The 101160-nt window shown below is 34.0% G+C and overlaps 2 protein-coding genes across 3 annotated transcripts; both read right to left on the bottom strand.

The window, feature by feature from the left end:
• Nucleotides 1–2385: 2385 nt before the first annotated feature.
• Nucleotides 2386–56748, bottom strand: grp (serine/threonine-protein kinase grp). Of its 2 annotated transcripts, XM_069839462.1 has the most exons (11): nucleotides 55567–56748; nucleotides 54925–55073; nucleotides 42572–42711; nucleotides 37315–37538; nucleotides 33172–33236; nucleotides 28908–29033; nucleotides 28562–28691; nucleotides 15769–15975; nucleotides 7463–7776; nucleotides 7247–7375; nucleotides 2386–5492 (listed from the first exon to the last, which is right to left on the bottom strand). In XM_069839462.1, the coding sequence occupies exons 4-11, from the start codon at nucleotides 37493–37495 to the stop codon at nucleotides 5274–5276; spliced, it is 1371 nt and encodes a 456-aa protein (XP_069695563.1). In that variant the 5' UTR covers nucleotides 37496–37538; nucleotides 42572–42711; nucleotides 54925–55073; nucleotides 55567–56748; the 3' UTR covers nucleotides 2386–5273. The 2 variants fall into 2 exon arrangements, with proteins under 2 accessions (XP_069695563.1, XP_069695562.1); XM_069839461.1 differs by lacking the exon at nucleotides 42572–42711 and having other exon boundaries at nucleotides 55567–56747.
• Nucleotides 56749–87049: 30301 nt separating this feature from the next.
• On the bottom strand, nucleotides 87050–96419 carry LOC138709011 (RNA-binding protein 7). The gene is made up of 2 exons (XM_069839460.1): nucleotides 96094–96419; nucleotides 87050–95968 (listed from the first exon to the last, which is right to left on the bottom strand). Exons 1-2 carry the CDS (start codon nucleotides 96175–96177, stop codon nucleotides 95327–95329), a joined length of 726 nt encoding a protein of 241 aa, XP_069695561.1. The 5' UTR covers nucleotides 96178–96419; the 3' UTR covers nucleotides 87050–95326.
• Nucleotides 96420–101160: the final 4741 nt, after the last annotated feature.

Genomic DNA, 101160 nt, shown 5'->3' with positions numbered 1-101160 from the left:
GAATGACTCATCAACAGAACAGCACAAAGAGACCTTCTTGACTCCAGCAAGTGAGATAACTTACCTGTAATTATAATTGCATGGGAAGTGAAGGGTCTCCTTCTTGCACCCAAGGTATGAGCTCCAAATTCACAAATGATTATGTTCTTTCGGTATTTCAAACTAAATTATTGTTAAAATTTGTAAAAAAAATATTTTGCAAAATTTCTTTGTATTGTACTTAGGGTTTATTTTAGTTGTATATTTCAAATTTTGTTACCTACATATTACATTTTCTTCTTCTTTATAGTGATATTTTTCTATGGTACATATTTTTTTCTGGATCTTTTATGGTCACCTGGGATGCTAGATGAACAACTTTCAAGTATTTCTCGAACTGGATGTATTGACACTTAAGATATCGAATGTTAACAAAACTCATCCAATAGTTGAAGAAAATTGCAGTATCGGCAAATAACATCAAAACCTTTTTGTTATCAATGTCGCTGAACATTTTATATATTTTTAAATCTCTACGGACTTTTTTTGCAGTTTTACTCTATCCCACAAATAATGAGAATATAGAAAAATGTCTCAATCTTCACAAATTTGCTCGACTTGTGAAACTGGAACAGATATTTTGCAAAATCGTTAGGCATGTGGGGAGGAAAAAAAAAAAAAGAAGAGAAAAACATTGCCAAATTATCAATCGCAGACATATTTGGAATCTGTAACAAATAGGTTTACTCAAATATGCTTCTTTGAATTTCAAGTAAGTTTTAGCCCTAAAAGAAGCAAACTAGTAAATCTAACTCTGAGGTTCGAAAATCTTCGCTAGCTTCCATATCCTCCAAAATGTTCATTCATCTCAACTGTATTAAATGTAACTTCAACATAGTCCACCATTGTAGTTGCAGGGTTAGTGAGTCTAACTCCGAACCCAGTGGTCCCGGGTTCGATTCCTGGTCAGGACGATTTGCATGGATGAGGATTTTCCCCTCACTCCTATGGAAGAATATCAGGCGATTGGAACCCCACTCATCTTTGCCACTTCCTTTCCTCATGTAGTTAAGTGACGGATGGCTTGTGCAATGAGCATCCGAGGTTGACCTACTCGGGGGAGGAGTTTCGCCTCGGACCACAGGGGGGGGGGGCCTTGGGGGAAGTTGCCAAAGCAGAAATGGTATATGGATTTCTGTCGGCTGTAGGGACCCGTCGTTAAGGGAGTCATGTGGTTAGGGCGGTGCGCGTAGGGGATTATGACTTGTCCTTCAAAAACAAAATCTATTCATAATTCCTCATATTATAAAATTTGCTCGAGAAAACAGTTTTTGTGTTTAACGCAATATCTGTATTGAATTGGATTCGATGTATACAATATGACTACAAGCTTCATGGAAAGAAGCTTGGTTATAAATTTAAACTTACCCAAATAGAAAGTTTCAAACAACAATAAAATAAGATTGCAGATCATCTTTTTCAATCGACCATGATGAACTAAAATGCCTGTTATAAATAAGTTTATATATATATATATATATACAGTCAACTCTGGGTATAGAGAACATTCAGCTATAGTGAACCTAAATCGTTGGTCCCGACCCACATACATTATAAAGTACTTTAATATGTCCGTTTATAGTGAACCCTCACTTCGGTTTTAGTAAACCTAAAACTAGAACTTCAAGAAAATGTAATTTTAAAATGGTCAAAATGGTAATTTAGAAAACCCTTCCTGCTATAAACTTCCAAGAATATGTTCAGAACAAAATCTCAAACCTTCTACTCCATAAGTGCATTGAAAGACAAAGGATTTGTTCAGCTTCCTGGACAGTTTGAAACATGTTAAAGAGAATAGTGTATGCAGTGAGGGAGAAAGGAAGGATTAGTTCTGACCTTTTAAAAAGAGGTTATTTGAAGAATAGGAAGAGAAAGTGTTTTCTTTTGTAAAAGGGAGTAGAGTGATGACCAAAGGGTAAATACAAGGATTACAGTATAATGGTCCTCAACTCTCCCTCCCATATCTTTGTAAAAGCGAACCCGGGGAAATTCCAAGGCCGAGTACACAGTAGACATACTTCTAGTGAGAAGAGGTGCGAAATCGGTCATTGCCTACTACCTACATAGATTAGATTCAAGTTTCGAACTGTGAATATCTGAATGTCGAAGCATAAACTGTTTAAGTCGGAAGACAAAGAGAACATTATTACTGCTATTGAACGTGGTCTGTCCCAAGTGGACATTAATATTGCATGTATAGCAACGTCAACAGTATAAAAATACACACTTCAGTTTTAGTGAACAAAATATGCTGGTCAGGAGAAGTTCACTATAACCTAAGTTGATTGTATATATATTATTGTGAAATATTTCGCATACTTTCTTTTAGTCTTGAAAGATCAAAACTTCTGAATATCAAAGTGCACTTTATTTTTTCTTCAGTTCAATGTGTTGTAACAATATTTTATTTAATACAATATAAATTCTGGAAGAAAAACAATGCTATGACATTTATGAAAATATAAGCACACAATGAAAATAAATTATGAATATAATTCTTGACTGGCTACTTTGTATGACTACACATAACACTATTTTTGTACTTAAAAGTTATATGTATAATATCTACATGGTTTACAAAAGGTCGAGTACAGAAGTATAATAAAAAAACCAAGCTGTGTATTAATTGAAAACATTATGGGTACTTAAAAATGTACATATTTTATTAAAATTGCAGTGTTCATAACATGAACTTCAAAACAGGGTAGTTACATATTTTGATTTCAATTTTGAGTTTTGTAACTATTCTAATTTGTACTTGGCATTAAAGCAGATTTGACTCGAATTCGTCTCTATGTATAATTTACAGGGAACAATAGGTATGTTGCAGAAATTAAAAAATTAAAGGATTATCCACATTTTTCAAGTTCATTGAAATGCCTATCCCAAAATGGATACCACAAGGAATTGACATGCGGATATGGAAAACAATCTTATTTACTGCTGTTCATCAAGTATATTTAAAACGTCTATTATTACTATTAGTATATTAAATTAACGTGAAGAGAACCTCGCTCAAGTCTAGTAAATAACATGCAAAACAGAAGACCAATCCGCAGTAGCCCAATATCATATACAGTGAACATGAAATCAGTCATGTAAGGCATTAGACACACATTCTGGATTATTTTCATAGAAACAGAAATTTTTGATCTGAGAGAGTACAAATTAATACAGATTTTACAAAGCAAAATTCATTAGGTAACAAGATGCAACATAGTCCATTGCTTTTATTTTTCGTTCTTTTCTTTGGTTTCTTCCTTAAAAATAAAAAACCCATGAAAGTGAATCTTGATGTAGAGAACTACTGATATGTATGGACATACAACAGTAATGTTATGCTGGAAGTGAAATGGGAACAAAAACAGATAAATGAAAGCAAACAAAACAAAGATTAGAACAAAAGCTCGTGGACTGAAAATTATATCCTGTGCGTTGAATAAATGGGCCTCAATAGAATTAGATTATACTGAAGTGGAAGAATTGACGGTTTGAAGTGACAATTGTGCAGGTCAAAATAAGAATTTTGCTATATTGGCTTTCTATTTCTGGCAAACTTGTAATACCATGGGACTGACAGCAGTTCGCTCAGTCATGCAAGACTAAAGATCCCTTCTCTGTAAGCAATATGAATTTGAATGACTTCAGCAGAACTGCACGCTTTGTGTTCTTCATCTGACATAATTAGGAACATTAAATCCAGACGTTTGAGATGGGCAGGATATGTAGCACGTATGGGTGAATCCAGAAATGCATATAGTGTGTTAGTTGGGAGACAGGAGGGAAAAAGACCTTTGAGGAGGCTGAGAAGTAGCTGTAAGGATAATATTAAAATGGATTTGAGGGAGGTGAGATATGATGATAGAGACTGGCAATGAACCTGCGGGTTCCTTAAAAGTCATTTGTAAGTAAGTAAGACTTCAAAGTTCTTGAAATGAAAAGGAACAACTGATGAGCCCGCTGGCCCTATGACATTCCTCCTCTTAGAGATACTCCAAGACCCATAAGTCTGAATAAGTACAATGATCTTCAGAAATGTTTCCAGTGGATTCCAAGATCTTCCAATGTGACTGACCATTTACACCTGTAAGCTTTTTTTTTTAAACACTACATTTCATATGGGTTTCGTAACAAAATCACGTTCCCATATTGTGACTTCTCCATGCCAGAATTCTTTTCTTTTCTACAGACCCATTCTATTAAAATTTAAAATATGCACAATAATTAACCAAATAAAGAATTTATATACGTCCTAAGCACTTTTTTTTTTTTTGTAGAACAGAGTATAAATACAACAGATTACCCCTATGAAATAGGGTTAATATAAATAGTGTGTATGGAAGTAAGTAAAAGGTACAGTTTTATGTGAAAGTAAGAATAATACTGAAATAACCTTCAAAAATTAATGTGAGTAAATGTTCCCTCGAAATTTCAAAATAAGCTTACTAGAGATTCAAACAATCTTTCTTATTACTAAAGAAATAATACATACTGAAAGCTGCACATCAGACACTTATATTAGTAAACCGCTTAATATAATTTTGTATGTTGCGTGTTATTCTCAATCACTAATATTTACTACTTATTTAAAAGTAGCCAATAATTCACTAATAAATAATCAATTCAATTTTAATGACTGAGAATAACAATTTGCGAACTACGATCAATGTAAGACACGAACAGAAAAAATGCTCTTAAAATATATGCAACAAAAATAGAGATGAAAAAAAATCTTTGCATACAGAGTGGTAACAAAAGCCACAGCCACAAGTTTTTATAATCAATTTCCTTGATGAATGAGAAAGTTTTTAATGACATATACTGTATTTGGTACAAAATTGTCTGGTATGGATTCTGAACAAAACATATAGATATGACAAGTTTAGTATCTCTGCAGAATATAGGACAATAGGACAACTCTTGTATTCTCCAAAGCAAGTAATAAAATGTTTCTCCATTTATGTTACATGATGTCAAAAGAACATTTTTATTAAAAATATTGATTACAAAATAAAATAATGCAATATCAAAAGTGCTACTCCGAGTACAAATACATGAACAACATGAAAATTACTATACATTCACATATAAAAACAAAACAAGATAATAACAATTCCATTTCTTCAAATGATTCAACACTTGGGGAAAAACCATGCACATTTTTATATTTGTAATTTACAATGTGACATTCAAAAGAAGGCACAATTCATTAATCACAGTTTAAAAAGAACACATTAAGGAACATTATTAGTGGCCATAGCAATTGGCCAAGTTACAGGTCCTTTCAGTACAATGTCTTCCAAATTCTGCTTGATGCGTACAAAATGGCGCTTGAACTCTAAGCCACATCCCTTGGATAATCTGAAATCCAGCAATGTCTTTCCATCCATATCAAGAATGTTCGCTTTAAAAACCAGTCTCATGTTGCGTTTATCTATAGCCGTAATTGTTATCTGAAAACAAAAGAAATGTCAGTTCAATTTGTAATGAAGTTATATCTGATTACACTGATGCTAACAAGAGAACTTGTTCTGGAATTACCGATTTTGATGATACTATTTCACATGAAAGTAAATTATGCACAAAAAAAAAAGTACAGCAAAATCAAATTATATTATATAATATTCAAAGGTGGTTGTATCTGTGACAGAGGAAGTTGCAGTTTATCACTTGTAGGTTAATGTACTTCCTAGTTTCGTAAAGTGGCAGGTACAGCTTACATGTAAATCCAAGTTAAGAGTCTGTTAGTTCGTCTCTCTCTCTATTTTTTTTTTGGCCACCTCAATTTATATTAAGAATGATTGCCAGAATTTGCTTACATATATTTGACGTTTAAAAGAAAAGAGGCAGAAATTTAGTGTTTCCATCCTTATTGCAGTGCCTTACTATCAGAAATATCATTCAGATATCAGACTGACTATAGTGAATGCAGAACTATGAACATAGGAGAAGCCAACTGAATGCACACTGTTGCCAGAGACACACAGTGAGAGCGATAGAGACAAAGACAGCTGCTATCTCTGTCTTATACTGCATCTTTCAATGATATATGATGTTCCTTCTCTTCATGCGATAGAGTTCTGCCTCTGAATGTAAATAGAAGGTCATTTTGAGATATTATTGCTCACAGTAATACCAAAAGCAATAGTTCTGAACATAACACTAATGTGCTGCAGAGAGGCCATCTTCCACTGTGCATCAAAGCAAAGCTCTGTGGCAAAGAGTCTACTAATACGTTGTGTTACCCCTAGAAGGGAACACTGTCAATCACACAAAAGTCAAGTACCCACTACTCGGAGGGAAGGGGGACTACTTGAACATACAACACATTCATAAATGTTGTTGTTTTCTAATGCCAGGCGTTTGACAAAGTCATTTGACCTCTTGCACTCCAATATTTTTCAAAGATATTATCAAGATTCATAAATGTAAAATGTTGTTGTTGTCTAGTGCCTTGCATTTGGCAATGAAGCCATTAGCAGTCGTGCTTTCCAATACTTTTGAACTGTAGTTTCTTCTGATCTTAATGCTTCACAGGTCTTCAAGTGATTTTCATTCATTTCTGTTGGATCGTTACACAGGACACATATTGGTGAAGCTGAGATACCTATTCTGTAGAGATGACTTGCTAGACAGTCATGATTTGTCAATAGTCTGAAGGCTGCAAGAACATTACAAGAAAGAAAGGAAAAACATAAAATCAGGTCCCAAAATCAGAATCTCTTCATTACTTCAATGCACTGAAGTACCATGGCTACCTGACAGGGTGGATTGATTTAACCCTGCATTACTCAGGTGGGGTGTGGTAAACCCCGGTGCGTATATTTCAACGAAAATCTAAGAGATGGAGCTAGTGTGTACTCTGTACATCTGTATACTTTTCAATCACATCCAGAAGAGTTCACTTAAGAAATTGTTTAAGTGAACTAAGAATAGTATATTTAATTGCGTTTATCTGATTTCTGAAACTTGCGGAAAAATATATTAGTTATTTAAAATGGGGTTTGTGAAACCCCACCTGAGCAATGGTGAGAATATTTATAACATGAGTAACGCAGGGTTAAATCATTTTTTTAGTTTTTAAATTTGTATTTTAAACATATAAAAATTTATTCTGCGAGGTCAATGTTATGCCACCGGAACTTTTAAATTTTTATAAGCAGCACACTAATCCAATACAAGGAAAGAAATCTATGTCATTACTTACCACATTTGCAGCAATTTTCCACGTGTAGCCCAACTTCTCAAGCAATTTACACAGCTGCTCTAATGATTCTTCACAGCTTGTACAAACAAAGAAGCGTGTCATACGCCTCACAAGTTTCTGGAAGGTGTTCTGGAAAACAAGATATAGTTAGGTTAAGTCCAATGAGTGAAATGAAATATTTACATTCTCATAACTTGCATCTTGTATAGACAATACCTGGCTAGACGGCTGAGTGGAAGGTTGGGTGGCATGGAGCTGCGAGTTCAGAAGCATATCATCAAGATAAGCAGGCTGAGAGAATGAGAATGATCCCTTTTCTTCCAGCATTTCTGCAGCAGCATTTGCAGCTGAAACAGCAGGCTGTTCCAACCTCGGTTCAGGCTGAGATCTGCATAACCTAGCCAGCGAATCGTCCAGTGCAGATCCATCAGTTGCAATGCCAGGAGGGGAGATTGATGACAAATCATTACCTGAGCAAATACGTTTGTTGCGATGTCCATCTGGTGTACACGAGTTTCTATTTGGTGATCCTGAAACATGTTGTAATGTTTGTCCAATACTGTGAAAGACATACATAATAAAATACTTGAAAGCAGATTTAAAAATCATCAATAATACAAAAAGATGACTATACAGAACTTGCAATCAAGAGTAGACTACAGACACTTGTAGGCTGCTTCTTTCATGGGACACCCCTGTAAGTTTTATCCTAGATCATATATGTAACAGATAATTCCTCACTACGTTAAAATTGGCAGCACTTTGAAGAGAACAACCGCCAGGATCGCCACCCGTCCGCCATAAACGAACACGAGATGGCAGTACAGTCACTAATGCAATTCAAATGGGTATTATGACGTGACTCCTTATGTAACAACTAGATGGCAGCGTAGTAAACCTCACAAAAGTTGTTAACCTCAGAGCCTATAACCCCGACATATCTGTTACATATATGATCTAGGGTTTTATGTATCCTTTCAAAACAAACAGCACGGAATTAGTGAAATTTTCTACAAAACAGATTGTACAGTAAGCATAATAGTACAAAACTGACTAATTCTGTTTATCGACCATAAGTATTTTTTATAAGTGTATATTACAAGAAATAGCTCAGTGATGGAATTCAGGCTCCCTCCTAGAATTCAAATTCCACCTTCTGACCAGATATTTCAAGTAAATGTGAACTATTTCTAGTTCAATTTTAAGTTATTTACAATTTTAAAATAAATACGCTGAAATACACTGACTGACACATAAAAGCAACACATGGCAAGTACTAAAAAACCAGTATGTAACTGCACACAACCAAGGTTTTAGCACTGGTTTGAAAGTTGTTGGCTATGTTTTGTGAAAGAATAATGCATTAGAAGATTGTTTTATGACCGAGTTTGTGATTATACCGAAACTGTGCAATAAATTGTCTTCTTCTCTACCCTGCAACCACTTAGTGGTATGTTTCCTTCCAATTAAATGGATTTCCGAGACATTTCTTTCAGTTTCAAAACCAATTGTGAACACTAAACATGCTGTCCACACCACGAAGATGTTTCATTTCTGAAAAATGGAAGCAGTATTATATTATTATTATTATTATATATTATTATTAATATATTAATTATATTAAATATATTATTAATATATAGAGAAGAATGGAGATGGGCTATAGGAAGATGTGATTAACATTGGAACAACTGATGTAATATAGATTTATTAATATGCAAAAGTGTTGGAAACTATGGCTTTCACGATTTTTAGGACTATACGAAGCTACAGAGAAACTGACCCTACTCAAGGAGATCAGAATAAGAAAGAGCGACATCTGTTTCAGTTCCTATAGCTACAGTTTCTCTGCAACCAGCAAACCACTGCCATTGAAGCTTGAAATCGACTTCAGCACATTAGAAGGCCCAAAATCTGTAAGAGAACTGCCTGAAAAAGTTGCAAGAAGCTGATCTCTCCAGAAGACTTGCCAAGAGTTGAAAACTCACTCAACAGAATCATGCGAGAAAATATGACTGGACAATGCAAAAGTGAAAGCAAGCATCAATCACTGATGAGATGCAATTTTGTCTGCAATCATTAGATGGCAGAGAAAATGTGAAGAAAGAATGGGGAGAGGTATTTCCCTTTCGTATTTTCGTGCACAACTACTTTCAGAAAAAAATTAAAAGAAGAAGAGTTCCCACCCAAAGCATAATTAAGGAAGTAAGGTCTGAAGGTCTGTGGGAAAATACTCCAACCCAAAGAAACATTGCTAGAAGAAAAGTAATATCTCCCCCGAACTGTCGGACACACCATCCATGAAAATCAAATCACATGATCATCGTCTGGGAAACACATTCAAGAGTGGTTAACAAACACAAGAAAGCTGTATGAACAGCATCTCACAGATGACAGATGGCGATGGGTGGTGATATTAGATGAAGTATGGATCTATCTTGATACCAATAAACCTCGAAACATATTTAATAGAAATGTGGACAAAAAAGGCCGCTCTAATTTCATAAGACAATGCAACGAAAAGTTTTCTACAGAGTTTATGGTGGTTATTGCTCTAGGGGTCAGTTGAAAATTAAGACAGTGGCCAGCAGAGCAAAGGTCAATGCAGTTTACTTCCAAGAGGAGGTGTTGAGACCAGTGTACCTTCAAGATATCCTGTGGCTTTATGGCAGAGATCCTAGTAACATAAACATTCATATGGACAAGGCATCCAGCCATACTGCGAAATTATCGCTGCTGTTCACTGCCAAATGGAAGCTGAAACTGGAATAAAGAGGATTCCTTTCTGTGGCTTTGGTATACCGAAGAGAGACCTTTCTAGTAGGAGGTCTAAAACTATTGAAGGCCTCTGGAAAGCCTGTAGAGAAGTGTGGCAAGATATTTTCCATGCTCATATCAGGAGGCGCCTGCTTCAGTAGAAACTGTGCTGCCGGGTGATAGTACACAACAGAAGGTGGATAATATCTTTGAAAAATATTGAGTGCAAGAGGTCAAATGACTTTATTGTCAAACACCTGGCATTAGAAAACAACAACAACAACAGAAGGTGGCGACATGAAATTTCTTAGACTTGTTACAGGTAAGATGCGTTTATTTTTATCTGCCTCAACCATCCGTATTTCTGTTTTTTTGGGGGGAGGGGGGGAAACCAGAAACTTTGTGTTATTTATTATTATTTGTTATTACGTAATTTATTTTCTGATGTTCAGTTGAATTAACTCAATACACTGCACTGGGACTTATGTCCAGTTTGCTGATAAATTTGCAATGTTCTGTGAAAAAAAATTGATAAAAGCACAAAAAGATATTGACAAAAGGTGCAACTAAAACACAGTTGGGGAAGTTTATTTCATGTTTTCTTTGCAAGACAAGCCAATTTGGGCATTTCAACATAAAAAAATAAATTGAGGTGCAGCATCTAAAATTCCTAACTCTAATTACAATAACATGTTATTTAAATTTGATCACACTTCTTTATGCTTTATCTTTATCCATTTTACACATACACATATGAATCACTTTTCATTAGAAAGACTGATACTACATAATGGAAGGACCAATAATAGTATATTCCACTCCCCTTCCCCACCCAGAATAGTTGCATTAAGTGTCCCTACTTCTGACTTTTGAAAGGTGGCAACCCTAGTTTGACCTGTTCCCAGGACTCTACAAACAAAAAAATGTAGCCTATTTGAGAAAACTATATAAATGAATAAGATAGTGGTTTCACTGGACAGTACTTAAATTTTTATATAACAACACAGCACATTTAGTAAAGAAATGTTAACCTCACCTTATGTGATGAAATTGTAGACTACACTGTTTTCCTGACTTCGGTAATCTAGCTTTATGATGTCGATTCACACTCATACAGCTAGATCACCAAAGAGAGGACAACAGCACCCTCTTCTCTCTTCTGTCTGTGCATTCAATGTGATCCCATGGTGATTTAGCCAATGTCTTTGCTTTGGTAATCTAGCTTTATGACCTTTAACAGCAATCATACAGCTACATCACCAAAGAAAAGACAAAGGCTTTTCAGAAGAAAACTGTAAGGATGATTGATCTGCTCACATAGACGGGTACCAAGTGCCTCCGAGATTCAATGCTGCTCAGAGTCACTCAGTACCTGACTACGTGAAGCAGCAATTTTCATCAGTTAAAAAAAAAAAAAGATCTGCAATAATATGTCTACTGTAATTTAAAGAAATTACAATATACAATACACAAATGTTCTGAATACTACGCAATGTAAATGTATGATCCAATTATTAACTGGCAAATAATACATAAAACCAATTTACTCTGGGGGACAGAAAAAAAAGATAATATGTGGCTTTAAATTAGGACTAAAGTACAGTAAGTCTAAGAAGAAAACTTCCAATGTGTATAATAAATCTATCATTAATTTTTTAGGCTGTGCTTGCTAAAAAAAGAGATCATTCATCATTTGTCAACTCTTTGAATAGTTGAAAGTTATATGAATTCTTAAGATTTCAAGTTGTATCAGAAATAGATCTTTAGGGTTTGTTTATATGCTGAAGTTCGTCTTGCAGCTTCAATTCCTTCCAAGAGGAAGCCATACTTCGGATTTTATTGTCTTTTAAAAATCCGTTGGCATTGTCTGGGCTTGTACCCATTAAAAAGATAAAATTGTCAAGCAAAATTTATATCAAATAACTTGACATGACATGTCATGCTTTCACATCTAGCCTACATGTAAATTATGAAACATTCTGTTAAAAGTTTTGGTCACGTTTGTGACAATGTGCGCCTAATGGATCCTAATTAAAATAGTTTCTAACTTAGGACGAAAATTTAACATAAGTGGACTTGATTTATAATAAAAATGTACCGGGAGGGTGGGGGACTATTTTACTTTTTCCTTTAATAGAATTTATGTATGATTACACATATTTCAAGCCAATTTAAACCCAAAACCAGATTTTCACCTTAGAATTAGTCAATCAGGCATACATCATAATAAAAATGTGGTCTGCAAGTGAAACTTGCTTCTCATCATCAGCCAAAATTTCGAACTTATTGTGAATTTACTAACAATAATTTGTGATTATGAAAATTTCAAATTAAAAATGTTATTTAAATTAATTCACCCAGGACATAAAAGAATATTTTGTAGCAGGCTTTAATTATGTCACCTATTACACAACTAAACTGTAAGTTTGAAGTAATTTCTCCTTACTCCAACTACTACAGCGAACTGTATTGAAAACTATAAACAATGTGCAAAACTAGAAAAGAACATTTCATTATTCCTAGCACATGTAATAATAAGTTTTATTGCAAGATACTGAGCTATCGTAGTTTAGTTATTGTATTCAGGTAAACGTAAGAGGTTTTAAGATCGAAATACTTATATTTAATGCTGCATTATTTTGAGTAACCTCTGGAATACTGACAGCCAATAGTGAAACTGTTGGCCAAGTTTAGTCACAAAGATTTTGTTTACAAACAGATAAAAGTTACACTAACAGTATTGTCAGGAATCCACCAGCTAGGTTGATCGGAAACAGTGGAAACTGGTCAAAATCTGTTCCCAACATTTTCCAAGTTGAGGCATACTAGCTGATAACCAGCTGCATATGCAATTGACATTTTCTCTTAGGCTTGTTTTACGTATTTATTGCTCTGTGCGTGGTTCATTGTGATTTGATAAAATCAGATTAAAGAATTTATGATAATTGTATGAAAAAACATTCTTACAAATCCTGCAAGAGGAAATCTTGTTTGACGACAGAATAACTAGCATGGGTCTGTAGCCTCTTTACGATTCTCTGACCTAAATCCAAGAGGGTTATAATAAAAGAGAGGGGTTCAATCCAATCTTTTTCTGTTGATCACTTTTAACTCTAAGCAGCCTCCACTGAGAGCGCTAACATTATTTCTTACCAACATCCTGCCACTGAATTTAGACGCATGGAAAAGGAGAATTAACATTTGTGCTCTTGGCTTTAAGGTGTTAGTCCTGAAAATACATTTTAAGGAAGATTTGAATTATTTAATTTTAGTTACAGAATTCTTGTTTATGTCTGTTACAATACATAGCAATGTCATCACATAAAACTAATCTGTTATACTGGTAAATCAATCACTTGCATCATTATAAATCATAACAGATACTAATTCTGTATTTTCACATATATATATAACATTTAATTACATGCATGAACAGATTTAAGAATGTTTACATGTGATTTTTTGTATAACATTTCCTACAATGTTGTTGTTAGTTATATGTATTATGCCAATGGTGCCCTCATCATTTCTATTTTATACTGCAATTAAACAGGAAATGGCTAATTGCATTAAAGATCTTTGTATATTTATGTACAAAATAAAATATTGTTACTAAATAATTTTTTTTAGTAGGTTATTTTACGATGCTATCAACATCTTAGGTTATTTAGCATCTGAATGAGATGAAGGTGATAATGCCGGTGAAATGAGTCCGGGGACCAGCACCGAAAGTTACCCAGCATTTGCTCATATTGGGTTGAGGAAAAACCCCGGAAAAAACCTCAATCAGGTAATTTGTCCCAACCAGGAATCGAACCCGGACCACCTGGTTTCACAGCCAGACGTGCTAACCATTACTCCACAGGTGTGGACTACTAAATAAATTTTATGCATTCTAACATAACAGATTTGGTTGGTCATGTTTAAATACTGTACAAATTTCACAGCCCGTTTCCTACCTCTACTTTCTCAAAATGCTTATGCTCAAGGATATATATATATATATATATATATATATATATATATATATATAGGAGACATCATTGTAATAGGGGTGGTTATATTTCAAACATTGATGTAAATATGAATATAACGAGGTGTGGAGAAGTCTTTTGAAATTCCCGCTATTTTTGTTCAGGGAAGTCGTTTGAAATTACTGCAGACTTTTGTAAATGTAGCACCCCGCTCTTGGCTGTGAGAAGCATCTTGACAGATTACACTTAATCCAGCTTATGAACCCCTCTCTCCTATTATAGCCCTCTTGCCTAAATCCCTGTGAGTTATTTATTATGATTATTACGAGCAAAATGTGTATGCTAACATTCCATGTAATCCAATCCAGAGGATTTAAAGGAAAATGTGTGTCAAGGTGAACACGTTGATCATCTGACATAATTGAAGGGTACACGGGAAAAATGACCAAGATCCATCAAAAATCGAAATTGAGTTAATAATGCTATCTTATAGTGGAAAAGAAGTACTATCATGTAGTCTAGCTAGTAATAAGAAATCATCGTTCTTGACATTCCACTATGTCAATTTCTATTAAATACACACATAAGAAAGTATTAAGTGCTTAAACTTTAAAATTCGTTTTTCTCGAAACTTTCTAAAATGGACCTTGATCGTTATTCCCGTGAACCCTTCAATTGTGAGTACCATATTATTTGCTTATTACTAGTAAGTAATTTAAGTAATTGAAATACTTTGGCAAAGTCATTAAAATAATAACTAACATATGAGCAATACAATGCTTTGTAAACAGCAAAAAACAGCTAAATCAATGAGACTGATGGACACTAATTATATAATCCAAGATATTCTTTCTAAGTCACAATATATCTTATCTCATTTTGTGACTTTTAAGTAGGCCTATATTCAATTTCACGCAAATTAACATGAAATAAAGATATCAAATTCTGTTGCTGCCGTAACTATCACCACCACCAATACCTTCAAATTCCCACTAATGGACATCTGCTCCCTTTGCACTATGTACTTCCACGGAAATTTTACCATCATCAAACACTGACAATTTATATTAACTGGAATGAAGTGCCAGTATTATGTGACTATTTTCAACAACACTGACAGCAATTTACTCCTGTTATTAACCAAATGCAATCTTGCTCAGGATTGCGGGCTTATGTGAGAGCGGCAATGAACCTCTGGGTTCCTTAAAAGCCAGTAAGTAAGTATTAACCAAATGCAGGTATCATTTGATGCCGATTTACTTTTCCATGCTAGCATAAAATATTGTTACTTTGAACATAAGCTCTGGTAACTGTACATACGAAGTTGAATTTATTAAAAAAACGTGTATTATGATAAGGAAATATACAATTACTTACTTACAAATGGCTTTTAAGGAATCCGGAGGTTCATTGTTGCCGTCACATAAGCCTGTCATCGGTCCCTATCCTGAGCAAAATTAATCCCGTCTCTACCATCACATCCCACCTCCTTCAAATCCATTTTTTTATTATCCTCCCATCTATGTTTCGGCCTCCACAAAGGTCTTTTTCCCTCTGGCCTCCCAACTAATACACAATTACAAGTGATGTTTTTTGTAAAGAAATTCAGATTTCTTTACAGGACTCTGAAGTTCAATGTTGTCTTCACATTACTTAATCACAGACTCTGTCTTGGGCAGAGATAATGCCATTTACAATCCCATTCTCCTCAACCCAGTACTGTTTCGAAGCAAGTCAAGATTCAATAATGAATTTTTGTGTGTCATAGTATAATAAACTCACTCAACTTACCTAATTTGTCGAAATATTTGTTACACCAACGGTGTGCTCGGATTTGTTTTATGTTTGGGCGACCAGAGGGAAGGGGAACAAGGATCTTTCGGACAAGAGATAAGGCCAAATTGTCCAATTTACTCCATGGAGTAAGGTGAACTGCTTTACCGTCCTTCCAAGCCATGTATTCACGACACTCCACAGTAGGTTGGTCCCATGGTAATTCTGAAATGAACAGTTCCAACATTACAAGTCAGGAATGCAGAAAGGAAATCACCAAATTCCTAAGTAAATCAGTCAATCATAAATAAACACGCAGTGAGAACTTAACAGAACATGCCTCATAAAGACTACTGATCCTTATAAAATATCATAAAGGAATCCCAAAACTTAAAAAGTAATTCAGAAAATAAGACCAACACAGAATACAAACACCCATATCGAACAGTTAGGCTGGGTGCACACAGAATCAGACGTGGTGCGGTGTAACACGACCTTTTGTCTCATGGTACTTGTCTCCCGTTGATTTCTTATTATGTGGTGCACATAGAATCAGACGCGGCACGACGGTCGCGAGCAAATACAAGGAGACATGGAGAGACAACATTGAATGACTGTCTGATAGCTTCAGTGTACTGCGCATGCGTTAATAATAATAATAATAATAATAATAATAATAATAATAATAATAATGTTTTATTTTCGCTGGCAGAATTAAGGCCATAAGGCCTTCTCTTCCACTCAACCAGCCTTAATACATGTGTTAGTAGTGGCTATGATTGCATGCTTTCACTATCTACAAATACTATTGTTGTGTAGTGCACATTATTCATAATGGAGCTCGATGAGAATAAATTAGTTTTTTACTACAGGAAATGTACATTCTGTACAATCTTTGAAACAATATCACTACAATAATGTGGTTTCCAAAAATATGTAACAAATTGCAATGAGATGAAAGCACCACGTGAATAACAATTTATTAATAATGATTTGTAGTAAGCCTATTTCTCTGCTCTATACTATCACTCATTATTGATTTAATATATTATTTTCCTTTATTGTGAATTGTGAAGTAGTCATAAACATACAAAATGACGTTTGTACAGTACATTAGTAGTATTTAATTTTAAGACGCTTTCAATTGTATAGATTTTTAAGTGTATTAGGCGTCCTTAGGAAATAATAACCAATTACAATAGAATTTCTCATATAGACAGTCCTCTTTCATTGCAGCCATTTTCTAGCCTAGGCCAATTTTCCAAACTCACACAGCCAGCAAATCAGTTGTGGCGAGCAGACCGTGTTAAGCTGTCACGAGGCACTTTAAAGGAAAACTTCACATCTTGCCTCGTGTCTGATTCTGTGTGCACCCGGCCTTAATATTAACTTCATCACCACTTGAATATACATGCTTTGACTATAGAGAAGCCTTGTTAAACAATCTAAAGAAAAATGAAGCCACATCAAGTGAACTGAAAGCTGAAACTATTCATACTGTATATCCAGAGAAAGATTGGCTAAATATTTACACTGATGGTTCCCTGTATGATAAAGAAGGCAGTGCTGGAGCTGGAATCTACTGTACTATCTTCAGTTCTTATATGTCAGCAGGATGTAACACAACTCATTTTGATGGAGAAATCCTGGCAATAGATATGGCTTTATCACAATTACCAGGCAGGATAAACATAGAAGACTTGGTGATGGTCATGGATCATCTTCACAAATGCCAAATCTGAGGTCATCTGATCTGGACTCAACACCAAAATTACATTGGGAAGCGAGAAGGTGAATGAAGGCAATCCAAGAGCCAGCACAATAGAGACTATTAGTACTACTACTTTCTGGAAATAATACATGTGCTGGGTAGATGTGCATCTATTTGTAACTGAAGAAAGAAATACATTACGATACATGTTCGGAGTAAATTTAGTGTTGAACAAAATTTCAGTTATCAAAGATGATGGCAATGCTTATCAGAATCAAAACACTACTTTCCTATGCCTCAAGCAGATAGAATATAAGAAGTAATATACAGTAGAATCTCCATTATCTGTGGTAATGAAGGGGGTGGGCTGAACGGTTAATCGAAAAAAATCGGATAAACAGTATCATAAAAGATTTTTGTAAATTTGGTGAATAATGCTTACACTTTCGTAATTTCCTCTATGGCCACGTATTCAATGGCAGGCACTGTCTCTTATTTTCTTTCTGTCATGACTAGGGCCTGGTTCATGCATTTGCATATTTTTCCATTGGCTGTAATTGCTGATTAATTATCTTCAGGAATCATCAACATTTAAGCTTATTAAACCAAATTTTATGTTCCATATAGCTGCATATTTTGGCATGGTATTTGTATTACTGTGGCATATTTTCGAGTTTAAGCTCATGTTGTTGTTTTCTAATGCCAGGCGTTTGACAAAGTCATTTGACCTCTTGCACTCCAATATTTTTCAAAGATATTGTCATGGTTAGCCACTGAAGCACAGATTTTGAAGTGTTCCGAATCTATTTCTTGATTTGAATTGCACAATGGGTACTTAGGGGACTGATATATTCCAATTCTATGCAGGTGTTTGGCCAAACAGTCATGGGCTGTTGCCAATCTAAATGCAGCTACAGACCATTTGCGTGGTAAGTCGGGAAATAACTGTGGATTATGATGCAGAGAGTTCCATTTTCCCCCTTGAGATAGTGTTATCAAATTTTGTTTATTGAATTCTAAGTATGTAGATTTAATAAATCTTTTCACAGAGTAATACGTAGGTTTAAGCTCATTAAAGTTCATTTTATGTTGCATAAAAACGCATAGTTTGAATTTTTAAAATAAAAGCATCATTTTCTATTTTTGAAAACTGGTATTGAGTGCAATTTTATTTTTACCAGGAAAGTATTGAAAGTTTCGCAGAACACCTAGCGAATCTCATGCCACAATAGTGTGCCGCTCTCAACAATAAATGTAAGTTTAATTTCATCGAGTTTGATCTATAAGGTTATTGCATTTATTACTATTACTATTATTATTATTATTTATTAGTGATATCAAGAAATACAGAATTTTATTAGTGCATATTTAGTAGGTTTTTAGGGCATGAACTTCCTAGTCCTAGTCATGACCATAAATCATAATCGTCGATATTAGAAAATGCTTTGCTCTTGGGATTGTTTTCGCCCGCATGCAATAGCCTACAAGGCTCAGAGAAACTCAATGTTAGGTAATGGATCAGAAGTTCACTGATTTAAGCCTGGTTGTTAACAAGGGGGTTTTAAGGGGTAAGGACACTCCTTGTAATGGCTGTCTGTGGAAAGATATGAATAGCGAAGGCCTCGTGTTATAGATTTACATACTTTATCTTTGATTTCTATTAAACTGGACACAGTTGTGACTTCAATCTCGTATTCTGAGATGAGCCAAAGATTCTTGTTCCCAAACAATTCGGTGTTTGAAAATATCATATAAATATTACCTACTGCACCACTCACAACATTTGAGACAAATAGATATCCAAAGAAAGTCTAGTTTCAATATCCCATTTCACAGTACACTCAAACCATTACAACTTTCTTACTCAGGCAGACAGAAATCAGTACAGGTAATATAAACGTAACATCTATAATGCAATAAGAGAGAACACTTACCAACATATTTATAAGAAAAAGAAAGCAATTGTGCACACAACACCAATATTTCACACCCACATTGTGCAATTGTGCAACATTCCTTCATGCTGTGATGACGCTGCCAGTGTCGATTGGAACAATGTTCCTGACTTTGGTACACTAGCTTTAGGAGCAACCAATATTACCTACAGCTAGGATACCAAAGAGAGGACCACAGTTCTCCTTGCTATCTTCAAAGAGGTGCGCACACAAATGCAAGAGAACTCTGAATACTGCTACTACGGCTGAATCAATTTGTAACTACATATTTTCAGTATTTAAGCACTTAGAGCAAATTTTGAACTAGTTATACACAAGTGAGTATAGTGGAATTCTGGTATGTTTTTCAGTATTTGCAGTCCCAGTATAGTTCCACGAGTGAATTTAAAGAGAAAAAAATTCAAAATAGTGTTAAACTTGTTATTCTATTTGTAAATAGTGTTATAAACACTACAATGATAGGAATTAAAATACAAATGAAAAGGTTAATTTGCTTTTGCAAATAATGGAAAACACTCTCCAAAAGTTAAATGAAACTAAGACAATTTAAAGTTCAAACTATTACTATATAAATTTATCAAGCAAATTACCAAAAGTGATCAATTTCTCTTTGCAAAGTACCTGGTTGGGGTTTTCCGAGGTTTTCCCCAACTAAAAGGCAAATGCCAGGTAATATTTTGGCGAATCCTGGGACCTCACCTCATCTCACTACATCTCGTCAAAATATTGTAAAAAAATTGCACAAAATTGTAGAAAATTACTAATTTGTAAAACTATAAAAATTTGTAAAAATTGTAATTGTAATATTGTAAAATTTTGACTTGTTCCACATCTTAAAGCTTCATTGTTCATGTAAGATCTATGGAATAAAATGAATGAATGAATGAATGAAAGAAGTTTAGTATATGAATCATAAATCCACCTCTAAGCATGTACACAAGTAAATGCAACATTCTTTGCTTCAAACCTATTCTATCACAACACCAACTTGCAAAACCCGCAACAAGTAAGATAACATAACCAACATAATGCCCCATTTTAAAGTATTTTCAATATTCTCTGGCATTTTTCCAAGCGACAGAAATAGTTTCGTTTCCTTTATGAAGAAGCTTCTTTGCAAAGTATTACTTGTGGTTTCCCAACTTACAAGTACAAATTCCACACTCTACAATCACTTGTATAGCTACAACAATACTATTTAGTGGAATTGCACATTTTCTTTTTGGTTTCTTCAACAGTTTCGGACAATTCTATGGATTTTTTTTTTAGTCTAGTGGAATCTGAAAGAGCACTTTCCTTCATGAAAAGTAAATGTTTTACCATCATATGAACATTTCAGAAGATATAGAAAACTTGACAGCACATCATCCTGCAATGGCAATATCTGCAGCTGCAAGTTTTACAGAACTATTATCATCCTGCAATGGCAATATCTGCAGCTGCAAGTTTTACAGAACTATTATACAATCATTGAGGAAGTAATCAGACTCAAAGGGACAGATCTTATTCCCAGAAGACCAGCCAGAGATCACTTTCTGGCATAACATTGAACATGCAACTTCAGGACTGGATACAGTATCAAAAAGTACTTGTAGCCTGTCCTCTTCACAGTCAACTTTCGTCCTAATTTTTCACTCAATGACACTAATCCCCATCGCATATTCGAGATGACCTCATGCTTCTACGACCAATTGCAATTCTGTAAGATTTACAACTGCAGATACCCATCATTCCTGGTGGATGTTGTTCTGTGGCTTGATTAAAGTGCTGTGGAGACTGGCAATTCTTCATATCTTCTGAAATGTTTAGTGGATGTAAAAATTTTAACTCTTAGTACCCTAGTAGAGCCTGACCGCAATTTCGTGGCACCTGTGTGAAAGACAAATTGGCATCCACTTATTTCTTTCCAAGAAACCTTAACATACTGAACAGAATTTTGAAATTCTATTAAAAATCATGAAACAGGTACCAAAATTCCTGGGTTGAATTTTTCAAATCCTACAAAATTGAGACTTAATATAACTATATATGAACTGTAAAGTGTCAAAGAGAAATGTAATTATTGTATTAAAATTTGGTTTCGTAATGCAATGTTGTTGTTTTCTAATTGACAATAAAGTCATTTGACCTCTTGCCCTCCAATATTTTTCAAAGATATTATCATGGTCAGCCAATGAAGCACAGATTTTATAATGCAATGTGATTACATAGTTTCAGATGAGCTACTGCTAGGAAGTCAAAAGGAGGATAGTAATGGCAAAGGAAGTTTCTAATAGGGGAAAGAAGCATCTTATGCGGGCCTCTGAAGAAAGAACTAAGGAAGAGACTAGTAAAGTGCTTTGCATGGCATTGTATGGAGCAGAAACATGGACATTAAGACAAAGTGAAGAGAAGCAACTAGAAACATTCTGAAATGTGGATATGGAGAAGAATGGTGTGTGAAATGGACAAACATAATAAGAAATGAAGCTGTTGGAAAGAGTGGATGAAGAAAGAAGTTGAAACTGATAAGAGAAAAAGGAATTGGTTGGGTAACTGCCTGAGAAGAAACTGTCTACTGGAGGGAATGATGAACGGGAGAAGGGTTCAGGACAGAAGAAGATATCAGATGATAGGCAACATTAAGATATATGGATCATATGCAAAGACTAAGAGGAAGGCAGAATATAGGAAAGGTTGGAGACTGCTGGATTTGCAGTGAAAGACCTGCGCTTGGGTAGAAAACTATGAAAGAATGGTTTCAAAATAAGAAAAAGTTGTGTAGATACATTAATTTGCCATAACATTTACAAATATTTCTGTAAATGAAATCATGACAGTTTTCACTTCATTAAAAAGTAGCCTACATTCTATGGATAAGTGTAAAGTTAATATTATGCAAATCTTCATTAAGCACTACAGAAAGGTATGGGAGAAAACTAGAGAGATACCAAGACTTGAAAAGACTGCCTAGAGGTGAACTGCAAGCACATTACCCATCATCACATCCCCAGCAGAACAAGTTTCAACACAATTTCCAATTGCAGTCGCCAAGATTCTATAGTATTGAAAGCTGCCTACTTAACTGGCTAGATTGTATATGCCAGGCATAAATGAAGGGAATGTTTCGGAAATGAAAAACAATGTGCTGTGCATCTATAACAAACATTATCTGAAATGCATGAAAGTACTTCAGAAACTTTCCACATTTTGTACACCACTAATATAAGTTAGTATGCTGAGACTTAACGTTGTGATGGTCTGCTGGTACAGAGTTTGCTTGCAATTTGAGAGACGCTATCGAGTATTGATCATGGCCATATCTTATTCCATTTGCACTATGAAAAAGCATAAGCATTGTGTGATTTCTGTAAGTTGAAGGTATTAATCCACGATTGCACACACTGTTAAATACAATATAACAATTTTTTATTTTCTATTACTACTTCATTACTGTTGCAGAAGTGGAGCCGTTGCTCCAACAATTCCTCTATTTTCATTGTTCCGATCATCGTACCAGGATTTAATTACAAGCCAGTTGGCAGCGTTATTATTGAAGTGGCGCACTAAGTTAGACTTTATCTAACATGGGAGTTACTGCATTAGTCTTTCCTGAAGTTCAGTTCAGTGTTCATAAAAGATTATTATTTGCATATGTGACTTCTTGAACACCAGTCACTGGTGTTTTATTCTTCATCTCTGTCCTTTATGTTGAAAACAAGTATACTCATCGCACCTGTGGCTCAAATGACAGTGTGTTGTCTTCCATCCAGATGCCTTGATTCGATCCCGAGCTAGGACGTGATGAAATATGTGGACAAAGCAGATGTTGCAGAGGGTTACTCTTGGGGTACTTCTGTTTCCCTCTATCATTCCACCAACACTCTTCACCTCCCCCTGATTTCGTCTATGATCTGCAATAGTAAAAATAGGCTGGGGTGAAGTCTTGGTGGTAGTACGGGTTCCTGATGTTGATGTAGGAGGGGCTAGGGCTCCAGACCCTTGGGCTTATCAAGCTACTTGAGTGCATATGGAATCTGGCTCCATCAGGGGCTGAGGTAGGATGGCTCATCTGTTAGCATCGGCTAATCAGGAAGTGCTTGGGGCTTATCAGGCTATTCGTCTGCAAAAGGAGACCTGGCTGTGCAAGACATTGAAGTAGGATGGCCCAACTATCAACATCGGATTCACGAATGCCATCCAGGACATCTGTTATACTTGGGCAATCGGCGCACAATGGGCAAAAGCATGTTCAAGTATAGTTTATATAATTTTATTCTGTCAAATGTTTTATTTTCCTTTCTAATAAAAGATCACTAAAATAAGGTCTGAAAATATCTGAATTTATAAATGATCATTTGTTACAGTAAAAAGAGTTGTTACAGGAATATTTGAAAAACAAATTTTCAATGCCATTTATTTTCTTTATATAAAAGTTTTTTTTTAATAATTATAATATAAAAATACATTTTATGCACATATTCAGAGCAATAAATTCCGTTATGGGGAAAAAAAAATCTTTAATTCTGAAATAATTGTCTGATTTAGCAAAAAGTGTTCTTACAAGAATATTTCAAACACAGATTTCTGTTTTGTGTATTAAAATGGTTCTATTGGTGGTAAAATGATTAAGAATGCTGTATTCAATACATTTGCATCATTAAAAACATAGATACAGTAACTAAAAAACGGAAAAATGAAGTCTGTTAGATAGAACCTAACATGGAAGATATAGAGTGACAGACAATATGCGCAGGCAATCCCAGGTTAAAGGCGATGAAATTGCGACCTATTCACGTGTTTGTAGTAACACCTGACCGAAATGAAGTTCGATTGTTATCAGCTTTGTGCCAATTCTCAGTATATGATCCCGCTGTAGTACATTCCATTTCATGTTATTTCTCATTACTTGCCAAGGCCTAATGTCACAACTATGTATTCATTTGCTTAGGAAACAGTTACTATCATCATCATACGAAGTAATTTGAAGAACTGTTACGATCTACAAAAGTTTTCTTTCCACCGTTGCTTAGGATGTCCTAACAATCTCTTTTCTGTTGGATTATAATTGAAAACTGCTTTTATGTTCTGGTGTTTGACATTTGATTAACATATTGGAGCTAAATGGTTTAATATTGATGCATGTGATCCAGAACGGGTGCCATTTCGAGCTTATTCAAGACTACTTCATTTCTTCTCCTTCCCATTTCGTATAACCTGCTGTGCGACATATGAACTTCATTTCACTAGCAGTAACCCGATTTTCATTACGTCTCCATTTCTCCCTTTTAAACTGTAGCATTTTATCAGGGAGAAGGTGGAAAATCATGCGTGTGATGAGGGTGACGTACGCACTAGAAATTAATTATCCTTTATGAGATGTTGGTCATTTGTTACTGATAATTTATATAGAAATGAAGTATAGATTAGTGACATGTTCAGAATGCAGATGTGTTACCACAAATCCATTCACATAAAATTAATACTGTACTACTGTTTAAAGTAGGTGGGCTTTCATTTGCCCATACTGTTGCATTACATGCAACTAGAACCCACATCACAAATTAGGCCTACATCTTATTGCGTGAAAATAATGCCGAAACTTGTCTAGCTCTTTAGTAACCCTCTCTATATCTCCTTTATGTGTCTAAGCATATAAACATGTACTGAACATGAACAGAAACACTTGCCACTGTGGAGATTGGCGTCTGTGTTATAGCACAACTGACTCTAAACAAGTCGCATCATTAAGACTACAAATCTCGTAGATAAAACGACTGCGTAATATATTCCATAATAATACTGTATCAAGGTTTATACACCTCCACATCGTTCTTGTATGGAAAAATATGATTAATCATAAGTTACTATAAAATTGCATTTCTTTTCAGAATCTAATACCTGTCTTCATAGCACAGATCACATACGTAGTAACTAATTTCAACACTGACTATACCAAACGCACGTGGAGAGTTTGCGCACTGCATTAAGATGACAAATCACGTCATGTATCAAGGTGGTGTAATACATTTCAAGGAAAATAGAATAGGAGGTACAGGCCAACAGAAACACCCCACACTACTAGTGATGTCATCTGCTGTCAAGGCGGGGACTTGTAACATGCCTTGTACTATGGAAACAATGCATCGAAGATATTTACGGTACTCATAAAAAGGCCATTGAGATCCCAAACAATTTTTCAATTATTGTAGGCTTTTTAGACATCGTTAAAACACTTATTTCTTCACAATGAGGATATGAAAATCATACAGAATGACACTCTAAGAAGAATATTATGCTCTAGCTGCTCTGATTAAAAATATTTTTCAGAGATACAAAAGAGTTCTTGACCTCCCAACATACAGAGTCCATATCTGTGGAAACCTTTGATTTTCGTATGCTTTAACTCCTCAAGAACATGCAAAAAGGTCACTGATGTGCAGCCAATGAGATAAGAACAAAGGTGCATGACAAGTGATGCACTCAACCAAAAACATTTTCTGATGGCATCAAAGAGGGTGAAAACAGTCGAATTACATACATTGAAAAACAGGAAGACCATGTTGAAAACTAGAACTTTTGGCAATAGCAGACTACACAGAAAAACATGTAATTTGTTAAATTAAATGGAGAAACCTTTTAGCTTCATATTTTTTTTATGCAATCCAAGATAACAGATAAAAGTGCATTTATGTAGCTGTAATTTCTAGAACAACCAAAGAAAATTCAGGACATATCTTCTACCTGACATCTTATCAGTTAGGTTAGGGCATGCATTATGTGCTTTGGATGAAGCTAGACAACAGTTTTTAATGTTTATATGGTGCAAATACCCCAATAGACCACTGTATTAAATGTGCACTTATCTAACACACCAAAACATTTTCATTTAAAACTACTTCAGGAAAGAATGTATGTTCCAGAGAACAAAAACTCTTAAAACAACCCAAAAACGTACGAAATAATAAAATAATTTCCAAGAAACATGCTGCGAATAAATGAACTATACAGGTAAAGTGCTGTATATGAAGTACATTAGTTATATTGACCAATTCTTTTCTCCTGCCAAAATTAGATAGTGAACCATTTCTACAGAGTAGCAAGGATTTTAAAATAAGTACACAAACAGTAATGTGAGAAACAATCTGAAAAATAAAGTGATCCACTAGATTCATCACTAGGGCCCGGATTTTTTTTAGGTTTTTATAAAAGCAATTTGATTATTGTACACTAGCATTTTTTAAGTTTTAAAAAATTATTTTAACTTTTTAGAAATGACAAAATTATAATTGAGACGTAAATAGACAAAAGAATTAGGACAATTTGCATCATAACATAATTATGCTAATCTTTTATTACCGGTACCTGTTAGAACAATTTCTGCTCATACATGGTATTTTCACAATACCAGTCTTACTAATAAACCGTGTATAGTTTTTATACGAGACTTATGCAGAGTTGAGACAGAAAACGTTACTAATAAACCGTGAATAAGCTATGGACGTATAAACAGGCTGTAACTATACAATGGGAATTGCTTTGCAGTAGTTATATACACGAAACCCCTTGTTTAAGCGTTGTATATAGGGAAAAAATGGCAGCCACTCTAACAGCTGTTCGTATCGACTGTCATTTTATGATGATGTTTACCTTGTAACCACAGAAGAACAAACCAAAGATCATAGAATTATTAGAATAATATTGCTGTAGCTTGTACTCTTTGACCAAATTGTAGTGTGGTAATGGATTAGAGTCAGTTGTACTATCGATATTTAACATGCCACACTAGAGCTCTCTACCGGATGCAGTAGAGAACCTCAGATATTCTATTACCTTTCGTAACGAAGTAATGACGAAACTATGACGTAGCTGTGTAACAGTTATACTGTTATATACGACGTATGTAGTGATTATTAGTAAGGAATTTACACACGACTTATAAACGAGCTACTCATTGTATAAGTATAAGGCAGTTAAACGTCTGTATATAGAGTTTTTATTAGTAAGACCATACTAGTTTAAGGTAGGCAATTCCCATTAGCACAACTATTTCACCTTTACATTTTATGTTAATGAAAAATGTATCGTGCATTTCAATGTGTGACACTAATATTCACATAAAAACAGAGTTCACATTTCTGCACTACTGTTGTACACAATTAGCCACATTTCTAAGTTTTTGGGTATGAAACCTTTTCTGCTGTCTCACAGAAAAATTTTGTAGGCTGCGAAGGGCCTTTCTATGGTGTAAGATGCCATTGACGCATATTTCACAGATGCCATTGCCCGTGATCACCAAGGTAATTCTACTGTGAACTCTTTCATCCGAATAACTGCCCTCACTGTTTTCATCAGTCTATAACCAGGATTCCTTTTCAAAATATTTACTAATTTATTAAGCACACGCTGTGCTTACAGATCCAAGTATTGCATTGATAGAATTCTGCACTGTCTCTATGATGCCAATAGCATCTTTCAGTGTCAGGGACACAGACTTCAGGCATTGAATTGCAGCTGAAAGATGCTGAAAATGCGTCCTTAAGAATGTTGTCGATTTTTACAAATAACTGGTAGCTCTACATGGATGGTAGAAAAAATATGGACTGACCTAACCTATTTTGAAAATGACGTCTTAGCCATTTTTAGGTCTTAAAGTCCCATTTAGTCCTTTTTAGGTTCAATAAGATTCACACATTACAATCTTGTGAGCGCAAAACACAAAAGTATGTTGAAATTTTATAATTAATATGCTGTGATCGTGCCAGAGAATCAGTCCCATTCTGAGGCTTATTGTATCGATTTGTAACAAGCAGTTTTTTTACGTGATGGGTTGTTAGCCCTTTGCCCAACCCCCAAGCTAGAGGACCACCCCTTATCGGCTGTCCAAGACTGCTTTTTCAATATATTTTGCAGCTATCTTCAATATCTGGAGGCAGTCTCCTCTATCTGCAACCTGAGGACGCGCCATACTGTGCTGATAGGAACCCACAATACATGGTATAATAATTAATATGCAAGAAAAAAAAATAAATAAAACCTAAGAATCCGGGCCCTATTCATTACACCACATTCACATAAAACATGCATGAAAACAGTGTAAGGAAGAACAAGTGCATTTCTTACCCATTACAAAGTACAGCCCAACAAACAAAATAAAAGAACTCACCACCAGCTAACATCGCCACAAGAATGATACCACATGACCACACATCCGCTGGTTCAGCATGGTATGCACGAATTAACACTTCTGGAGCAACATACGGTAGAGTGCCACAACGTTTCTCCAAAGCCCTTTCCTAAAACACAAATGAGATACTCGAATTCCTTCTTCCTAATTTACACAGTGGTCATGTAATGAATATTTATTGTGAATGGTTTAGATCTATTTCTGTAAAAGTAGTAGTTTTTTACTTCTAGGATGTTATAAGTTAAGAGATACAGAATCAAATGCAAATCTGTTTTCAGGGACTATGGACAACTTTCTAAATATAATGTAATGGACCAATTCTCACCTTTCCATTCATTCTGAATACAGTTGCCATTCCAAAATCACTAATTTTGAGATTATCATGATCGTCCAAAAGCAGGTTCTCTGGTTTCAAATCACGATGGGCAATGCCACAGCAATGAAGATATTCCTGAATAAAAAGCACATTTACAATGAATCAATTAATATACAGAAGTCTCGGTGATGTAGTTATTGCCAAATCTGCTTCTGAATTCAAGGTGGTAAGTTCACATCTCCGGCAACATCAATTAATTTTTGAGAAGAAAACGATAGTAAGTACAAGTCACAAGTAAAGCTGTCGACATAATATATTTATATAGCATTCGGAGATTAGAAAATACTATTGGATATACAGGTGTCTTCTTAGTGGATAATCCCTAACCCCCTTTGTAATATAATTAAAATAAGTTATTTACATATTTTCTAACATGTCTAAGATTAACAGAAGTAAATCTAAATACTGTAATTAAGCATAAACAGAAATGGAAAGATCATCTATACAGAATGGACAGCAAAAGATTACAAAGAAAGATAACACATTATCAACGTACAGGAAAAAGATAAATATGCAGACCTTTGAAAAGATGGACTTGACACCAGAACAGACCTACAAGGCTTATCCTTGAAAGGAATAAGAAGGGAAGAAATATAATTATATTAGTTTATGCTGCATTTCCAATAACCGAATAAAATGAATAGACTTGCTTGTTATTTTATGTATGTTAGAAAAATAAGTAAATAACCTATTTTAGTTATATTACAAAGAAGGTGGAAGTTCGCTAATAAAATGCCTGCAGTATTTTCTAACTCTGAACACATTATAGCAGATTTACATGTAAAATATTTATTTTTTGTCACAAATAAAAACATAAAAATAAGGATAACGTTCTTATGTCCAAGCATGTCATTATTCTGCTGGTTTAAAATTTCACTGGCCAACAGTAATTCTTTGAAGATCAAATCAAGAACTTCACACACTTTGAGATGATTATCTTTACCTTAATGCAGCCATTATAAAAGATTATCTTTTGTAGGTATTTTCAAGGCAACCTACCAAAACAAGATATCTGCCAACGAATTTTAATCCTCTACGAAAGTGAATAAATTGAATTCTTTTACTGAATTTGTATCAGTACTATCATCAGTAGCCAAGGAAAATCGTGTTTCTTGCAAAAGTTCAACTTTCTTTCTGTCTCACCTGCAATGTACTGAACTAGTGCAGAAGTTCTTGTCCTGGCACAATACTTCTGCGTTATTTTAGAATCAGTAAAATATATTGCTCTAAAAGAATATTCTACTACAGGGTCAGAAACATAACAGGATATTCTGCTCTAAAAATTATGTAAACAACAATTCGGAAATAGTGACCACTGTTTCATCATATTTAACTAAGAACGAAGAAATACATTTGTTCTTCAATTTCACTTAATCTTTTATGCATCTTTGAATAAATTTTTCTTCTAGTGATCTTGGTCACTATGACCTACAGAAAAATCACAAGCCCACAATACAAAACACACGGATTTTACTAACACATGAAGCAACTAAAAATGGTCATTCCTTTGTGTAAACATCTTGATATTTTTATAATAATTTTATCTTCTTACTATTAGACGCAGTTTGAGAACTTATACACTTCTTTTCAAAAACCAATCACTGGAATTTAAATACTGGAAATAACAATCACATATAGTGTATGTAACAGATAAAAGCAGAACAAAGTGCCGAATTTACTAGTCTTGTTCACATTTCACAAACCACGCCCATAACACCACAGATTAACCTGTTTCCTGGTTTCATACCAGCAAATGTAGCAGACAGAAATGACGATTTCACTATATATGTACCAAATGTTGCGTATAGAACCAGAAGCAAGCAGTGTTGACACAATTTCTCTAGTTTTCTATCTGCGGAATCAAGTAACTAGAAGTTATTGAACGCCATAATTTATTGTTATAAATAAATGCTTTAAAATTACTTTTTCCACCTATATTTCAAGAATCTGATGTTACATCCTTTTTCCAGGGAGGTTTGCAATTGTAAAATCATTCTCACTATTCAAAGAAATAAGCTGTCCATAAACACAATAGGAGATATCAACAAAGAGTGTCATACTTTCAAAGTACAGACCCAGAAACAAAATTCAGTGCTCAATGAGCATGTACAGTATGTTATAACTGGAACTTGGAAAATTCAGATGGCCCAAATTTTGTTTCTGGGTCTATTCAAGGAAGACAAAGTGTTGTTTAATATGATTTCTCAAATAGTGCAAATTATGGAGATGATTTAAAAGAAAAGGTGTAATGAAGTGGATTAGGGAGACAGCATGTAACTCACGTTAAGGTGAGCCTATACTATTGTGTTACAAATTTTTTTAATCAGTACGTATGCTTGCTTATGGCTTTTAAGGAATCTGGAGGTTCACATAAGCCCGCCACTGGTCCCTATCCTGTGCAAGATCAATCCAGTCTCTATCATCATATCCCACCTCCCTCAAATCCATTTTAATAATATCTTCCCATCTATGTCTCGGCCTCCTCAAAGGTCTTTTTCCCTCCAGCCTCCCAACTAACACTCTATATGTATTTTTGGATTCGCCCATACATGCTACATGCCCTGCCCATCTCAAAGATCTGGATTAATGTTGCTAATTATGTCAGGTGAAGAATACAACGTCTGCAGTTCTGCGTCGTGTAACTTTTTCCATTCTCCTGTAACTTCATCACTCTTAGTTCCAAATATTTTTCTAAGAACCTTATTCTCAAACACCTCTAATCTCTGTTCTCTCACAGTGAGAGTCCAAGTTTCACATTATACAGAATACAAATGTATGCTATTTGTCCTTTTAAGTTCTGTTAACAAAGATTACTGTTCATTAAGCAGAAATTATATTTTGAAATTGAGAACTTTTTTAATTGGAATCTAGAGAAAAAAAAAAAAAAAAGAGGTATTTTAGGGCTTTTTAAGACTACACTTGTTGGTAAAACTGTATCAACGTTTCTAGTATTCCTAATGGCTAGACTTTTCTAATAACAAGTCATCTATAGGGGGAAAAAGATAGACATTTCAAGACATTTACTGATAAAACCGGCAAAATCAACATAACTGGCAAATATATGTTGTATAAAATTCATATATTGTAATCGTAATAATATGAAATATGTATATATCTCGTGCCTATATTTTAAAAACAAGGAAAAGAATAGGCAAATAGGATAAATCCGTTCCCTAATCTTAACTAATTTAAGTCAATTTACGTTATTATTAATGTATGTATTTCTGTATTGAAAAAAGAGAAATTCTTACAGAAAAATATTTAGGTCTAAAACAGGGCTGGACACCGGGAGTGATTCCAAACTTTAAACAGGGACGCTTAATATTCATCTGTCACGGCATCAATGCTGCGCGGTGTTGGTGGGGAAGAAAGGGGTTGAAGAAAAGTCATATGACTCCCTGTGAGAGAGTAGAATCCGCTCTTGGTACCCAGCCCTGGTCTAAAACCAACTCATCAATTGTGTATATTTTTAATAATTAAAAATTTAACAATATTTATAGCATGGCCCAACCTTTCCAAATTAAATTCCTCTTGCATGATAACTAGGAAATGAACAACAAAATCATTTATCTGTAATTCAATAAATGTCACTGTTTTTGAGGAAAAAGCAATGGTGGATTATTCTGAAGGAGGAGGAGATTGAACTTTTTCTGGCAATGAAATAGAAATTCACAATGTTTTGAAGGTTTGGTTTCATGTTCAGGTGAACAAAAACCTGACATAAAAAGATCACCCTACTCAAGTGCTACGGTTGTTACAAATTGTCAATCAAGTGGATTTAGCTGTTCGTAAATACACCAATCAATAGGATACCCTTTCATCTCACATTTTTTCACCTGAAAACGAAGGTAGAACCAAGCTCCAAAAGTCGTGAATTCCTATATTCATCATCAAAAATGGAAAAAGTCCAATCAAAATTTCGAAACAGATTTATCTTATCTGTTTGGGGAACCATTCTATTTCTGAATATTCCAAAACTGTTTAACAGAGAATCTAAACAACATTGTCTTTTAGTACTGAATAAAATGAACTAGTAAATTCATAATTAACAATGCTCGAATATTTAGAATTAAATAATTTATGCAACAAATTAAAAAAAAAAACATATAAATAAATAAATCTGTTTCTTAGAATAACATGTCAGTTTTTAAAGATATATAGGTATAAATTTGGAATAGAAAAATGTACAGAAAAAATGAAGAAATTCACTCACCACTCCTGAAACAAGTTGCTTGAAATACTTCTGAGCTTCCCAGCTTGCCATACCACAATCAGGCTCTGGACAGCAATGAACAAAAACTGATGTTACTTTCCACAGTTAAATAAGTTGTTTGTGATGGAAAGGGTATCCATACATTAACAGAGATCGTCTATTATTGCCTATTCATTTGGGGGGGGGGGGGAGGGAACCTGAAGAATGTATTCTCATCACATCTCTGCATCATATTAAATATCGATTACAATACTTTTTTTTTTTTTTCAAGTAAGTTTAACTTCTGCTGCATATAATTTTTCTCGCTTGTTTAATTTAATATTATTAACGCTGGAACAATGTGACAGCCTGATCATTAAAAGTTTGATGATAAAATGCAAATTGTATCTTATTTGTTACGTAAATTAAATTACAGGGAAGAACTAGAACAGGTGAAAACTTATATCTTGGAACTATTATACACCAAAATGAACAAATAAAAGAAATATTAAACTGAACCAAGAAAACCTGTGATATTTACAATCAATTAACTTAATATTTGGAAAAAAAAGAAATACTGTCTAAAACAAAATTACAGATATACAAATCCGTTATAGAACCAACTCTGCTGTATAGAGGGGAAAGTTGGCCAGTAACAAATGAGAGAGTAAGTAATATAACAGTAACTGAAATGAAGTGCTACTGAAGAATAGTTGGAAAAACAAAGAGGACTAAAGTACGAAATGAGAGAATTAGAGATGAATTAAAACAGAAATCAGTAGAAGTTCAGAAGAAAACAACTAAAGTGGTATGGACACATGGTGTGAATGGGAGAAGAAAGAAAACTAAAGCAAGTAATGGAGGCAATGATGGAAGGGAGTAGAGGGACGGGAAGACCAAGGATTATGTATATGGATAATAGAGATGATGGCAAGGAAAAGATGGAAAGAAATTGGGGAACTGAGAAGAATGGCAAGGGATAGAGAGAAATGAAGGAAATGGATAGAAGCAGACCCGATGCTGTGAGACAAAAGGGAAAGATGAAGAATAAATTAAATTACGGTAAAACCCAGTTTCAAATGTTCCTGTTTTTAAAGAATATTCTGGTAAGTCCCAGCCAAATTATCATTAGAATAATGTAATTAATTCCTACTTTTTAAGGAAACCTGGTTAAAGGAAAATCCTGATTTTAAGAAATACTGTATGTTTCAAGTGGATTTTGTGATATGATGCCCACAATATCAACTTGACTTTCAATAATCAATAGTACTGGCATATTCGATAGCACATCTTGATAGTAATGCGGTGCCATGCAGCAGCATTATTCTTTATAGTCTTCATTGGTTTGTTCTCCCAAGTTGTGTGGATCCTGTTTCCAAATATTTTTTTTGTTAGTTTATGCTATGTATGCATTGTTATAATGGCGACTAAGTGGAAGAAATTAACTATCAGACAAAGTGAAAATAATAAGGGATGTAGAGGCTAAATCTCAAATAACACTATTGCATATGGCAAAAAGAACATGGTTTGCCAACTGTTTTATTATGGGGAATAATGAGGAAGTAAGAAGAAAAATCTTCAATGCCGAGTTTCAGTATAGTTTGGATTGAACCAAACAGAAAAACAATCCTGCCACACTATTTTAAGAGTTAGGAAATATTACAATGACATTTATTCTAAATAATTATAGGCCTAATTAAATGATTATAACGTTTGATATATAACACACATGTTATTACTAGTTATTTTAGCATTTCCTTCCCATTTTATGTAAACTTTCTTTTGAAGGGGGGGGGGGAGTAATTCCTTAGAGATTTGTTAAAAAAAGGTTAAAAATTGCAATATTTTCTGATATTCACAAGGATAATCGCAAAGAGGACAAACAGTATTTTAATTTAACTCATATCATGTTGCAAGTTTTGAAGAGTATAATCCGGGTCAGCTTACTTCACACCCTAAGGGTGAAATCCAACCATTTTTCCCCCCTTATTACATATGCTAGTGGATTGTGGTGATTTTCTAGTTTGCAGGTTGAATTTTCTTTTGCCAACTTCGTTTCGAATTTCTATACTGACAAATACTACGAATGGTAGTGATTTTGTAACCAGTATCACAGTCTAGTATATACAGTCGCGGAGCTCAATACGTAGTAAATATGCAAACATTACATAGTTGCTCACCACTAGGATCGCTAATATCGCCTCATTACAGGCAATGCAAAATAGTACCGTCACAGTCTATTGTTTCTAGTACCCTCAAAACTCAAGCTTCGTGACTGTATATAGTAGACTGTGCTAGTATGTTGCCAGTTGAGACAAATATCGACAATATTGGTCGGTACTGGAGTTCCATGAAATTTGAACATACTAATAATTAATTAATATCAGTATTAATATTAATACATAATAGTAATAATGTGTTGCATTGTGGTTATAATTCAAGACTATAGTGAAGTAAGTTTTTGGAGTAAGTACTAATAATTTCATGTGGTCAAACAAAATACATTTTTAGGTTAGGTCTCGCGAGTCAATTGTTTAGTCAAACCAATGAAATTCGTATTGCCAGACAAAATACTTGACATGTTGATTCCTTTCTTGTATAGTTTGCCTACGAAAATGTTACAAATTATTGAATTATTTAGAATAACCTTCCAACATAAAGTACGGTAAGTAATTAAGTCATTTAGTACGAAGTTTCGTGTGATATCTAGTAACAGTGGGCAACATTGACAAGACAGCAATATTTGCTGTTTAGGAACTGTTCTTATGTGACCCTCACTATAGATTCCATAAGCAATGTGAGACCATGCCTTATTACTATATGGCTATGAAAAGGGAGCAGTTAAAGCTAGCTCTAACGTCTCCCTTTTCATAGCCCTATAACTTACTTACTGGCTTTTAAGGAACCCGGAGGTTCATTGCCGCCCTCACATAAGCCCGCCATTGGTCCCTATCCTGAGCAAGATTAATCTAGTCTCTATCATCATATCCCACTTCCCTCAAATCCATTTTAATATTATCCTCTCATCTACGTCTCAGCCTTCCTAAAGGTCTTTTTCCCTCAGGCCTCCCAACTAACAATCTATATGCATTTCTGGATTCGCCCATATGTGCTACATGCCCTGCCCATCTCAAACGTCTGGATTTAATGTTCCTAATTAATTATGTAAGGTAAGAATACAATGCGTGCAGTTCTGTGTTGGTAACTTTCTCCATTCTCCTGTAAATTCATCCCTCTTAGCCCCAAATATTTTCCTAAGCTCCTTATTCTCAAACACCCTTAACCTATGTTCCTCTCTCAAAGTGAGAGTCCAAGTTTCACAATCATAAAGAACAACTGGTAATATAACTGTTTTATAAATTCTAACTTTCAGATTTTTTGACAGCAGACTAGATGATAAAAGCTTCTCAACCGAATAATAACAGGCATTTCCCATATTTATTCTGTGTTTAATTTCCTCCCGAGTATCATTTGTATTTGCTACTGTTGCTCCAAGATATTTGAACTTCTCCACCTCTTCAAAAGATAAATTTCCAATTCCCTACTTATTACACAAGAGGGAAAACCAAGTTAACAGACTGTAACTAGTCCTAAATTCTAGGTTCTCCCATGAAGTCTCAGCATTATCTAGGTCTCTGTTCCAATAAAGCAATTAAATAAAAAAAAAGAAAGAGCACGTGATAGTGAGTGACCGTAAGGTTTTAAATTGCAAATGCCTGTTTGAGTTTTTTTTAGCTTGTAGAACTCTTTTATAGAACTCGAAATATTATGCCCCTAAATGTAGCATATACTGTAGCATAACTGCAATAACAGGACTTTTGCACGAAGAAACTGAATCACAGCAGCACAAACTTCACAGATGGCAGGATTATGGACTGTACTGCTCAATTTCAATCAATAGTTGACACTAAATAATCACACAAGCTCATACAAGGCTTCATAATGATTCACTTCAATGGAGTGATGTGGAAAATGAAAATGAGACAGCTGGGAGTAAGACGGTGGAGAAACAAGGCTTTGGATCGAGACATATGGGCATCTATCACAAAGGAAGCCAAGGCTAAACTTAAAGGGTCGTAGAGCTATGGGATGATGATGAGTGGTCATGCACAAGTCTACTCAAAACTCGTTATTAAAAAAAATAATAAAAGTAACATAGCTTACCTATTCTATCAAAGAGTTCTCCCCCTGCTGCATATTCGAGGAAGATGTACTCCACACTGCCTTCACGACGTTGACCATAATACCGTATGATGTGAGGATCTGTCAACATCCGATGGATGCATACTTCCTTGCGAATGCTGGTACGTGCATCTGGGTGTTTCTCCAAGTCTATAACTTTCATAGCAACTGCCTCACCAGAGCTTCTATTTATCAACAGCTTCACTCTGTGAATGAAATCCAAAGTCAACTGCATTAAAGAAATTCTTCTTAAACAATATGCATAAATTCAGCCATTTTAATAGCATTTACAGCACAAATATTTTCACATAACAATTTGCATATTATTATTATTATTATTGTTGTAGTATCAGTAGCAGTGGCAGTAGTAATAGCAGTAACAGTAACAGCAGATGATGTATGGTATTGGTATCAGTAGCGGTGGAGGTGTTTATAGTGAAAGTAGTGGCGACAACAGTACTAGCACAGTCTAATAAATACAGTCATGAAGCTCAATACATAGTAAATATGCATCCATAGATAGCTGCTAACCACTATGATCGCTAATGTCGCCTCATTACAGACAATGCGAAATAGTACTGGCACAGTCTATTGTTCCTAGCAACCTTACAACTCAAGCTTCGTGACTGTATATACTAGTATACTTCTCACCTGAATGTTATAACGTTACAAAATAAAGCGAAAAAAAAAAAAAAAAAATCATATAAATTAGGATACGGGATTAGCAAATCTCAAGGCACCAGCATTTGCTTATGATTTGGTGCTAACAACAGATACACAGTAGAAATGCAAGCAAATCTAAATGAATTGGAAAGAGAGGTATGAAGGATACCATATGCAATTAACAAGGCCCACAACCGTACCCTCTTAAATTTTAATGACACCTATACTTGCTATGAACACTTAGAAATGAAAATTTACAAAGTTTTGAATCCTCTAGATAATTATCACAAAAGTTACTGACACAGAAACTGAAATATTAAAAGTGACGAAATTCGCAGGTCCAGTTCTAGTGTTCGTTGATGCTCCAGAAAAGAAAAGAATCTACATACAAATTTAAAAGTTTGAAAAACATGTAAGTCCATAAATATATTACAAGTTGAAAGTTTTAAGTTGGAACCTAACAAAATATCCCTAAGGTTATTATTTGTTTTGTTAAGTGATGTGTTCACTATACAATAACAATTACTCAAATGAACGTAGTCACTGGGTGTGACAGCCACTCAAAATTTTGACTGTATTTCCCTACATCATCCTTATGAAAGAAATTCTGTTTATATGCCACTGGAATTGTTTTAGTGAATACTGTTTAATTTATAAAAAGAAGAAGAGTTATATTTTATTTATAGTGGGCTGTGTGTGAAAAAAGAATAAATGTAATTCTCTCTACAAATGGAAGCACAATTCAGAGCAAGATTTGAAGTTTTGCAAAAAAGCCTTATATCCAGTTCATGTTTGCGTCTAGTCTCTGTAGAACTAAGTTTGTTTTACATATGTTCAATATTTCCCCTTCCTTATGTTTGATGCCTTTCTCCTCTCCTGCACCTTTATGCTTTAGCTGCATAAGAATGTTAGGAACATATCTTGCGAAGATGTGAATAGTAAATGAGTACTGGCAATTATTGTATTTAATATGACTACTAACATTCACAAAAATATACGTATAGTATAAGTAAATTACACAAAATTTCTCTTTAAAAATACATATGTTCATACTACTGATTACTAACTTGCAATATTCAAATATGAGAAATGAAACCAAGACATTATAAACTTCGTCTTATTCTATATTATGAGAAACTAGTCACAAGATATGTGCTCAAATTCTTAAGTAGTTTAAACATGAAGAGATGGAAGAGGACAGCAAATATTTTCATAACATGATCAAACAAACACGACAGGCCACCTCCTGCAGAGTGAACATCAGTGAATATCGAATTCGGAAAACTCAAACTTGAAAGTTAGTACTATAGACTATTCTAGGTAAAAAAAAAAGTTCATATAAATGTGTGTTCAATTTTCAATAGGTGTGGAGATACAACAGTTTAAATGTTATGCATAGCAAGTGTTATAAGTGGCAAGAACAAAAGACAAATGACTTCATGATTATTTTAATACTTATTTACATTGTATCAATACATTTCAAAGACAAAAATCGACAGGAGTAAAGTCTGGGGACCTTGGTGGCCAATGTATGTGATCATCGTAGCCGATTCATTGTTCGGGAATGTGAGATTTAGATGATGTGTCAACTGACGGCAAAAATGTACATGAGCTCCATTATGCTGTAAGAACATGCCCATTCTTGTGGCCAAGAGAACCTCCTGCAACAATAATTGGAGCTCTTATTTCAGAAAGGCTAAACAGTTGCACCCTGTAAGACGATTCTCTAACACAGCAGACCTAATCAACTGATTGTTGATCACACCGCACCACTCATCCACAGAGAAACAACGTTGATAATTTGTTCCTACAGTATGTATAATGTGGATTTTCATCAGACAACCAATGTGAGTTATTAGTGTTAAAACTATCACAAGTGAAATTAGCTTCATCAGTGACAGGTATTAAAACAACTTATCAGCAATTACTCACAGACAAAATGCCTATTGTCTAGCTCAGCGATTCCCAACATGTGGTCCAGGGACTCTTGTGGGTCTACAAATGATTTGAAAGGGGTCTGTGGAACCAAGGTGTGTTTTCAAACAGTATTTTAACTAAGCTTAACTATATCACATTCTCTGATTTTTATCAGCTTGCTAGAATATTTCTGTTAATCTCACATGTTTGAAGCATATAGTTTAACAGAAATGAGTTTTTTTGGGGACTTCTCTTGGCTTGCAAGTCTTTCATACCGATTCGATATTTTTAGGTTTTTTTTTATTCTACTCTTCAGGGTCTAGCTTTAACTGTGTTCATCATTCAAAATAAGACTGAAAGAACGATAAGAATTTAAACTTGTGGTCATGCTGAGTTATCAATCGAGAATTCGATTCCCTACTCTTCTATCATCTCGTTTCTCCTCTCTCCCACCTCGACATCAGCCGAAGGGACACAATAGAGGTACGCACACGACATGTTTTTAGAATGTCCAAGAACCTGTTTTTATTGTACATTTGCAAAATCACAAAATTCTTGCAAACTTGGCACACAGACACTATATATGTATGTGAAAATATCTTACACATGACAGCTTTAATATCCACCAGTAACAAGTCAGGTTTCACTGTATGGCATTACCAGCTGCCTGTGAATATATTCCTCTCAACATTCTCTGTGTAAGGTAGGACAACCTTCTTTCTTCTAAAATTTTGATGGGATAACCTTTAATCAAAATAAAAACACCTTATGTCATTATTTAGAGCTATAACAATTCCATATCCTATGAAGAAGCACACAGGTTTTTATAAATATTTTAAATTTTATTAATGTTAACAAAAAAACCTTGGGGGGGGGGGGGAAGGTTTCAGTTTACTCGTATTTACAGTCACATCTCTTTGCTCCTGCCAAACATGTTCATAAGCTGAGAATACTCATACTTCACAAGTTTATTCGTTATTTCAACACAGGCTTCGCAATAGGGATATCTTATGCGAAGGTTTACCATTAGATGGCAGGAGCATTCCATGCAGCACAGGGTTATATTACGTCATATGCTAAAGTTCATTACGTTCTTCCGCTTGTTGGTTTTCTGTGCACGTCAAAATTATATTTATAATTATTTTGTATAACCTAGTATAATTTAATATAATTCAGTATTTTTTTACCTCATAATATAGTTTAATTTACAATAAATAATAGCGTAAACTTGTATAATACTGAGCTATTCCCCGTAAGAGATGGATGGGAAATCTGCAGTATCCAGAATATAGATAAGAGTAAATTGAATGTTCATGAATCTAAACGAGAACTTTGAGAACGAGGTGTACGGAGAAAAAAAAAAAGGGGATCTTTGTCCAATGTGAATATTGCCTCTTTAACCATAAGTATTGTAAGTAGGTACCATACGCAATAAACAGGAAATGCAGCCACCAATGTCTTTTTTTTATATAGAGAAGGGACTATGGGGCTTGAATTCCTCGTACTCTTTTTCTCTCTAATTGCAGAAAGAACAAATATAATTTTTAATAGGATGATATAATATGATCGCAGTAGTATCACGATTATTTGTGCGTTTTGTAGGTTAAGGATGTGCAGTTTTTAATACTGTGTATGATTTTGAAAATTTGAAGTTAAAACATGGTTTGAATAAATTACAAAGACTATGTTATTTATAGGCCCATATATATATATTTTTTTCACTACGGATCGTCCGACCTAGACAATAAGTATTCCAGTTCATCGAAAGGTTACTGTAGGCCAAGTATTGTTCCATTGTAAAATGCAGTCAAACTTCGAAGACTCCTACAAGTACTGAATACAATCTAAGCTAACATAGCTTGCTGTCGAGGTTGCATATGTTTTTATTATAATTTTTTTCTTTGCCCTCTTTCAAAATGAAACTGTATCCAGCAATTCCTTATTTGAAGTAGTTCTTTTTGTTTAATAGGCGCAATTTAATTAGTTATATTTTTTTAAGTTGAAAGCATATATTCAGAATCTTTCGAGACTTGACTGAAGGCAAAAGGCTTTCCCCGGTTTTTACATATAGGAACACAACAAATATGTAGCATTTTGAGTTGTTTTAAGAGAATTTAACATACTAATACACTACGTAAATCCTCAATGATTATATATTGGAAAACAAATGCACATGCAAAGCGCATCCCTAGAAGTACACGTGCGATATCTGTTGGAGATAGTTCAGGATATCCCTATTAGGTGATCCAATGTTGACTGAGAAGATGAACTAGAAGTAGCAACGTTAGTAGATTTAGACACTTTGGAAAAGATGAACATATTTAAGATGATACTCGAGATTACTCATGATTCCACTACAGACTTCCACAAGGCAGTTGTTTCCTTCACCACATGATAATTTTTAATCAGTTCGATTAAAACACATTTGATAGGTTAAGCGAATTTTAAAATTAGTTATTCCTTTCAATTGATTAAACAGGCAGCTCTACTAATGACATTACCAGCTATCTGTGAATTCCTCTCAACGACAGTCTGTTTAATTTACGAACAAGAACTTTTAAAGAATTTACCCCTGTTGCTTAATGTCGCTCTAAGCAAGTTGATTTTTAAAAAGTGTCATAAAAATAATAAATCACATTATCCGAGGTGTCGTACTAACCATGGTTGCTATAACCAGTTCAACTGTACTTCATTCCGACTAATGATGCTTGCATTCATAGACTTTAAAAGGATTGGCTCTGCCAACCATGTGGTCACTGCATAACAGACACATACAGTAGACAACATCAGACCAAAACCCTGGAAACAAACATCCAAACAGAACCGATTGAACCATACTGTATTACATCATCAATCATGTGTCCCTTGCATCTGTCACACATCATCTTTGCATGTTAAGATTTTTACCTTGCAATTTAGAAGAATTGAAATTTCTCTCAGAAGCCCCTAAAACTAAACCCCTTTGTGTAAATTAAAAACTTTCAAGCAGAAGCCAATTATGCCTAGATGCAGGCAGAGAATATTTCCAGTTACTTGTTAATTCAGTAGATAATTTAATGTACAGTAGAACCTCTAATATCCATCACCCTATTAACCGATCAGCGTATTATCCAACTTCTCTCTCTCTCTCTCTCTCTCTCTTTTTGCCACATAACAAAATATGAAGTCCTGTACATTGTTAGTAAGTATTTTTTTCTAAAGAGGGTTATTAGTTATTACAAACCTTTACTATCAGATAGTACGTAGTAGGAATGAAGCAGCTGGCAATAGTCACTACCTGCTTTCAAGGAAATGACCCCAAGAACTTTCACACAATTGCAAGGCCATGCACTATTCCATCCTTATTTTTATGTTCTGAGTGGCTGTACTATTTAACTTCTATGCAAAATGTCTTCCATAAGTGTCAAAAGATAACGTGTTGTGCGAAGTATAGAAAAATGTGCAAATAATTCAGAGGTTTGGCAAAAGAGAAACTGTGGCTCATGTCACATCAGGATATGAGATTTAATAAAAAAAAATTTGAAGTAGGAGTATCTAAATCTACAACTTGGGACCTCTACTGTTCCTATCTTTCTGCAGACAACCATCACAGGTTTCCTTGACCCTTAAAACCAGTCATTAAAAACTGAACTTCTGATCCACTAACTAACATGTTAAACAAATATCACGGAGAATATTATAGAACTGTAGACCTAAGTATTATGCACTTAATTTATTAAAATCTTTTATATTATGGATTATCAGATTTTTCGATTAATCGTTCAGTCCATCCCCTTCATTACACGAATAATATAGGTTCTACTGCTTACAAAAAACGCAACTTCGCCTATTTTTCTACTAATAGTTATTCCATCATGTTCAAGTGGAGTGACAGTTGTTACTTGTAAGTCGCCTAGTTTATGTAACTATTGCATTTTAAGCACAAAGCTAGATGTAACACTTCAAAGGTAGCTACTATTTCCAATAGTTGGACAATGTGCCAGTTGATACTTGCAATATCACAAACTGTCAGCCATTCTTATCGCAATCCCTTCTTCACTGATAGTAACAACATATTGCCAATCTAAAGCACTGAAGCCTGATAATTTTGGCCCCAAGAACAGTGACTAATCAAGTCGTCCAGAGGCAAATATTAATTTGGATAGGTTAGTATAATGCCCTTCATATTCTCGGTAACCAAGAACGTCCCAAGGCATTTACACCTAGAGCCATCCAGTTCTGAAAATTGGCAGATGTCAAGCAATATTTCCTTTCTTACCACAAAGCCTACACCTATGATTTATAAGTGTCTTCTTAAGGAACAGTGACCAATTAATATTCCTGTCAGCATATTTTACTCCCATTTGCAGCCAATAGATATTAAACGAGAAATTCTGCCTGTTTCATGACTGACTCTTTATTCACTACAAATCCTCTGAACTTTCTCACATGTATTAAGGTCTTTCTGTGCTAAATTATCCAGCATTTACACGTAATTCTCTGTAGAGTTCTGACCTTATAAGATCAATTATGGTACAATGAGGGATATAATAGTTGAATGGCTCAATAAGTAGGTATGAAAGGTATGAACTGTATAAAAAAAACTCTCAGATTAAGTAAAATTTTGGCTTCGGAGTTTTGTAAGCGTGTATTAAATAAATACTGACATATGTGTTTAAAATTATTTAATTACAAGTGTTAAATAACAAACACTGGTACTTGGGTATCGTTCAGTCACATATCCATGCTTAAAAGCATGAATGGATATAGTTGGAGCTATAATACTATCAATACATTTAGTTTCTAATTTGAGTAGAAACATAATCTAGCACAGAAATATTACAAAATAAATCAATAGTACTTGGATTTTTATTTTACTAGTACACACTGCATAAACATACATAGGCTCTACAAGTGAAATCTGAAATTAATTTTCCTACAATAAAGAACTGCTATAATAAAGAACAAATGTACAGTATCAAAATAAACTAACACAGTCGTATCAGAATAATTGTGAACATAAATCCACTGATAATAATGATAATGACAACTACATTTAGTAGGCCTATTCTAATCCTTTGAATCCCCACTTCTCCTGTAATTCTGAAATTGAAAATAGATCTTTTTCGAGATTCATTTGGGGGTCTTCAGTTTATCATGCTTTCCTTTGTATAAAATAAAATGTCTTCCACTTCTGGCCAAATCCAGTAATTGCTGCTTCTTGCCGTACATGAAGCAATAGCTCCATTGTTCTTCATTTCCATAACTTTCCCTGGCCACAATTCCTCCTCGTAAGTAAATACCACATAACTACATGCCTTTAGCATTAATTTAACAGTTTTCGTCTTCTTTTCCACATCTGACTCACTGTCTGTAGATATGGAGAGAACATCAGAAACATCAGAATCTGTACTCAATTCAATTTCTGACTTCTAGCCATGAGGTTGAACATTTTTCAGGCAAAGTCCCTAACCTCTGCCAGCATAATTACGTGAAAGTAAACACTATATAGTGAGGTTTAATTGTACAAACAATCATATATCTATAGCTTACAAGTTCTACAGAGGAGTGATTAATAAAACAGTTCTACAGAGGAGTGATTAATAAAACAGTTCTACAGAGGAGTGATTAATAAAACAAACACAAATTGAATGAATTCGGGTCTTCACACATTCAATATAACAATGCACACTGACTTCGATAAGCATCCATATCATTGCCAAGTGTAATGGTAGTTGGCATGGGGAACATAATTACATCACAGTGGTGCCTCAAATGGCAAACACCAAACTCCTTGGGGGACTAAGTAATACATAATGCGTTTTGGACCACAGTTGGGTGCTTGGTTATGAGAAATGATGGTACTTCATGCATGATGGTGCTCCCCCACATTTCAGTCTTCGTGTATGTAGACACCTTAATGCACGTTATCCTGGCCGATGGAAAGAGCGAGGTGGACCACTTGCTTGTCCCCCACGCTCACCACATCTCAACCCACTGGACTTCTACCTTTGAGAACACATGAAGATGCTTGTGTATTAGACCTCTGTGAATGATGTAGAAGCCCTTCATCAGCCAATTCCACAATGCTGTCAGGCAATTCGAGCTATGCCAGGCATTTGGAAGAATGTCTGGGTGTCAATGAGATGACAAGCTGTGGCCTGTATTCAGGCAGGACATTTTGAACAGTTCATCTAGTATACAGACTACATTATTAATATTAAACTAATTCCAACAAACAAACATACTTTAGTATACTTGTAATCCCTGGCAACCAAGCATTTCCAGACCCATGTTGATATAACCTTTTTTTCTTCTCTACATATGAGGAATCCATAAGTGAAGTTTCCCCACATTTTCGATACACTCTGTATAGCTTTGTTTTATTGGAAGTTATTCAGTTACTCTGATTTCACTGCCTTTTAAAAGTTAACAATACGTAATTTAAATATTGTGCAGCAATTTGTGACACTGCTAGTCTTTCAACAGCAACATTATTCATGAAGATTAGTGAAATGGGTCTTGTTTATAATGACAAATTTCACTGACAAGACTGTGCTAGCAAATAAATTTCCATGATTAGTGAGTGAAATTGATTGAATTACATGGTAACACAGTATAATATTTGCAATTTCCAAAAACAATGTTTTCATCACAAACTTGCAACAAGATCTGTTACTTATGCATGAGCACAAGACCATGGGAGAAGCTTGAAACAGACAACTACAACTGCAGGTGAACGAGAGAAAAACGCTTCAATTTGAAAAATTCTATGTCAAAGAATAAATTCTGTGCCTTTCATTTAACACCTTCATGGTATTCAACATCACATACAATTTTTGGGTTTTTGCATGTCGAAATTATACAAACATTCAACACTTTTTGTTTGCTGCAATGTATAATCTCCAGTAGTGAATGCAAGAAAAGAGGAATCATTACCAAAGCTTTTCTTTTCTTCCCTTCCCTGATGATGAAACTAACACACAACTTCAGAAACATACGTGATAATATGCAAATCTGGCTTTCAGGTAGTAGCTCCCTGTGAAGCAGGTTTGAATAATTTCAAGGGAAAAATTGTTCCGGGGCTGGGTATCAACTCTGGGATCCTTCACTTAGTGCACGAATGCTCTACTGACTGAGCTATCCAGGAACTATACACGACACTGTCACAATTTTTCCCTTTATATATGGTAATATATGTTACCCATCAAAACAATGTCGATAAAATATAAAAACCATATTTTCAAAGTTAGAGTGCATTTATGAGTATTTAGGGTTAAGAAGTGACAGTCAAGCAATAAAAAATTTATCTGTATGTTTGACTTTTGTGGTATATGGCTCTCCGAGTGACCAGAGATCCATATGCTTCTAAGATACCATTACAATGTTTTTTTCGTAATCTGTGACAGTGGATTTCCCGCTAGTTGAGATTCATGTAAATAGTAGATTTTATTATTTTACTCAAAGTTAGATCACATCATTGAGTCTTTTGGTTGACCATCAAAGAGGAGGCAGAAACCCAAAATGTGTGGTTGGTATGACAGTTGTCGATGGACGATTTTTTGGGGAGAATTTTCAAAAGAGTCATTGTTGAATATTGAAAAATTATTATTAATTTTTCTTGTTAAAAGATTATGTATTATCTGATAAATGTCTTTGTGCAAAGTGTAGAACAAGCGAATTTTAGTAAAGTTGAGGATCAGTCACAGGGAAGGTTTGGTTTGTTAAAGCTTTTGGTATGCCTTGCATATACTTTTGGTAGTTTGGTAGATAAAAAGCGAATTTTCAGAAGGACGAGGATCAGTGACAGGTTAGGTTTGGTTTGTTCAGACTTATGGCATGCTGTCTGATAAGTAAGCAGAAAGCGAGTTGTCGTAAGTTCTAGGATTAGTGACAGGTTAGATTTGATTTGTTGAGGCTTTTGGTATATGTTGCACATACTTTCTTCAATACGAAAATTGGAAAAAGGAAGTATAATTGTGAAATGTTTGTGAAAAGTAGGTTACTTTGTATTTTTTTAGTAAAATTATCTATTTTAGCATTTTTTTTATTCGGAATTTTGTAATATTTAGTTTAGTTCTAGAAATTTAAACTATCTTTTCTACCATTTGTCAGTAATTTTCGTTTTTGAAAAACCATAAAATATGACCATTTATTAAAGAAAAAATTCAGGTAATTATCTACAAGTATTGGTTTTGGTTTTTTTTATGAAATTAATATTTTAAAAATCTTCTGATTATTATTCCTAATGTGGAAACAGAAAAAGTGAGCAGAAAATAATCGCAGTTTAGATTTATTATATTTACATGCTTACAGATATCGGCCGATTGGAAGTGGTGGTCAGCTATTTTGTGTTTGATGTTTATAACAGGACATGAACTCTTTGGTTCTGGCACATGCGCTGACCTCTCATGTTGTGCCAGTGCGATCCTTACGTGAATTTATTTTCGCATGTACATTCCAGATCAAATCAAGCAGTTCCCTTCATGCTCTGATTACACATCTTGCATATACGAAGGTTAGGTTTGGTTAGTTTAGGTTTTTTATTAAAGTCTGCGCAAGATCCTGTTGTGAGCCGCACGTGTATAAATCGATGTTCGATTGATGTCACATTAATTCGATGTTCAATTCTTTTTTTGCCTCCATCACTTAGCAATTAGTTCTGGTGATGGAAGGAACATATAGTTCTAAGTCTCATGATGGTGGTTTGTATTTACGGATGTCGGATATTTAGAAGAGTTAATATTGGGGACATTAAGCCTTGCAGCTATTCAACAGGAATAGGCTACGTGCCAACACTGGGTTTCCCCTTCTCCCTTCCCCATCATCTTTACCCATTCCCTATACTACACTTACACATACACTCACCATAATATATAGATACACATCATGCAGAACATGGACCGCCGAAATGTTGTGCAACTTGAAAATGGGTCACAGTCCTGCCATCTATCCACAGTATGCAGAACCCGAATCACGCAAGTGAAGTGGGTAGGCATTAGATACATGTTGAAAAGGGCACATCCAGATCATCGTGAAATGTATCCACGTCTTCATTAATGTGAGGTGACAGTAGTTCGCTATTTACTGAACTGTTTCGTCGTTGGCATAGGTTAGGTTAGGAAAGTTAAGTTGATCGTCATTATAAATTGAAATGTAACTTTGGAAGTTGGGAGTTTTTACATTTTTAAAGTTATTTCAAATTTTAACGTTTTCCGCTCATTTTTTCCTCAGGGTTTTCATTTTTAGAGCAAAAATCGGAGGTTTTTGGAATGTATTTTTCTCGAAAGGACAGAACCAGTACTTATAGATATTTACCAAAATTCGCATCAATTTTCTTTAAAACTGAAGTCAGCTTATTACCCAGTTAACTACGCTATATGCCTTTGAAAGATGCAATACAATCTCAAAAAAGGGCAATGACTAGGAAGAGCTGCTGCAATGTTCAACTGACATACAGTGACAAATATCAAAATATATTCCAATAATGATAATAAAACAAATTTGGAATCAGAAGTAATTCCAAATTATCAAAAAAGTTACACCATGAAAATATTCACCAGCGAGAGTGGAGGGGGCTTTACATTAAATTTACTATGCTAACTTATGACGCAAAATTCATAAAGCAGTCATAAGTATAGTCCGTGCATCCAATTAATACCCAAACGGAAGGCTTTGTGTCAGATATCTTTTTTTTTGCAAAAATCAATACTTGTAATGACAAGCGGTGTTATCACATTCGAATATTCCTAGTTACAATTATTTTTATACCGACAATACATTGATTTCTACCACCACCACCCACAGTGAATAAATTTTAAGCTATAAGATTACGATACTTCTAATTAAAGCTGAAATTAAAATTACTACATAGCCCCCCTTTTTTTTTTGTAGTCATCAAACAACTCCAAATAAGATAACATTGGTTTTTGCCCCATGTGGAGTAGGTAGGCCTATCAAACATCAATTACAATTGCTAATGCATCATTGGTAGACATATGTTATCACTTCTTGTGACTGGAGCGGCAACTGAGAAAGCCTAATCAATAAACAAACTTTTATTTTATCCCTTTAAAAGAAAGCGCCCTCTTTGACACCGGTATTAAATGAACACTCAGACTATACAAGCCACAATATGAATAACTTTCAAAGTAAAATACCAATCTTAAATTTTACCCATTGCTGAATATATAAAAATTATCGAAGTGGAGAATTAGGTACAGTAGCTCTAATGAGATGTTACAATAACCAAACAGAACCAAGTACACAATGTCGCCAACATATGAGCATGATGTCTACCTGTGACACATTACCGGGAGAAATTTTTTTAATCTCTTACTAAGAGGTAGCAGAACTGTTAGGGACAAAGTTAGGTAAGATTTGATGAGGAGATAGATTAGTGACAAGTAGAGTCAAAATAGTAGGATCACTATTAGTGGCAAGGTTAGGTAGAGTTTGATGTGGGGACAAGTGACAAGTTTTTCGCGAAAAAGTAACAATATTTCGCTGTGATAATGTGTTATAGTGTCTTCGAAATTATGCATTTTTAGTGCATTAAAAATCCGTCATTATACTGTACTCTGTAAATCTTGCACTTGATTTGTGCAGTGAATTCTAAAGAATATAGTCACTAATTTTGCTAGCAACATTTTGATTCTCTTTTGTCTCACACGGTTCAGTCACAGTCTAGTACATAGTCACGAACCTTGAGTTGTGAGGGTACTAGGAACAATAGACTGTGTCGATACTATTTTGCATTGTCTGTGATGAGGTGAGAGTAGCAATCCTAGTGGTTAGCAACTATCTATGGATGCATATTCCCTACATATTGAGCTTCGTGAGTGTATATACTAGACTGTAGTTCAGTACAGGCCAGTGACTACTGGCGAAAGTAATCCACATTACCCACTTGTTCCAAAATTATATTATGAACAGTTAAACAATTAGGCCTATACACTTTGTTTTCGTTCGTAAAACCGTGACTCTTAGAGACATGTTATGAAAATATTGTTTTCAAACATTATAATACATTCAGACCAAGGACATAATAACAAGAAATTACCTTTGAGACTAACAACTAAGTGATCGCATATTGAAATTGAAAGCTGTGGTTACCCAATTTACTGTTCGAGTTACCAAATCACGTATAGTAATGTTACCATGACACTGCCCAGAGTTATTTTCTGGTTTGTTTACAGAAAACAACTATCCCGTTCATACACCCCCCCCCCTCACTGATATTATGCAAATCTCAGCCCACAATATTTTCCAGAAACAGATATGCCTGACAAACTCCCTAATTATAACTCTTCAACACTAGCCTACATAAATTCTGAAGTGATTTTAAGTACAGTAAAAATGTTATTTATATGAATAACAAAAGAATTGATACCACACTCAGGATGTTGATAACGTTTTTGAGCTGAAAAACAGCATAAGTCAGTTTACATCATCATTTTCGAAAATTAAACTCATAAAAATTTGAGAGTCGATGTTGTAAATATTATAAATAACAATGGTAAATCAAGCAACATCACACTACTTATGCAGACACCTTTCATTCACAGACGCTATATTCGAAATAACGCAAAATTTTTATTTTCTGAAAGCTGTGAACTAAATAATGAAAAGTAATAAATATGAGTTGCAGATATTAGGGGCAAACTCACAATCGATATTCTTTGTCGAGTTAATCCATAATATTTACATTGATAATACCTTTGAAAAATATTGGAGTGCAAGAGGTCAAATGACTTTATTGTCAAACGCTTGGCATTAGAAAGCAACAACAACAACAACATTGGATTATGTAAAAGATAGATTAATTCTGTAGGAAAACCTCTCCATGGATTTTAGAAATTCTGAGCATATATATATGTATGTGTGTGTACATTGTTGCGAGTGGACTATGGTTTTACACGTTTTAGATTTTTAAAGTTTTACGTAGCTTTGAATGATAGTGTGATGTTATATTTTTGAACTGGGAACGAGAACCAGAATGAAAACGAGAAGCAGAGGACGTGAATATGAATATTTTTTATTCACAATAAACTGAGAACGTAGACGACCATGCATATCGATATGCATGTCAATAACGATATGTAAAGTCGATATTACGTATTCTGATGTTATTTGTGTATAATTAACCAATGGCGTTCTCTCATGAGTACAAGGCAGCCTACATAAACACAGGTTAACCAACTTCGAAATTTCAACTGAAACATTTCATTAGGTACGGTACTATAAATATGCCCATGCATCTTTATTATCACAACCTATTTTAAGTCTACCATAACGTAAAATAATTAGAGAAGAAACATTTGTAATAGAACAAAAATGAACACAACAGCAGTTGTTGAATTGAAGCATGAATATGTAGTGTGTAATACAACCAATACAGTAATAAAATATGATTCACTTACGATCGGTGTTCAAAGATGCAGCTATTGAAAGCCACCTATTCTCCTTCATTTTCTCATCTTTATACGAGGCGCGCCGCTTATTGTAAACGTGAGGATTTTCCTCAACACTCAATATTAGAATCTCATCAACTAAAACTTGCTCCATGATGCACAGCACAGAACAAAATAATACATAGGTTATGTCATGGTCTTCTTGCTACAAAATATACGACGACAAAATAGCTTTTAGATGGCAATAGAATGAATCTAGTGGGCTGTGATCGGAAACGTGAACGCCAAAGTTGAAACTTGGCCAACTCTCCATTCCTGATTCCAGGCTCCGGCAAGCTTTTCGTTAATTGTGAATGCTCACATTTAAATGAACACATTTTAACAATTTTACCTTATTCGTTTTCGTTCCGATTCTCGTTCCCAGTTTATTGTGAACCAGCCTTTAGTTGAAGTTAGGTTATGTTAGGTTACAGTCGAAATTGTGTGTCCGAAATTTTTATTGTATTACATTTCGAAAATGGAGAATAAGAGAGTCATTTATGGGGGGAAAAAAAGTTTAAAAATCCTGTTCGTCTTCCAAAATTACAGAAAATAGGCACGACGAACTTGTCCCTGTCCATTTGATGGGTGCATGACCAGTTTATTACCGTAATTTAAAGTAGGCCTACTTCCCTTCCCAGTAGGCCTACATAGTTCAAAACAATCAGCAACAAATTCAAATTGATAAACAAGCCCATTAGACAGTGAATGAAGTATCTCTTATCAGCTGTGTAGGCCTACTCGTATTTATACACAAAATACCGGAACATTTTTCGGTTTTATCAATGCTAAAAAGTAATCTTCAAACACAACAGTGTTTGAATTGCATTTGAAATTCAAGTGAATGGGCCAAACTGACGTCATGACAAGAACAGTTAATTTACTACAAATGCACTCCTTCCAATAATTACTTACGTACTGCGTAGTTAAAATGTAAATAATGGTGGCACAATACATTCACACATTCATCATACGCTCTTAAACCTTTCTTATATTCTTTGGTATTGCTGTTCATGTCTGTACATTTTAGAAGATAAAAATGTTGAAAATATTCTTTAATTTCTAATTTGGAGCATGAAATTTATTAGGCTGAAATATTTTTCAACTATTTTTACTTTACTGTGTAATTTTGCACACTCCAATACGTAAATGTAATAATTTAGTCACTTATGAATATAACTTAATGCTGGATATGTACGCAAAAATCTCACATTCCCACATTCACAGAACTATAAAATATTTCCATTTGAAGTATCGTTTCAACGAATTAAAACTGTTTACTGAACAGTGTAAATTGCTTTCTTTATATTTCATAGTGAATTAATTCACAACAATCGCATTTTCCAGAAGTACTGCACTACATTTTACAAGTACAACAATCTTGAAAGATATAGCCTACCCAATCTTGGATCTGAACTAAAAGAAAAAGAAAATGGCTACCTACTAGGTGAAAACTATGAAAAAATTAAATGAACGCTTCTGATTCAAATGTTAGTAAAATGTGTTTGAAAATGCACTGGCACACATAACATCTTACTCGAAAGGTTGAAAGAAATTTGTAGCAATTACTTTTTTATGGCTTCAAAATTATTACAGAACTCTCAAACCTCAAGAAGAATCAAAATTAAGTTTCATGCGAACATGATAAGCCCACAAACAAATACCAAAATCTATACCACACACTTATCTTCATAATCTGAAATCATTGTTCATCTCAACAATATGGCTCGAAATCATCAAAACTCGTGCCTTATATTAGTTATATTGTTGAAGTTACACAAAATAAGATTAAAATCCATATTACGCAATAAATGTTTAAGTACAAAGTGCACCAGGTACAATGTTAACGTCCGATTCAAACATGCAAATAAAACCAAAAACGTTTCTAGTCAAGTCTGAATTAAACTTTTACTATAAGAATTCCTGAATAGCTACAAATGTAAATTATGCGAAAACCAACAAGTTCAGAAAAAGTATAACATGAATTTGTGGATAAATCGCAATAAAGAGACCGCTAGTAGGGGAAGTTATTCCCACCCACAAGAAATGTGCATTCGACACAACATTCACATATAACGTAGAGTGTCTGGTGAGCTATTAGGGAAAAGCGGAAGGGGTTGTGGGCAGAGCTTCTACGTTCTGCTAAATACGATTTTCCCACAGACTTGATTACTCACGGTTTGTACAGCTGAAAATTATGCTTATAACACAAAAATGCCGTTTCAAGATAACAGAATAGTTTTAAATTTAATTTACCTGGTATATTATATGCGTTCTTAAATTAAACATGACAAATTAGCAAGATTAATTGTACTAACATTAATATAAAAGGGTGAAACTAGCGCTGAGGTAGTTCTGCTGATATCGGAAGTGAAAATCGTTGAATTTGTAAGGGTTTTTTTTTTTTTTTTTTTGTGGGGATGCAGTTGTTCGTATATGAAAGGTAGGTATAACAAAAGCCTTAACTACCCAAACCTAACCTGTCACAGATTCGTATATGGAAGATGTATAAGCGGATTACGAAGGGTACTACCTCAGCAAATAAAACACTACAAGACAATACAAATTGTTTCATACTCACTCTCCATAAGCACCTTCACCTAGGGTCTGGGCTAACGTCCAACCATCAACAAATTCCATATTGCTATGCAAGAGGTTTAGTCCTTTCTGTACCATATTATTTGCATCCAAAATATTCTTGCGTTAACCTCCATTAGATTTCATTATTGCCTGTGAAACAAATCATCGAAAGTCAAACAACGAAATCCTTACGAGGCAATACACTGTAACTCATGTTTTACGTTTCTGTTCACTAACGTTCAAATGCTTAATGTTAACAGTAACTACTTCAAAAAAATTCCTTACATTAAAAAATGGATTTATACCGGCCGTAATTACACTGAGGGTTACGTTTTTTAAATTCTCTTGAATAACGGATAGGTCTATTACACAGTGCCTATGGCTAATGATGGTTAGTATTTACTATATCGCTATATACAAAAAACACCTTTACGATAAAACAATTCTATTGCTATTCAATTATAATAAACGAGATCTTTAAGCAAAAATATGGTCTAGAAAGCATCAACTGTCAGATCCAACACGTGGTTGTCAAGACAATGAATGCCGCGATTTTCTAGGACATAACAAGAGGCTAAGAAATGCCTCGGGGCATTATACAATATTACCAATAATTTAACGTGCACATTACCAAAATTCTTACCATTATACATTCAGCTCTTCTTTGGCATTTCTTCTATACATTCCGTTAGCAATAAGCGCAATAAATGCACCAAAAATCCATATTTTTGTGTAGCATCACTTCTCACTCTCTCATGGCCGCTACACGCTCATCGCCGTTTTCGCGCCGAGGCCAGTAAAATGGCGATTTTTATAAAACAAGGAATCAAAGAGTTTCATACAAAGATGTCACACAAGAAGCTCGCATTAAAATAAAATTATGTACAAGCTCACTGCATAATAAAAAATGACGCCATATTTATCGCATACCTAGAAATAAATGTTAAAATTCGATATAAGGCATCACACTGTTTACAAAATTAAAGTTCATATAAACGTTTGACACTTGAAAACGTAGTAACTGCCGTTTTAACATCTTTGACATTTACAACCATAAATAAGGAACGGAAGTAAATCAGATCAAAAATATAACTCCTTAATATTTTGTCTAACCTCTAAAAATTACTCACGGATACAAATAAGTTACAACTCAAATGTTGAAATGTAATTTACACACACACTGCACGACGAATTTATTTTTTTCTGTGAAATATAATCCACTCTATCGTAACTTAACTTCAGTAGTAGAAATTGACTTTTAATTTGTTTTTCAAACCAGCTGAGATGGCCTACTAAATCAGTGTAATCAATATCTTGTCGCGTATAGCGTTTGAAGTTGATTTCTTTATATTACAGTAACAAATCTTAATTATGAATAGTTTTAAAAACTGTTTTTGTGAGAAACAGTACACACAACATTTATATGCATGTTTACTATACGTGAAAGTTTATACAACATAGGCTAATATCCCCTCCATGAAATTCAAGATTGACATATACATTAAACCACTACAGTAAATCGAATATAACTTCTTATTATATGATTTTCACAATTGCACGATGGCTTTACTGTTGTGGGCAGTTCTGACTAGTGCTGCGACGTGGAGTACCTTTTATTTTGTTCTGAAATGGAAATATGCACTAGAAGCTGAATGGTGTTGTAGATTTCTGACAGCAATTCATGCAATGGTTGTCACTTGTCTTTCAGCCATCTCAAGTTATTTCTTCGGACCATGGCCTATAACTGATCCTGGTGAGAACATAAAATGGTGGTCAAGTTCTGATAATTGTGAAGAACTTGGCATTTAAATTTAACCAATCATATTTTTATTCTAGGTGGCCCCAATACAGATCTTCAGTGCGTCACTCTTGTAATTAGTCTTGGTTACTTCATTTTTGACATGATTTGGTGCCTGTATCACCAAACAGAAGGAATGACAATGCTTATTCATCATGCTGTAAGCATTTTTGCAATTAGTCGTATCCTTATGAAGGGTGCTTCTGGTACAGAAGCTGTTGCAGGACTTGGAGGACTGGAAGTAACAAATCCTATTCTCCAAATACGATGGTTTTTACGCTCAGCGGGATATAAAGATACTGTAATCTTTGTTCTTATTGAAATGATGTTTATGGTAATGTTTTTCGTGATGCGTATCATTGGAGGTAGTTACTTATACTACAGTACTATTTCCCATCCACGACCTGATATAGAAGCAAAATTACTAGCAACAGCATTTTACATTCTGTCTTGGGTATTCATGATTTATATCATTCAGTATTTTATTGCAAAATACTGTAAACGTGGAAAAGGAAAAGCGCCGTAAATATATAAGTTCCCACTTATCAACAGTTAAGTGGTCATTCAGGCAAATTTGCTATGCTGGGCTATAATTTTTCCTTACATTTGCAATACCATTGTTGCTTTCCTGCCCGATAACTAATGCACAGAAACAATTTCAGTGCAATAGAATTCTAGTTCCTATTTTGAAACATGCATTATGATATAAAATTAAGCAAGTGAGCATAACCTGACAAACAAAAGTATTACTGAGTATTTTTTTATATATTGTATTGTAAGATAAACTATTTATACAGTTTTGGTATTTTCTGTTATTTGATATTAGGTAAGGACATAGGTACTTTATTATGCAGAATGCATACATTAATGTCCTGGTTTTTATTCCATTATTACTATATTTAATTTTAATGGTAATTCTTCTACACTATACAAAAATTATATATTTATTTATAAAGGCATGTTATTTTTTCTCTGTATGAACTTTGGTACTTGCTTATTGTTCGAATAGTATAGTAACAATTAAATTTAGTTCAAAGATTTGAATCTATAAACAAACTTAATTCATTGAAATAAACCATATATTATTTTATAAATAATTTGCATGCTATGACTTGCTCACTGTCCAAAAAAATGGTCCAATTTAAACACATGAGACTCTCTTCATACTTTTTATAGCTATGCGTTCTTTATACACATAAAAAAAACATTCTAGTCTTGCCTTGTGCTTCCTATTTTGACTTATATTTTAGTATTAGTATTACGTTCTTCTAGTCTAATTCCATGTTTGGAAAATTATATAAAATTCATGTAGTGGAAAAAAAAAAACATAGATCAAAGTAGATGTATGAATGAATGCTACCATTGCCGTCAGCTTTAAAAGATGTATAGAACGTTTCAAAGAGCAAAAGGTGGTCCATATTCTACAATAAATTATATCAGATTATATAATTTATTACTAGTTAGAGCTGTATTATTATTGTTACCAAAAATAAATCAGTATTACGTGGTATAGTTGACACTTGTTTTAATTATTTAGTTAATGCTAACATATTAGGTTTATTTCTGCAGCAGTTTTCAACTGTCATGAGCATGTGCACATCGACTTTACTGTTCTTGCAGTAATAACTTCAAATTCTGACTACTTGCTGATTAAAGTTAGGCCTTCTTACAGCATATCACCAAACTATTTCCTCATGGTAAGGAAAATATGCTGATCAAGCACAATTCAATTTCAAATCACATTGATGCATGCACATTAAGATAATTGTGCTTTACTTTTATCCAATGGACTGCCACACATGTACTTTTTGCATTAATATTTTATGTTTCTATGCTTATTTATATTGGTTATTAAAGTATATTGTGAAATTTAATTACATCTTGAATATACGAGATTAGTCAATAAATTATTTTATAGTACATGAGCATTTGTGCAGGAATGGTTTGAAATTAATTTCTAACAGATCATTGCTGATTATGCGCAATAGTTGAGGATGGAAGAGTTTTAAAAAAATTGTTAAACCATCACAAACTTGTTGCAGAAACAAACCTATTATGTATGTTTCTCTGAATAGCTCTTACTTGAAAATTATGCAGTGTCGGTAACATGAAAATTCCATTCAGTTGTTTTACTTGAGTATGTACAGTGCACAGATTTTTTTAAAAATCATTTTGACCCTGTATGGCAGGGTAAAGAAACTACTTATAAGGTGGTATTATTATACATTTGTCAAAATGAGAATGTTAAATGGAATATTTTCGGAAATGTATTGTAACTAGTCAAGGTTCATAAGTTTTTCTTGAAATGTTTCTGATTGTGATAACCTTTAATAATAGAGCTTCATCATTAATACTGAGACACTGTCACAATAATATTGCAAAAAAATTATTTCACGGTGATGCATATAAGAACACTGTATACACTGCAGGGTAATCTGTAAACATTTGTAGAAACAATTATGTAATCATATTAAAAAGATCCCTTCATCAGCGATTTATCAGCGTGATACTTTTCTATTTCTGCTACATAATGAGGTTAGATATTGAAGTAAATAATTACATTTGTAAAAGAACATTATGAAGGCTATGTGGAACAAGATCTGATACAGTACTGATATAACACGTTTGCAGATGATTGTCATCAATGTATATAATCAAAACTTTAGTAGTATAAAAATTACATTACCAGTAAGCTTGTTAGTTTTATTCTTCCCACAACTTTAAAAGGGGGTCGTAAAAAGTTAATATATTAAAATCTTATTTCTTACATATTATTTCTACATGAATTTTCTTAGAAGATAAACATATTTTGTGATGAATATAACAGTTTCATGGTGATATTATTTTCGTACAGTACTAGACTTTAGTTTCTGCTGACTTGTTAAATTCCCTACTCAAAACACAATCTTCAATAAAAACCCTGCTTGTAAATAACATTGTAATAAAATCCTGGTTAATAGACATACTAATATTTGTAATTTAATGAACTTGTTCTGTGATTTGTTGCTCATATGTGATGTAATCAGCAAAAGATATCTATTGAGAAATATGGTTTTTATTCTGGTGGTTCCATCCTGAGATTTTGAAACTACTGCTTTTATATTCAGTTTATGCCAAAGGATGGATCAGTATTAAATCATTTTTGTCTAGTCAGATGTTTTTACGATATTATAGAATAAATATGACATTCTCAGTTCGTGGTGGTATTATATCTGTGTGAGAACGAATTTGTAATTTGTAGAACAATAACATCAAAGACTGGTGATAAGTTCTCATGCATATATGACAGTGCTCCACAGACTGTTTTGCATATTTTACTGTGTTATGTGATATAATGCAAAGATATTGCAACACCAAATACTAACCTCTTACATGAAAATGCTACAATTTAAAAATAAGGTTTCTTGCTTTTGGTGGATTTACACCAACACACAGGTTGCTGTATTTTGTAAAACATTTATTTTTAATATTGAAAATAGATGTGTTTTTATAATCGTTAGCATATAGACATTGAATGTAGTTTGTAATATACAACTGTGTGATCTGAAAAGAACTCTTGTTTTGTCTTCTTTGAAACAATATTATGTTAATTTAGGACTTAATTGAAATTTATATTCTATCATTTATAAAAATTTTCGCACCTTGGACTGTGAGTGCTACAGTGGAATTATCACAGTACAGAATATAAAGAATAAATAAACTTCCTGCCACATATATGTGTTATATATTACATTCCTCTGGATAACCCAAACATATCCAATATTTTTTTGAAATACATTTTTTCCCGAAAAGGATTACATCCTACATTTTGTACAACATAAAAAGTGATACAAGACAATTAAGTTTTCACCATTAGCCACAAATAATCAAGTTACTCTTAAGAAAGTATAAGTACATAAGACTAAATTTACTTTTGGAAAAATAAATGATTCTCCTTGTTAATTATTATTATGTATGTCTATATTATATTAGATGCAGTGACTGAAAACACATACACTCTGCAGCTAAAGAGAGATTATTCCAAACCAGAACTTGACTAGAGATTATGTCATATTACTTGCATAGTATTTCTAGCACTATGCAATTAGCAGTACACACATATACTTTAGACTTGTTTATTCGATGCAGCCAGTTACTGTATAAGTGAAAACTCAACTGTCAAAATTAAAGCAAATATTTACTACATTAACAGAATTAAGTTCTTGGGTTTATCAAAATATTTTAATATACAATTCTCATACATTTCATCTATAAAAATTGAAAACTTTCTAATGTTAAAATATGATGAGAAGAAAATCAAAGCCTGTCTGATAATATTTCTAATCTAGAAATACTTTTTACCAACCATTTGGACTCTATATTTGTGAATGATTAGTCATTTCTCACCTTATTTTAACAATATTCTAGTTCATAAACACGTGTTTCAAATATGTACACAATTGGATTAGCAATATTTATTTTATTTTATTTTATTTTATATACTCAAAATATATTAACCTCTATCATCAGTATTTCACTTTTTGGTGCATCGCAATGCTTTTAACTGCCTACTGCTTTGTAGTACTACTAATGAGTATTATAAAGTTCAGCTCTGCAAGGGGACAGTATGTAGGCTGGTGTGATGAAATAAGTTATTATGTATCATGACACTGGCCATTACAAAAATATAAACTTAAATTAGACATTTTATTGAATGATGTTTCCGTGATGTGTGCAGAAAGAACGAAGTGACTTATTCGTCCCTGTCCAATTTGGATTGTTGTCGAATAAATTTAATATAAATCATAGAAACACTTGTGTGCCTTGAAGCTCTTTTAGTTGCAAAATCAGTTGTTTTAGCCTCACTTCTTCATGGCACACTTTTTTTACCAAATATTAGGCATATATAATGCAATATCTCCACTTACTTTGAGTAGCCTGCTCTCTGGTTTTTAATAATACAATTAAACTCAAAATAAGGATGTACCACAAAAATCAACGTAAATTAAATTTGTGGGAACTTTTTTTTTATTCGGTTTATTTTACGACGTTTATAAACTGCTGTGGTTATCTAGCATCTGAGTGAGATGAAGGTGATAATACCAACGAAAAGAGTCCAGGGTCCAGCACCGAAAGTTACCTAGCATTCACTGTTAATGGGTTGAGGGAAAAACCCGGAGAAACCTCAACCAGGTAAACTGTCCCAACCAGGATTTGAATCCAGGCTCGCTCATTTCACAGTCAGGCATTCTAACCGTACTCCACAGCGGTGGACTGTGGCAGGCAATTTAACTAGTAATTCGACCAATACTATCAAACCCTAGAACCAAACTAAATTCTATCAGGCATTCTATAACGTGGTTTGGTTTATTACCTCATTGCCACAAAAAAACCAATGGGTGGAATAATCATTAGATATGAATCGCTGTTATATTTGTATTTACCATAGAAGTTATATATCCACAAAACTGGCTTCATTTATACACTGACGGATCCTTGATCTCCAGAGAACAAGGTGCCAGTGCAGGTGTTACGTGCTGTCTCTTCTCACTTTATAGATCTCTTGGATATGGAACAACAAGTTTTGATGGAGAAATCATTGCAATAAGTGAAAGTCTCATGAATATTCTATGCCACATCAATAAATTTAAGAATGCAGTTATATTGTCAGATTCCAAAGCAGCTATTCTATCAATCGTCTCTAAACACACACCTTCATCTCAAACAGCAGAAATAACTAAAATGCTCTCTCAATTAATATCACTCAATAAAAGAATTGTATTCCAATGGGTCCCATCCCATTGTGGAATCCTGGGAAACGAGAATGCGGGTGCTTTAGCAAAGAAGGGCAGCACTGCTACTTACAGATTTGTTACTAAATCTACATATTACTCTGTGAAAAGATTTATTAAATCTACATATTTAAGACTTCAACAAACAAAATTTGATAACACAATCTCAAGGGAAAAAATGGAACTCTCTGAATCATAATCCACAGTTAATTCCCGATTTACCACGAAAATCGTCTGTAGCTGCATTTAGATTTGCAAGAGGCCATGATTGTTTGGCCAAACACCTGCATAGAATTGGAATATATCAGTCCCCTAACTGCTCATTGTGCAACTCAAACCAAGAAATGGATTCGGAACACCTCAAAATCTGTGCTTCAGTGGCTGACCATGATAATATCTTTGAAAAATATTGGAGTGCAAGAGGTCAAATGACTTTATTGTCAAATGCCTGGCATTAGAAAACAACAAACAACAACATATATGCATTAATGGGGTCTATATTGTCTGACGTGTAAGTAGCATTGCCAAGCATTCTATCCCCTGCTAGACTGTGTGTTCATGAATCAGAAGTGTTTAATACCACGTAACAGAGTATTGTCCCCTCAAAGCTTCTCCCCTGCAGAGCTTATCTGTTTAGCAGCATTCGGTATATAAAGACATAAATTAACTAAATTTTTGTACATCTTGATTACACAATTTTTAACACTATATCAATTCGGAAAACGTATTATTTGTCTTTCTTGTGTTAAATTTTATGTTACCTTCTTAACATGTTTCAGCCTGCTATTGGCCATCATCAGAACAGGTTGTTGTTGGTCTTGACGCCTTATATTTTGTTTCCTGAGGGGGTGTGTTTGTGTAGTGTAATGTGGAGTCAAAGAGTGTGTGTTTGACTTCACTTTACACTACACAAACACACCTCCACAGGAAACAAATCTTTGACTCCACATTACACTACACAAACACACCCCCACAGGAAACAAAACATAAGGCGCCAAGACCAGCAACAACCAGTCCTGATGATGGCCGATAACAGGCTGAAACATGTTAAGAAGGTAACATAAAATTTAACACAAGAAAGATAAATAATACGTTTTCCGAAGTAAATTTTTGAGATGGGTAGGACAGTATTAAATTGGTATTACAATGTAATTTTAAATAAAGAAAAGCATAGGCAATTTCATATGATAGAGGTTAACGAATACAAAACTAATTCTATTTATACAAGTAGCCTATCTATCACTAAGAGCAAGTCTCAATATTTGTTCTCCTATTACATAATAAGACTTCAAACTGGTTAAAATGAGATCCTGTTAACATTACATGATGTAATAAGCTTTGGTTAATAAATCAAATATCTTATTGCTGAATTAATATAAAACTTCATGTATCAAATTTAAAAACTGAACATTTGCGTTAGTTTGTCTTATATCCTAAAACTCTTCCCTGTTCAAGTCTTTTCCACACAGAAGAGATGTATTGTACTTAATTGTTAGCAAGCTATTCTGCAGTTCTTGCTTTCTAGATAAAGATATTATTTGCCTCTCAATATTATGGAAATAAGTTTAACCAGTCACCTCTAAAACACCTTTTAAATATTTTAGTTTTTTAATTGCTGGCAATTTACTCAGCAGATTCATACTTAAATTATTTCAGGTCAGATGGTATTTTTATTTGAATCTATTTCACTTCCACAAGAAGTGGACTTGTACAGGGTTCGGTAAAAAGATTTGACATTTTTAGGTTGGTAGTAACTGTGGCTAAGACAGTCGTGCTGCAGGGGAGCATAGGGAATGAACGCCATTATTGATGCCATTTCAGTTGCAATAGATCCGTGGAATGCATCACACTAAGCGTTTGCTGTGGAGATGTCTTTCAAAACAAATGATTCAGTAGTTCTTATGCAGTGTAGGTCTGACAACATTTCAATATGGGTTGACATCAGGGCTGTCATGGAGGCCATACGGTACCATACATTGTATGGGACCTACAATTTTTTTAATTAATTGTATGGGGAAAAGAAAATTTTGTCTGTATGGAGCCATACGGCATATGGGTGCCTAAGTTTTGTATGCGGAAATCTGTACAGATCTTAGATCATCTCTTGCTGTTCCTAATGGATTTTGTTCGGTTTTCATAAACAAAAATTGTCCTCCTCTGCAGCACTGGAATCCAGAATTATATAAAATAATGGTTGAAAAACAAGAAGTGCTGCAAAAATTCATTGAGACAAGTGTGCATCTACAGTGGTGCTACATGGTGTATTCTTTATATCAAACTTGTACAATTAAAATGTGAAGCAAAACAATTTCTTTACTTCTTCTTTAATATTAAAAAAATTATTAAATGACAGTCGGAGAGATAGAGAGGGAAGAGTAAAATATGTTTCAAGGGAGAAAACAAGGGATGGGCTGTATGACCAAGAAAAAAATTATCATGACAGCACTGGTTGACATGGATGAGTTCCCAGGCGTAACACAATTTTATTGTGGGTAAACAATTATTTCAGAACGACTTCTTCAGCATCAAAACGTAAGTCAACAGGAAGTCCAAGAACTACCCGATATCACAAGACATGGTAAGCAGGGCAGTGTTGAGCTTCAGACTCAGGCTCCAGGAGTGCATTAGAAAAATGGAGGTCGTTTGGAGGGTTTAATTTTCAAAACCTAATTTTGTTCTTTTGCATCAGTAAATAGCAATAATGTTTTCGATAAAAGAATAAAAACCAACTTACATTAAAATACAACTGCGTTGTCTCATTTAAAAAAAATGTCAGATCTTTTTGCCAGACTCTGTATAATAACCATCCCTTCTGTATACTTCTAATCCACCAAAAAATTCTGAATAACTTCCATGATAGTTGTGAAAATTATTTATTTTTGAGAAAATTTATTTCTTTCATACAGGACTGAGAAAAATTTGGCTGGAAAACTTTGAAAGATAATAGATGGGGACACAGCAAGTAATTTTTAATTATAATCCATGACCAGAAATGTTACCCTTCGTTGTTTAAAGGGCATCAGAGCTACTGTAGGCTTTGGTGTTTGAGGCCTGAGATTAATGGAGTATTACACTGTTAAATAGACATTGTTTATTACGAATCAAGTGCGAATGGGTCGGGGGGGGGGGAGGGGAACTTCAGATGCTCACAATCAATTCTTAGAAGAAATGTTTAATACCGTAAATTGGGGTTACTTTGAACACAGAGGAAACTTTGAACATTTTTTCAGAAAATCATATTTAGGTTTCTACATGCTGCACTTGTTATAGATGGAGGTAAATTTGGTATGAGAATGATTTTATGATAATTTACCTCCATCTATAACAAGTGCAGCATGTAGAAACCTAAATATGACTTTCTGAAAAAAATGTTCAAAGTAACCCCAGTTTACGGTAATATAGGAACAAGAACATATGAGATAATTTAAAACTAAATGAAAACGAAATAGTATGTCTTCCAAAGAACACTGTAAAATTAAAAAAAAAAAAAAAAAAGTATTCAAATTTTAATCCGCAAGCCTGAATACATACATTGCACACTGATGCACTATTGATCTTGTTCAAATATCTTCAGTGATTTCCTAAGTGGAGTAGGGTTACCAGATACTCATTAGTGAAAAACAGGACAAACTAGTTCAAAAGGAGGACAAAGTCCGGACACAAAAACATTTGTAGATGTCTTATTCTTATTCTTTAGGATTCTTCTATACTATCCTTCCATAAACCACAAAAAAAGTAAATTAAAATCATCAGTACCAGTTGCAGAAGACACAGCCCTGCATTAGCCTATATATTGACTAGCAACAGGCATCTATAATGAACACCGATCAAAATACCCCTCTTTTCTCGTGAAAAACAACAACTGAATAGACTACAGTGGACTTTATGTTGTCAGCAAACAGCTGGATACATTAAGAAGATTGATTGATTATTCTTTAGGACTTTTTCAGATTCAAAAGTCGAATTTAATTGATTATTATTTGTTAAGTTGCGTAGGCATGAATTAAATAATTATCTTATAATAAAATAAAATAATTAAAATACAGTTAAAACAAAAAAATACAATGACAGTACAGTACATTTTAATTCCAGCACTGTATATACAAACATAGGCCTACATGAGAAACATCAACCTATTTTTTTAACCAAATTTTACATGTAGCCATAATTACAAAAACTACTTCACTCACCATATATTTGCTAACAGATCACTGAAACACTGGCCTTCACTACACTCGGAAGAATAATTTCTTATGTTTACAGTTTTACTGATGCTAATTTTCAGGTGAAAAAATATTAAATTGGCTCAACTTCATGTTACTGATGGTATCGCGGATCATGCCACTGTTTATGCACGTCGATCGACCGATTTTACGGACAAAGCATGATCTGTCATGGTTTATTCGTGGCTTGTATTCGAAAGAGAATACTTTCCATTGACGCAAATACTTGCAACACTATTGTAACATTGTAACGAAAGTTTATTGACCAGTGATGCTAATACTTGGAACATTATTCTACCGTTGCAATGAGTTCAGACTCTGAATAAAATATATGGACGAAAAACTATAGTTTTATTCGCAGTTCAGAATTATGTTTTGAATTGTAATTATAAAAAAAAATGAGATGATTGGGACTTGTCCATAAAAATACGGACATTTAACAAATCTTCAAAAATAAATACGTACATGTCCTGCTAAATACAGACGTTTGGTAACCCTAAAGTGGAGTCTGTAGCACAACAATATTTATGTCACCAGCTCTTTCTCAGTCCCTACTGATCTGCTACATCTGTGACCCCATAGAAAATGTCCTTGTAAGCATATATATATTTTTTAATTTTTAGTAGGTTATTTTACGACGCTTTATCAACATCTTGGGTTATTTAGCGTCTGAATGAGATGAAGATGATAATGCTGGTGAAATGAGTCCGAGGTCCAGCACCGAAAGTTACCCAGCATTTGCTCATATTGGGTTGAGGGAAAATCCTGGAAAAAACCTCAACCAGGTAAATTGCCCTGACCGGGAATTGAACCCAGCCATCTAGTTTTGCGGCCAGACACGCTAACCGTTACTCCACAGGTGTGGACTTATAAGCATATTGTTGAGTTAAATTTGAAATGGGTTGCCTATGTAAAGTAACAAAATATTGTCATATTCAGCACTCTAGGGATTAATAGTGACATTCTGATACGAGTATTATTGGACATGGATATGATAAAATTACTTATAACATCATCTATTAGCTCACAAAGTCTGTAAGTCAGTCAGAAGAATTTTTGTGTATCATTATTTTAATAGGAAATTGCAGATTTTTGTCTGTTTTACATATTATTATTATATAGCAGTTAATGAAACAATGTTACAGTAGTATCTCTAAACAAATTATATTCATTTAGAACTATTTTTAAACAAAAGAAAATAAGATTTTTTTTGGGTGTATTATAATTATTATCTGAATAATTTATGTGATCAATTTGTAAATCTTCGTTCATCTATCCAAAATGTTAAGATATAAGACGATATCAGACATACTAAAACTGCATCAGAAACACAAATATGCAGCATGATGACACTTGAAACTTCTTAAACTAATTCTTTCACATTCGGTGTATGACATCAAAGAGAAAACATGCACTGCAATTTATAGTGGTAGAATGAACCAGCCATCTGACACACACACAACTTTGCTATGTTTTTCAAAAGCTATAACGTTATATATATATTTTTTTTCCTGCTTGCGTATATACATGATCACTAGAATTGTTAATTGATATACATCTCTGTAAGATGCTTTTTAATATTGATTTGTCAATATGTAAAAAATAATAAATGTAAATATAAGGTTTCCGTTAATTTCTATAAATGGCAGGAGCAACAAGTAAATATTTAATCCATCAAACTTACTTTTCTTTTCACAACAGTTTCATTCTAACATGTTATTTAAAGAATGACACACATATCTGCCTATGGAAAGGGGAGAGATAGTGTATTTAGAACTTCAAAATACATTATTTACATATTTTCGATTACATTTATTTTAACAGTTACAACTGTTTGAATTATCGTATTCTGAATAAAAAATTACTAAATTACATGGAGATTCATTACATTTTGCTTGCAGTACAAACTTTACAAGTATTTTCAATTATACATATACAAAACTGCGTGATATAAGTGAGGTATTTACAATTTTTTCTTTTCATATATTTTTAACAGATGGGAAAGGTGTGCAAATTCACTGTCCCACCTTACATCAAGTGACCCCTTACATACGTGTTCTTCATTATTTAATTTTTTTTTTTTTTGAGAGAGGGATAGGCACAAGCTAGAATTCTGAAATGACCAAAAGAAATCATGTTGAAATATTAATTAAAGAGTTAAAAAATTGTTACTCTAAAATCTTAATCATTCTTACAATATTAACTCAAATTACATTACAGAGATATATGATTGAGGAATTATGTAGGCTTACTATAAATTTTTTTCTCAAAATCAAGACACATTAATGAGTAGGTAAGGAAATTTTCCAGAGTCTGCAAACATATTTTAAAGTAACGTCAGTTTCACTTTTTATTATTATTATTATTATTATTATTATTATTATTATTATTATTATTATTTTAACTTGAAACTAAGTCAAAATTACTCAAGAGATATTATATACGTACACAATACAAGAAAATGATAAATTCAAAATTATCAAATAAAAATGAATTTTCATAACAAACAATTTCCTCAGTGAGTTGTGGGTTGTCTTGACTTTCTTACTACATTGACACAGAATACACTAACAGAAGCTACTGACGAATGAATTAGAAGGTGAGCATGGAGTTTTGTTCATGCTCAATTGCCATACGCACAAAGAAAGAGAGCAAGAATGTTTGAATTCTTATAATTCTCAGCAGCATCTGTTAATGCTACATATGAATATCAAATGTATAAATTAAATTAATAAATAAAACAAGGTAGGCAAAATTTATGTACATTTTTCCTTTAACTGGAACGAAATGGCAAATCAAGAAGCAGGATGGCAGAACTGAATATACGGTAAGTCTATGACTTCGAATATAAATATAAACTGTTTACAACAAAGCGACCTAAAAAAACTTTCTCAACTATAATTTATTAGTTACTTTGGTAATGCTGTTTACATTAACATGTAAGAAATAATTATAACTAAAATTCAATAAATGGTCTGAAGAAAAGATAACACTATTTCTTCCTCTTCCAAAAATAATATGAAGACAAAGATATGAAAATTACGTGTTAAAGAAATATATTCACAAAAGGATTGGCTGTACATCTATACAGTTAGCTCTCTCATGGATCAAGATGGAGTTAGAGTAAGTATACTTTTCGTTCTATAAAAATGTTGGCAAATGGACAACAAATTTTGATGGTGAGGTTGAAGCAATTTATACATGGTTCCAAAATATATTTAATTAGTTACACAAATACAAGAACATAGTGTTTCTATCCGCTTCTAAAACTGTAATTATCTGCTTCAAAAACTCTAATTCAAAAATCAGTTCCAGGAAAAAATTAACGAAATCTATTGCATGGTAAAAGAAATACAAAATTGAAATAGTAACATAGTTTTCCAATGGATCCAAAGCCACTGGGCAAAGTGGTAATGAGAAAGCGGATGTTAGCCAAGAAAAGAACTAAAACCACATTCAAAAACTACAATTTTTCATACGAACTTTAAAATGGGATATAAAACAGAGAATTAACTCAAACCATCACAACAATTTAACAAAGTAACACCAAAATTCAAGATGGAAAACTTCATTGAAAGGTTTAAAATGAATTTCTGATCTTTTCTTGGCTTTTTCAGCCCAGAAATGCACATTCCCTCAGATCTTTTAATTGGGAACCATTCATATACAACACGATTTAAATCTTCACAATGGGACTGATGTACAGTTTTCCGATTTTCCGCAATGTTCGTAGATTCATTGTTACTTATGTTACTTGAACTTCCAACTTTATATTCATCCATTAATTTGGATCTACTAACTTCTCTCTCCATTTTCTCGAGTAATTCAAGCTTTTGCTTCAGTGTGAGGATGCTCTTCTAGTGCTTAGTGGTAGTAGCCATGATGCTATCTATTACATAAAAGAAACTTTTACGCGCTGTAGGAACAGAGAATTTCACACTTTCTTATTTAGACTCATCCAGCACTCCCTCGAAACGGGCAAATTCAAGTGGTAAATTTAAAGATATCTCTGAGCACTGTTTTTTAAGGCTCAAGCAGCAACTTATCGATGCTACCCGATCTACCCCAGGAATACAACAGGGTTTTGTGTCTATGTTTTCACGTGTGAACAATGTAAAGACATAACGGGATTTTCTGTCTGGTTTCATGCATAAACAATGTAGACAGTAAACACAATATGCGGCATATGTGATCCACGAAAACCACTCACATCTTCATCCGACTCTTCCCTTTCACATGAATGACTTTTTTTTTTTTTTTTGCCTAGCCAAAAGTGCCCTTGTTTTGGTATTGCCAGTTATTTGGGTGCCGGAAATGAGGGATTTTACTGTATTATGATCTCGTGGCTCTATCAAGTTTACTCCACTGCCGGATGCTGTAGCAGCCTTATCAGTACCAGTTTGCTTCATTATTGATATATAAATTATATATGTCAAAATTTGTATTAATTGTGATTTATACAGGGTGATTTACGATACAGAGTGTTCTTTAAGAATCAGTTTTATAGGCCATTTTGAGCAAATAAAAAAAAGCCATATGAACTAGATCATATTTAAGGAGTTACGGCTCTTGGAATCCTAAGAAAGTAGCAGTTGTGAGTGGAATTAAAGGGAATCAATTAGAAATACACACAGAGATTAAAAATACTCTATTAAACAAAAAGCAAGCATACTTCAGACTGAAAGCAGATCTTCCCTCTGAAGGAACATCTTCCATGTAATTTTGCAAAATGCTAATGCTAAGCCTACTAGACAGCTCATGTCACCAGATCTGACCTATCCTACCCCTCTCCCCTATTTCATTCACAACAGAACAACACGGGCACTAGAAAAAAGGCGTGGGGTGATAAAAAGAAAAACCAAGAGTCAGAAAGTGATAGGGAAGAAAGTAGTGTAAAGAATAAGGGTGCAAGTGTAAATGGAAATCTAGTGTGTGAAAGTGAAAGTGTGGGGGGGAAAATAAAAGAGGAATAGAAGAGAAAATAAATAGAAAGAAAGACAAAGTCAGAAATAAGGCAGAGACGAACAGTAAAGAAAGGTCAGAATTTGCGACAGTTGAGGATTTAGCAGAGATATTTGATATGTGTAAAAAAAAACTGGGGTTGTGATAAAAAAAGTGCAAGTAAAGTGAAACTGGAAAAGACCGAGAAGTATAGGGGAGAGAGAAAGTGTATAAACAGATGTGTAAAATAAAATAAAAATATTATAGGAAGTGTGAATAGTGACAATGGATTAGGTGTTAAGGGGATAGTGAGAAAGTGAAAGTGAGCGCAAATAGGAATGAGTGATAATAGTGAGAAAGGGTTCAGAGAAATGAACAAGTGACAGCATAAGAATAGTACTAACATTTGAATCTTGGAACAGTAATTGAATAAAAGGTCAAAGAACAAATAGGCAAATAATTCAATATGATAATTTATAGAGAAAAATTGAAATTGAGATTTTAGTGAATAGTAGTTAGAGGTAAAGGGGGGTGTGAAAGTAGTATAGGAGAATAGCAAATGAAATGTAGGGAAATACTGAAGGGGAGATTGACCAAGTAACAAAAAAGGTACATAGCTTAATTGGGAGTATGTGTGTAGACGTGTACTGCAAATACTGTGTTATTGTAATAATATGTTAATGGTGGCACCGGATACAGATATGTGAGGTACACCATTACATGTAAAGAAGTGCTGTGAAGAAATATATATCATATCATATCATTCACAACAGAACCCCACTCCCTTAGTACAGGCCTCAATGTTTATATTAAGACAACAAGTTACAAGCCTGGTTCACAATACGACATATGGATTTTTACAAATAAATAAAAAACTAACGATAACACTGGTCAACAATGATTTTGTTAAATGTACAATGTCTTCTGTTGCTTATGTAATATCATCTGCTGATTCCAAAAATGAAGTCAGAAGTTTTCTACCATCCATTATTTTTCTGTAATTTTAGAAAAATTGACTTTTTTTTTTTTTTTTTTTGCTATATACAGTTCTCAACATGCTAATGGAAAGAAAATATTTCAAATATTTCATTTTCATGCTTTAACGAATTGATCTATAACTTTAGACCACTGTTGCCTGTGAAGTCAGAATTCATAAAAATGAATTTTATTCCTCATAAGACTGCAAGAGTTAGTATTAATTCTCAGTTGAGTTGGAACTTACCATCATGAAACAAGTTTCATAACCCATGTTTTCTTTGTCCTAATTTTAAAAGTATCTTATAAAGTGAAATATACCTCAAAATACTGTGTAAACCACAAAGAATTTTTGTTACGTTTGTGGTTAATTAACTTTGAAAGCACACAGGTGAATTTTACTACACTTGTTAAAAGAGCTTACGAGTGTTCTTTTGATTGCAAAATAGATGAGGACAGGAACTGGGCCTATGAAATCTGTTGTGTTCCATGTAATTCTATTAGCCTAACTGGTTGGCTAAAAGGATCCCGTCGTATGCTTTTTCCAGTTCCAATGATATGCCGGGAACCTAAGGATCTTTCAACAGACTGTTACTTTCTAGGAACCACAGATCAGGAGATTACAGAGAACTGATTCAGAATTATAACGTGATGGGATATCATGTATCTCTCAAAACAACTTCTTGGATTCTCATCTATTTCTTCTTTCCTCAAAACCTTCGGGAAGTGAGCGAAGAACATGGAAAGCATTTTCATCAGAATTTTTCTGAAATGGAAAGGCGCTACCAGGAAAAATGGAGCTCAAATATTGTCAGACTACTACTGGACACTCAAAAGAGATGTTTCTCAAGCGAAGTATAGCCTAAAATCTATTTCACACACATTTTAGGTAAAAAAAAAATTGATTTTAGGTAAAATGTTACAAGGTATCAATACTAGAAAAGTCAAAAGTATGTTACATTTCATATAATTACTCAAAATCCCTAGGTGACAGAAAAATTTTGAAAACAGATCTGAAATCAGCATGAAAAATGCTATAAGAATCACCCATTCTTTATCTTTTAACAAAAAAATATGTTTAATTGTGTTGACCAGTGTAATTGGATCCACATTCATATGACACTTTTGTTCAAAATTGCCTATAATACTGGTTTCTAAAGTGCGAGTCATACTTCATGAATCACCCTGTATAGTAAAATAAATTACTTTGTGCGAAATGTAAGAAATGTGGGAATCTTCACAGATAATGAAAGGAATGTAATACAGTGATTTTACATCGAGATTACAACCAACATACTTACTTTAGCACTTAGCAATTATTGACTCAACCAGATTATCTCGCGAGATCACTTGATTCTGTTTGCACAGAAGCAGATAGGAATCTAGAAATTTCTTATAGGATATCAATAAATATAATAGTAGTAGTAATAATAATAATAATAATAATAATAATAATAATAATAATAATAAAAATAAAAATAAAAGACTATGTTGTAATAATTATCACAATTGTTAATAAAGAAGCATAAAATTATATTACATTTAGGGTTCACTTATTTTTAAAATGAAAATATCATGAAAATATTGCTACTCTCAGTTCTTATGCATGAATAAAATTAGACCCACCGTTTTTTTTAAGAGACGGGGGTAAATGAAACGTGAATTGCAAGTAAATGTAAATTGTATATTTGTTTGTCACAGTTTAGTGAAATTGAAGCTATCTGCATCTGAATTTGAAGAAATTTGATATAGGTAGTGACAATAATAGGCAAATCATATTCAATATAATCTACAAGCATACTGGGCCTATTATAAAACATACATTTCGCATACTGCTATTTATTGTGTTATGTGTTGCTATATATCTAGGACCAGTGCTTTTATTCTGAAGAAAAAGGTATAGCAGAAAGGGAGATGATTACTATCCAGTGCATGGGAATTTTTCGTCTTTAATCCCCTTTTCGACCAACTTAAGACTTTCAAGACTTAAGAGAAGTTGAAGGAAAAATTATGTTAAAAACATAATTATTAACACATCTGTTGGTTCCATGTTGAAAAATAGAACCAAAAGGTGCAGGAATGCCATTCTGGTGCATTCTGCCCAGAAAAAAAAGCACTGTTTAAAATCAACTTGTTTTTCATGTACTGGTACCCAATGCATAAAGGCAAAGACACAAGGAATTTGGTAAATTATAAAAAAAAGGATTGTTTCACGACAGCGCAAATAAAACATAAGAATTCCCTTGCTCTAAGATAAAATATTTTAGGTAAAAAAATTCACGAAATTTAGCAACGTGGATATGTTCCTAGGCTGTGTGAAGGGAGGCACGAGCTGTTTGTAATATTTCCATGGTTGAATTTTTAAATTACAATAATTGCCTGTTGTGGCTGAATTTTAACATGAACATTAAGTCAGTGTTATAGTTACTTATTTACAAATGACTTTTAAGGAACCCGGAGGTTCATTGCTGCCCTCACATAAACCCGCCATCGGCCCCTATCCTCAGCAAGATTAATCCAGTCTCTACCATCATATTCCACCTCCCTCAAATCCATTTTTATATTATCTTCTCATCTATGTCTCGGCCTCCCCAAAGGTTTTTTTCTCTCCGACCTTCCAACTAATACTCTATATGCATTTCTGGATTTGCCCTGCACATCTCAAACGTCTGGATTTAATATTCCTAATTATGTCAGGTGAGGAACACAATGCGTGTAGTTCTATGTTGTGCAACTTTCTCCATTCTCCTATAACTTCATCCCTCTTAGCCCTAAATATTTTTCTAAGTGCCTTATTCTCGAATACCCTTAATCTCTGTTCCTCTCTCAAAGTGAGAGTTCAAGTTTCACAACCATACAGAACAACTGGTAATATAACTGTTTTATAATTTCTAACTTTCAGGTTTTTTGATAGCAGACTGGATGACTAAAGCTTCTCAACCGAATAATAACAGGGATTTCCCATATTTATTCAGCGTTTAATTTCCTCTCTCAATGTTACAGTGTTTTAGCAAAATGTGTCGTCATATAGCTGTGCACTTTTTTATATTTTTTTTTGCAGTTTCATGGTCTTTGTTTGTTCTTCTTTTGCAACATAATTGAAAGTGTAGTTATTTAACTGAACATTGTTAACATTGATCAGGTATGTCAATTACCATATTTTATATATCTTATTTTCAATTACCACTCTCAAATACATAATATAGCAAAACAGATTTTACCTAATAAATTCTACTGTAAAATGGGATGAATTGGGACGAAGTTTTATTATTTTTTATTTCTTTGTGTCAAAGAGTAAACATAATGATAAATGTGTTTTTGTTCACTCATTATGAATGAAAACATAAACACTCTTTTTATTATGTTTAATCTTTGGCACAAAGAAACAAATAATAAAACTTCGTCCCTATTCACCCCATTTTACAATACTTCCTCAAATAATTATTAATGCTATAATAATTTCGCTACAAAAAGAAAACAAAAAAAAAATGCTGTAATTTCATACTCTTAAACATGAAGCTTCCAGCTAACCTAGACACATTCTACGGATTTTACACATATGAAATACATCAGGAAATCAATGATTTGAACATTTTAAATGAAGTAAAGTCAAATACCCGTATGTATTATTATGAACAATATTTTCTTTTAAGAAGAGGGGAGGAAGGAAAAGAATAAAAAGAAAAATGCGTCAAGAGAAATGTTTGCATATTTCAATTCATCATGAAATGCATTACAGAAACCAACTACAGTAAATGACCTACGTACATAACATGAATTTTCCTTTTTTTCAATATTATTAACTAAGAAGCAAGATGATTTATTAAAAACAGAAAAGAAGTATAAATGAACCTGTCGCTGAGATATTATGGATGATATTAGTTTTTTGTTCCGCCAAGTAAATTTTACACCACAATATTTTTTCTGCCATTCCATTCCACAATTACATTTACAAGATACTTTTTTGGATGGAAATAAATGTCAATTATTCTTTTAAAAATGCAAATGCTTCACTTTCTAGACACAATTAATAAAAACTGGAGAGATCACTAGTTTAGACTGTAACAGGCTAAGAAACAACGAAGGTATGACATGGCATGGCACTGTAATTGGTTAGTTCCTTAACAGTTCCACAGCTGTACTATTCATTTCAAATGTGTTGTCTCTTTCACATAGTCTTGTTCATGGTATATACTCTTTCACTTGTAATAGTTTAACTTTTGTGACTGTCTTAGTAGTATGATGTAGAAACACTTGCAACAGTGGAAATGCTAAATAATGCATGAGTAGGGCTCATACATTTTTTGGAAAAAAAATACGGGACACTTTCGGTCTCAATAAACCAACCAAATTTTATTTACGAGCATCAGCAAAAGGTATAGCAATCTTAAAATTAAACTTCAAACAATACTAAATCATTGAGCTCTCCCTATGTTATATTTCTCAGATGAATATATTTTCTCAAGTAAAGAATATGTTGTTTTTTTTTTTAGTAGGTTATTTTGCGACGTTTTATCAACATCTTAGGTTATTTAGCGTCTGAATGAGATGAAGATGATAATGCTTGTGAAATGAGTCCGGGGTCCAGCACTGATAGTTACCCAGCATTTACTCATATTGGGTTGAGGGAAAACCCAGGAAAAAAACCTTAACCAGGTAACTTGTCCCGACTGGGAATCGAACCCAAGCCACCTGGTTTCTCAGCCAGACACTCTAACCATTACTCCATAGGTGTGGACAGAATATGTTGTATCAAGTTATGAAATTCCACACAGTCCTTATTGAAAAACACTTTAACATTAAGCATAGCTTTCACAGTTTCTACGGATGACCTATTCTTTTTGTTTATTCATAAGGAGTTCATCCGGGAAAACAGTCTTTCAATACTAGCATAGTTATTATCACGTCCACTAGTGGCACTGTTCTCACAACATAACAGTACTGCCAATTGGTAAGACATTTGTTTGAACGAGAGGTATCAATTTCTTGGCAATTACATGTTTTAAGTTCAAGAAGAAGAATGTTAAACACAAATACACAAAATACGGGACAATTCTGCATCCCAAAGAACTTTATCGGGATGCCAAACATAACCTCATAATAAGGGATGGTCCCATAAAATATGGGACATATACGAACTCCACACATGAGTGATCAATATTAATTCTTTATGTACATCTCTATCGAGCTCTTACCATTAAGATACTCAACAAAATTTTGTTTAAATTTCAAACCGAAGAAGAGTAATGGCAGACAGTCCAATATACAGGTTTTAAGTAATTTTAAGTTGATCTATTCCCTATAAACATGGACGGTAATATTTATGAATGGTATATTTACAAAGTGTTGAAAGAAAAAATGCACTATTATTAAAAACATATCATACAAAATGAAATATCTGTAGTACAATTTTTAGTAATGAATGAATGAATGAATAAATAAATAAATAAATAAATAAACAGGACTCTTAAAGTTTTACATTGGTTGATTGTAACTTAACATCATTATGTCATGCTAGTAAGTCTCTACATAATTGATTATAATTATTACCTACCTGTGAAGGATATCTTGACTCCTCATTAGTGTACTGCTACTTTCTCGATTTATAGCTGCTTTCACATTCACATGCAATAAATTATAATTTGTTTTTTATACCGATAATAAAGTGCTAAATTTATGGACTTTTGCATTCTATCACAGATGTAATAACATGAAACATTTTAAACTACGTATAAGCTCCACTTTCAGAGATGGTAAAACAAGAATTGGACATTAAATGCAATAAAACGTCTTTCTCTCCAGAATTATAGGTTATGGCCAACGAAAACATGAAAAAAGGAAAAAAAAAAAAAAAGAACTCTACTGGATATCAGACAGAGACTAGGAGGACGAAAAAGAAACTGTGAAGCTAAAGGAAAAGAACAGAACTATGGAAAGCGAATAACTGTCCTTGATTAAAAACCATTTTGACCATGGTCTTCAAAAGGACAAAAAGTTTTAATACAGCTTCTGACTACTCAATACACCCGTGTTTCTTTCTTCTTCCCTTCAAATTTTTGTGGACCTCATCATTGATTCTGGATGATAAAAAAAAAGCACACACACTCACACTCCCATACATAGTTCCCGAATTCTGCAGTTAACTAAGTTGTTCAGGCATCATAACGTTTCGAGATAAGGAACCAACAGGTGCAGAGCTTTGATTCGAAGCAACAGGTTATTTCTTTAATGATTTACTCACTACTGCCTCTTTTCCCACTTTCCCTCTTTCGTATTTCTTCACTTTCCAATCCACACCTATTTTCTTTAGGATCCCCATCAGTTTATTCCAATCCACTCTGTCAAAAGCCTTTTCTAGGTCCACAAATACTACATACATTTCTTTATTCTTCCCTAGGTATCTTTATAAACCAAGTCATTCTGAAGTGGGTCACGAGAAAATGTTGAAGATATTGATGGGTCCCAGGAAACCACTGACTTATACTACTTCTTGTGGACTGCACACCTTTCAAATCAACCATTCTGTTGACAAACGAAGTTCATCTGAACTTGATTATAGTGACTATAATTAAAATACAACACCTCAACTACAGTGTCAGTCATTAAAAAATACGGGTTTTTATTTGTATTAAACAAATAAGATTTATTATTTTTATAACAATACATTTTTCATAACCAACTCGTTTATGGCAACATTTTAAATTCTTAAAAAATGTATGCTCTTAGTACTTTGACTGTCATTGAAAGGAATTCACAGGTAACTAGTAATATCATAGTAAGCAATATTGTTTTCAGTTACTGGGGAAAAAGCATTTTATGAGCCAAGAACTGGAATCCTAAGAAAAGAGAGTGAAGCATAGAGTAGACCAAACTCAGGCTGTAATTTCAGACATTCAGTTTGCAAACAGGTGTTACATATAGTACAATGAATGGAACATGGAGTAAAAAAAGAAAAGTTTTAAGTGTGAAATATAAAGTTTGTGTTATAAAACAAATAAAGAGTGGTAAAAAGTAACGTAAAGTATTTAGAAAAAGTTTAGCACTGCAGGTAAAGTGACCAGACATCCTCTTTTGTCCGGACATGTCCTCCTTTTTAGGCCTTTGTCCAGGGTCTGGGAGGATTTAAAAAAATCAAGAAATGTCCTCTTTTTCGTAACTTGTATGTCTGATATTTCGAAATTATCTGGTCTGACGCCTTTTTCATGTAATTTTCCCGTAGGTGGCAGCAGCATTGACAGAATATACTCTTTGCCAACGATCATACCTCTCTTTGCATACAAAATAATATTAAATTCACATTTTGTGCGGTCTTTTTATATATATTTTGATAATAATTATAGTTCCTTTGGCTTTCATATGTAGTTAACTGTAAAATCACTTTATATTATAAAGTTTAATCATAAGTATAATATAATAAAATAGATATTGACATAATTTTAAGTATAATATAGGCCTAAGTCTAAATCTAAATAGATATTTTCTGTTCTCCTTAATAATTATAGTTCCCTTAACTTTCGTATGTTGCTAACTGTAAAAGCATTAATATTAAGTTTTATCGTAATTATTTTGTAATATTAACATACTTTTAAGTATGATATAAGCCTAAATCTGTACTGTAAATATTTTATAAGAGAATATATTGACGTAATTTATAGTATAATATAGGGTTAAACCTAAATCTAAGTACATATTTTCTGTCCTTTTTTTTCGAACAATTTCCTCCTTTTTGAAGCTTTGTGTCCTCTTTTCTACCGATGTGAATCTGGTCACCCTAAATGCAGGTCTACATAAAATTACAAATTAAATTATAGTGGTGTACAATATATACAATATTGTGAGTGTATTAATTTTTTAATTTTATTATTGTTGTATTTATAGCAACACTTGTTTATTGCGACATAATTTCTTCAGTTCTTTCGATGATACTATAACCAAGTTCAATTTTATTTTACGAGAAAGGGTGTGTTTAACATTTACAACAGTCACCTCTGGTCCAGAGCAAATCCTTATGACATTTACGAGGGCTATTCAGAAATCAATTTCCGTTTGGCTACAAAAAAAAAAAAAAAAAAAAAAAAAAAAACACAAATAATGTTACAAATTATTTATTGCCTGGAAAACGTTCCTGGATAGTGACACTGTTTTTCAACATTGTCGCCATATAAACTCAAGCACTTGTTATAGCGTGGGACTAGCTTATGTATTCCTTCTTCATAAAAGGACTCTGCCTGTGTACTCCGCTAGGTTTTCACTCCATCCACGAGCTCCTCGTTTTCAGACAGTTCAGAAAATTGTGAAACGACGTCTTTCAATCACAGTTTGTTCAATTTGTTGAACGAGTTCGTCAGTCACAATTGACCTCCTTCATTGTGCACATCTTCACGCCCATTCTTAAATTTCCTGCACCAGTCCCATACAGCACTATCACTCATAATGTTGCCTAAACATGACACAATCGACAGTGAATCTCAGCAATGTTAACTCCTTTTGCGTGAAGAAATCTAATAACCGAACGGACCTCACAACTCGCGGGGCAAGTAATAATCGCGTCCATTATAAACAACTATTTCTCACAGACTATTGAACGAAAATGAGTGCGTGGTGCATGGGAGCATTATTACGTCTTCACTTGTGGCTACTGCGCAAGCGCCATCTTCCTGCAACGATCTAACAATCCACAATCAACAATCGGAAGTTGATTTCTAAATAGCCCTCGTACAAACATGAGCTTCACTTTTGGACTGATACTACTGAAGATATGCTGAGATAGGCAGACTGCTTAAAAATATCTTATTTTTCTGGACACAAGTCTACTAAGACTACCTGAATATGTACTGTCAGCTATAAGACATATATATGTTGACCAAGAAAGATGGAGTTCCTGCACACTATAGGGATATCTGGCAGTGGTGAATGTGATATACCCAGGAAGATGGAATTTTTCCTTTATGGGGCATTTGAAATAGTCCTTCCCATGAATACTGAAGATCTGGTGGCAATGCCTCAAGCAGCAGGAAAATACTAGTAGTTAATGCTAACACGCTGAACACAAGTAAGAGAATTCTGTTTGGCACACTGTTTTCTGCATTGAAATGAATAGAGGCCACTTTGAACATCTTCTCTAACTACAAGGTAGTCATGGTTTAAACATATGATTCACCTAGTTACTCCACTTGACTGAGATTTGAAAGCCAATGAACATAAGTTGTCGAACATTTCTTACTTATCTTTTCACAAAGAATCAATCTACGGAAACTATGTGTACCAAGGTGTCCTCAATCGATATACAGGGTGATTCAGAATTCACGCGACATAGACAAACTCCGTTATTAGTGCAGATAGCGAAAAATGTAAAGAGTGGAAAATTGTTGGAAATAGGTAATTTACAATCTAATGTGCCTGAATTTTCAACTTATAATACACCGTTGTGGCTGTACACTAGTACGACACACCCGCCAGACCAAATGTTGCGAAATTAGTGGATTTTCCGCTAGCTTTACTGGATTTTAGATTTGTAGTGCATTGGGTAAATTACGAAAAGACGATTATTAGCAGTGTAGCCAATACATGTTCAGAGAAAACCGCCAAGCAAGAATGAAATTCCCCTGCATTCTTATGCCATCAATGTAAAGAAATGCTTCTTTGCACTGTGAGGAGTTAAATAACCGCTAAACTCTGGATGTCAACTATTTTTCTCCGTTAAATAATACGTATCTGAAATCCAGTAGAACTTGCCGAAAAGCCACTACTATGACAGTATTGGAACTGGCAGGTGTGTCGTACTAGTGTACAGCCTAAACAGTGCATTCTACATTGAAAATTCAAGCACATTAGATGGAAAACTACCTATTTCTAACAACTTTCTCCTCTTTCCATTTTTCGCTATCTGCACTAATAACGGAGTTTGTCTATGACGCGTGACTTTTGAATCACCCTGTATATAGTTTGAACATATTCTCTAACTATAAGGTATCCATGGTTTAAACATACGACACACCTAGTTGATCTGAAAGCCCATTGAACATAATTTGTCTAACATTTCTTACTTATGTTTTCATAAAGAATCATTCTAAGAAGACCATGTGTGCCAAGGTGCGCGCGCACGCACACACGCACACACACACACACACACTATATCTCACATCAAATCATGAAAAATAGCTCTTGGTAATAAATTCTTCTCTGAAAATGGAGCCAATACATGCGAGTTCCGAAACATACTATATTCATGACATGATGCTAAAAAATTCACACCATGTTGATCACCATGAAAATCTTAAATAATTCTTAAAATTAATTTAACAGATACAGATAGAATGATTTTAAGTTATCTATAATATGAACTATATATGTACTATACACAAATGTTACTAATACAAGAATATGACACAACATTCTTTTCATTTGTATGATACAGCCATTCAAGAGCAGTTGCTAAGTATTAACACAAATATTTCTTTGAATCTGCTCAGTGCGTATAGTTTCCAATGTCATGCTTCTGTCAGCCATCAGACATAAACATGCCTTTGAACGTAAAAACGGGGTAAGTTTGATTTGAGATAGTATAGCAGTAAAGCACTAAATCAACAAAAGAAACAATATATCCCATTCTCATCAATTATATCAGATACACAAGAAACAAGTCTATAAATAAGTTACAACAATACTGAAAATATACTATAACATAGTAAGAAAGATAATAAATTAAATGGGCCTCAAAACTCGGTACCTATTCATTACAGTCTCTCATTTACATACTGAGTTAGTGCTGAAATCTGATACTGCTAATAATAGACAATGTTTGTAAAGTAACCACCATTGCAAGCAGTTCTGTCTTAACACATGGGCATGGGGGGCAGTTGCCAGGGGGGCCTCGTGCTAATCTATGCATAGACCAGAATTTAACACTAATTTTCCAGTCACTCGCCTCAACATTCAAATTTCCTGTTAAGTTGGTAGAAAGAGAAAAATTACGACTTGTAATGGAGAGATGGGATGTCTGACATCCTAGAACATTGACTTCAAGCCAATTATAACAGCATTCTTTCTAAGAAATTTCGCAAATGTTTGTATTCAACACTTCATCAATAATAATTAATTCATGGCAATTTTGTAATGTGCGCCTGTGTTATCTGAGTCAGTATGTCCAACCAAGTACCATTTTTATGTTGAAATTTTTGTTTTCAAGCTCAAGGCTCATGTTTGGGGGCACCCAATTTTCGCGAATGGTTTTCTCACGAATTTCTGCTAATTGAGTGAGAGAATTAAAATTTGTATTGGTATGAACAAAATTTGTTCTTTAGATACATGTTACGATCGCGATTTGTCGAAAATTTTGCTCGTTTTCCCATTTTTGGCGAATTCGGCAATTTTTTGCATTAAACGCGATTTTTCACGAATATCACTGAATAGTACAATCATCGGTCACGAAATTACATTATTTTATTTTCAATAATAAAACATTAAAAATAAGTACACTAATGGGTGTTTTTCATGTTATATCATGTAGAAAGCATGCCTGCTCAGTTGTAAAAAATGAAAATCTTCGTTACACACTAACACAATAAGAAGAAATGTATAAAAGATATTTACTACATTTCGAGCAAGAATACACAACAGACTAAGGGATAATGTATACTGAGAATTCGGCAGCCCAGCAGCTGCTGAAGTCAAAGTTCTAGAGCACCGATCATTAGCACAGTGCACTCTTGGACTAGTGTCTCTTACCCGCAAACATGCTAGTACATCTGTGGCTACTGGTAGGTATGCAATATTCTAGTGGCAGAGTTTTGTTTGTGCCAGAAAATACGTAACTTGTGAGTGGAATTCAGCAATAATACACTATCTACCAAAAAGTATTTGGGCACTGTTTTTTGCCTCTTTAGAACCTCGTGGTACTACCACTTGTTGCTATAACAGCAGTGACCCTGTCAGGCATGCTCTCCACTAGTTTGTGTAGGATATCCACTGGAATGTGTTGCCATTCCTCTTGCAACATGGCACTCAGTTGGACAATGGAAGTTGGCCCTGTGTTTCGGTGGCTACTATGCAGTGGTATGCAGACAATAATGTTCACCGGTTGGACTGGCCTGCACAGAGTCCTGATCTCAATCCCATTGAGCACCTTTGGGACAAATTGGACCGCTGGTTGAGGTCTCGGGAGATGCGGACATCTTCCACTGTCCAACTGAGTGCCATGTTGCAAGAGGAATGGCGACATATTCCAGTGGATATCCTACACAAGCTAATGGACAGCATGCCTGACAGGGTAGCTGCTGTTACAGCAACAAGAGGTGGTACCATGAGGTTGTAAAGGAGTAAAAACAGTGCCCAATTACTTTTTGGTAGATAGTGTAGTTTAATGAAGCACACAATGTTCACATATGCATTAAAATAAGCATATTTTATATAATTAATAAATACCCAGGATGTTCGTAATACAACCAAACATTTCGTCCACTACTCCGGTGGACATCTTCAGTGGCATGGTACACGTGAGCGGAGAGATCTGCCGTGTGTATAAAGGACAAATGGTACTGAGACTGACAGCACATTAATATTTAAGGTGTGGGAGGGTTGTGGCTTGTTGTCACCATGGTCCACACCAGTGGCTTCGGTGTTCTGATTGGCTGTCATAGTGTCCAATTGTCGGAGAAAAGGTTTGGTGTGTGTGCTTCTGAGGGCCAGGTATTAAAGTTAAGAATTTGTTTCAAGATTGGGCAATATCTACTGAAGTGGAATGTTGTTCACAATGAGTCAATTTTGTCAATATTGATATGAGAATTTGCTCCAAGATTGAGAGTAAAGCAATAAAAGCATGATATTAAACTATCCACTCCCCCCCTCCTCTATACTGTACTGGAGTTAATAAAACATGACAGCTTTAACTCTATCTCCCTATTCCCAATACAGTCAACTCTGGATATAGTGAATCTAAATCATTGGTCCCGACCCGCATACATTAAAAAGTACATTAATATTTCCATTTGTAGTTATAGTGAACCTTGTATCCTGACAAATTCTTATTTGAAATCAGACCTTCTTGTATAAAATTGAAAGAATGTGTTGAGAAGAACATTCTAAGTTTCTTACTCCTTTAGTCAAAGGACAAAGTAGGATTAGTGATTCCTAGACAATGAGCCTCCACCGTCAAAGGGTTGCCTTTTGTTCTCAGAAAATTTTCCATTATGATGGATAGCATCAAAACAGCGAAATTGCCTTCTTTTATTAAAAGGGGGCAGACATTATGTCCAGAGCATAAATGAAGGTAAGATTTCGATGGCTTTCAAACTCCATCAACCCTCTCCCAGTTTCCATTAAGTGACCCGGGAAATTCCAAGGCTGAGTATGCAGTCACACTATAACAGTGTTTGTCATTTCTACCTGATCAGTCTGTTTCTAGTATTCCAACAGTCAATGTACTGAATAAAAATTTTGAAGCGTAAAGTGTTTTCTTTGGAAGATAAGACGAATATTATAAGTGACATGAATGTGGTCTTTCGCAAGTGGACATGGGTCGACAACATAGTTTAAGTAAATCAACTGTGAGTAACAGTATACAGTGTAATCAATTCCCAAAAAATGAAATATTTTCTTCTCCACAATTTCATTTATTTCTGTCATTTAAGGTGGGAGAGACACTTCGGACATAGTGAACGAAATATGCAAGTTTGCAGAGGTTTACTATATCCGGAGTTGACTGTATTTTGCATATGTTGCATGTAACATTTTATTGTTATGTACAATAGCTATTTTAAACATTCTGAAGCAACCTGTGATTGAAGAAAATGAAGTCCATTTCACGATATATTTCCTCATGAAAATAAAACAGCAAATTTTGTCTGTTGCAGAAATTCTTAATGTGCATGTCAAAAACTGAGTTAATAAACAAATACTAAGAGTACATAGCTAGTCAACTGTTCTGATTTTCCAATATTACGTAACAAGAAAGAAGGAAAAAAATCGCTCTATAGGTGCATCTACACAGTTCAATTTTTTTTTTCCACTTTACACATTCAAGCAATGCATGCAAGAATGAATGAAACCCATACAATTGTGCATGCCTTTTTCAACTAAAAATGAGAGTGCATGCGGCAATTGAAAGCTCTCCATTGTTAGTGGGTATCTTGTGCGTTATTTCATTCAAAAGTGACATGTAGCAGGCAGCTGTCTGTTCTAGGTGGCTATGAATAAGCTGAAAATTGTTTCCTTTGGTGATGGTGGACCTTTGAAGCTAAAATGGTGGAAAGTACGATTAGCTTTATTGAAGATTATTGCAAATACAAGTGTCTATGAAGTGTTCAACCACAATTTTGAGAATCAAGTAGGTCTAAGTATTGGATTGATATTTAATATTTATTAATTAATATATATTATATACATACACACACACACACACACACACACACACACACACACAGTGAAGGTGACGTTCAACACAGCGCACCACATAGACACAAAATCTGCATGCAACTTAATTAAATGTGTGTTTTCAACTTGATTCTTTCAATATTCTCCCCAGATTGCATGCGTACACTAATGGAAAATTGAACCATGTGGATGCAGCTTAAAAGTTTTCACTATACAATAATGTTAATTTCACATAAACTGAGATGGGCGAAAATTGATGTAATTCGTGAAGAGGACTAAAAATAAATATGACCCTTTAGTCATCACACACAAAAATAATTTATTTCTATGCTGTACTAAGTACATAGTGTAACTTAAATAAAAAAATACAAAATGTGTCTCCACGAAAATTTTAAAATTATATTATATTTTACTATATTATGCAAGTCTGTTCCATATTAAGTAAAAACTTCATACAATCGAAAAAAAAAAAAAATCTCTCTGCGTTGCAAAGTATGAAGAACAGAGTTGTGATATAATAGACTGCACTGCTTATTTCATTCCTTCTTATTCGTTTGATAATTCTTTTAAATAACAGAAAAATATAGTGTTACATTTACTTACATAAAGATATTCTTCTCTTGGGATATAAACGTGTGTACAAATGAAAGATAATTATTCATATGTAAAATAAAAATATTTGTGATACCATTAAGATTTATTTGGCCAATACAAAACATATTTTACTAATGGTTTTAAACATAGTATAGTGAAAAAAAATTAAACATTACAAAAAGTAAAACATGCGCAACTTAATTTAAATCTGTAATATTAATTCTACTGTTAATTTTCACTTGCACATATTTATTTCTTATTAATGTTCCAATTCATGAGTGTAATTTCGACATTAATGAAACTGTTATTTATCAAAAGTGTTTAATGACGCATTTCATATACTGATACTAAATTTGAAAATGTAAACCAATAGGTATTATTTAACGATTAAACAATATCAAAATTAGTTACATAAACATAATCTAAAATAGCTGTTCCCAATCTTCATTAATGAAAAGACAAATTCTCTGTATATTATAAATGGTCAAAACAAGCAGGCACAGCAAGAGGAGAAATGCTGGAGTTTTGATTTGCCCAAGAGGAAAACTGTAGCCTAGACTAGACGACAGTTCAGAAGGCGGTTGGCTGCTATATGCGCCATAGCATTTCTGGTATGTGATGTCACAAGCTTGTACAGTAGAACCAATTGGAATCAGTCTGTAACAAGTACTTCCCAAGTTCGTTTGTTCACGTGTGAGTGTTTCAATACATTGAATAAGTAAAACTAATATTTACTGTGTGTGTGTAAGATAAATAAATGGAAAAGAGACTGTAAAAAGACAAGTATTGCACAGGCAGGCGTGGAAAATTGTGTTTAAGATGTATAATTATTTTTAAAATGTTGACGAGCAGAATGCTGCTGGCCATCTTGATGCTGGCTGCAACATTGTCAACGTGCAAGAAACGACTGCAGAAGCATGTGGTGTGGGATTGAGAACTGTGCAAAGAATATTGTTAGTGAAGGAAAGAGTTTTTGTTTGGTGTCATGCTTACAGTAATCAACCGCTAAGACCATTATTGTCTTTTGATAATTTAAATTCTCTCCTCCGCTATTTGTATTGCACTTGCTCGTGAAGTACGATGTGGCAATGTTGTACGCTGCCTTGCTCTCTCTATCTGTCTCTCTTGACGCAAACGCTAGCAGACTACTGCCTTCCAAATTGCCGTCGACTCTAATGGAATATGAATTTATAACCATACATAGTCCCTTTTAAAAAATTCAATAGGTCAAATTCATAGAATTTTTCCGAATTATTTAAAGGCAAAATTGACACTGTGAAAATTACTAGTTATTGATTAATTGATTAACAACTAAAGACAATGATTCATGTTACATTAAAAAACCAAAAGTCATCTAATAGAAGATAAATTTTAGTTAACATATTTCCATCTGCCAACTTCAGTTATGGACATATGCATAACAACCGTAAGTAAAGGAAAGGTATACCATACTTTACAAAACATATTACCAAGATAAAAAAAAAAACTACACTTAAAAGAAAGACAGCAATCACGAACAATGCATAATTTCTCTTTCTTAAAAGCACACATTAAAATCCCAGATATGTTATAGTTATTAATTGGTGAGGGACAGGAGAAGTTCAAATTCCTAGACAGCAAAATTTCTACACTACAGTAACAATTTCGCCTATTTCTAATCATTTGTTCATAGTTAATCTGTTCTTCATTTTGAATGATCTGTACCATGTGCTTTAGCTCATGAACCAATTCTGAATTCAGATATGTTCTTGATTTTCCATAAAATTTGTTACTTGTTGTCCAAGGGGACAGTTTCTCTTATATTGAGTTAATTTTTATTATAATTAAGTATATAATACACAAAGCATAAAACTTGTGTTTAACCTATACATATCTTCAGGTTTGTTTGTAGCCATTCACAAAGTTCAGGAACTGTGAAGTGTGGGAAACTTTACAACTCAAAATCTCCTAGGAATATAATTTATGGTGATCACTTTCACATGTTTCACAAGGTTTTGTTAGCACGTGCATCTGTGCATTTGCAAAATCATGATGGACTCGAAACTGGAGCAGAGATCCAACATTAAATTATGCGTCAAACTCGGAAAATCAGCAACCAAAACCCATGGAATTTTGAAACAAGCCTACAGGAATGAAGCAGTGAGTCGGACGAGATGTTTTGAGTGACATTTCCATTTCAGAAATGGCAGAACATTGCTGCAGGACGATGAGAGACCAGGTTGATCACACATGTGCAACACTGCCGAAAAAATTAGACAAATTGTGTATGATGATCGACACATCAGAGAAATTGCTGACATCGTCAACATGTCATTTAGAGAGGTTCAAATGATTCTCACGTCCATTTTGAAGATATGCTGCATTGCTGCCAAGTTCGTGCCCAGACTTCTATCACAAGGGCAAATGGAACACCATCTCGAAGTCTGTCAAGATCTCAGTGGTCCCTGGTGACCTATATTCACCAGATTTGTCCCTCTGCAATATATTTTTTTTTTTTTTGTTTCCGAAGATGAAATTGAAGCTAAAGGGTCGCTGTTTTGGCATAGTGGAGAAGATCCAACGAGAACTGCAGAAAGCGCTTGGCAGGCTTCAAGAATACGACATCTAGGAGGCATTCCAAAAATGTTAGAGGCGCTGGGATCGGTGTATAGCTGCCCAAGACGACTATTTTGAAGGAGATGGCAGCCAAATTTAAATCAGGTAATTTTATTTCCATTTATGGGACTGGTCCCGAAATTTAATGATCACACCTCATAGCATTAAAAGTTGTATTATCAAGATGTATAATCAAAATCTCCCCTTGCACATGGTACATAGTGGGACAAAGTAATATGGTATACAAGTATCCTTCGTTAAAACGTGATCTTACTTTACTCATTTTTGGTATAAAGCAATTTGTCAGCTTGAATTTTGTAGTCATCCTGTGAAGTTGTGTTTTCATTTTGCATACACTTCATTGATTAGTTGACATGTGTCTAGTCTAACTGCAGGTGTAGAGCTATCAAGTTGTGCAGTATATAGTGTTGCGGGTTTATTCAAATCAAACATGAATAAAAGAAATAATGGTGATAAAAGTGCTTCCAAGAGTAAAAAACAAAGAAAAGCTGTAACACTGGAAGAAAAATTAGACATTATAAAGCATATATAATGAGTGCACTAGAGACATAGAGCAACAAGAATCTCAGAATCAACTTTAAGAAGCATAAAAATTAAAGAAGAAAAATAAAAAAGAAAAGAAAGTTGTATGAATGCAACTAAAGCCCGGTTCAAATGGTGCTTGTTTTCTTGCGTGTTTCCTAGCTGGCTAGCAAGCTGGCTCCCATGTTGGCTACAGTGATGGTTGTTGTTCTCACAGAGCTCGCTCGTTCCACAGTTCAAATTGGAAAATCATCTGCTGTTTCATCTGTTGCCAACACTCGTGGTCAAAAAGAAACTAAACCGTGAGTGGAAAACAACTGTCCTACATTAACAATAGTAAATGTCGTAATAAGGTAATTAAGCCATAAGTACAAAACAGCTAAAGTCCGATATTTAATTGCTATTTCTTAGACACTAGAGACTATAGAAAAAACAGGTTTAGTTGGAAAACAACGAACATGGCGACATGGTTTCAGTGGTGCTAGTGTATCATCATCGTTGGTTCTAGCCTGCAAACCAACATGAAAAATAACAAGGAACTTACCCTCGAAATCCAGCAAGCTAGCCACCAAAGCAGCCACCAGAGCACATTCCTTCCAGCAAGTGAGCATGCAGGCTAGCCATCAGCACAGCCACTTTGAAATCCATCATGGAAATAAGCACTGTCTGAACCGGGCTTAAAATGTCAATACCGGTAACTAAGACAACATCTATAAGGACACTGATTATGGAGGAATTGGAAACGATGTTAGCCCAATGAACTGAAAATCAAAATCAACGTGCTGTTTCATTATCCACTTTGACTAACCAGGCTAGAGCAAAAACAATGTCTGACAAATTGAATGCTAACTAACCAGGCTAGAGCAAAAACAATGTCTGACAAATTGAATGCTAAAGACTCTCAGATCATAAAGTTCAATCTTTTGCTACAAGTGGTTTGAACATTACAACAGATGACATGGATTCCATAACCTTAAAATAACAGGCGAGACTGCAGCAGCTCATAAATTTCCGGCACAACTTCGAGCTCTATTAAATTGAGGAGCATGATTATTTGTCTCAACAAGTGTTTAATCTGGGTGAAAATCGTCTTTAATACAGATTTTTTCAGGTGAGTAATAACGTGAATATTGTTTAATGAATTTATAATACACCCAGTATCATTTTCGTAGATAATTTAAATGCTTACACTTTAATTTCCACGTTTATGTTTAACATTCAAGATGGTGTAACTCACTCAATTTGAAAAATATAACATATGTTTATATGAACTTTTTTCATCACAATGATGTCAGAAATCAGATCCTAGGGTAAGTCTATTGCACGATCTTCGTTAATCACCCTGTATAAACTCATATTTTATCTAAATGTCTAAATGAGCCAACTTACATTTCAACATTCAAACATTATTTGGGTAATATTAGTTAACCACAAATATGGCAAAATGAGGAACCACACACTAATTTTTATTCATAATAAAATGAAAAATAATTTACTGTAATTAAAACATTGGCAATAATAAAACTGATAAAAAAAGATAAAATATGGTTCCAGTTCTTTTATGTAAGCAATAACTATTAACTTTATGATATGCATTTAATAGATATTTTTGTGAATTTTAAGTATACCAATAATCCTGCAGATACCAATTAACAGTTATTAGTAAGGCATGCATTACTCAGTGTGTGGAATTAGTGTTTGAACTAACAAGTTTCACATGAAATCAAACTGATGATAATTTCGAAACAGAATTACAATATAAAAAAAAAGCTCATCAAAAGGTATACATTCATTTTATATGATTATCAACATCACAAACCAGAAATCATTGAAAAGATTACCATTCAGTGTATCTAACAAACAATAGCTTCGAACAGTAAGTAAAGTTCAGGTGACAGAAAGAAATATGAAACTACTGAGGCAACTTAATACAAGTTGACACTAAGTTGCCCTAAGAGAATCAAGTAGCAAGTAATAAAATCACAGTCTCATAAGCTTATTCATGTCTTTCAACAAATTCAGTGTGTAGTATTTATTTACGTGTTGCATCCAGTCTATATATTCAAATAATGTCAAATATAGTCTCGATTTTAGTAGAACAGAAAATCAGGAACTTGTATCATTGTTACTCATCACTCAAGTTTTTTAATATCTGCTAGAGATATTTCTAACGCATATCATGAAAGGGAAACTATAACAAACTCAGAATTTTTTCATATATACATTCTTTGTAAATTAATATAACTTTCGCTCACTTACTTACCTCTGTGCAGACGCCAAAGTATATGCCATGTTATATATTCACTTATAATTTATCTTATATATTTATTAGGGTATAACTCTTAAATTCAAATTAGTTATATATATTGGACTGTCTATATTTTTTATATTAGACAAATTCATTAGGTACACTTCGAAGAATATAAAATAAACCGAGAAGCATGCTCATATGACGTGCAAATACGAATTTCACATGCTAGCAAATATGGCCATTTCATTATTCTTTTAATACTTAAAGCACAGGCAATAGTATCTACAATGAAAGATGTTACATAGGCTATTTAAAGTATGTAAGACTATAATTATGTCATTCATAAGATAAGATATATACTGTATTAGTAAGTGCTTGGAAACTGCAGGGCTGCCATCAAATATTAATAATCAATGCCATATCTGTTGAAGTGACTGTGACCAAATCATCCTCTAAATAACGAAACAACCAAGAGAATTTGAAAGTGTAAGACAGAAGGGAATGTGATTCTCAGAATTTGATGTTCATACAAGCAAAATGTACATCCTAAAATGTTTATGCTCTTCAATTGTTTATATTCCACTCTTAAATTAAACAGTATTATCTTCTGAAAACAGCTATTTGACAAATACTAGGTCTATCTGATTTTCTCTCGACTATTCAAATATAACTACTACAAAGAAAAAGAACTCAACGTTAGGACCTACTAAGTTCTAAGGTTCACAATAACGGAAAAGCAAAAAATAAAAGATGAACATTAAAAGTAATTAAAAGTTCGTATATTTTTTTTATAATCATGCACCTCAGAAACTGAACACTCACCTAGCCTAACTTTTTATTGTTAAGATCATAATAAAAGAATAATATCGTAAGTTAAATAACTTAATTTATAACTTTAAGATGGCAACCCTATGACAAATAACAATATTGCACACGCTACACATGAACTATACATAAGTATTCATATCCAGAACAAATTACTGTAAAAATTCAGATTTCAAAAGTTCACATCTACTAGTACGTTCCAGGTGCATTTATTTTATGATGCTTCGATGGCTATGGTAATTCTGTCTCTTGAATGACCATAGTGCCATCACGAATGGCAAATGCAGAAAAACGTTCAAAGAAAGTATCTTGATAAATGTCTTGAATTGATATCTTCTTACTAAAGAAACTGAGTAAATAATATTGATAAAAAGTAATAAAGATAATAGTTTACATCATTTAAAATTTGTACTGACTGAAAGAACTAAATTCTAACCTTTTTTAAACACAATTTTTTACATTGTAGAAATGAGACGTTATAATTTGCAATGTAGCCAGGACTAACTATTGGAATGAACTCCTTGAATTTAGTCTCACTTGACAACTTTTGAAATTCTTTCCTTCGTACTGCATATACCATGTGAACCATAATATCTTCCATTGCTGATATCTTTACAATACCAACTCATTGAAAACCAGACAATCTTAAAATATATGCAGATTGTACGATCAAACTATAGAACTAAACGCATACGACACAATCACTACAGTAAAGTGTTGAAAATTAATATCAGAAAATAAACATATAATAAGCAATGATTTCTGCAGCTAAAGAATCAATTCAGTATCCTAACATTCATTTGTACAAGAGCTATGTGAAAATCCTTAAATGGAAACTAGGCCTATACAAAATGTTATGGAAAACTGCTCAATAATTACAAGAGCGTATTGACAGATTTATGAAAAAATATCCACACCAATGTTTCTAAAGTCAAAAGTATTTCTGGTCCTAATAATTTCTTCTCACGCTTGTTCCTGAGTACTTAAGTTTGTAATTCCTTATTGTTATTTAAAAATAGGCCGACGGATTTATAGTTTACAATTGTGATTTACAAATAGCTACATGTTTTGTACCACTTTGTATTTTGTATGATTATGAGGAATGATTTTCATTGTTTGATTCCTTGTGCTGCAACATAACTACTATACAAATTATACAATACATTTAAAAAATCATGACGTGTAACTTCAAAAATTATTCTTCTGTAAACATCCTTGTACTGGTATGTTCTTAAGACTGTAAAACAGGTTCACATCCAAAATGTCAAAACCAATGTACATCTGTTGAACTGACACAAAATGAAGAAAAAAAAAAAGGATATTATTTTCTGATTAAAAGTCGAGAAAATGTCCAGTTTATAAAATGAAATATTTCATGAATATTCTAGTGAACACTAATTCAAATTTGTACCTATGTATTGCATATCTTCATTGAGATAACATCAGTTTAGTCAATATAGATTTATTTATATATATATTTTATACCCCCTTCACAGTCATTAGAACTATTGGTAACTTTAGTAGCGTCGTCTTCCACCACTGCCCCGATGTCCATTGTCCCGATGATGGTGTGAGTTGCTAGAGTTTGTGTTACTGTGACGACCATTACTATTATGGTTGTATTCGTGACCTCTAGAGCCACCGCCACGAGGGTACGGGTGATTTCTGTTGTGGCCATGGTTATCACGGCTATTCTTAGACACTTTGTCAATATTTCCACCTAAATAGTACGAACTACTCATCTGACTTCTATACAGAGGTGTACTGTTGGTTGGAGGAAATGAACCAAACGGATTCAACTGGACTGGCATTGAACCGAAAGTCCCTGGAACTAACATCTGTTGTCCAAGCTGGAGTAACAAATTGTAATCTGGAACTGCAGTTGCTGCAGCAGGAGCATTTCCAAAATTAATTGGAAGGGACTGAGTACGTTGTCTCTCACTTCCATGAAAAATATTCCTGCCAACCCCCACTTGGGGAACATCGACAGATGTGCCATTTCTTGATTGTAAAATTAAAAGCTTATTAAACAAACTTGTTCCTTCAAACAATGCTACCGAATATGGCACTGAACACTCGTGTTTAAAAGTAATGAAGCCAAAGTTGCGCTGCCTGCCATCCCTATCTTTAGGAATTCTTACTTTCTCCAATGGACCAGCCTACAAAAGCAGGAAAATAGAAACAAAAGAACTTAACCTTCAATGCTTTAAATTTCAATAATGTTACTTACATGATAACTATTCTACCCTACAATTACTGCAAACTAACATCAAATCCAACGTACCTGAAGAAACAGCTCGTACAGCACTTCTTCCGTAACTTTCTCAGATAAATTACCACACCAAACAGTTCTTTTATCTTCATCCATTTTAAAATGTAGCTGAGAATCAGGTTATGACTGCTATTTGCGACCTTGATTATATTTCGTTAAACAGCTAACACTGTCAATTGTTTTGGTACCAAATTGGTTCAATAGAAGATAAATATGATTTTGTCATACTTTACCTTCTAAAATCAACAAATTTGATAGAGTTTTGTATTAAAATTATGTTTATAACTAACCCTAACTTAGACAGAAATGTTTACACACAATTTTCTCGATGCATTGAATCCATCGAGTATAGCTCGAACGTCATTTGTTACAAGACCAAAGATTATAATGCCAAACCACAGACAACAAACATTTGCAACCAAATGCACTCTCAATCGATCTCAACAAGCGGGCTATTTAAATAATAAATAAAGTCGATCTGGAAACTTAAACACGTACTTTGTTAAGGTGCATCTACACGGTTCAACTTTTATTTCAACTTTAAGCATTCAAGCAATGCATGCAAGATTGTTATTTAATATTAATTAGTATATTATATACGTAGTGAATGAAGATGACGTTCAAAACGGCGCACCATGTAGACACAAAATCTTCACGCATCTTAATTGAACGCGCGTTTTAAACTTGATCAGATTGCATGAGTACGCGCATGGAAAATTGAACCATGTAGATACAGCTTCATTTGTTGATTTTATTAGCATTGTACTTCCCTCTACATTTAGGAACACAACACTTGTACACCATGTTATTTACACGAATATCACACTTGAGCAGAGTAAATACATAGTACGGTCAGAGGTAGTACCGTATCTTGTTAATGTGATTAATAGCGTATTTTGTAGTTGAAAGTCCTTTATTTTTTTTTAATTATGTTTTGAATACTATGTTTCATTATTATGTATTCACTGCAATCATTGGTAGGACTAGATGACTTCCGAAGTACCGTAATCACAAATTGTTTCAAGGTTGCAGCAGTTGCAGACATCATATTCCTGTCCCTGTCCTGATTCCTGCACACATGGACGGGAAATAGCAAAGTAATATATTATGATCTGTATTGTTTTTTTTTTTCATTTTGTTGACGCGATATTAAAAAGCTAGAGAATTTTGTGTTGAATTAAAGTTCTTCCTTTCTTTAAAGAAAACTAAAATTTTTATCTTCATTGTTCTATATTTTTTTAACTTACAGAGCGACAGAGGCGACCTCAACCGCATTCGATATGGCTCAACACTTGGTTGCACTGAGTTGCTTGTCTTGCATCTTGATCATAATACCATGAGCAGGCTTAAGATAATATGTGTAATTCCTAAGTTATAGATTGTTGTCAGCTTGCTAGTGATGACAATACATCAATATTATTTTTTTTTGCTTACTTTATAATTTATAAAGTAGCTATACTCGTATTACAACAATTATATTTTGTGAGGTGGATAGAAGTTATCCCTGGAAGAATGTTAACATGAATTTATGAGAGGGGGGATAATTTTCCAACAGGGAGGTAAATCCCCCCCCCCCAACCCCTCCGTTAATTCGCACCCTGCCAGTGTGACATATTGAAGTGTGTTACGAAACAATAATCATTAGAAACTTATGTCAGAAACTCTTGTGGATAAATTCGTGAAAACTTTACTTAGTAATGTAGGGAAGTTCCACACAGAAAAAATTTTCGTTTTCTTTCTTGTCTGGAGAAACCTCTTTCTCGAAAAGTACTGAAGCTATAAGTTCTTGGGGCACTAGTTCATTTGTTTTTATTGAATTTCCTAGTTGCGAAAGTCCCTATCTGAAAAGTTCATATATTTTTTTTGTAGTTCACCAAAAACTAATAGCATACGAACAGATCATGTTTTCTGCAGTTTTTTAAGAACAAAAGTAATCAATTAACCACAAGTTCCATAAAAAGTCCTATTAATAGTTAATTTGCAATTTTTATTTGAAAACTGTTTTTTAAGTCTGCCACATAGGGGTTTTTGTAACTAACTCATTTGCTTTCATATATTATAAATTATGCATGTCTTGTATTTCCTCTTGTTTCAAGAGTGAAAAATATAATGGATTAACGAAGCTATTAGTCACGAAGCAAAGTAATATCATAGTCTAGTATATACAGTCACGAAGCTTGAGTTCATGAGCCTATTAGGAATAATAGACTGTGCCAGTACTCTTAGAATGTAGGCTTTCACGGCCCTCTAGTCCAGAAAATACACATCCTATGTGCCAGTACTGTTTCACATTGTATGTGATGAGGCGATAGTAGTGATCCTAGTGCTTAGCAACTATCTATGGATGCATATTTCCTACATTTTGAGCTTCGTGATTGTATATACTAGACTGTGGTAATATTTTAATCACATAATATAAACATAAAGCATAGGATCTATATCCACAAGTGACTTCAAAGGCCATTAGGAGCTGCTATCTAGCGGCAATTTTTTCCTATTCATGTTACATGTTTGACCATTGAATGAGCTGGCAGTATAAACAACCATTGGATGCATTAGAGCAGGCGGTGGCCTTGCAGATGTAACAGAAGCTGTCTGGTTTATTTCGACAGGCACAATTACGAGACTTTTTCTGGAAAAGTTGAGATATTTGCTATTTATCAGACTTTATCAAGTACCAGATAATAATGGCTGTATTTTGTGCAAAGAAAAAGTATATACTCACCTGTTGTAGTCTAATTCCAATAACAAAGAAATCAGTTTAAACACGAGTTACAATACTCAATTTTTACTGGACTGACAGTATGACTTGCAGATCAGCATGATGCAATAGAATAAGAGAAATACCAACAACTTAATATTTATGAAAACGACAGAAGAACAAAAATTAATATTGTCAACCATTCTTCCAAATTTCCCCTATATTATCACTAAGGAGTTTTTTTGCCAACTTTTGTACCGGTTACCACATTTCAGTGATTTACCTTCGTATCCATTGGGCACAGCTTTGCTGATTGTGTTACTCTGTCAGGTAGGTAGCAGATCTGTTGCAGAGAGGTGACAGTTGAAAAGTGGTGATGAAGGGATAATGAGTATTTGGAAGGAGTCGGGTTGTGGTCCTTGAAATTGGTACTATCTAAGAATTCACCTGGAGAGAATTGGGAAACTATGGAAAACCTGACTAAGTCAGGATAGCCAGCCCCTGGATCGAACCCCAGACCTATCAAATGAAAAGTAGGAATGATAGCTACTACACCATCGTGCTCGACACCAAGGAGTTAAATCATGCAAATGTTCATATAACTTAAACTGTCCCTGATAGCGAAATTCTGATTTCAAATTAGAATTTTCCATAGCAAGGTCCTTAAGTAAAACATTTTTCATCTAAAAAAGCCTTGTACAATAGTGCAAAGCATAAGAAATCACTGTACACGAACAGTATGCCCGAAACAACTCTTGGGCGTTAATACCTCAATTGAGGTACTGAAGACTACCCCTTAAATCCCACTCCACATTCCGCAGCGAGACAGTTATGTAACGGACTTTTATGAATAGACCTGAAGGCAAGTACTGCTGAGTGAAGGATTGTATGAGGCATGCATCATAGCTTTCGGCTCTCACTAGTCATTAAAATTCACCACTGATGCACAGTGCTTTACTACGTGTTCGTTTCTAAAGCAGTAAAGTGAAAAGGACATTCCTTTTCCCTTCCCCATTATGCCCGGGGCTGAGTTATACTATTATCTCTTAGAGGTTTCTACCTTTCTTTATTTCTTTCTCTTCTATAACTTCCAAATCCCAGTTTTTTATCCCCTCTATTTGACTAGGCTGTTCATCGGGATACCTATCCGAGGTCATTCTGGACAGGGTAGCTGACTAATTATTCTCAACATGACTACAGGGTACCATATATGATTTATTGGGGAATTAGGTGAGTGGCATACTAACCTTGTTGGGCTTCTTTTTTGGTCTTTTTTTTTTTAATTACAAATTACACATATAAGGTTCTTTAGGCAATTTCTTGTATTTGCAAATCAAATTTTCAGGTATAACTCCCTGTAAAGTTGAATTGAATAATTTCGAGGGAAAAATTGTTCTGGGGCCGGGTATCGAACCCGGGACCTTTGGTTAAACGTACCAATGCTCTACCAACTGAGCTACCTGGGAACTCTACCAGACCCCGATCCAATTTTTCCCTCTATATCCACATACCTCAAAGTGGGCTGACAACCGTGAAGCAACCAACATTGAGTGCACACTAACTGTGTGACTTAAATTGTGGTTTTCTGTTAACGAACAGTGACGTGTATTATGGAAATCAAACTTTCAGGTATAACTCCCTGTAAAGTTGAATTGAATAATTTCGAGGGAAAAATTGTTCCGGGGCCGGGTATCGAATCCGGGACCTTTGGTTAAACGTACCAATGCTCTACCAACTGAGCTACCCAGGAACACTACCAGATCCCAATTTTTCCCTCTATATCCACATACCTCAAAGTGGGCTGACAACCGTCAAGCAACCAACATTGAGTGCATACTAACTCTGTGTGACTTAAATTGTGGTTTTCTGTTAACGAACAGTGACGTGTATTATGCAAATCAAACTTTCAGGTAAAACTCCCTGTAAAGTTGAATTGAATATTCAATGTACAGTCCTATATTATAGAGACAATGATTTGTTAGTAGCTTTAACAACCAGGCCAATATTGTCTTGCGTCTAGCTTGAGCATTTCTCGTGATTTGCTCTTTTTAGGCCCTGGTAGTATTTTTGAATACTTGCATCCATCAATGGATTGCCAGTATTTTTTATGTTTCTTTGTCATCCAGTCCCCAATAGTCCGCCATATGGAACCATAAGGGATAAGTTACTTACTACAGGCTTGGGTCCTATTCATGGATTTTTAGAACCAGTTTTGTCCAAATGATCAGCTGTATCATTGTCCTGAACATCACTGTGTCGCAGCACCCACATCAATTCAACGGAATTGTGTTTCACTATAGTCGTGTCACTGTTATTTCCGGCGTGACTTCTCCTCTTTGCTTATGCCTTTGGAAGTGAAGGCTCTATAAAGCCTAGGT

The sequence above is a fragment of the Periplaneta americana genome, chromosome 11, assembly GCF_040183065.1.
Source record: "Periplaneta americana isolate PAMFEO1 chromosome 11, P.americana_PAMFEO1_priV1, whole genome shotgun sequence".
NCBI classification, from domain to species: domain Eukaryota; kingdom Metazoa; phylum Arthropoda; class Insecta; order Blattodea; family Blattidae; genus Periplaneta; species Periplaneta americana.
The sequence above is the reverse complement of the archived record's forward strand: the minus strand, read 5'-3'. Positions and strand labels throughout refer to the sequence as shown.

What these genes read in the sequence shown, in the direction of transcription:
- grp (XM_069839461.1), bottom strand. Translation starts at nt 55,019, where the DNA reads ATGGTACAGAAAGGACTAAACCTCTTGCATAGCAATATGGAATTTGTT. An exon ending in AGAACTCTTTGATAGAATAG is followed by an intron (nt 33,237 to 37,314) that starts GTAAGCTATGTT and finishes ATTGCTGTCCAG; the next exon opens with AGCCTGATTGTGGTATGGCA. An exon ending in TATTCAGAATGAATGGAAAG is followed by an intron (nt 28,692 to 28,907) that starts GTGAGAATTGGT and finishes TTTGTGTTTTAG; the next exon opens with GAAAGGGCTTTGGAGAAACG.
- LOC138709011 (XM_069839460.1), bottom strand. Translation starts at nt 96,177, where the DNA reads ATGGATGAAGATAAAAGAACTGTTTGGTGTGGTAATTTATCTGAGAAA. An exon ending in TGTACGAGCTGTTTCTTCAG is followed by an intron (nt 95,969 to 96,093) that starts GTACGTTGGATT and finishes CTGCTTTTGTAG; the next exon opens with GCTGGTCCATTGGAGAAAGT.